The sequence below is a fragment of the Narcine bancroftii genome, chromosome 4, assembly GCF_036971445.1.
Source record: "Narcine bancroftii isolate sNarBan1 chromosome 4, sNarBan1.hap1, whole genome shotgun sequence".
NCBI classification, from domain to species: domain Eukaryota; kingdom Metazoa; phylum Chordata; class Chondrichthyes; order Torpediniformes; family Narcinidae; genus Narcine; species Narcine bancroftii.
The window spans coordinates 299,240,668-299,384,846 of NC_091472.1; the positions used below are offsets into that span (position 1 = coordinate 299,240,668).

Sequence of the window (144,179 nt, forward strand, 5' to 3'; positions counted from 1 at the left end):
TGGTTATATGGAATAATGGTTATATGGAATCAACCAAAGGGACACTAAATGCTGAAACTCATTGGATTAATTACTAGGCGTTTGCTGATATTTCATTAATACCATTGAGGTTCCTCCAATATTTCTTGCTTGTTTCTTTGATATTAATTTGGTTCCTTCACAACACTTGTCAAAGCCAGTTTTCTTAAAATCATTCGCATTTTTATTGTTAAAATAAAAACAGTCAAGACAAAACAGACCCAGATTATTTTTCCTCAAAAATGATTGTTCTAAACTGAAAAAACGATTGTGGAATTGACCTATTTTTCTAAGTATTGGATTACTGCTAGTTTCACAAATGCCAACATTTAGAGATTCTTGCGTATCATTTAAATCACACTATTAACATTAAAAAAATGTGAGAGTTTATTACATATGAACCTGGCAAGGAAATATGTATGAGTTTGGGAAAGTGAATTTCAGTAAACTGAGTGTGTGCATTTTGTAGGCAGAGTGTTCAACTTGAAAATTGGAAACTTAGTTAACAACTCAATTATTTGCACACTTTTTCACCAGATACTGAACAAATGCATTATTCAATGCAAATATTTATCCCATTAAATAATTCTGTACTTAGGAAATTGGTGTTAAGAAACAAGTGTATGACATTCTTTTTAAATAATATTTTAGAGGAAATCACAGTACTTGTTAAGGAATCAAGGTTTGATCTAAAATAAGAATTTCTAGATGTATTTATCTGAATTCAGATGTGTATTACAAACTTGAGACAGATGTCTACATCTTAAATTTTCCTTCTGTTTATCCAAAATTTTGCTGTGACTTCACAAACAATTTAATTGTTGTGGAGGAAAGAATGTGGGAAGTAAAATGATATATAATCAGTGCTAAAAATAAAACCTATATGCTTGATGGTGGAAAATTTTATACTCTATTTACTGGTGTAAAGTTGAATTTCGAAGACAATTTTTTAACATTAAATTTATGGAATCGACTATTAAATGGACGCTACATTTGACTGCGGTAAGCATCTGCATCATCGGACAGGTCAGGAGCTACATGGGCAGGCAGTCGGGACCGGGTGGCAAGTCCGCGTTCAAGGCGACGGGAACTCCGATAGGTTGGTGGCCGGGACTTGCTGGGAAATCGGCATTTGAGGTGTCGGGAGCTCCAATGAGTGAGCAGCTGGGACCAGGTAGGAAATTGGCATTTGAGGCAATGTGAGCTTCAATTGGTGGGCAGGCAGGGCCAAGGTGTGAATTCATGCCCGAGGCGTCAGGAGCTCCAACATTTGAATGGCTGAGGGGCGAGGGTTGACTTTCACATGCAATATATGGAAAATGCCACATTTTTGGGCCAAAAATAGGGAAGTCAAAATCGACTTTTATACAAGTATATACAGTAATCACATAAGCAAGTGGATAACAGGTAGTTATCAAACAAGTGATAGTCTGAATAACTGATGGAACTTCTGCTTTAGCAAGAGGCAATATTCATTCGATTCTAGATCAATTTGTGCAAATAGTAGATGAACAAATATATATGATGGAAGCAAGACTTTAATTGTAATCCATTATTATAGAATCTTAAACATGATATGAGAGAGAGAGAGATAGGGAAAGACAGAGAGATAACCAGACAGACATACCTATTAATATGCAGGAATAAGAATGGTGTTAATATTTTACTGTGCAAAAACCATGCAATGTAACACATTTTGTATGATGCTCAATGTTCTTCAAGTTATCACCAATAATCACGTGATATGTCCTTTTTAAGCTAAGAACTAAACAAATCTTTGCAAATGGTACTTTGAAAGAAAAACTGATGATATAGTTTGCTGATCTGAGAAATAGTGCTACAAACATACTTTTGATGGAAGTTGTTGGTCTCTATGCGTTTTCCTCACTTTCAAGTGATCCAGACTCTTTATCTGATCTTTCATTTTCATCGCTGTCTTCATTACAGCTGCCTTCACTGTCATCTTCATTACTGCTGTCACTTTCAGTACTGTCTTCCCCAACATTCTGACAAGTTGATGCAGCTTCATCTAAATGCAAGTTTTAAATTTAATCAAAGACAAATTCATTGCAGACTCAGTTTATCCAATGCATTGGTTATAGAAGGAAAAAGAAAAGAACAGGCTGCATTATAACTCATCCATAAGCATTGGTGGTAAGGAGTAACAGAGGTAATTAATTTATAATTGATCATGTTAAACAAATTTGGAAACAATAATACGGTAAATGAATACTTAGCACATAAGATCATAGTATATCTTAAATACATTTAACAAACTAGTCTCTACTGCTTCAGCACAGAAGAGAATGATCAGATTGAAGTGATTTAACAGAGGTTCTTACTCCAATATATAAAATTTAAAAAAGAAAATTCACAAGGACATTGTGCAGCATGGAGTTCTTTTCCCACTGGAAAAAAGGACACTAAGGGGTTACCCAATCAACCTCTTCAAGATCATGAAAAAAACATGCAGAACAATAGGATACATTCTTTCTACTTCTCAACTACTTAACAATAAGAAGAGCTGACACAAATATCATAAATATTGATATTGGGATTAAAATGTCATAGGAGATTATTAGAATGCAGAACTCTACATTTTTAAGATAAGTGCCCACAAATGATCAAGTAAGTGAATTAAAGTGCATGAAAAATAAAACAATATAATATAACAAAGTATTGGCTGCAAACCAAGAATATAGAATATTAAAGCATAGTATAGGCCTTTCGGCCCACAATGTTGTGCTGACCTCTGTAAACCTACTCCACAACAATCTAACCCTCCCTATCTCATATGTATCCATGTGATTGTCCAAGAGTCTTTTAAATGTCCCTATTGTTCCAGCCTTCTCCACCACCCCTGGAAATACATTCCAGGCACCCATAATTCTCTGTTTAAAAAAAACTTACCCTTGATGTCTCCCCTAAACTTCCTCCCCTCACCTTAACGAATCAAATGCTTAGTTTTTTACTGATTCTATCCTCCTCCTTTCCTTTCCTTCCTTTGGCTTGGCTTCATGGACGAAGATTTATGGAGGGGTAATGTCCACATCAGCTGCAGGCTCATTTGTGGCTGACAAGTCCGATGCGGGGCAGGCAGACACGGTTGCAGCGGTTGCAAGGGAAAATTGGTTGGTTGGGGTTGGGTGTTGGATTTTTCCTCCTTTGTCTTTTGTCAGTGAGGTGGGCTCTGCGGTCTTCTTCAAAGGAGGTTGCTGCCCGCCAAACTGTGAGGCGCCAAGATGCACGGTTTGAGGCGATATCAGCCCACTGGCGGTGGTCAATGTGGCAGGCACCAAGAGATTTCTTTAGGCAGTCCTTGTACTTCTTCTATGGTGCACCTCTGTCTCGGTGGCCAGTGGAGAGCTCGCCATATAACACGATCTTGGGAAGGCGATGGTCCTCCATTCTGGAGAGGTGACCTACCCAGCGCAGTTTGATCTTCAGCAGCGTGGATTCGATGCTGTCGGCCTCTGCCATCTCGAGTACTTCGATGTTTGTGTTTCTATAAGTAAGCAGTTTATACCAGATTTTGAAAGGAGAGCCTCGATGTCGAAGTGTACTAAGAGGCACTGAGTACCATTCAATCTTAATGGCAGGATCTCATTTAAACAAAAGTTCAAGTTCAAATTTATTGTCACATGTACCAAGATGTAGTGATAAAGTTTATTGGTGAGTAATCCAACTAGATATTTCATATATAGTACAGCAAGTAAGATGTTGAATAGAAGTACAGAGTTACAGAGAGAGAAGGCAACATTGTGAGGCTCATTCAGGAGTTTGATAATGGTAGGAAAGAAACTGTCTTTGAAGCTGGTTGTGTGTGATCACTCATGAATCTTCTTCCTGATAAGGGGGGTGGGTGGGGGGGGGGGGGAGGTGAAGAGAGTGTGATTGGGCTGACATGAATCTTTTAACCTATTGGCTGATTTTCCAAGGAGTCAATGGAGGGGAAGGGGTTATGTGCAATTGCCTGGATGTGGAGCCCTCAGAAAAGCTTCAGAAGAGATTTAGCAGGATGTTGCCTGGATTAAAGGGTATGAGCTATGGCAAGAGGATGGATGAGCTTGAACTGTTTTCTCTGGAATGGAGGCTGAGAGGAAACATGATGGAATTTTATAAAATTATGGTAGTCATTGATAAGGTAGAAAGAATCTTTTTCCAAATAGCTTCTAGCCATTGAGCCTGCACCTACCCAATTAGCCTACTAACCTGTAAGTCATTGAAATCAGAGCATCTTGAGGAAACACATGATCATGTACTGAACATACAAGCTCCTTACAGACAGTGGCAGATTTGAACTCGATTGCTGATGCTGTAATAGTACTGCCACATTAACTGTGCTGCCTCAATGTTCTACGTCCTATAAATCATTTAACAGGCTTTGTTTGGATTTAGAGATAATGAGCTTATGATATATCCAGCAATCTGCAACACATTTGGACTTGTGTGTTTTGCTGGTCGACTTTTTATTTTCTTTTTAAAATATTTTTATTGATAATTATTCAATAGGAAAAAAAATGAACAATACAATTATGATGTACTACAGAACTAGTAAAAAAGTTACAGCAATGATCTTCTGTAGAAATTCAGAAGTACAATGGCACAAACAATGATACAACAGTACCTAACAAAAAGGAAAAAAAAACAAAAAGATAAATTCTAAACCCCTTCCCCGAAGCAAAGTTGAAGGTTGACATTTAAAAAATGTAATCAGCACAATCTTGGAGAGAAACAGCATCATGTCAAAATTCCAAATCAACACTAAAGGTTAAGATAGTAGTCCATAAATGAGCCCCATATTTGAATTAATGACAGCATATCTAATTTTTTCCAAATTTAAACAATACATAATATCCCTTAGCCATTGAGCATGTGTAAGTGAAATATTGTCTTTCCATTTCATCAAAATTGCACATCTGGGCATTAACAAAGTAAAGGATGAAATGCAATATTGAACTGAAGTGAAGTGTCACGAAGGGCTAATAAAGGGATAGGTTCAATTTTAAAATAACCAATAGAGTTTGAAAACTTCCTTCCAAAATTTTTCTAAACTAGGGCAAATGCAGAACATGTGTATTTTATATTTGTCACATTGAGGATTTATGTCCAGATAAAAACAAGAAAGTTTAGCTTTAGACATATATGCTTTATGAACCACTTTAAATTGCAAATGCCAATGCTGTGCACAAAAGGAGTAGTGTAAATCAGTTTTAAGAATAGTATTCCACACCTCATTGGTCAGTAAAAGGTTCAAATCTTGCTCCCAGGCATTCTTGATTTTAATTAACGAGGCTTGTCTTAAATTAGCCACTTTGTCATAAATATTAAGAGGCTGTAGTTCAAAAAAATGTATCAAGAATATTCACCTCCAGAATTCCAGGAAAATTAGGAATCTGGGATTGAACAAAATGCCTAATTTGTAAATAACTATAAAATGAACTTTAGATAAATTAAATTTTACAACCAATTGTTCAAAGGATGCAAAATTATTGTCAATAAAAAGTTTTTTAAAACATTAACTATGGGGGAAATGTCACACCTTCCACCATCAAAGAAAATTTTGAGGCATAAGAGCTCAAAATAAATGTAATATATATTTTTCAGTAACACTGCCAACTTAATCTTTTGAAAGGCAATCAACAAAAATTTTACAGAACTCTTTGTACCACTTAACCATTCACCCCCCAAAAATACTCCCAATGATTTTCTTACATATGAGAATGGGGAGCTTGGAAATCATCTGAACTGGACAGGGGCCAACTTACTTTAACCAACTACATAATTGAGGTAAATCACAGGAGCATAACTAAGAACACTTTGCCGAATTAACAGTAAGATCGACCTTTAAGAGTTTGCCAAATAGTTTCACTTGGGCCAATTCACAGACCTCCTGCAAACAATTTTTTTAATTTCGAGACAAAATCTAGCAATTTCAAGTGGACATCCTCATTAACCCATTGTTCCTTCAACAACCTCAAAGTTCCTTTAACTTTCTGTCCAAACCCCAGCTCAAAAATGCTAAAGCCCAATGACCCTTGTATAGACTCTCATACTGCAAACAAAAACCTATTGACACCCTTATTCCAATCCTTCCCATGCTCCACACAATAGGTCCTCATCTGGTGTTTGAGAGTCAAATGGAACCTCTCCAAGGCCCCTTGAGACTCCGGAGGATACTCAGATGATGTAATCTGGTTAGCTCCCATTCTACAAGCTAACTGCTGAAACAATCCTGACATGAAATCGCTCCCCTGATCAGATTCGATCTCTTTAGGCAAAGCAAACAAAGTGGATAACTTTCTAAAAGTTATTGACCCAGTCTTAACTTTACTATCTCCAAGTGTTACTTTCTTAATTTCCTCCTCAGAGAGAGACTTCTCTCTCACCTCATCACAATGAGGATCTCTGTTTTGCCCCACCACAAACTCTTTCAGGGACAATGGTGAGTCTTTACTCTCAGGTTTACCACCAGTACTCTAATCCAAACCATCTGTACAGGCTGGATGTGTATCTGAATCTGCCTTTGTTTCCTCAATGCCTGGCTTGGCAATCATATCCACCAAAGGGACAACCTTAGCACCTGCAAGGTCATCCCCTAGCAATAATGAGACCCCCCTTCACAGGTAAATTTGATCAGACCCCTATCGCAACAGGTACATTCACTAATTTGAATTTCAGCATTTTCATGTAGATGTATTGACTATGGATCACCCCCAATTCTCAAACCAAATTAATAACACCCATGGTAGTCTCATCGCCAAACTTCAAAACACTGTCCAACACAAGTGACTTGGTGGCCCCAGTAAGTCAAGGGATTTTCATGGTCACTTGTGGTGACCCTTCTTCCCTCACTGACACAAACAATTGAATTCTTTCCTAATGTTACCAGTAGGTCTCAACTTTCTTGGTTTCCAGTTTTTCCAACTTTTTGAATAGAGGCAATTGGCTCTGCCTCCTTTTCTTTAACACTGGAGAATTAGTTATCACATGACCAGGTTTCCTACAATAGTAGCACAGGGGACATAAAGGTTTTTACTTTTATCGCTTTTCCTCATCTGTACCCCTAGCACTAATTCCCGATATGTTTTCTAACTTATGTAGATATTCCACATTATCCCTCTGGAAGGATTTATTTGGCACACATTTAACCTTCTGGAAGGCTCCACTTGGTACAAACTCAACCCTGTGGGTTAAAGCATACTCATCCACTATTTCGGCAGATTCTGGCCATTTCCATTTCTTCCTCCTTTTGTCTTTTCCTTCGGCCTTCTCCTTTCTAAGTTTTTCTAATTCTAGCTTTAAAATGGTGGAGACACGCAGACTTTAAATGATGGAGACACATAGGCCTTAAATGGTGAGACGTGCATTTAAATGATAGGAGCAACTCAACAGACTCAGCATGGAGCCTGATCACCGAGGCTCAGTATTCCCCTCAAAGCAAGTGATCGATTGTGTGCTCCCATGACAGTGGGGCCTGGCCATTGTCCTGACCAGCTTCTTTCCCTCCCGTCCCTGCGGGTCCCAGTGCACCTGTCAATCAATCGGCATTTGCAAGGTGGGGGAGGGAAGTTGCCTGAGTCTTAGTGTGTGCCGGGCAGGAGGACATGCCAGCGGCAGGCCACAAGCAAGTATGGGTATCTATATGTCTTAGTGAAGAGCTCTAGTGAGAGATGTACTGACAAATTCTGCTTCGGCGTCCCGGCCATGCAAAGCTGGAGGGTTTCTGTCAAATTAAGTGAAGACGCACGTATACACACACACGCAGAGTTAAATACAAGGGGGCTTGCAGGAGGAACCTGTTTGCCAACTTACCTGTAAATACACTAAAAATTCTTAATATTCCTTGCTGAAATTGGGGGGGGGGGGGGGGGGGGAGAAGGGGTTGTCTTGTATGTCATCAAATATGTTAAGTGTCCTTAAATGAGTCTCTGATTAAGTCTGTGTTTAGGAGTCTGATGGTTGATGGGAAAGAACTATTCCTGAACCTGTTGGTACAAGTCCTGTGGCATTTGTGCCCCTTTCATGATGGCAGCAGTGAGACAAGAGCAAGTCCTGGGTGGTGTGGTTCCTTGTTGATTGCTGCTGCACTTGATGACAGTTTAATATAGATGTTCTCAATGGTGGGGAGAGTTTTGCCTGCAATATACTGGGCTATGTCCACCATCTTTTGCATGGCTTTAAGCTCAAAGGTATGGGTACCCCAATTCCTGACTGTGATGTAGGTGGTCAGCACATTTTCCCTACACATCTGTAAAAGGTTGTGAAGTGTTCTGATGACTTGCTCGGAAACTCCTGAGCAAGTAGAGGTGATGGCATTCATGATGGCAGGAGTATAATGCATCCAAGGAAGGTCCTCTGAGATAATGTTTCCAAGAAATTTAAATTTGCTCACCCTCTCCACCTCTGATCCCCCAATAACCAATGGACTGTACACCACTGGTTTTCCTCTCCCAAAGTCTATAATCAGCTTGTTGGTCTTGGTGACATTGAGTGAGAGGTTGTTGTTAGTACACCATTCATCCAGGTTTTCAATCTCCCCCTTCTAAGCTGACTCATCGCCTCTTTTTATACAACCCACTACAATGGTATCACCAGCAAATTTGTACATGGCGCTGTGATCTGACTGAGCCACCCAGTCATAGGAGTAAAGCGAATAGAGCAGGGGCTAAGTACATAATTCTGTGGTGCTCCATGGCGGATGGAGATTGCAGATGAGACATTACATAGAACATTATATCACTACAGGCCCTTTAGCACTTGATAGTGTGCCAATCAATGTATTCTTACAAAAAAAATTACAAAACCCTTCCGACCTCGTAACCCTCTATTTTACTGTGCCCATCTAATAGTCTCTTAAAAGTTCCTAATGTTTCAGCCTCCACTACAAACCCTGGCTAGGCATTCCAGGCACCCACAACTCTCTGTGTAAAACTTACCCCTCTCCATAGCTCCCACATATTTCCTATAATGAGGTGACTAGAAATGAAAACAATACTCTAAGCGTAGTCACACCAGAGATTTGTAGACTTGCAACATAACCTCTTGACTCTTGAAATCAATCCCCCTATTAATAAAGTCCAGCATACCATCGGCCTTCTTAACTATCCTAACAACCTTCATGGCAACCTTGAGAGATGTATGGATTTGGATCCCAAGGTATCTCTGTTCCTCCACACTGTTGTATCTGACCATTAACCCTGTGCTTATCCCTCTGGCTTGGCCTTCCAAAATGCATCACCTCACACATATCCAGATTGAATTCCATCTGGCACTTTTCCATCCAACTCTGAATCCTGTCTCTATCCTTTTATAACCTATTGTATCCTTCAGCACTATCCACAACTCTTCCAACCTTCATGTTATCTGCAAACTTACTCAGTGCCGGATTAAGGTATTGTGGGGCCTGTAGCATTTAAAGGGGCCCTAAGTTGTGCTGGCTGGCGCATGGACAGTCCTAAACAGGGCTGGCTGGTGCGTGCGCAATGAGGGGGAAGTGTGACTGCGAAAGTTTCTGTCGCTGATCCTGCATGTCCATTTTGGTTTAAGTTTGAAATAGTCTTAATTATTTCTTAACAAAGTGATGCTAGCTTTCTCAGATCACTATATATTCAGTGATCACCAGTGGCTTATCTAGGGAATATATCGCCTATGGCAAGCACTGAAATTGCACTCCCCCTCATCTGTTAAAACTTACTTACACATTTTGCTCTTACACTGAAATTACAATAATACCGAAATTGCACAGCCCCCCTCCCCTGTTTAAACTTATAGATTTTGTTAAAACAAAACTTATTTATGGCGGCGGTGGCTGGCTTAATGCGGGATCAATGGCCGTCTTCGTTCCTCATAATTCCCCCATGCAGCTGCAATCGCTCTGTGTTTCCCACTGCTACCTGCCACATGAAGCTCCCTCAATGTAAACAAATGAAACCAGCCAGCTAACTGAGGGGCTGAGGTAAGGATTATTTTTTGTTCTGCTAAGGCACATTTCCGTTTTCATCTTTGCACAGCAGATATGAGATACCACACTGTGTTAATAAACCCAATTAAAGGTAATAATTGGCTGAAATATCTAACCTTAAATTTAAGTGTAGTATCTCATAGCCACTGCACAAAGAGGAAAATCAAAAAGTTTCTTGTAATTCATAGTACATCTGGGGCCTGTAGCATATGCTACTTTCGCTACTACTGTACATAATTTGGGCTGAACTTACTGACTCATCCTTCTGCTTCTTCATCTAGGTCAATTATAAAAATCACAAAGAGCGTCCCAGAAGAGATCCCAGTGGAACTCCACTAGTCACTGACCTTCAGGCAGAATACTTTCCATCCACTACTACACTCTGCTTTCTACGTGTAAGCCAATTTTTAATCCACAAAGCCAAGGTTCCATCGATCCCATGCCTCCTCATGGGGGACCTTGTTAAATGCCTTACTAAAATCTATATGGTGACAACCTGAGTCTCAATATGGACAAGATGAGGAGATAATTGTAGACTTCAGTAGGACCAGGAATGACTACCCGCCATTACAAATCAACAACTCTGTCGTAGAGAGCGGAGAGCATCGTTCATTGGAATTCACTTAACTAGTGACCTATTGTGGATATTCAACATCTCCTCACTTGTCAGAAAGGTGTAACAGTGACTGCACTTCCTGAGATGACTGAAGCAGGCAAGGCTACTATTATGTCAACCTTCTATAGGAGCTCTATTAAGACTATCCTGGCTGGCTGCATCACAAAGTGGTATAGTTACTGCAGAGAAATGGATCAGAAGTCAATCCACAGGTCTAGAAGAATGGCATATAGAATCACTGGAGTCTCTCCTCCCCTCTCCCTACCCCCCCCCCCCCCCATTGATGTGATGAACCAGGATTATTGTCTGAAGAAGATGTGCAAAACCATTGAGGACCATTTCCACCTTGCACAAAGCATTTTTTAGTTGCGTCTATCAGGGAAGAGATACTGGAGTATCAGAGTCAGCCCAACCAGGCTGAGAAACAACTTCTTCCCACAGGCAGTGAGAATGTTGAACGACCAAAGAAACAGCTCACACTAACCATCCAAGACTCTCCTATTTTTGAAACAAAATTTATTGTATCAATGAAATATTTGTCCTGCATATGTATTGTTTATCTGTAAATATGTGTATGTCTGGTTGTGTGTCTGCATGTTTTGGACCAAGGACCAGAGAATGCTGTTTCCTCGGGTTGACTTCTACAATCAGATGTCAATAAACTTGACTTGATACAGACCACATCTATCGCCTACCTTCAATTTCTTTTGTTACCTCCTCAAAAAACTCAATTAAGCTTGTGAAGCATGACCTTCCCTTCACAAAGTCATGCTATCTATCCTTGAGCAGACTGCACTCCTCCAAATGACCATAAATCCTATTCTTAAGAATCCTCTCCCATAAGACTCACTAATCTATAATTCCCAGGATTTCCCTATTGCCTTTTTTAAACAAGTGGACCACATTTGCCATCCTCCAATTCTCCAGCACCTTCCCTGTGACCAAGGAGAACTCAAAGATTATAGCTACTGCTCCAGCTATCTCTTCCCTCACTTCCCAGAGCAACCTGGAATATATCACTTCCATCCCCGGGGATTTATTAATCTTAAAAGATTTTAAGAAGGCCCAACACTTCCTCTTCCTTAATCTCATCGTTTGGCATACTACCCTGCTCTATTCCGACCTCACCCTGATCAAGATCCTTTTCTCTGGTGAATAGTGAAGCAAAATATTCATTTAGGTCCTCTCCAACCTCCTCCACCTCCATGCACATGTTGCTTCCTTTATCCTTAAACACCCCACCTTCATTCATGTCATTCTTCTGTTCTTCACATATGCATAGAAAGCTAATCCTACCTGCCAAGGCCTTTTCATGCCCCCTTTGAGCTCTCCTTTCTTATGTTCCTTCCTGGCAACCATATAATTCTCATGAGCCCAAATCTAATGCATGCTTCCTTCTTCCTCTTGACCAGCTGCCTTGTCTGTTTGTTCAACCACAGTTCCCTTTACCTACCGTCTTTTCCCTGTTTCAGTGGGACAAAACAATTCAGAACCCTGTGCAAGTAGCCTTTAAACAGCCTTCACATTAGTTCTGTGCTTTCTCCTGTGAACATCTGTTCCCAATTTACTCTCCCCAGTTTCTGTTTCATCCTATTGTAATTAACCCTTCCCCAATTGAACACTTTCCCATCATGTCTGTTTTATCCTTGTCTAGGGAGTTCACAAGATCACAAGACAAAGGAACAGAAGCGGCCACGAGGCCCATCGAGTCTGTTTCATAAAACTACACTAAGCTACTCTACACTAGTTCCAATTTCCGGCTTTTTCCCCATATCCGTTGATGCCCTTACTAATGAGATATTTGTCGATTTCTTGTTTAAATACTCCCAGTGATCTAGCTTCCACTGCTGTATGCGGCAGCGAGTTCCACGGATCCATGACCATCTGGCTAAAGAAGTTCTTTCTAATCTTTGTTTTATATGGATAGCCTCTAATTTTCAGACTATGACCCCTTGTCCTTGATTCACCCACCAAAGGAAACATCTTACCCACATCCACCCTATCTAAACCTTTCAAAATACAAAAAGCCTCTATGAGATCTCCTCTCATTCTCCTATACTCCAATGAATACAACCCAAGAGCTGCCAAATCCTCCTCGTACATTAGCCTTTGCATTCCGGGAATCATCCTCGTAAATCTCCTCTGCACCCTCTCCAACAATATCACATCCTTTCTAAGATAGGGGAACCAAAACTGCATACAATACTCCAAATAAGGCCTCATCAGTGCTCCACAGAGTCTCAACACATCTTTACTCTTGTACACTATTCTTCTTGAAATGAATACCAACATAGCATTCGCTTTCTTCAATACCAATTTCACCTGGTCATTAACTTTCAGGTTTCCTTGCATGAGGACACCCAGGTCCCTTTGCACATCCGAGGTCTGAATTTTCACCCCATCCAAACAGTATTCTGCCTGTTTGTTTCCACTGCCAAAGTGTACAACTGTACATTTCTCTATGTTGAATCTCATTTGCCATAATTTTGCCCAGTCTCCTAATCTGTCTTTATCCTTCTGCAACTTTATGGTTTCTACTACACTTCTTGGTCCTCCACCTATCTTGGTGTCATCCACAAATTTGGCCACAAAACCATTTACACCACAATCCAAATCATTAATATAAATTGTAAATAGCAGAGACCCCAATACCGACCCCTGCGGAACACCATTAGTTACAGGTAGCCATACAGAACGAGAACCCTTAATTTCATACCTTTGCTTCCTGCCATTTAGCCACTTCTCTATTCAGTTTAATAACTTCCCTGTAATTCCATGGGCCTTCATCTTATTTAGCAGGCTAATATGCGGCACTTTATCAAAAGCCTTTTGAAAATCTAAATAGGTAACATCAAGACCTCTCCTTTGTCTATCCTACTTGAGATTTCTTAAACAAAACTCTAATAGATTGGTCAGGCAGGATCTACTTTTAAACCATGCTGACTTAGACCTATCCGGTCATGTCTCTCTGGATATTTCATCACTTCATCCTTGAGGATCGACTCTAATATCTTCCCAACTACTGACGTCAGACCTATCGGCCTATAGTTTCCTTTTTTCTGTCTCCCACCTTTCTTAAACAGCAGAACCACATTTGTGACCTTCTAATCCTCTGGAATCTCTACAGAGTCTATTGATTTCTGGAAGATCATCGCCAATGGATCTACAATCTCCAAAGGCACCTTTTTCAAAACCTGCGGATGCACCTCATATGGCCCGGGAGATTTATCAATCTTTAATCTGTTTAGTTTGCCTAGCACAATTTCTCTAGTAACCCCAACTGAATCTATCTCTACTCTCTGAAGCCTCTGTCTGTCCAGAATATTACTAATGTCTTCCACGGTGAAGATAGATGCAAAATATTGATTAAGCTCCTCTGCCATCTCTTTATAACCCATTACAATTTCCCCAGCATCATTTTCTATCAGTTCTATGTCAACATGTGTCTCTCTTTTATTTATTATATATTTGAAAAAGCTCTTAGTATCGTTTTTAATATTGTTAGCTAATCTCCTTTCATAGCTCATCTTTTCTTTCCGAATGACATTTTTTGTTTCTTTCTGTAATTGTTGAAAGGAATCCCAGTCCTCTGATTTCCCACTAATTTTATCATAGCCTTCACCTCTTTTGTCAGCCACAATGGTACCATCTTCCCTTGGACAAATGTCTTTTACCACAGTCACTATCACCAAAATGCTCCTCCACTGAGAGGTCTGCCACTATATCCATTATATCCCCTCCTCTTGTCTGCTGTCAACTCACTACATCTGGAATCATTCTTGAACACACCTGACAAATTCTGCCTCATCTATCCCTCTTACAGTCAGGAGGTGCCAACCAACATTAGAGAAGTTGAAGTCTCCCATGTCAACTACCTTATAATTTCTGCACCATTCCAGAATCTGCCTACTTACCTGTTCCTCAGTGCCTGAGGACTATTTGGGAGCCTATAGACTACTCTTAGTACAGTGATTGCTCCCTTCCCATTTCTGACTTCTATACACACCCACTCAGTAGACACTCCCTCTACAGTGTCCTCCTTTTCTACAGCCGGAATATTATCCCTGAACAGTAATGCTACTCCCCCCAACCCCCCTGACCTCCCATCCTATTCCTTTTAAAACACCTAAACCCCGGTACCTGGATCCCTAATCCTGTCCTTCTGTTAGCCAAGTCTGTGTAATGGCCACAACATTGTAATTCCACATCTCCATTATTCCTAATACTCCTTGCATTTAAATAGACACATTTCAAACCCTCTGACCGATGACCTTTACGCTTCCTCTCCTGCCTGTCCTTCCTCACAAACTCAAAACACATGCTTTTCATTTTCTGCCCTATTCTCTACACGCAAACTCTGGTACCCAATCCCCTGCCAAACTAGTTTAAACCCTCCCCACACCTGTAGCTGATTTGCCCGCAAAGATATTAGTCCCTCTCCAGTTCAGGTGCAACCTGTCCTTTTTGTACAATTCAGACCTTCCCTAGGAAATCCCAATAATCCACAAATCTGAACCCCTGTTCCCAGCACCAACTCTTCTGCCACAACATCCTATTCCTATCCTCACTGGTGCGTGACAAAGGCAGCAATCCTAATATTACCACCTTGGAGGTCCTGCTTTTCCGCTTCCTTCCTAACTTTCTATATTCCCTCTTCAAGACCTAATCCCTACTCCTGTTTCTTACATTGATTCCAACATACATGACATCTGGCTGTTCACCCTCATTCTTGAGAATGTTGTGGACTCCATCAGAGATATCCCTTACTTTGGCACCTGGGAGGCAACATACCATCCAGGAGTTTAAATCTCATTGATAGAATCTCCTATCTATTTGCCTAACTAGTGAATCCCCAACCACTATTTTGCTCTTCTTCTCCCCTTCCTTTCAGAGCTGAAGGGTCAGACTCTGTGCCAGAGACATGACCACTACGACATGTACCTAGTAGATCGCTTCACCCCCCAAACAGTATCCAATACTGTAGAAATTGTTCGGTGATTGGTCACAGAGGTGCTCTATGTTGACTGTCTCTTTCTCTTCCCATTCCTAACAGTCACTGTTCTTGCCAATCTTCACGGATTGGGGACTGGAGGTGAGGAAATCCAGGATCTAATTAGATAGTGGGATACTGAGGAGTTTGCTGATTGGTATTGAGGAGATAATAGTGTTGAATGTTGAACTGCAGTTGATAAAGAGCATCCTTATGTACGGGTCTTTGCTGTCTATGTGATCCAGGGTTTTGTGTAGAGCCAGTGAGATGGCATCTGCCAAAGACCTGTTGCTGTGGTTGGGAAATTGGAATGGATCCATGTCACCTCTCGTATCCTTCAACATGAGTCTCTCAAAACACTTCATCACTGTGGATGTGGGTGCTACTGGTCAGTAGATATTTAATCAGGATATCACACTATTCTTGGGCACTGGTAAGATTGATGCCTGATTGAAACAGGTGGGTATCACGCCCTTTTGGAGTGAGTTGTTGAAGATATCCATGAATATACTTGCAGTTGGTCAGCACAGGTTTTCAGTACTCAACCAGGTAACCTGTCTGGACCAGAAGCATTCCTTGGATTCACTCTCCTGAAGGCAGCCTGCATGTCATCTTTGGATACTGACAACAGAGCATCATTAAAGGGAATGAGGGTACCAGTGGTTCTTCCTTGTTCTGGCAGTGAAATTGGGCATAGGAAGCATTGAGCTCATCTGGAAGTGAAGCTTTGCTGTCTCCTACTGCACTGGATTTTGTTTTGTACCAGTGTTACATACTAAACCACCTTAGAGAAATAGTATTTAATACACCTTAGACAAATAGTATTTTCAAAAACTATTTATTATTATTATTTTTTAATAATGTAACACTTAATTCTAACTTAACTCCACATTGCACAAGAGAGTATGTGTGTGTGAGAGAGAGAAAACCAAACCCATTATAGTTCAACCTTGATTCTGAAGGAATTATTTTAAAGCACAGACTCAGAAAGCTTTTGTGTTGAGTTCAAAGTATTTACCACTGTTCAAAAGCAGTTATGGAGTACCTGTGAGGCATCAGATTTCTTTAAATTGTTGGTCAAAAGCAATAATGAAGTGTTTTGAAACATTAAGCCATCAGACCTCTTTAAAATTCACAAATTTCTTTTGTAGATTTGTTTTCAGAGCAATGTTTCTTCATATGATTGATTTTGTCTCTCTTGCATGGAGATTTGGAATCTGTGTTCCAAACAATGAATCTGTCCTCTTTTCCAAAGAGACAACAAAGTGGCTATTTTCTTCCACGACGATTTCACAAACCCAGACAGGGTTCCATGATATGGCCATATGAAAAAGGACCCAGTAGAATCTTTCCTCTTTTCCAAAGAGACCGTGAAGTGGCTAAATTCTTCAAAACTACTTTTCATAAGAACATGAGCAGTTATCTGTTACTACATTTCAATCCTGTGTGACTTATAGGATGGTCAAGCCCCTTCAATCCTGTGTTACCTACAGAATGGCCAAGTGTCTTCTGATTTCAAAATGTCTCTGGTTCCAGTAATATGTTTCTCTGAAAAAAATCTTTAATCATGTGACATGACCTCACCACTGAATCTGTTTAATTTCTCCAAAAGCATGAATCATGGCAGATGGCCTTTTGAAGTTACTTCACATCCATATGCTAAAAGCATGTGGCTTCATCTCTTCCACAAGTTTGAGTGGATCAGACTCTGAGGTGCCTTTTCTGCATAGCTCAACCAGAAAATGGCTTTCTTGCGTACACAGCCATTTCCCCAACCAACACCTATTGTTTTAAGTTCTCAATGGAGAGTAGTCATAAGACTTCTAAGACTGTTTGCAGTTTTGAATTATCAGTCTTTTTTAAGCAATCCTCCAGCAGAACAATAGCTTAACAGACATTTTGACTTTAAAAATGGTATCTATGTATAAAGGTCTGTGGTGTCTGTAAATGTACCCCTGTCCACCCAAAAACCTTTACCAACTTTAAAGATTATATTAACACAAAACTGATACACCTCCTTCCCACAGAAATTTTGAGCTTTTTAAAGGTCAAAATGTTGAACTGCAATCCACCATTTATTTGATAGATTTTACATCCTAAGGTTATATTATATAATACAAATTTTGCAGAAACAACATGTAAATTCAACATCTGGATAGGCAATCAGCAACCATATTATTTTGCCTTTAATATGAATTATCATTAAATCATATTCTTGCGAAGTTAAACTCCAATTTAATAATTGACTATACTTATGTTTCATTTTACTCAAAAACACTAATGGTGAAAACCACAATTGATCCCAAAGCATTGCAAATATAAACCTCAAAATGTTGCAAAGACCATACAAGAATTCTTTTTCAATAGTAGAATAATTATTTTGGTGTTGATTGAACTTCTTAGATACATAAACCACTGGATGTTCAATATTATCACAGTCATTTTTTTTGTATTAAAACAGCTCCTATAGTTTCATCACTAGCAACTATTGCTAAAGAAAATGGTTTTCCAATGTCAGGTGATTTAAGCACAGGCTTGTGACATAAAATGGCTTTTAATTTGTCAAAAGCTTCCTGACAAATGGTTCTCAAAATAAACTTTTCACCCTTTTTCAAAAAATTAGTCAGCGGAATGGCAATGTCAGCAAACTTTTACATAACTTTCTGTAATACCCAACCATTCCTAAAAATCTCCTGACAGCATTTTTACCCATGGATATGGAAAACAAAAAAATGTATGAACTTTCGCTTGCACAGGTGCTGCTTTTCCTTGACCAAGATATGTAACTGTAGCATGACCAAATTCACTTTTAGCTAAATGAACAGCAAGTTTTACTTCTAAAAGTTTGTTAAATAATTTCTCTACTGCAAACATATGTGCTTCCCAAGTGTCATTCCCCATAACCAAATCATCAATATAAGCATCTATATGCCGTAAATCTTGAGTCACAGAATTAATCACCTTTTTAAATGTTGTATTCATAAGAAATGACAATGTTACGAATACAGAAATATCTCTACCTCTTTCTGTAATGGAATATACTAGTAATCTTTCAATAAGTCTATCTTTGTAAGAAATTTAGCTTTTCCAACCTTGTCTACTCAATCATCCACCTTAAGGATAGGATAAGTGCCTGTATTTGTCACTTCATTAACTTTTCAATAATCAGTGCAAAATCTAACCATTCCATCTGATTTAGGTACCAGGACACAAGGTGAACTCCAAACTGAAGTGGAACATCTAATAATATTATTCTTTAATATGTATTCAATTTCTTGATCTACATTTTTCAATATTCATTTTATATGGATGCTCCATTCTATATTACATCTCCAACATCAACATCATGACAAGCTATTGATGTTCACTGTGGTACATCTGGTAATAACTTCCTAATTTTTTAAATTAACTGTTTTATTTGTTCCTTTTCCTGGGGCTGCAAATGAGCCAACTTCTCATCCAAATTAGACAAACAAACTGGGAAAAGGTTCTGTCTAAAGTAACCCTCACAGAGTCAGTTTTTAATACTTCATTATCCTCAAACCCTTCAGTTTTATTCACAACAATTACCTCTGGTGAAGGCTGCTTCTGGCTAACATCTAAGTTCTCAAAATAATGTTTTAAGATGTTGACATGGCAACTCTATGTTTTATGTCTCATATCAGGTGTTTTAACTATATAGTTAACTTTATTTACCTTAGATTCTATCTCGTACAGTCCTGAAACAGGTTCCAAGTTTAATTGGTCATCCAGGGCTTCCAGTTGGGAAATCCCTGAACAATTTGCTGCGTTTTTGAACACTGTCCAATCTACTGACTCAAGGCAATCCTGTAACTATTTTTCAGCCTCTCATGACCACCTTCCAGCCTGTCATGGTCTCTGTAGCCTCTTTTAATGCTCTGTCTGCATGCAGGTAGAAGGAGCATCACCAATGATTCAACTTGCCAAGATGCATCTCAGGAAAGAACAATAGGTCCTCCTTATCTTAGTGTAGCAGTGATCAAGTATGCTGGGACGTCTGGTACAGCAGGCTACATGCTGGTGATAATTGGGCAGGGTTTTCTTAAGACAGGCTTTTCTTAAGAAGAGTTCTGATGAAGAAGCTTCTGGGAAGATTACATGATGCTCTCAGACCCCCTGTCAGGCTCCACATGATCTCACCACCAAATGCATCTTTCTTTCTTTGCTTTCCATAGGGACCACTCCCTCTGTGTCTTCTTCATCCACTCCCATAGTTTAATTCTTCACCAGGATAATTGCACAGCTTGGTAGGATTCACTCCCTGTCAGACCTATCCTCACCCAAGGACTCCAGCAGGCAATGGAATTTGCTTGTGGGAAGGATCTCAATATGCTATCATTAACCATTTGCAGTGACTGACTATGGTAATCTCTAATCTGGCAACTTTAAATAACATGAACTGTGTCAAAAATATTTTAAAATCCTAAATCCCTTTAATTATTTTGTTATTATTTTCCAGAAAGTGGACTTTAAATTGACCCAGATATTCAGAAAAATGGACTGAATATCTGATATACAGAAATATTCAAAACGTGTATTGATCAATAGGAAAAATAAAATGAGGTAATGTATCAGTCATATTTGTATGTTGGGAATTAGATAATTGGTTCTAACTCATTTCTATGAATACTTTATTTATTTCATGCAATATTTTGAAATTAAAATGTATATAGCACAACTTACAATAAGCAATCTTTCCATTTCAGACACAGAACAGAATACTATAGACCATCCATATACAGTAAATGCAGAATCAATTTTGAAGCCATGTACTTAGTAGAATTTTGTGAACCAATATTTAGGGTAAAATTTAGGAGGTTGACTATTACACCAGGCCACAAAATGTATCATCACTTGATAAGACCTCATTAACAACAAATGAAAACCTTTCCACTGATTAATAACTGAGTATGTTCAAAACATTAAAGATTTTTTTAAATGTTGAACTATATAAACTTGATCTGCAGGTATTTAATTTTGTTCTCCTAAAATACAATGTTTGTCAATGCGAACAAGCCTCATAGCAAGTTAATCACTTTCTTTCAAGACACTTTGTGTGAAAGGTGAACAAAAAATATCAAAGTGGCAAGTAAAGCTATTTATTTTTACCAATTCTGACAAAGGATCTTCAATCTAAAACAAATTATTTTCTCTTTCCATATATGCTACATGCATATACATGAAAACTCATCGTTAAAAGAAAGTGCTTTATTATAGGTTGATTTTCATATCACACCTTACTTTTATTGAAGATTCAAATCAGATCTATTAGCCAACATATGTCAAACAGCTTTTATTCATCTTACCCAACTGTATTTTCTTTTCCAGAAGTGCCTGGAATTGTTTGGCCTCTGGGTTTTCTGGCTCATAAAGGAGAACTGTAAATAAGATGAGGAACAAAATACAATTAATGCTAACACTACTTTAAATAAGATTTCACAGTTAAAAAATTATGTAATAATAATGCAGCAGAATTTCTTCCTGAAATCTCAATGCACTGCTGGACAATCCTTTACACTCTTTTACTTCTATTTTTACTTCCCAACTCATCAGATGGCCTCTACAATTTATACCCTCAGCAACACTGGCCTTATCCTATCACAAATTTTCTTTGTCCTATCCATCCCTTCCCACTTTCTTTGCAATTTAAATCCCCCCCCCCCCTCCCATTGGGGCCTCAAACATTAACTCTGTATCTGACGTTCCCCTGGCGAATTGAGGGTTCCCAGCAATGTCCATATTCAGATGGGGATTTCAATTATCATTTACTTTAAAAAAAAGAAAAAAAATCAGGAGCAAATTTAAAATATCTTCCCCATAAATTGGGTAACTGCTGATCAAAATTTAATTAAGTCAAGTTTATTGTCGTCTGATTGTACAATTTGACAAATGCTCTCCGGTCCTCGGTGCAAAGCATGCAGACATACAACCAGACATAACACACATACAGGCAGGCAATGCATATGCAGAGTCTCGGATGGTTAGCGTGAGCAGTTATGCTGATCCTGTTGGATATGAATGCTCAATTGAAATCACTTGAAAAATATTTGTGTACAGTTTGAGTTCACAAATCTTTTTAGAAATATGCAATTCCAAGTTATCACATGGTTTATGATAACTTGGAATTGTGTTCCATATCTCTATCAATGAGGGCAACAGACCTGTGCTGTCACCTTCAGAGATTCTTTGACTTGCACACCAAAATTTCTCTGTTTTTCATAGTCCTTGGAGTCCCAACATTCACCGTGTTAATCCTGTCAAAATGTATCACCTTACACTTACCAGGATTAAGCTGCCTCTGACATTATCTATTTAATCAACTATAAAACATGAAAGTCTACAGACACCATGATCGAAGTAAAAATTAAATGCTGGAGAAACTCAGCAGTTCAATGTGCTTTATTTAGCAAAGATAAAGATACATAACCAAAGTTTCAGGCTCGAGCCCTTCATCAAGGTATGAGAAAAATGTAGACAGGCACCCAAACAAAATGATGGAAAGGAGGGGCAGGGGGAGGACCACAGGTCCACAGGCAGGAGGTAATAGGAGGGAGGGCATAACAGCAAAAGGGGGAGGGGTATGGCTCTGTGAATGGAGAGGGAAAGGGATGGTGAGCTGGTGGAAAGAAGACAGAAGGATGGGGAAAAGAGGGAAAACAGAGAGTGGATTAGCAGAAACCAGAGATGTTGATGTTAATGCCATCGAATTGGAGAGTGTCCAGATGGAAATTAGGCGTTGCTTCTCCGATTTATGGGTGGCCTTGGTTTGACAGTACACAAGGTCATGAACATTCATGTCAGCAGGGGAGTGGGAGGCAGAATTAAAATGGCTGGCTACAGGGAGATCCCTGTCATTGATGCAGACAAAGTGAAGGTGCTTAGCAAAGTGATCTCCTAGTCTGTGTCCAATCTCTCTGATGTAGAGAAATACACAACAGGGGATGACACCCACAGATTCACAGGTGAAGTGTTGCTTCCCTTGGAAGGGCTGTTTGGGGCACAGAATAGTGGTGAAGGAGGAAGTGTGGGTGCAAATGTGGCACTTCCTGTGGCTGCACGGAAACGTGCCAAGGGGGCAAAAGAGTTTGAAGGGATGAGTGGATGAGGGAGACACGGAGGGACTGGTCCAAATGGAAGGCAAAGAAGGAAAGATGCATTTGGTGGTGAGATCATGTTGTAGATGACGGAAGTTGTGAAGGATAATGTATTATTGCATCTCGGGACAGAGGGGTCCAGGGAAGATGAATTGGAGTTAGAGGAGATGCGACTAAGGGGTAAGTTGACGATGGTAGAGGGGAAGCCACATTTTTGATCAAACTACAGATCATTTCGGATGATCTGGACTGGAAGACCTGGTCTTGGGAGCAAATGCAATGGAGATGGAGGATTTGAGAGAAAGAAATAGAATACTTGCAGGGGACTGAGTGTGAAGAAGTGTAGTCAAGGCAGCTGTGGGAGTTGGTAGGTTTTTAAAAATATCTGTAGAAAGCTTGTCTCCCAAAATGGAGACAGAGAGATCAAGAAAGGGAAGAGTGTCACTGGAGATAGACAAAGTGAATTTGAGATCAGTATGAAAGTTGACAGCAAAGTGAATAAAGTAGACAAACTCATCATGGGTGCATGAGGCACCACCAATGTTATTGTCAAATTCATGCTATCTCCCTGAGTATACAGTTCTGATCATAAGATGTGCTCACATAAGATACAATTCTGATCATCTCTAGACTTCAAATGAGCAAGTTTCGTTGGCCAAAGAAGCTTCCTCATTCAGTGTCCAGCTGTCTGTCTATCTAAGATTAGTCATCTATGATTATGCATCTAAAGAGGATGCTATTTTAAGGATGAATGTAAGCCATGCGGACTAATTGTCCAAGAAGAGAAAATTAGCTTCATCATGAATTCCATTGAATTTGCCTTTAATACACAATTTCTATTTGTACATAACCTGCCGAATCTTTGTCTTGATATGAATTCATTTACATTTAAAACACCTAAAACACAAGTTGAACTCACAATTTCTTTCCAACTAATCAAAAATTCTAAGGTAGTGATTCCAAAAGTGGGAGCTGCTGCCCCCCCCCACCTCCCCCGTGACCGATGGAAAGATCCAAGGGGGCGGTGAGGAAAAAGGGGACGTTCCAAACCTTCAGTCTTTTTATTATTCAGTCTGCTGCAAAGTTTAATGAAGAGTCACCACCATCTTCCCACCCTGCTCACCCCGCTCAGTGCCGATACTACCCCCCCCCACCCCACTCAGTGTCACCACTACACCCCCAGCGCTGTTGTATGTGGGGGGGGGGTGCACTCAGAATGTAACTCAGATGCCAAGGGGAAAGCAGACCCAAAAGGTTTGGGAACCACTGCTCTAAGGCATTATAAATACCCAGAAGTAATTTTTGTACTTACTCATTTGACAAAGTTTTCTTGACAACCTGTAGTCTCGTTCCATTACTGCCTTCAAGAACTAACAAAGCAAAATCACAATAAACATAGTCTAACTTTTTTTGATGAAATTACAGTTGATAAAAAATGTTCCATTGTATTTTTAATTACAATCAACACAAAGTTACATTTGATTTTGACTTAGTAATCAAATGGGCAATAGGAACTTACTTTTTAAATGAAAATACAGAAGGAAACACACATTTTTGATGATTACTACAGTTCCCTACAACAATAACTGAATTATCAGGAGGCAACTCAATTATCTGTGGAAAAATAATACTTCAACATCAGCATGTCATCAATGCAAAATTCAGCCTTAAAATCTCCTTCAATTTATCTGACAAAGTTACAACTAAAACAGGTGTTGATAAACATAAAAATTAGGTTGCAATTTGATTTTAAAAGAATATTTGAAAAATGTTCCAAATGGAAGAATAAATGCCAACTTGTGGGATTAGCAATGCATACAAATTTGATTGAATGGTACAAAAATTTCAGTGCTTGAGGTAATCTGTCAGAGTAGATTTATTACAGTTTATTACTTGATGGTTGATAATTGTGTACTATACTCGAAATGACTGAGTTTTAAAGCTTATAATCAAACTACAGCAATGGAATTGAAAGAGACAATTAGAAGTACAGAATTTGACTGCAAAGGTACTTGCAGAAATGCGATGGATAAAATTCTGTTTGAAGTACTATACAGGGAAGGAAAACTTAACAAAATCTCATAAATGATTTTGAAATGTGCAAATGTTTTTTTTTAGCCACTAGATCTGGTATTCCATGGCTATTGTCTGATATGGCTGAAGCCTACTTCATATGAGCCATTAAATCTAATACAATATGGCCAGTGTCCCATTTAATCTACTTATTAAAAAATTGCCTCTGTAACAATCCATGCAATTTTTTGCTATGTTTCACATAATTCATATATTATTTTTATTAATTTTACTTTTGAAGGTCATATTAATGCTGATTTGTTTTGATTATTATATTTTGGCCTAATCAATTACATGCAAAGGCACTGAAATAGAATGAACATTTGAGATTTTCCCTGACATTGTTCACAAGGAATTATTTTAAGTTAAGTCTATGTTGGGAAGGATATTGGGACAATTCTTTCATTTATTCATTCACACAATTCAAGTCACTGGCAAGGTCAGCAACATTTGAACATTTCAAAATCATCTGTGAGATTTTGTTAGTTTTCGTTCCTACATATATTAATCTAAACAGAATTTTATCTCATGATTCTGTGAGCACCTTACGTTTTTTACCTGTGTTGTCAAATCCTGTAATTTAATTGTTTTATTCAATTCCACTGCTATCGTTTGATGTAAGTTTTAAAACTCAGTCATTTTGTGTACAGTACACAATTCCCAACCATTGATCCAAGGACATTGTGTAGTAAATCTACTCTGACAGATTACCTTGAGCACTGAAATGTTGGTACTGTTATGAGCCCAGAGGACTCCAAAACCCAGCAGCAATAGAAATTCACCAAGACCATGGTGAATTTGCTTTAAATTTTAAATAAACATAAAAACAGAAATAAACTTTAACTTATTACAATTAACTTAACTTCACAACCCCCTTCTAGTTCTAAATGCATGTGTATGTAATGTGTACATGTTCAGGAAAGTTCTTTGTTTTAATAGTCCAATCATTCACTTCTCCAAGTTCAGCGGTATCAGGCAATTCTTATACTGTGCACAGAATTTAACATTTCTGAATCTTCACCAGGCTCTGGTGCTTAAAGTTAAATGGTTACCGCTCAGGAAGGTTTCAGAGAGATATTTGTTGCTCATTCGACACACACAAACTGATTTTCTCCGATCAGTCACTTCAGTGTCTTGTCGGAGAAACTTACCCCATCATGGGTTTTCCAAATGATAACCTCTTCTTCCAGGTCACTACGGAGTTCTTCTTGTTTCCCTTATTTCAGGAGAAACACTCTAACCAGCCATTTCCTCTTAGCTCCCTGAACTCAGAACTCACAACCCATCTTCAAAATGGGGTCTTTCAACAAGCTTCCCAGCTTGTCATGGACTTTGTTCCATTTGCACCTAATTCTGAAGTTCCTTCCAATGCAGTTCCATTGTCTTTTGCAAAGCCACTGGTGCCTGAATGTCTGGCTTCAGCAAAGCTCTTGCATTTTAAATGAGATGTGAAGTGTAAGTATCTGTTTGTGGTGACCTACACTAAACCCCCCACAATCTATCTCTTTTAAAGACATATTTATATATAACAAAATATTATATAACCCACAACAGTACTCTCATTCAAATTCAAATGTGTTGCTAATCCCACAAGTTGGCATTTATTTTTCCATTTGGAACAACAAGGGACACATTAGAGATGTGGCAGGGCCTAAATGCCAAAACCTGCTACAAAACCAAATCTGTTGATGCAGCAGATGTCAAAGCTTTGCTCCCAGAGGAATTTAATGCCTTCAACACCCAATGATTATAACAGCAAAGAACCACCCTCCACACTCCCATGTCCCCTGATGATCCCATCCAGTCCATATCCAATGTTGACGTGTATGCTGCCTTCAGAAGAGTGAATCCAATGAAAGCATCCAGCCCAGATGGAGTACCTTGCTGAGAATTAAAAATCTATGCTGACTAACTTGCCAATGTATTCACAGATATCTTCAATATCTCACTCCAGCAGGGTGTGATACCCATCTGTTTCAAACAGGCATCAATCAGAGTGTAGTAACCTGCCTTAATGACTATCAACCAGTAGCACTTACATCAACAATGATGAAGTGTTTTGAAAGGCTGGTGTAGAAACATGTCAACTCCCGTCTGAGCACTGATATGGATATATGTTCCAATTCACCTATCGTAGCAACAGGTCTATGGTGGTCTACACAAAGGTCTGGAACATTTGGATAGTAAATATGCATTCATCAGAATGTTCTTTATCGACTACAGTTTGATATTTAACAGCATCATCCCCTCTAAACCAATCAACAAAATCCCAGACCTGGAACTCAACACCCTATTGTGTAATTGGATAATGGATTTCCTCACCTCCAGACCACAATCAGTGAGGATTGGCAATCTCCATCAGTACTAGAGCACCGCAGGGCTGCATTCTTAGCTCCCTGCTCTACTCATATTATACCTACGACTGTCTAGCTTGGTACGACAATAACACCATTTATAAATTTTCCAATGATACCGTGTATAAAGAAAGGTGATGAGTCAGCATACAGGAGGGAGAATGAAAACTTGTCTGAATTGTGCACCAACAACCTTCCATTCAATGTTACCAAAATTAAGGAGCTGATTCAGGAAGGGAAAGTCAGAGGTATACAATCCAGTAATCACTGAGGGGGGAAATTAGAGATGGAAAGGGTGAGCAAATTTACGTTCTTGGGAGTCATTATCTCAGAGGATCTTTCCTGGACCCAACATACTAATAGCACTATGAAGAAATCTCATCAGCTTCCTCAGGAGTTTGCAGAGATTAGCAAAAAGAAATTAGCAACATTTTTACACAATATTACATAAAACTATACAAATCAGAATTACTAGGAGATGAGAACAAAATGGAAGAATTTTTGCTGAATGTCAACCTTCCAAGCCTGGAGGAGAAAGGATAAAATTAGATTCTCCCTTCACAAGGGAAGAAATTGAAAAGGCCCTGGGCACCCTACAGGCTAATAAATCACTGGGAGAGGATGGATTTCCACCTGCGTTTTATAGACAATTCAAATTATTAATGCTCCTTTTAATGGTTGTCCTGGACCAAGCTGTGGAAACACAAAACCACCGAGAGTCATACTCAACCGCAATTATTAATGTTACCAAAAAAGAATATGGACCCACAAAAAACTTTGTCATACAGACCAACATCCCTATTAAATGCTGATTATAAGATACTAGCAAAAGCATTGGCCAATAGATTAGGACAATACTTGATGAAACTAATACATACAGACCAAGCAGGATTTGTTAAAGGAAGGCATTCTTCAAATAGTCTAGGAAGATTATTTAATATTATACACATGGCTAAATCTGAATGAAATCCAAGTATTATGTTCGGCCAGCAATGCCGAGCATGCCAGAAGTGGAACTATTTCAGCAGATGCTGCAGAGCTAGGCAGCAACTCACCCTGAGATCCAGATATAGGATGATTAACCAGATGGAACTTGAGCAAGGACAAACCAACTCGGATGACGAGCATTACATTGACAGATTGACTCTGCAGATAGCAGGAGACCCAACAAGAATCAGAAAGAATAACAAAGCATTTGTAACAATGAAGATCAATGGTAAAGCAGCAGACATGAAAGTTGACACTGGAGCCAAGTGCAACGTCATGTCACAAAGAACATTCAACCTACTGAAGGAGTCAGAACAGGTCATACCATGCTCCAAGTCCACAAGTCTAGTGGCATACAGGGCAGCAAAATTAGAATGGACGGCACAGTGTGACTGCAGTGCTACGTTCAAGGACAGCTGCACATTCTAACATTTTTCATAGTCCAAGAAAACATCCCGCCTCTGCTGGGTCTAAGCGCAAGCATGGACATAGGTCTTGTTTTGTTCAGCAGAGAGGTACACCAGATAAGTCCAGCCGAAGATGATCTGACACACAGAATATTTTCTGAGTACAGTGGCCTTTTTACAGAAGAACTGAGAAAACTGCCAGTGACATACTCCATGCGGTTCGACCAAGAAGTGAGGCCCGTGGTTCATCCAGCATGCCATATACCGATAGCAATGAAGGACAGGGTTAAGGCTGAGTTGGACAGGATACAGGATTATTACCCCAGTCTTTCTTTGAGCCCACCAAGTGGGTGTCCTCCATGGTGGCTGCTAAGAAGAACGATGGACAGGAAACGTGGATCTGCATTGACCTGAGAGACCTCAATACAGTTTTGAAACGACCACTCGATCCAATGCGTACTGTGGAGGAAGTTGCCACACAGATGGCCGACGCAAGAGTTTTTTTCAGTTTGGACACAAAGAATTCCTTCTGGCAAATCAAACTTGACTACAAGTCATCACCGTTGACCACATTCAGCAAGAGTTTTGGCTGATACAGATTCCTGCGAATCCCATTTGGAATCAATTCAGCCATCGAAGTATTTCAAAGGTCAATAGAGCAAATCTTTGCGGGGTATTCCTGTGCCATCATTGTTGATGACGTGATGACGCACTTGTAGGTGGCAAAGACTCGGAAGAACATCACACAAATTTAAAAAAGGTACTTGACAAAGCCTGGAAGGTTCATCTTAAGCTGCAAGTGCAGATTTCAGCTGAACCAGGTTGAATGTAGGCCATGTTTTCACAGAAGGCCTGAGGCGGACCCTTCAAAGACTACAGCAATGAGTGAAATGCCAGTTCTGACAGATGTTACAGTGCTACAACATTTCCTGGGCATGGGCAAATTCATTCCAAACACCAGTGATCTTATTACCCACTAAGGCAGTTGACGCACAAAGACGTGATTTGGTCCTGGCAGGAGCAACAACAAAATGCATTCCATGCATTAAAAAGGCTTATGTTATGCCCATGTCTATCGTACTACGCCGTACAAAGACCAGTCATGCTAACCTGTGATGCATCACAGCATGGGTGCAGCATGCCTGCAGGATGGAAAACCAGTGGCCTACGCATCCAGGTCACTCACCACCACTGTGGTGAATGTCTGCCAAGCTGCCTGTCTCCCCTCTGGCGAGCCTTGCTGTCCTAACATTGGCTGTGCATTATCTCTACTGTTAAGGACACTCCCCTTGGATATAACTGTGGATGCATCTATTGTCTTTCATTATTGTACCATGAGTTTCTGCTAATAAAAGCCATGATTATTGTTTGACCACATCGTCTTTGTCTACTTCATCAAATGGCACTTCAATTTTATTAGAGACAATAGATGCATCTACAGTTATATCCAAGGGGAGAGTCCTTAACAGTAGAGATAATGCACAGCCAATGTTAGGACAGCAAGGCTCGCCTTATTTGATTGATCACTTGTTTCAAAGAGCCAGCCTAAATACATATGTTTCTTTTAATATTTTGCAAAGAAAGATGCCTTTCAACACATCGCTGGTAAAATGGTTCATCTAATAATATACATATTTTCTGGAGAACTAGGTACCACTTTTCAGAATTAGGGCATAGCCATTTAACATTGTGAGGAGAAGTTTCTTCACTAAAAAGGTTGTGCATTTTTGGATTCATAGAGGACTCTGGATACTCAGTTATTGAATACTTTCAAAAAAGGCACCATTTGGCTTTGTATAATACCAAGATAATCAAGCGACCAATGTGGAAGATGGACTTGAAGTTGATCAGCCATGGTTGATGGCCAGAGGAAAGACAGGCAGCTTGGCAGACATTCACCGCAACCACAAAGAACAGATAGGCCCAAATAGAGGAGTTGTTGGCAGTAATTTTTGCCTGCTCAAAATTCAACGACTACATTTATGGCAAACCAGTGACCATAGAGACTGACCACTTGCCTCTGGTCACAGTCCTAAAAAAGCAAATCCATGTGGCCCCTAAACGATTACAGAGAATGATGCTCAGGCTTCAGAAATACAATGGACTTTAATTTACAAGTGCACTTAGTCAACGCACTATCTCGTGGTCCCAGAAAATGCACAATTCAACAAGCTGAGAAATGATCTAATCCCCTATCCACATCTTTGACCCTTTTTTGTCAAAGGACCATCATCTTACCTCCCCCATTAATTCAATTGGTGCCCTTCTTTCTTCTTTTCTATGAACATCAATATCCTCTTCACCATCATTTGCCTCATCTGGATTGTCTCTTAAAGCTCTGTTCTCATTGCTTGTTGTTGCCAAATCATGCAGTTCAACAGCAGTTGCAGAACTTTCTAATGGTCTTGCTTCTTTAATGACTGAAGAACTTGGATTTATTTTTATATCTACATTATAGGAAAAAATACATTATCAATGAAGTTCAACTTTTAGATCATTATAGGATAAGAAAGTATGTATAATCTTGCAATATTAAAATATTATTATGGCAAACAACAGTTAAATATAATTTTACAAATTATATTTAATCTTTTCTCCATTCGGGTTGCAAAGATCATATTCAGTGACCAAGTACCAATCTTCAAAAATTGTAACAATTCTACCATAGTTAAACCAAATGTTGACCATTCTTTTATTCTCTCTGAAGCTGTTCGACCCACTGAACTCCTCCAGCAGCTGTTTTTTTTTGATGTCATCATTTCAAGTGGATGCCCAAAGAGAATTCAAGAATATTAACTTTCGCTTGTTGGCCTCCATGCATCAAAGACAATTATGATTTAACCTGGCTTTGATATTCAAATTCAAAAAACTTCATTTTTAATACAAAGAGAAAGTGGAAGAGCTACTTTAGAAATTGCATTTCACATAAATGCACTTTAAAAAATATATATCCAGCTCTTGTATTCTTGAGAATGTAGCTAAGACAGCAATTATGTTTTCAGTCATAGAGCACAGAACCAGGCCACCATTTCCACATTCCCACACTGCAATCAACTCTCTCCAGATTCCATCACTTGCCATTATACAATGGCAATTTTCAGTGCCCAATTAACTAACCAATCTAAAGACATATAGCATGGAAATAGGCTATTCAGCTACACTGCTGTGTACACTCTTGAGGATCATTGCATTGAGAACAAGTAGGTGTGACAACTTATTAGGTCTTACCCAAGAATTTGGAATGTTCATTGGTTTGATCAGATAAAAAGTGACAGAACTATGATATGAATTGCCATTTGCAGTTTTTAAAAACAGGTTGAAAGCTTCATATCTGAACAACTATAGCATCTCTTACCACTTCAATGGAACCCCACCAAAACTCATCAAACCACCATCTCACATAATATCTTTGAGCTCATCATTTCTGGTCATCGATAAAGCCTCCAACTTTATTGCTTCTCAACCCAAGACTGCTTGGTTCCACCACTTACTTAGGATCCTTAAACCCAATTGTCGTGATATACCAGTAGTTTTCAAACTTTTTCTTTCCACTCACATACCACCTTAAGTAATCAATTTGCCATAGGTGTTCTGTGATTTTAAAGTGGTACGTGAGTGTGGGAAAAAAGGTTGAGAACCACTGCTGTAGACCCAATTGTTACTTAAATATTTTGCTTGAGAAAAATTGTTATTGGCCCATTTCCTTTAGTTATGAAATCGTGCACATAAAAAGTCAATTAGGTGCGATTAAAACTGTGATTTTCAAACATTTTCTTTCCATTCACAATTCCTGTCTAAGTTGCATCTGCTCCCAGGAGAAGTTCTTCCATGTGAGACCATCTGAGATGTCCTTCTCTTTCAAAAATCGTTGCTTCCCCTCTCCTACCATCAACTTGGTCCTCACCCATAAATCGTCCAATACCCACACGTCTCCCTGCTTCCTATGTGCTACAAGGACAGAATTTCCCTTGTCCTCCCCCACCAGCCTCTACATCTAAAATATCATTCCCTGCCATTTCTGCGTCTTACTCATGATCCCATCATCAGACATATCTTCCCCTCTCTGGCTTCCGCAAGGACTGCTCCCTCTGTGAATCCCCTATCCACTCCTCCTGTCCCACCAATCACCCATTTTTCACCTATTTGTGACTGCATTAAATGCTACTCTTGTGCCCACACCTCCTCTCACAATTATTCAGGGTCCCAAGCAGGCCTTCCAAGTGAAGCAACACTTCACTTGTGAATCTGCCAGAATTATCTACTGCATCCGGTGCACTCATTGTGGTCTACTCTAGATTGGAGACACTCGATGCAGACTGGGACACCATTTCGTTGAGCACCTTTGGTCTGTCTGCTGCAATAATGGGGATCTCCTAGAGGCAACCCATTTCAATTCCACACCCTATTCCCATGCCAACATGTCTCATACTGCCAGACTGAGGCCACCCACAAATTGGTGGAACACCTCATATTTCATCTTGGTGTCTTCCAACCAGATAGTATTAACATCAACTTCTCTGGTTTCCATTAGCACCCCCCCCCCCCCCCACATCTCTCTCTTTCCATATCCCTACATTATTTCCTTTCCTATAGATCTGCATTCACAGTGCGACTCCCCTCCCCTGATATATTTGCAATTTTCCCCTCCTATCCATTTATCTATGTCCAATTATTGCCTTTTACTCTGTGCACCTCCCCTGCCCTTTCTTCCCTCCTTCCCATTATTATTATTATTATTATTATTATTATTAAGGTACCTGTCTGCTTTTTGCTCATATGGCGAGGAAGGACTCAAGCTCAAAATGTGGTTATATATTCTTTACTTCAAGTGGACACTGCGAGACCTGCTGAATTCCTTCAGCATTTTTGTGTTTTTACAGCAGCATCTTTGCACTGAGCACATATTCCTAAATTTCCACATTGGTAGGGATATCCTGGTTATCTTCATGCCACCAAACATTTTATGTATAAATTATTATTTATGTCCAGAATTGCTAATAAGTAACTGGCTACCAATTAGACTGCCTCCAAATAGTTGTTCTGATTGTGAAGTAAATGCTTTGCATAAAATTCCTTTGTGTTGTTTTGAATACTTAACCCTACATTTTATTGTGAAATGAGAAGTGTAAATTTGATGTCCAATACATTTTGGACAATACACTTTGGAAAGTTGGACCACCTAGCTGTGCTCCTCCTTCTTGTATACTGACAGAAGCTGAAGAGCATGGAGCCAGCAGTGAAGACCGAAGATGGTCTAGTGAAGCAGAAAAGCAGCTTCGTGGAAATGGGAATGAGTCTGAATGAATATGCTACAGAGGTCACCAACTTTATCAGGAAGTATGTGGACAAGTGTGTTACTTCCAAGACTATCTGGGTGTATCCAAGTCAGAAGCCAAGAGATCCACAAACTACTGAAGACCAGATCTGTGGCATTTAGGGCTGAAGATTCAGAAACATCCAGGAAGTCCAGGTACAACCTTCAGAGTGCCATCAATGATTCAGAGAGACAATTCCTGACCAGGTTGGAGTCTCAGAGACTCCTGACAGCTGTGGCAGGACTTGCACATCATTATATCCTAGAAAGTGAAACAATGCAGCATCATCAATTGCAATACATTGTTTCCAGACAAGCTCAATGCCTTCTGTTTCAAAGGAGAAAATAATCAATAACCCCTGTAAGCCCTCTAATGGCCAATGACTCTGTGCTCCAAGTCTCTGAGTCTGAGGTGAGCAGTACTGTCAGGAGGGAGAAACCTGGAAAGCATCTGGCTGGGTCTTTAGAACCTGTGCAAACTAATTGGCTGGAGTTTTTGTAGATATTTTCAACCTCAATATAGTAGTCAGATGTCCCAAACTGCTTCAAAATGGCATCCATCATTCTGGTGCTCAAGAAATGCAAGGTGACATGTCTCAAAGATCATTGGCCAGTAGCACTGACATCTATCATAATGAAGTGATTTGAGAGGTTGCTTATGGACTGAATCCACTTCTATCTCAGGACCTGGACTCACTTCAATTTGCCTATTGTCACAATAGGTCAATGGCAGGTGCCAGGTCTTTGGCCCTCCACTCTGTGTTAAATCACCAAGATCACAGGAACATCTATTTTAGGAAGGAAATAGAAAGAGCCAAAACCCTGTAGTTCCTGGGAGTCCATATTTCAGAAGACAATTTTTGGAACCAGCACATTGAGACAATCATTAGGAAGACACACCTGTGCTTCTACTTTCTAAGGACTCTTAAGAAAATCTGGCATGTTGTTGGATACTCTGTCAATCCACGGGCGCACAGTGGAAAGTATACTGACTGGTTCAATCACAGCCTGGTCTGACCATACATGTGCCCAGAAAAGTAGGAGGCTGCAGAAGGAACAAACATAGCCAGGTCCATCAGCATCAATTACTTTCTGTTCTGTTAAATACCTTTAGACAAAATGTACATGACATATATACACAATGTGGTTGCTGACATGCAAAAAAAAATAGTGCCCTCGTGTAGTTGTTCTCAATCTTTTTCTTTCCACTCACATATCACTTTAAGTAATCCCTATGACATCAGTGCTCTGTGATTAGTAAGGAATTGCTTATGTGAGTGGGAAGGTTGAGGATCATTGCTCTAGACCCAATTGTTACTGAAATATTTTGCTTGAGAAAGATTGTCATTGGCCCATTTCCTTTGGAGTTATGAAACCATACACATAACGAGTCAATTAGGTACTGTTATGAGCCCAGAGGACCCCAAAACACACCAGCAATAGAAATTCACCAAGACAAATGGTTACTTAAACAAAAGTTGCTTTTAATTTTCTTTAAACATAAAAACAAGATCAAACTTTAACTTGTTACTATTAACTTAACCTTTTCTAATTCTAAGCACACATGCATGTAATATGCATATGTTTTGGAAAGTTCTTTACTCCAATCATTCACTTCTCACTTCTCCAAAGTCACCGGTATCATGTAATTCTTAAACTGTGCACAGAATTTAACATTTATGAATTTTCACCAGGCTCTGGTGCTTAAAGTTAAATGGTTACTGCTCAGGAAGGTTCTTGTTGGTTTCAGAGAGATATTTATTGCTCGTTGGACACACACAAACTGATTTCCTCCGATCAGTCACTTCAGTGTCTTGCCGGAGAAACTTGCCCCATCATGGGTTTTCCAAATGATAACCTCTTCTTCCAGGTCACCACAGAGTTCCTCTTGTTTCCCTTATTTCAGGAGAAACACTCTAGCCACCCATTTCCTCTTGTAAGGATACAAGGGTTTTCAACAGGCTGAACTCAGAACTCACAACCCATCTTCAAAATGGGGTTTTCAACAAGCCTGCCAGGTTGCCATGTTGCAGCCTCAATTGCAGAACTGACTACTCTCTCTCTCAGAGAAAAATCCTGTTTTCTGTCCTCTCTCTCTCTGGTTGTAAAAACCAGATCCTCTCCCAAGGCTCTAAACCCAATCCTTGAAAGATATTTATCAGCACTTGAATCTGGACTTTGTTCCATTTGCACCTAATTCTGAATTTCCTTCCAAAGCAGTTCCATTGTCTTTTGAAAAGTCACTGATGCCTAAATGCCTAGATTCAGCAAAGCTCTTGCATTTTAAATGAGATGTGAAGTGTAAGTATCTGTTTGTGAAGTGACCTACACTAAACCCCCCACAATCTATCTCTTGTAAAAACATATTTTACATAATATATAATGTAAACCATAACAGTATGATTAAAACAGTAATTTTCAAACTTTTTCTTTCAACCCACATACCTTAAGCAATCCCTTACTAATCACAGAGCCCCTATGGCATAGGGAATACTTAAAGTGATATGTGAGTGGAAAGAAAAAAGGTTGAGAACCACTGCCCTAAAGTAACAGGGTCCTCACTTCAAGTTGCTTTTGTGGTATTTGTGTGATTGACCCAGTCAAGTGATTGGACACTGATGATACTTCTCTCCCATTCCCCCAGAATGTTGACGGTCGGATCTTGACAGTAGTGAGGTCCTCAAATGTCAGGCAATTGATTAAAATGTCTCTTATTAGAGATATTCATTGTCAGTATTTGTGTGCCACTTACAGCCAATGCTATCAACATCTTGCATCATCAACATCTTGTTCTAATGCAGTGGTTCGCAATCTTTTTCTTTCCACTCACATACCACTTTAAATTATCCCTATGTCATCGGTGCTCTGTGATTAGTAAATGATTGCTTAAGGTGGAATGTGAGTGAGAAGGGAAGGTTGAGAATCACAGCTCTAGACCCGATTGTTTCTGAAATATTTTGCTTGATAAAAATTGTCATTGGCCCATTTCCTTTGGAGTTCTGAAACTGTGCACGTAACGAGTCAATTAGGTATGATTAAAACAATGGTTTATAAACTTTTTCTTTCCACCCACATACCACCTCAAGCAATCCCTTACTAATCACAGAGCACCTATGAGATAGGGAATACTTAAAGTGATATGTGAATGGAAAGTAAAAGGTTGAGAACCACTGTTCTAATATAATTAACTCTTGTACTCAATGAACCATCCAATGACAGCCTCTTGTCTGTAATCTGCAAATTGATTAATCATCGCACCTACATTCTTGTCCAAATTATTAATACTGTATATTTTTTTTATATATAAAAAAACAAACAACACGAAGCCCAGCACCTATCCTTGCAACACATGACTGGTCACAGGACTCCAATCTGATTAACTCTCCACTACCACTCTCTGATTCCTTCCATGCCAATTCTGTTTCTAATTGGTCAGCTTACCGTGCATCCCATATGATCTGGACTTTCTACACTAGTGTACCATGCAAGACTTTGTCAAGAACCTTACTCAGGTCCATGTAAGACAACAGCTACTGGTCTGTCCTCATCAATCCTCTTGGACTGCTTTTCAAACAAACTCAATTAAATTTGAGAGTCACGATTTCCCATGCACATAGTCATGTTCTATTAAGATTTTTGTTGCTTCCCATGACTTCTGAAGATACTCTTTATCAGGCTCCAGAATGTATCCAACTTTATGCACCTCAAGAACATCAACACTTCCTCTTTCATAATATTTATGTATTTTAATACATCTTTTCCATGAATTCTGTCACTTCCATGCCTTCTTCATGGTAAATACAAATGAGAAGTACTCATTTATGACCTTGCCTGTCTTCTGTGGCTCCACACATAGATGACCACACAGACTCTGGGTGGAACTAGGCCAAGCCCTAGAAAAAAAAATCCCACAGGACCCAGAGCTGTTCCTATTAGGAAATATGATGGCCATAAGGCTTAAAATAAAGTCCAAATTCCAAATCCAATTTGTAATGATTGCATGAGCAGTGGCCAGGAAGTGTATAGTGGTTACCTGGAAATCTGACTCTCACTTAGGCATTGGCAACCATATTTAAACTTCATAGAATCCCAGTTATAGTGTGGATCTGCGTATCTCACCATCCTGCCTTCCCCGTCTATCCTTCTACTGAGGGAGGGGCGGGAGTCCATTCCAACCTAATCAAGTAAAGTCAAGAAAAATGTAATAGCCTCGGTGCCAGTTGTTGGGCTGTGACAAATCCCTGATGTGTTCCCTACCTTTGTTGTGGGGATCTTGAATGTTGTACGTAATTGTGATCTATTGGATATAGGGAGGGCGGGGGGGAAAAATGGCTCGGACTCAATGGAGAATTCTGTAAATAATGGATAACTGTAATTTGTGATTGATTACTGGAAATTGTTTGAGTTTGAAAATCTATAAATAAAATATTCAAAAAAAGGATTACCACACAAAGGACCCTATCTTTCCCCATTGCCCTTGTAGAATCTCTTACAATTCTCATTGACTTTATCTGAAAAGTATATACCATGTCCCTTTTTTCTCTCCCAATTCCCTTCCAAAATATATTGCTAGATTCCTTGTACTTCACTTGTTCCCAGCTGCCTATGTCCAACATATGCCTCCTTGCTTTTCCTGACCACTGCCTCATGTCCCTCATTCAGCCTTGCCCATCACTCTAATAGGATCATTTTGGCTCTAAAGTCTCCACATCATTAATTGAAGCCATCCACTTGTCAGACATCTCTTTACCTGCCAACAACTTCTCCTAATCAATCTTTGTCAGTTTTTAATGTTATCAAAATTAGGACTTTAACTTGTGGATCAGTCCTATCTCTTTCCATAACTATTTTAAAATGAATGGTCATTGGTTCTCAAGCACTTCCTCATTCACCCAATAGCCACTTGCACAGACTCATTTCTCAAGAGGTCACCTATTGCCCTCTCTCTAGCATGGCCATCTTCATGTTAACTAAGAAAATTTTCCTATGGCAGACCCAGTCAATATGATGGGAGTTAAAACTCCTACTAATACAACCCTATTATTCCTAAAGCTGTGATTTCCCAACATGTGGACAGGACACACAGAGGCAATTTTATACATTGATGGGCAATTAGAAACATAGAAGATTACAGCACAGTAACAGGCTCGTTGGCCCTTCTAGTCTGTGTAAAATTATTAGTCTTCCTCAATTATTAGTCTTCCTCGTTCCACTGACCTGAACCCAGTCCATATCAGTCCATACCATGCACCTGTCCAAATTTTTCTCAAATGATAAAAATGAGCTCACATTCACCATTCAGTTGGCAGCTCATTCCACACATCCACTAATTTCCATGTGAAGAAGTTACCCCTAATATTTTCCTTAAACTCTTCCCCTTTCACCCTTCCCCGTGTACTCTGCTTTGTATCTCACCTAACCTCAGTGGGAAAAGCTTACTTGCATTTACTCTTTCTATACCCCTCATAATTTTGTATCCTCTATCAAATCTGCCCTCATCATTCTATACTCCAGGGAATAAACCCCTAACCTGTTTAACCTTTACCTGTAACTCAATATCTCAAGTCCCAAGACATCCTAGTGAATCTTCTCTGTACATTTTCTATCTTATTGGTATCATTCCTGTAATTTGGTGACCAAAACTGCATACAATACTCCAAATTTGTCCTCACCAATGTTTTATACAACTTTACAATATCCCAATTCTTTGATTTTTGAAGGTCATTGTGCCAAATGCTCTCATTACGACCCTATCTACCTGGGAATTGTGTATCGGTATTCCCAGATCCCTCTGTTCTCCTGCACACTTCAGTGCCCTCCCATTTACTTTGGTTTGTATTTCCAAAATGCAACATTTGTTGAAATTACTGAAACATCATGGCTGGAGACACAGACAGTTCTGCAATACAACTCTTCATTGCAAGAGATGTGATGTTTTCTGGTCCTGTAACCTTTGCTGTGTCTTAGTACGTTCAGCTATATCCTGTCATTATATGGAGTGCATTAAAATGGCTGAAGACTAGCTTAACATAATAACAAGGAGTTCATGAGACCCTAAAATTAATCATCTACTTTGCCTATCTAGTTGAGCACAGTTGCAAAATGCTTCACCCTTTATTTTGGCACTTCCTTTCTGGGCTTCAACATCACAGAGGGTTGGGATGCTCTTGGAATCTCATCACCACCATCCATTCTATCAGAAGAGCAAAACTTTGATCAGACTCATTGATTGTGGCAATGCTTAGTTGTCTATTGCATGCTGTTCAGTATGGAACCTTATCTTTAGGAATTTTTGTGCCACTCAAGTCATAAGTCATGCAAACATGAAGTTTATTATTACAACTTCAGCATTTTCAGAGAAAAGGCAATATGGGCATTAAAAGCAGAGTAATGTTGCAAAAAAAAAAAAGGAAAAGTTTACACCTTGTAGTCACCTTTCACGGGACTTCAATATCAGCAATTTGAATAATCTGCTGCACAGCCATTCCACCCACAAGGAAATGCTCATGGCAATTCTGTTTGCCTTAAGGCAGACAAGAGTTGAAGTACATCATGTATATTACATTTGACAATAAAAAGAACTTTTGAATAAGGCAGTTAATTGAATTATGTTTTCTTCCAATACTATGCACTGTAAAGCACTAAATTAGATAAGAATTAGATAACATCCTTCCGAAGCAGCTAATAAAGGAAATGGAGTTGCTCTGCAAGATGTATCCTTTAAAAATTATCAATACACTAGTCACTGCTAAATATTATAAATTGTGTGTTTGTAAACACATTACCCGGCTAATAAAAGATTCCCCTTCCCTCTGTTCAGTCAAACTATAGCTTGAGACATGTAATGCCAATCGTTTCTGATTCCAGCATTCAAAAGCACGCATCTATTGTACTTTAACCTGTCTGGAGGTGTACTGATAACACAATTTGAAGCTAGAAATCTGATTCATGTTGCAAAGCCATATCAATAGTGATAAACTGAAAAATAGTTATGAAAATTGGTGTATTAGGCAGTTAAAAGAAATAACTGAAGTACATTCTAAAGATCAGGAGAAATAGGTTGTTATCCATTTGCCTATGGATTCAAATCAATTCCATTCTTGTGTGAAACCTTGCTCAATCTGCTTTCCTGCACAGCCCAAGGTAAAGTAACATTCTTTAGTGTCAATTCATTTTCAGGTATAATACAGTTTCATTATCACAAGAATGGAAAATGAAACACAAATCATTATAGAATCATATACAGCCTTCAGAGCAAGTGAAAAAGACACCTTGTGAAATAACCAAGCTAAGAGATTACCATTTATTGTGGATTGACTAAGATGCTTCGCAACATCTTTGTTTTGTTCTTTCTCAGACCTTTTGGATTCTGTTAACTTCTTCATTACTGAAAGATAGGCAGGTTTCTGAAAACAAAGTCAATTATAAATCATTAAAACTAACTATTTAATATCCTCTGCAAAGAGCAGAAAGTGCTGGAATTCTCAGTAGATTCAGCAGTATCTGTGGAAAGAACAAATTTAACATGGAGTTAATGAACTTTAATGAGAATGGGAAAAAGAGAGAGGGAAATATGGATAAAATTTTTAAAAAGCAAGATTTATGAGAAGATGAAGCCAATATGTGAAAGAAGTCAACTAAAAGATTTCTGGAGCAGGTGTAAAAAGAAATTAAATCTGAAATATCTGAGGGAAAAAAAAAAGAAACACTTAATACTGGGATGCACATCTGGAATGGTGGATAATCTGAAAATGTGAGTCTTTAAGATATAATATTTCAAGTCAGAAGATGAGGTGTTCCTTCTGAAGCCAAGATTGAGTTTCATTGCAGTAATATCGGTCAAAGCATGAGTGGTCAGATTGGGAATAGGTTGGAGTATGAAGAAGTGATAGGAATTTTGAAATTTAGAGTCACCCTTCATAAATAGTCACACAATTGGTAGTTAATTTTGTCAAATGAAGAGAACACCACATTGAGTACTAAACACAGTGTGAGCATTACCAATAAATTGTTGTTTCATTGGAGAGAGGTCCTAGGACATCAGAAAATGATGGCAGGCACTGCATCTTTTATTATCTAGAAATGGGCTGTTGGGGTATGGTAATAAGTGGAGATGAAAATGTGGACTACAGTGTCCTGGGTGGAAATGTCTCTCAGAATGCTGAAAGGGGAGATTGGAGAGTTTAAGAAATGTGTGTGGGGCATCACATCAGATGTGAAGGAAACTGTGGAGAACAGTTCATTGAATAAAAATTAATAGGATGAAAAGTATGGCTAGGGGAGAGTATTAGCAATCAAAGTGCAAGAAACAGAACAGACATGCTTAATAGCATTGTCAAGTATGGTGGAAGGGGAACCTAGCTCAAATGAAGACAAATTGGGAGTATTAAAAGAGTCCAAAAAAGCAGGGAGAATGCAAAGAACTCCTTACAAGCAGGACAGAAAAAAGTGTAGTCAAGAAAGATTGTGAGAATCCATGGATTCATAATGGATAGTGGTTACTAACTGATTCTCTGAACTTGAAACAGTGAAGTTGAGAAAATGTGGAAACTGGAAGCATGTGTGATAAAAGTGGGTTTGGTTCACAAGATCACAAGATAAAGGAACAGCCATTCAGCCCATCAAGTCTGCTCCACAACTCTACCCTGAGCTAAACTGGTCTCACATCAAGTTCCAAATTCCAGCCTTTTCCCCAAAACACTTGATAACCTGACTAATTAGACACCTATCAATCTCCTCCTTAAATTCCCCCAATCATCGGGCCTCCACAGCTGTATGTGACAAATTCCACAAATACATGACCTCTGGCTAAGGAAATTTCTCCTCGTCTCTGTTTTAAATGGGTACCTTCTAAATCTAAGTCTGTGCCTTTTCATCCTGGATCCACCCACCAAGGGAAACAACTTATCCACATCTACTCTGTCCAATCCTTTCAGCATTCAAAATGTTTCTGAGATCCCCTCTCATTCTTCTAGACTCCAATGAATACAGTCCAAGAGCCACTAAATGTTCCTCATATGTTAGCCCTTACATTCCAGGAATCATCCTGGTAAATCTTCTTTGTACTCTCTCCAACATCATTACACCCAAAACTGCACACAGTTCTCCAGATGAGGTCTCATCAGTGCCCCAGAGAGCCTCATAACACCTCTACTCTTATACACTATTCCTTTTGAAATGAATGCCAACAAAGCATTTGCTTTCTTTACTGCCAGTTGATGTAGGGGCTTTTTTAAAATTCTTTCATATCAACAGAGGAATTTAGAACCAATGCAAGGAGCAGCATCACAATAGTCACCAAAGTAAAGTGAGGGAGGGAGGATGAAGGAGAAATGATACAAGAATTTTTTTTGTGACGAACCCAGAGGACTCCAAATTCCAGAAGCAATAGAAATTCACCGAGACAAAAGTTGCTTTTAATATTCTTTTAACATATAATAAGATCAAACTTTAACTTACTACTATTAACTTAACCCCTTTCTAATTCCAAGTGCTCGTGTATGCAATATGTATATGTTCAGAAAAGTTCTTTGTTTCACAATCCAATCATTCACTTCTCCAAGTTCACTGGTATCAGGCAATTCTTATACTGTGCACAGAATTAAAAATTTATGAATCTTCACCGGCTCTGATGTTTAAAGTTAAATGTTTACCACTCAGGAAGGTTCTTGCTGGTTTCAGAGAGATATTTGTTGCTCATTGGACACACACACAAACTGAATTCCCCCGATCAGTCACTTCAGTGTCTTGCCAAAGAAACTTGCCCCATCATGGGTTTTCTAAATGACAACCTCTCCTTTCAGCCATTTCCTCTTGTAAGGACTACAAGGGTTTTGAACAGGCTGAACTCAGAACTCACAACCAGTCTTCAAAATGAAGTCTTTCAACAATGCTGATTTATTGCACTGTCGGCTGTTTAAATTCACTCTCTCCCTCTGATGACAGGAGTGATGTCATCACAGCGCCGGCATTTCCACTGTTGTCCATTGTTTCCCGCCGTATGGGAGGTCACGCGGGATGACGGCCGTTGGTCCCTGCAATATCCTCGCAACTGTCGCTTTCACCAGTCATTTTGTGAGCTGGGTTGCGACTCTGTTTGTGGGCCGCTACACAACCCCCTCCAGAAATGGTGATTGGAATGTCCACTGTCACTTTGGGCAGCCTACCTCTCTGTCCAGGGGCTGAGTCTTGACTGGCTAGCTAATATCTATATGGCCGGTTTCAAGTGGTCTTGGGTGAAGGATTCCTCTTTGTCAGCAATACCCAATACACACGTCGACCCATTATGGCTGACGACTCTGACCCCTCATATGGCCATTGGAGGGGAGATCGGTGTGCTCCCCTTTCCAGAAGAACACCAATAAATGTGCAAGTCCTGAGGGACAAAAGATTTAGGCTGGCTGTGCGGCAAGGGCTGTGGATGGTCTCAGGTACCCAATCTTTCCCTCAGCTGTTTCAGTACAACCATGGGGGTTTCTGGATCCTTGGCAGTGGCCAAAACTCTCCCAGGATTACCCAGGGTGCTCCATAGACCATTTCTGCTGCAGAGGCAGTGCATATCACCAGAAAGACCCAAGGTAATTCAACCGCCCAGTTGGGTTCCTTGATCCGGGCCATCAGGGCTGCTTTTAAGTATCTGTGCAACCGCTCCACCAACCTGTTGGCCTGTAGGTGATATGCCGTGGTATGGTGGAGTTGGGTTCCCAACAGTTTGGCTAGTGTTGCCTAGAGCCCCAAGGTAAACTACATTCCCCTGTCAGAGGTGAGATGTTGTGGGACTCTAAAACTGGACTCCCAGGTGTTGATTAGTGCTCTGGCACAGATCTCCATGGTCATGTCGGCCATCAGGACCACCTCCAGCCACCTTGTGGAACGGTCAACCATAGTAAGGAGGAATTTCACCCCTCGGGAAACTGGTAGCGGCCCCTTGATGTTGATGTTCTTTCTTCTTTGGCTTGGCTTCGCGGACGAAGATTTATGGAGGGGGTAAAAGTCCACGTCAGCTGCAGGCTCGTTTGTGGCTGACAAGTCCGATGCGGGACAAGCAGACACGGTTGCAGTGGTTGCAGGGGAAAATTGGTGGGTTGGGGTTGGGTGTTGGGTTTTTCCTCCTTTGCCTTTTGTCAGTGAGGTGGGCTCTGCGGTCTTCTTCAAAGGAGGTTGCTGCCCGCCAAACTGTGAGGCGCCAAGATGCACGGTTTGAGGCGATATCAGCCCACTGGCGGTGGTCAATGTGGCAGGCACCAAGAGATTTCTTTAGGCAGTCCTTGTACCTTTTCTTTGGTGCACCTCTGTCATGGTGGCCAGTGGAGAGCTCGCCATATAACACGATCTTGGGAAGGCGATGGTCCTCCATTCTGGAGACGTGACCCACCCAGCGCAGCTGGATCTTCAGCAGCGTGGACTCGATGCTGTCGACATCTGCCATCTCGAGTACTTCGACGTTAGGGATGAAAGCGCTCCAATGGATGTTGAGGATGGAGCGGAGACAACGCTGGTGGAAGCGTTCTAGGAGCCGTAGGTGATGCCGGTAGAGGACCCATGATTCGGAGCCGAACAGGAGTGTGGGTATGACAACGGCTCTGTATACGCTTATCTTTGTGAGGTTTTTCAGTTGGTTGTTTTTCCAGACTCTTTTGTGTAGTCTTCCAAAGGCGCTATTTGCCTTGGCGAGTCTGTTGTCTATCTCATTGTCGATCCTTGCATCTGATATATATGGTGCAGCCGAGATAGGTAAACTGGTTGACCGTTTTGAGTTTTGTGTGCCCGATGGAGATGTGGGGGGGCTGGTAGTCATGGTGGGGAGCTGGCTGATGGAGGACCTCAGTTTTCTTCAGGCTGACTTCCAGGCCAAACACTTTGGCAGTTTCCGCAAAGCAGGACGTCAAGCGCTGAAGAGCTGGCTCTGAATGGGCAACTAAAGCGGCATCGTCTGCAAAGAGTAGTTCACGGACAAGTTTCTCTTGTGTCTTGGTGTGAGCTTGCAGGCGCCTCAGATTGAAGAGACTGCCATCCGTGCGGTACCGGATGTAAACAGCGTCTTCATTGTTGGGGTCTTTCATGGCTTGGTTCAGCATCATGCTGAAGAAGATTGAAAAGAGGGTTGGTGCGAGAACACAGCCTTGCTTCACGCCATTGTTAATGGAGAAGGGTTCAGAGAGCTCATTGCTGTATCTGACCCGACCTTGTTGGTTTTCGTGCAGTTGGATAATCATGTTGAGGAACTTTGGGGGACATCCGATGCGCTCTAGTATTTGCCAAAGCCCTTTCCTGCTCACGGTGTCGAAGGCTTTGGTGAGGTCAACAAAGGTGATGTAGAGTCCTTTGTTTTGTTCTCTGCATGTTGATGTGGATGTGGATGTAGCTGAACATACGCCGTGCTGGCTCAGAAGTCTAGGGAAGTACTTTAGTGTGAGTTTGTACCTTGGATGCCTGGCAGAGTATGCAGGTCTTGGTCCATTGACTGATCTGCTTGCAGAGCCCTTGCCATACGAACCTGCTGGCCTCCATCTTTACCATGGTTCTGATGGCCAGATGCACCAAGTTGTGCACTGTATCAAAGACCTGCCGTCTCCATGCTGCCGGCACAATGAGCCAGGGTTTTTTTGGTGGCGATGTCGCAGAGGAGTGTCTGGTTGCCAGGGGCAATGACAACATCCTCCAGCTGTAGTCCAAAAAGCGCCATCCTGTACACTGGGATCTCAGGGTCATCGTGTTGTGCCTTTGCTAGGGCTGAATAGCCTATGCCCTGGGATAGGGCATGGACGAATTCGATGGCGGCATGGGAGAGTGCAATGGCAACCATATTTCTTGCCAGTGATGTGTTGGATGTCCACGGTGAATTCGGAGACGTACGAAAGGTGCCTCTGCTGCCTTGCCGAACACGGGTCAGACACTTTGTGGAAGGTGAAAGTTAGTGGTTTGTGGTCTGTGAAGACCTTGAATTGTCTGCCTTCCAGAAAGTATCAGAAGTGCCTGACTGCCAGGTACAGTGCCAACAGCTCCCTGTCAAAGGCACTGCATTTAAGTTCAGGGGGTGGGAGGTGCAGCTAAAAAAAGGCTGGGGGCTGCCATTGCTCATCGATTAGCTGTTCAATAACCCCTTCAACCGTTATGCTGGAGGTGTCCATTGTGAGGGCAGTTGGTTCCTCCGGCTTTGGGTGAACCAGAAGGGTGGTGTTATCCAGAGCATCCTTCGCCTTCTGGAATTCCCCCAAGGCTTCCCCATCCCAGGCAACATCTTTATTTTTCCCTGCCGTAAGCGTAAAAAGGGACACTTGATCAGAGATGCTGATTCTTCAGAGATGAATCGATGGTAGTTGAACATACCGACGAACTCCTGCAGCCCCTTCGCGGTGCAAGGTTTTGTGAACTGCTGAACAGCCTCCACTTTTCGGGCAGTGGTTTCACACTGTACCTGTCAATATGATGTCCTAGGAAGTCAATTCTGTCCTCCCCGACACTTGGTAGGGTTGATGGCCAGCTTGAACTCTAGCAAGTAGGAGAATCCGGGTGGGCCATGTGCTCTGAATGGTTGCAGCTGGCAATAGGATATCATCCAAGTAGATGAATGCAAATGGGAGGTCCTGGCCCACCACGTCCATCAGCCGCAGAAAAGTCTGAGCAGCATTCTTAAGCCCGAAGGGCATCCTCATGAATTCAAACAGGATGAAGGGGGTGATTATAGCAGTTTTTAGTAGGTCATCGGGGTGCACTGAGATTTGATAACCCCTGATTAAATAAACTTTTGAAAACACCCTTGCCCCTTGTAAGATGGTGATAAAGTCTTGGATATGGGGCACCCTCCTGCTGCCTTCAGGACCATGTTCAGGGGGAGGCCCAGGAGCTGCCTGATCTCTGCACTATCCCCAACTCCCCCATTTTCTTAAATTCCTCTTTGGTGAGGGCAAATTTTTTGAGGGGGATGGTGGTGCGCCCTGGCATGGAGCGGGGACCCCCTTGGTGAGTATGTTGTGCCTTACCCCTATGCTTTGGTTCCACAGAGGAGAATTTTGGCACCATGAATGAGGGGAACTCTGCCAGAATGCATTTGTCGGTGTCATCAGTCAGCGTGACAGCGTCAAGGAGGGGGGGCATTCTTTGAAAAGTTGTGGTGTGCACCAAATGCCTCCCTTTTAAGTCCACCAGCAGGCAGTGGGCACGCAGGAAAATGACTCTCAGGAGCAGTTGTGTTACTGCTGTGACAGTAAAAGTACATTTAAATTGGCGGCCAGCAAATCGTAGGGGCAGATTGCGTATAGAGGTGCTGTTCACTGCCTTCAGTGCCGGGCTCAGCTTGGCATTCCAGGTGTTGTAGGCCGAGGGGTGGGGGGTCGGGGTGGAGGAAGAAAGGACACTTATTTTGGCACTGGTGTCCACAAGGAACCACCTTCCTGACAGAGATCCCACATGTCGAGGAATCTGTCTTGTTGGCCAACTGCCTCAGCCATCAACGACGGAAACACGTAGGGTGGGCAGCATCGACAGCCCACCGCACCCCATTGTTGATGATAATAACAATATGGCTGGGTAGGGGTGTCCACTTGCCTCTTCGTCCGCTGTGACCTTGTTGCTGGCTGGGGTTTGGATCTGTTCCACCAAGGCGCCGTTTTCTTTCTCCTCTCTCTAGAGAGCATCCGCTCAGGCTGGGACTTTCCTCACTGACTGGTGCTTTGTTCTCCATCGCTAGGTTTAGATTCCTTCTATACCGTTGGAGGTCACCAATTGTAGCCAGCTTCTACCCCTGCTGTTTCGTTGTCCTGGGAGTCACGTTAGCGATTTCTGTCTGTGTCTGCTGCCACGCGATGTGCCAGCCCGATCTTCGCAATTGTGGGCTGCCACAATGGAACACTGCCATCGGCAAGCAGCAGCAATAATCAAGGATCCATACCACCCAGGATGTGGTCTGATCTCGTTGTAGCCATCAGAAGCGTTATGAGTGTGTAGCATAAATAAAAGTTTTCATAACATCTGGAAGGAGAACAAACACTTTTATGAGGTCATAACTAAGGGTAGGGTTCAACAGTAGTCTTCAGAAGGGTTCTGGGTTTAGACAGGAAACCAGGGTTATATGTTGGCAGATGGGGGCAGAACCAGGAGCAGGGCCAGCCATCAGCACAACACTCTATCAGTGAAACCCAGTTCATTGCATTCATCCCTTTCTGTAGAATTTAGGGTCTGTGAATAAAGACAGAGAACATGGGTTCAGAACAAGTGGTAAGAAAATATAGTTATTTACAAATCTAAGTGGTCCAGGGGTCGGGAGATCCTGATGAAGCACCTTAGCACCAGAGGGCCTTTCGCTCCTTGGGTCTCCTGGTCCCTTTGTGACAGAGGAGAGGCAGGCTGGTGTCCAGCTCGATGATGGAGGGGGGTGCTCTTTCCTCCTGAACTGGATCCCCCAAGGCCCTGACCAGTGAGAATGAGCTCCATGGCTCGCAGGGCACTTGAGGCAATGGACTCTCTGTTCCGGCAGGTGCTGGGTCTCTGATGGAGACGGTGTCCTCCCTACCATCCGGGTACTCCGTGCAGGCATACGTGGGGTTGACATGGAGCAGTTTCACCTTTTCCACCAGGGGGTCAATCTTGCTTCTTCTCACGTGCTTCCTAAGAAGGACTGGACCAGGACCAGACCAGGACCAGGACCAGACCAGACCAGTTTAATTCCCGATGCTGACTTTCTTTCAAAAGTGAAAAGAAGCTCATGAGGAGTAGCACTGGTCGCGGTACATAGTAGTGAATGGATAGAGTGGAGCGCAATGGAGAGGACATCCTGCCAGCGTGAGTCTGGAAGGCCTTTTGACCAAGGCCAATTGGACAACCTTCCAGACTGTGGTGTTCTCCTTTTCAACCTGCCCATTACTGCGGGGGTTGTAGCTGTAGTCCTGCTGGACGTGATGCCCTTCACCAGCAGGTACTGATGCAGTTCGTCACTTATGAAGGATGAGCCCCGGTCACTATGATTATAGCTGGGATACCCAAACAGAGTGAAAATGGAGTCTAGGGCATTCATAACAAATGAGGTGGACGTGTCTAGGCACAGAATGGCAAACATGAAGCAGGAGTACTCGCCAATGACAGAGAGGAAGAAGGTGTCCCGTTCATGGAGGGGAGAGGTCCCTTAAAATCGACGCTGAGCCATTCAAAGGGCCTGGATGACTTGATCAGGTGTGCTTTAGTGGGACGGTAGAAGAGCAGCTTGCACTCCGCACAGACCTGGCAAGACCTGGTCATTTCCCTGATGTCTTCTACAGAGTAGGGTAGATTGTGGACCTTGACAAAATGAGCCATGCGGGTGACCCCTGGATGGCAGAGCTCATTATAGCCCCCGTAGTGTGCAGAGGAGCTTCTTCTGGACAAGGCATCTGGAGAGTCATTAAGAGCTCCTGGCTGATAGGCAATGTCATAATTGTAGGTGGTGAGTTCGATCCTCCACCTAGCAATTTTGTCATTTTTGATTTTTTCCCCTCTTGACATTACTGAATGTGAATGCAACTGAGCGCTGGTCAGTGAGGAGAGTAAATTTCCTACCAGCCAGGTAGTGTCTCCAGTGCCTTACGGCTTCTACAATGGCTTGAACCTCCTTTTCCACCAATGGGTTCCGGAGCTCATGGCCTTGTAACGTCCGTGAAAAAAATGCAACTAGCCTGCCCGTCTGATTGAGGGTATGTCCGAAGCGTCGCTCTCCACTTGGAATGGTATATTCTCGTCCACCGCGTGCATGGCAGCTTTCACAATGTGGTTTTGGAGGTTGTTAAAAGCCATTTGGGCTTCAGCTGAGAGGAGGAAATTAGTGGCTTTTAAGATGGGGTAAACCTTAACAGCGTATTGAGGGAAGAGAAAAACCTCAGGCATGTCATCAAAGCCTTTGTGATCCCAACAGGGGGACACATCCTATTGAGATCAGTGCCAATTATTTAATTCTCCACCAAGTAGCCAAGGATAGCCAACCATTTAGTTCTGAACACGCACTTGTCAGAGTTATAAGTGATGTTCAGGGCTCTCAACTGTGTGGAGAAAGCTCTGAAGGTTGGCATCATGGTCTTCCAAGGTGTGGCCACAGATAATGACGTTATCAAGGTAGGGGAAGGTAGCCTTCAACCTATACTCGTCCATCATTCTGTCCATCTGTCTCTGGAAGATAGAAACACCAATAGTAATACTGAAAGGGACTCTCCAGAATTGATAAAGATGACCGTTAGCCTCAAATGCCATATGGACGGTCCTTGGAACGGATTGGCAGCTGGTGATAGGCGAGAAATATGTGGTAATTAGAAGGATACATCTTCAGTTTGTATTTTTGTACAGTCTGTGAGTCTAAGAAACTTTCAGTAGAGCCTGTGTTAATTAGGCAACTAGTGGAATGTCCATTTACCTTCACAGTCACTATAGGGTTGCTGAGCTGGTGAACTCTGTCCCGATCTAGGACCGTCAATGCTAGCTCCCCGGATACTCCATGCTCTTTATTCGAGTGGCCCCCACCATCCTGGATTTCCCTGCATGGGTAAGATGGCATCGACCTGATGGTCACCCTCCTTCTTCCTCCGATGATGACGGTGCTGAATTTGAATTTGGGTCGTGGCAAGATAGCCACCAAGCCTTTTCATGCCTTTTCCGAGGGTGGCATGTTGTGCAGCAAGTGGGTTCGGGTGAATTAGGGGAAGACAGCTTGGGGCTGGAATCGGATCCGGGAGCAGTGCAGGCCATGAACTTCCTCGGGCTTCCACTCACGAGGCAGACCCTCACCCAATGTCCTTTCTTTTCACAGCTGGAACATTTGGAGTCTTTTGCTGGGCAACGAGATGGGGGATGCTGGCTCTTTCCGCAAAAAAAGCACTCTTTGGCATGGGATGTGGCAGCCATCAGGGCAGAGGTAGCAGTAGTGGGAGCAGCCGGTCCTTGGGAGGACTCACCTTGCTGGGCAAGCTCACTGACTTTGAGATCTTCATTCTCGAGCAATTTGGCCAGCTCAACGTGGCTAGCCAGGTTCTTCTTACCCAATTCAAGTAGTTGCTGCCTCATCTATCTCGAGCGGATCCCTGCAAACTGTGTGTCCTGGATCTGTTCTTCCTCAGGAACACGGCCTGTAGCCGTTTCGTACCTCCACTTCTTGGCAAGCGTCCACAGATTCAGCAGGTAGTCATTGATGGTCTCTCTTGGCCACTGGTGACGTAGAGCAAGTCAGTGCCTCACCAGACTTCGTTCTGTGACTTCAGGTACCTAGCCTTCAACACCTCGATAGCAGTGTCATATGTAGAGCAGTCTCTGATGACTGCATAACCCTTTGTTCCAACCCTGGAAACAAGCGCCGACCTTCTGAGTTCCTTGGAGTGGAAGACGTCTCTGGTCGCGTTCAGGTAGGCCTACAGCCAAGTCGTGGGACAGAGGGTCTATCAGATGTGCTTCCATCGTTAGGGAATGAGCTAATAAAATTGTAGCATTAATAAAAGCTCTCATGACTGGAAGGAGAACAAACACTTTTATTAGCTCATAACTAAGGGTAGGATTCAACAATAGTCCTCAGAAGGATTCTGGGTTTAGGCGGAAAACCAGGGTTATATGTGGGCAGATGGGAACGGAGCCAGGAGATGGGGCCAGCCATCAGCACAACACACTACCTGTGAATCCCAGTTCACTGCAGGGTGCCTCAGGACTCATACCAAAATTACTTGCTATCCTTCCACCATCAGATTCCTAAATAACAGACTCAGAGACTCATTTAAATTTATTTTTTTTTAATTTAGACATACAATATGGTAACAAACCATTTCAACCATGAGTCTATGCCACCCAATTTACACCCAATTAAGCTACACCCTTGGTACGTTTCGAACAGTAGGAGGAAACCGGAGCCTACAGGGAAAACTCACGCAGACAGGGGTGAACATACAAACTTCTTACAAACAGTGCAGGATTCGAATCCCAGACTCAATTGCTGGTGCTATAAAGAAATTGCGCTAACTGCTACGCCAACTGTGCTGCACCCATTTAAGGACTCTTACCTGGCATGCCATTTATTACTGAATTTTTTTCTATATTTGCAGTTTGTTTACATTTATTTCTTTGTTTTGAATGCAGTAAAAGTCCTAAACTCCAGACCACGGGTATTGGGTCAGTCCAGATTTTCCGGATTCTTAGGCAGTACATCTATGGTGCTTATGCAATGCACACAGACATAATGCACGAACAAACCAACAGTTTGAGAAGTCTGGACTCTCAGGTGATCAGAATTTCTGCAATCTGGGTTTTTTGACGTTTACTGTACTTATCTTTTTCTTGAGTACAGTCGCATTACCAATAAGTAGAAATGATGCCTGGCCTGCAGTAACAAGAATCTCAGGATTGTATGTGATGTCATGCATGTACACTGACACTGACAATAACTATGAACTTGAATTTGAACTAAAAATGTAAAACTTACAAGCACATTAAAGTTTGCACCAATAAACTTGAGGAAGCAAAGGCAGGCACCGTGCTGAGGGAAAAGCAGCGAGGCAGAGAACACAATAGCATAGTACAGGCTCTTCAGCCCACAATGTTGTGCCAACCTTTAAATACCTACTTTATAAAACTAAATTTTCCCTACCTCCTAACTCTCTACTTTTCTTTCATCCATGTGCCTGTCTAAAAGTCTCTTAAATGTCCTTATTGTTCTGGCAATGGATTCCACTCACCCACAAATTGGTGTTAAAAAAAAAACCTCAACTTACCACTTATATTTCCCCTAAACTTTCCTCCCTTCACTTTGCACAGATGTTCTCTGGTGTTTGCTGCTCCAAGGTGCTGGCTGTTGACCTTATCCATGCGGCTCACAATCTTGTAGTCCTCTATTAAGTCACCTCTCATCCTTCGTAGCTCCAACAAGCCCGAGCTCTGTTAACCTTGCCTCATAAGATTTCCAATCCAGGTAACATCCTGGTAAAACTCCTCTGTACCCTCTCCATAGTTTCCACATCCTTCCTGCAATGAAATGACTAGAACTGAACATAATATTCTAAGTGTGGTCTCACCAGAGATTTATAGAACTGCAACATTACCTCACAATTCCAGAACTCAACCCCCCCCCCCCAGACTAATGAAGCCCAGCTTACCATAGGCCTTCTTAACTATCCTATCAACTTGCATGGCAACCTTGAGAGATCTATAGATTGGAACCCCAAGGTCATTCTTTTCCTCCACTCTGTTAAGTATCCGACCATTAATCCTGTACTCAGCCTTCAATTTTAACCTTCCAAAATGCATTACCTCACACAAATCTGGATTGAACTCCATCTGCCACCTAACTCTGCATCCAATCTATATTCTATTGCAACCCTACGACAAACTTCAACATTATCTACAACATCTTCAACCTTCGCAAACTTACTGACTCATCCCTGTACTACTTTCATCCAGGCAATGATATTCGAGTTGCTATGAACTTGGACATAGAGAATGAAGTGTTATTTACTTACAATTGTTATTATTTATTCAAACTCTTTAGGTTTACAGGTGTAGATACATTTTATTAGCACTGCCCTTTTAAAACAGCAACCTCAATGAACCGCATTTCACCAAATCTGACTGAGAAACATTTATTATTTAGCATTAAATTTAAACAATAAAAATATTTGAAGTTCATATCTTGGTAAGGTATAAAATATTACCTATTATGTTGCTCAATTTAACAATTAAAGATTTCATTAAAGGCGGGAAAGCTAAACTTCAAATGTCCCTGCTGAAGCCTGTAAAATATTTCAGCTCTTAAAAAAACAAACAGCATTTCAAAATTTCCCCTTTAAACCATTGTCATATCCTTACCTTTAGAGAGAGGGTCATCTTTTCTGGCAGACTGTGTCTGAAAGAATAAATTTTGACAGTTAGAAAATCTTTCTCAATATTTCTTCCTGGATCTTTACCAATGCTATCTTGTTTACCTTGATGGTTATTATCAGTTATTTCCCATAATTTCTCAAATTGCTCAGTATCTTTACAAAGAATAAGCCATTAATTTATTTGCAATATTAAAACTCTCAAAAGGAACGCAAACTGGGACAAATCCACCCACATGTTCTGACTGCCTCATTGGCCCTGATGTGCTCTTATCTATACTTGACTCTCAATAAAGTAGGTCCTTGGAAATTTAGGCTGCAGGTGGTGTTGATGATCCTAAAGCATCCATTTGTGTTGTGTTGTCACCCAGTTGCCAGATTTCCTGCATTCTTTCCATTCCACAAGAATTTTTTTAGATTGCAAGTTTTTGTTGGACCTCAGGCTTCAGATTCATACAGTTGTGTATTTTTCTTCTTTTTTTGTTTCCAAAATGTTCACATCATCCTTGCTGAGGAGCAATTAATCATTTTTGCATCATTTCAATTTTAATAGAATCCAAGAATACCTCTGTATTCTTAGGTCCTGCATATCCTAGTGATTTACTACAAATTAAATGACAGAAAAACCAAGTTTCTCCACGATGCCAAAAGACTTATGAACTGACATATTACTCACGGCACTACAATTCCTGATGGCTGAGAGTCATTAGGTTGGTTAAGGTGTTGACAGAACAAAGCTTTCTACACAAGATAGCTTCCCTGTAGCTAAATTTACATTTTGAACATTTAAAGCCACAAGTATCTGATCAGATCAAAATTATTTAGAACAGTAAGCAGAGCAGATGGATTTGTAAAAAAAAAGTTCTATAGTTGAGTGAATGATACTAAAGCATTTAATTACTAGCAATGATCTACAAAGCACAATCCAAATACAGTTTAGACACAGATATATCCAAAAGCTTTAGTTCAAGACCTAAGTGTTGAAAGAAATGCACACAAGTTTAAGTTATTGGTCCATGTCTTAAGAGATTATGGCCCAGTAAGTGCCTATTAAGTACTTTGGAATCCTATAATGATTTATTTCAAGAAGTGGACTCCAGACAGCTATACTCTTCTGGGTGAACAATATCTGTTTCAAGCACTTTAATCTTTCTACATTGCTTTATTCCCTAATTTCTGTTTACTGACTGACCTGTCAAGAAAAAATGGTTCCTCCTAATCAATATAGCTGAGCACCTTATTATTCTTCCATTTGTTCTATTCAAAGTAAATCCAACCTATCCAAACTTCCTCCCCAGTTAAAGCTCTCCAGCTCTGGCAAACTTTCATAAATCTGCTCTGTAACTTCTCCAGCACAAGCACCTTCTTCCTGTAATGCCGTAACTTGAACCATTTAGTCATTCATAGAGTTGGACATAATCTTTTTTTTCTTGTAATCTATATCAGCTAATAAAGGAAACTCTTTGGCTTGGCTTCGCGGACGAAGATTTATGGAGGGGGTAAAAAGTCCACGTCAGCTGCAGGCTCGTTTGTGGCTGACCAGTCCGATGCGGGACAGGCAGACACGATTGCAGCGGTTGCAAGGGAAAATTGGTTGGTTGGGGTTGGGTGTTGGGTTTTTCCTCCTTTGCCTTTTGTCAGTGAGGTGGGCTCTGCGGTCTTCTTCAAGGGAGGCTGCTGCCCGCCAAACTGTGAGGCGCCAAGATGCACGGTTTGAGGCGTTATCAGCCCACTGGCGGTGGTCAATGTGGCAGGCACCAAGAGATTTCTTTAGGCAGTCCTTGTACCTTTTCTTTGGTGCACCTCTGTCACGGTGGCCAGTGGAGAGCTCGCCATATAATACGATCTTGGGAAGGCGATGGTCCTCCATTCTGGAGACGTGACCCATCCAGCGCAGCTGGATCTTCAGCAGCGTGGACTCGATGCTGTCGACCTCTGCCATCTCGAGTACCTCGACGTTAGGGGTGTGAGCGCTCCAATGGATGTTGAGGATGGAGCGGAGACAACGCTGGTGGAAGCGTTCTAGGAGCCGTAGGTGGTGCCGGTAGAGGACCCATGATTCGGAGCCGAACAGGAGTGTGGGTATGACAACGGCTCTGTATACGCTTATCTTTGTGAGGTTTTTCAGTTGGTTGTTTTTCCAGACTCTTTTGTGTAGTCTTCCAAAGGCGCTATTTGCCTTGGCGAGTCTGTTGTCTATCTCATTGTCGATCCTTGCATCTGATGAAATGGTGCAGCCGAGATAGGTAAACTGGTTGACCGTTTTGAGTTTTGTGTGCCCGATGGAGATGTGGGGGGGCTGGTAGTCATGGTGGGGAGCTGGCTGATGGAGGACCTCAGTTTTCTTCAGGCTGACTTCCAGGCCAAACATTTTGGCAGTTTCCGCAAAGCAGGACGTCAAGCGCTGAAGAGCTGGCTCTGAATGGGCAACTAAAGCGGCATCATCTGCAAAGAGTAGTTCACGGACAAGTTTCTCTTGTGTCTTGGTGTGAGCTTGCAGGCGCCTCAGATTGAAGAGACTGCCATCCGTGCGGTACCGGATGTAAACAGCGTCTTCATTGTTGGGGTCTAATTGTTGGGAAACTATCCATTTATTTATTATGCCAATTTATCTTTCATACAATGTGATATTTTTAATTACAATTTTATTTTAGACTGTAGAAATTGTGTGGAAAAAGTTCTATGCAATTTTTTTTGTAAACTTTTACTATTCATGATGATGCTTTAGTCAGAATTATTTCTTTGAAGTAGACAACAATATTGCAATGGACAGTATAAGAGGGCACAACATAATGGGATATTGTGCATGGTGCAAGTGAAATCAGGGTGACAAATGGATAGCCATTCAAAATGACAGATGGCCAAATCTATGTTTGCACTATTATCAGAATTGGCACTGTTCTTAATCAAAATTTATATTCACAATTTATTCTTTTGTATGAAAATCATAATTCATGATAATGATGAGGGTTTATAATAAATAGTCAATAAAGAAGCAGATTGCAAAAAGATTAAAAAAGCTCATAATTTACTATCAATTCCAATATACACAAATGTGAGCTATTATATTTTGGAAAGAAAATTAAGGCAGTCATAAATTGTAAAATCATCTTAATGGAGCAGGCTAACATAAGACAAATCATCACAGGAGAATAGGCCCATAAAAATAAATAGCGTAAAAGGCTTATTTCTAAAAGGATAGAATTGAAAAATGATAACCTTGCCAATTCAGAAATTACGTTGCACAGTGCTGTTTATTTCTGTGCTGCACCATTAAAAATGATCCTGGAGGGAGTGAAATACGACAATGACCATTTATGGGCTGTTTCACATTACTTCAGAGATTTGATCAAACAATTCAAGGTATGAGTAGCATCTTCTCCTTGCCTTACTTCATGCTCAAGCCCTGATGCTTCAAGGCCTCAACCATTCAGTTTCTTAAGGGGAATCTAGATCAGCCATTCTCAAACATTTTTTTTTTGGCCATGGTGCCCTTAGAAATCTGCTGTTTATAGTCCTCCCTTCCCTGTGAAGTACTTCTCTCCTACCAACTACATGAAAAAAAATTATTTATGATTTCACATTGTGTCCATCCCTTTAATGTGCTATGGCCACCCCCACCCCCACCATTGAGAATGGCTACTCTAAATCACTAATTTCCTTCAGGGGCATCCTAATCATTAGTCCAGACTCTGACTGCTGAGGTTCTCTCCAAATCCCCCTTCCACCCCCAACTCATTGGCCCACACTAAAAATTTACTAGGAAAGCACAGCATCATATTTTGAACAATTTTTAAATAGTACACTGGTGGAATGATAGACTCACATTGCACAGAAACAGGGCCTTTGCCCACCTAATCCTATTTTCTAGCACTCAGAGCCCAAAGCCAACTATCCAGGTGTTCTTTTGAAACTTAAATATTGTTAATGCCTGCCTCCACCAAGCACACACAAGACCCACAGGTGCAGGCCATTCAGCCCATTGAGTCCGCTTCACCATTCCATCATTAGTTGATCCATTCTCCCACTCAGTCCCACTCCACTGCTTTCTCCTTATAACCTTTGACACTCTGGCTGTTCAGATACTCATCAACCTCTGACTTAAATATCCACAATAACCTGGTCTCCACGCCTGTGAATGATAGCAAATTTCAGAGGTTCACCACTCACTGGCTAAAGAAATTCCTCCATATCTGTTTTAAATGGACACCCGTCAATCATGAAGTTGTGCCCTCTTGGCCTAGACTCCACTACCATGGGAAACAACTTTGCCATATCAACTCAGTCCAGGCCTTTCAACATCCGAAATTTCAGAAATGCTTCTATGAGGTTCCATTTCCCTCATTCCTCTGAACTCCAAGGAGTACAGTGCGAGAGCCAAATATTCCACATATGCTAATTTCTCATTCAAAAAATAATTCTTGTGTCTCTTTTTTGAACCCTCTCCAATGCAAGCAGATCCTTTCATAAATAAGGAACCCAAAGCTGAACTCCATACTCCAAGTAAGGTCTCATCAGTGCCTTATAAAGCCTCAACATCATATCCCTGCTCTGATATCCTATTCCTCTAGGTATGAATACCAACATTGCATTTTCCTCTTCACCACCAAATCAACTTTGAGGTTAACATTTAGGGTATCCTACACAAGCATTTCCAAGTCCCTTTGCACCTCAGATTTACAAATTTTCTCCCTATCCAAATAATAGTCTGGCCTTTTATTCCTTCTATCAAAGTGTATGGCGATACACTTTCCAACATTGTATTTAATTTGCCACTTCTTTGCCCATTCTCCAAATCTATCCAATTCTCTCTGCAGGTTCTTTTTTCAACTCTCTACCTGCCCCTCCACCCAGCTACAAATCCATTATTCCGCAATCCAAATCATTAACATACAAGCAAAAAGAAGTGGCCCCAAAACCAACCCCTGCGGAACACCTCTGGTAACTGGTCGCCAACCAGAATAGAATCCCTTTATTCTCACTCTCTGTTTCCTGCCAATCAGCCAATGCTCTAGCCATGCTAGTGCCTTTCCTGTAATTCCATGGGCTTTAATCTTGTTAAGCAGCCCCAAGTGCAGTACCTTGACAAGGGCCTTTTGAAAGTCCAAATTTACAACATCTACTGCATGTCCTTTGTCTGGCCTGCTTGTGGTTTCACCAAAAAAATTGCAGTATGTTTGTCAGGCAAGTTTGTCCCCTGAAACTATGGAGACTTTGGCCTATCTTGTCATGCACTTCCAAGTACTCCATAACCTCATCCTCCTAGACAATCAACTCTAACAATTTCCCAACTACCAATGTTATGCCAACAGGTCTATAATTTCCTTTCTGTTGTGTCCCCCCCCCCCGCCTTTTTAAATAGTGGAGTGTCCTTTGCAATTTCCAGTTCTCTGGAATGGAACCATGTCAGATTCTATTGATTCTTGGAAGATCATTACTAATGCCTTCACAATCTCTATAACTACTTCTTTCAGAACCAGAAGGTGCATTCCATCTGGTCCAGGAGACATCCATCCTTCGACTTTTCAGTTCCCAATCACATTCTCTCTTTCCTGACACTCTTGAAAGTCCAGTATACTGCTAATGTCTTCCACAGTGAAGACTGACACAAATGTTTACTCAGTTCCTCTGCCATTTCCTTGTCTCCCATTGCAATTTTTCCAATGTCATTTTCTACCGGTTCCATTTGTACTCTTGTTTTTTTTTATACATTTAATATACAGTAGTTAAAAAGCTTTTGTTAGCCTTTTTTGATATTATTTTCCTTCCTAATGACCTTCATAATTGCTTTCCACTGTTTTTTACTTCCTTCTTTTGGTTTTACTTGGATTTGACTTCTCCGCCATGTTCTAATTGTGTCATTTTTCCAATAAAATATTTCTCTTTTTGGAATATACCTGTCTTGCACCTACCTCATTTCTCACAGAAACTCCAGTCATTGCTACCCTGCCATTTTTCCTGCTAGTGTATCTTTCCAATTAATTTTTTGCCACCTATCATCTCCTTCTTTTGTCACCCCCTCCCTCTTTTGTTTGGATGTTTGCTGGAATTTTCTCATTCTTTGATGAAGGCTCAAGCCTGAAAGGTCAGTTCTGTATCTTTGCCTTTGCTACACAAAGGACACTGTTTGACCTGCTGAGCTTCTCCATCATTTTTTTTGTTTTTACTCTCTCTCCCTATCCCTCTTTCCCTTCCTCCAGCTTCCCACCTCTTTTATCATTTCCATTCTGAAAGCCCCCCTCCTTCTGCCCTCCCACCCATATCCAATTGTGACTTCTTGCCTGTTGGCTTGTGCTCCTCCCCTGCCCCTTCTGCCCTCCTTGCCTCACTTTTTTTATTCACGTACCTGCCTGCTTTTGCCTCATAACTTTGCTTCTTGTATATGCTGTGTGACCTGCTAAGTTTCTCCAACACTTTTATGTATTTCACTATAATCAGAGCTTCTGCAGAATTTCCTGCTTTAGAGCCCTTTTTGGATCTAACTTGCTACTCCTCTGGATCTCACAGCCTGACATTTTGAATCTTGTCAGAAGATTAGCTAACATTTACAAAGACTGCATCAAATGAAACGTCTTCATCAATTATCCTGGTTACATCCTCAAAAATATTCAAGCAAATGAGTCACACAAGATCTTATATTAACAAATCCCTAAAAATTGGTCCTTGATCAAGCTAGGACTTTCTCAATGAAGATGGATACTGCCAGAATAAATTCCAACAATGAGCCAATTAGTAAGGTTAAACCAACTTGTCTTTAATTATTTGGTTTATCGTTTCCTCACTTTTCAAACAATTAAAGATTATCAGCAGAGTGAAACATGATAAGCTGCAAACATGTAGTAAACACATCGAAATGCTGGAGGATCTCAGCTGGTCTGTTCAGCATCTACAGGAGATGCCTAAGTCCTTCTTCAAGGGAAAAAAAAAATCAGAAAAGGCAGAGCAGGATATATCAGAAAGTCTCAGAATTCAAACAATGGGGGAGGAATCCAGACCAACAAAAAGGTGTTAATTTGATATGAACAGGGATGAGGTGAGAATTTATCACGTCTGTGCAAAAGGAGAGACAACAGGAAGTGGTGGGGGCGTTTAACAAAAGCCAGAGAAGTTGATAGAAATGACATCCAGGTGGAGGGTGCCCAGTCAGAAATCAGGCATAACTGGTGCCCATGCAGGTACCCATGGCTACCCCTTTAACCTGAAGAAAGTGGGATGAATCAAAGGAGAAATTATTGCATATGAGGACAAGTTCTGCTAGCTGGAGGAGGGTGGTGGTGGAAGAAGACCGGTTGCTTCTATTGTCCAAAAAGAAACAAAGGGCTTTGAGGCCTTCAGTATGGGGAATAAAGGTGTATAGGGATTGGATATCCATGGCAAATATGAAACTGGAAGTTGTTGAAATGATGGAGGGTGTGTGAGGTGTCCTCGATATAGGTGAGGAGGGACTGGACTAGGGGGACAAAACAGAGTCAAGGTAAGCAGAGACCAATTCAATGGGGCAGGAGCAGCTCTCCTACAGTTAGGCTCCCCTACAGTTATGCTCCTTACATGTAGTCCAGCAGAAATGACATTTCAAAGAGTCTCTGCAATTTCTCTATTGCATCTTTTAATGATGTGGGATACATTTAATCTCAACCTGGTAATATGAGAAACTATGAGAAATACAATAAACACACGAGGTTACGTATGATACAATATAACTGGATATACAGCCTATACATCACAGCCCAAAAGTTAAATAAATGGGACCCAACAGTATCAGACAGATGTTTTCGCTGTAAGAAGGAAACGGGAACAACAATAACATGCAATTTGGGCATGTGAGAAAGTGAAAAAAATTTGGGGAAGATCTAAACCCATTAAATAAAATTACAAAAAGCAACATACCAAAAAACCCAGAGATCTTCCTTCAAAGTAATATAAGAAATAAAGAACTTGGACTCGATTTGGATGGAGCACAAAAAAGATTAATTATGATAGCCCTAGGTGTAGCAAAAAAATGTATTATGTCAACCTGGAAATTAGAAGACAACCTGAGAATGCAGCAATGGTACATAGAAATAAATAAATGTATTCCATTGGAAAAAATAACATATAATTTAAGAAATAACATCACAATATTCAAACAAATATGGGAACCATACATGAAACACAATAGAGAAATCCTACCACGGACCTCCACCACCTAAAATGACAGAAGGAGAAGACAATGAAATGAACTGACCCAGTATGTAAAAGTAGAAGACACAAATTTCTTGTTTATTTTTATTAAGTTACAACATTGTTTAACGGGTTTAATGTATCATATAGATTGAACTTTGAATAAATGGGGGGGGGGGGGTGAGGGAGGGAGGGAAGGGAGGGGGGAAAAAGGGGAGAAAATGACACTCTGTATATATTCAAGAGAAAAATGTCTGTATGTATTTTGGTCAGTATGATACATAGTGTGAAAAATTTAAAAAATTTAAAAACCTGGTAATATATACTCATATCATTAAATACCTTAACAATCTTTCTTTTGTCAAGTATATTCCATCTTCCTTAAAGTGAATAGTAGTATCATCCTCCTCTTTTGTGAAGTATTCATTAAGAATCTTACCCACATTCATAGCTTCCCCACACAATTATCTTTTTGGTCCCTAATTCATGTTTTAATTACCTTTCTTCCCTTATCCTCTCTTTGATTTCACAGCTTTCCATTTACCACAACTTAAAAAACATTTTTTTGGAATGACTATCACAGCAACAAGTCAACAGTGAATGCCATCTCACTGGGACTACAAAAAGTCCTGGAACAGTAAAGATGCATACATCAAGATGCTTTTTTAATCAACTGCAGTTTGGCATTTAACACCATGATCCCCTTGAAACTGATCAACAAACTCCAAGATCTGCAATTCAACATCGCACTGTGTAATAGGATCATGGATTTCCTCACCTGCAGACCAAAATCAGTGAGGATTGGTAAGAATATTTTCTACACAATCTCTATCAGTACCGGTGCGCCACTGGGCTGTGTTCTTGGCCCCCTGCTCTACTCACTTTACATCTATAACTGTATAGGTTGGTACAGCAATAACACCATCTCCAAATTTGCCGACAATACCACAGTAAAAAGGTTATATGAAGAAAAGTGATGAGTCAGCATACAGGAGGGAGATTGAAAACTTGGCTGAAGGGTGCACCAAAAACAACCTTTCATTCAATGTCTCCAAAACTAAGGAACTGATTGTTGATTTCAGGAAGGGAAAGTCAGAGGTATACAATCTAGTGATCATTGGTGGATCAGAGGTGGAGATGGTAAGCAAATGTAAGTTCTTGGGAGTCACTATCTTGGAGGATCTTTCCTGTACCCAACAAACCAATTGCATCATGAAGAAAGCTCATCAGCGCCTCTACTTCCTCAATAGTTTGCGAAAGTTTGGTATGACACCAGAAACCCTGGCAAATTTCTACAGAGGTGTGGTAGTAGGTATGCTCACCGGCTGCATCACGGTCTGCTGTGGGCACACCAGTACCCCTGAGTGTAAAGTCCTCCAACAGGTAGTGGACGTATCCCAGGACATCATAGTCAAAACCCTCCCCACTATTGAGAACATTTACAGGAAACACTGTCGTCAGAGAGCAACAGTAATCAAGGATCCACACCACCCAGCTCAAGTTCTGATCTCGCTGCTGCCATCAAGAAAAAGGTATAGGTGCCACAAGACTCACAGCACCAGATTCAAGAACAGCTGCTCCCCCTCCAACATCAGATTCCTCAACAAACTCAATCAGGGACTCAGTTAAGGATCCTTACTTTTGTACTCTATTAGTTTTTTTTCCTCTCTATTGCCCAGACAGTTTGTTTGCATTTATTATATGTTACAGTTCTTTATTTGTTTACATGTATATGTGGTGTACATATTTTTTTGCATTACCAATAAGTAGTAATTCTGCCTCACCCACAGAAAAAAAGATTCTCGGGATTATATGTGATGTAATGTATGTAGTCTGACAATAAATCTGAAATCTGACATTTTCTACGTTGATCTCGTCTCACAAATCCAGAACAAGAAAATTACTTAACAAAATGAGTCTATATCTGGATGTAGATTTCAGTTAACAAGAATTGTTAAAGTCACCTTTGGGGAATTTATACAAAATAAGCAACACAAAAACAGGCTATTGAACCCAGCGATTTGTTCAGGATTTGGATTCTACAAAATTATCTTAATTGAAATTAGATATCTGCAACAACAGGTTTCATTATTTTTCATACTTCAATATTTTCCATATATCTAGCTAGCTTTTTAATATTGTATTAAAACTCTTTCATATCAGATCCAGTTTACAAAAACTTCCCTTCTTGTATCATGCAGAGATCAAAATTACTTATATCAATGTGGTACAATCAAAAATCCAATATCAAACTTTTATAATAAGAATGCTTCATCAATTGCCACTACCACAGATTCCTGGTGAATTAAATGAAGTATTTTCTGAGCAAAAACTAATTTCCCATTTCACCTCTCCCAACCATAACAAATGTTCTCATATCAAAATAAAGTTTGAACAGAATTTTAAAAACTAATTACATATTTTAAAATGCTTTCATGCATTATTTGGTGGAAAAATAATTTTATGTAGCTTAAATCTATTCTCCAGCTACAACATTTAATTTCATATTGTGTTAAGCACAAGTTAGCCACCTGCCTTGTAAGTTATAGTAGTACCCAATTTACTCTTCATTGTGGCTATCCCTCGAGGTCAAAAATGATGGCCTTCATTCCGTTCCGCTCAGAGTGAAGCCGCCTGTGTATGTATTTGTTTAATGTGCGCATGATGTTGTACTCCAAGAAGCATACAGTACTTCACAAATCAACCAACTAATTCCAATGGCATGGAAATCATGATCATTGGAGCTAATGGATTTGTTTCAGCCTTTGTCTGCCTTCACAGCCGTTGAGTTCAGAGTAACTTTATTTGCCTATTCCATGATTAGTTGAATTGTGCTTTGTCATGGATCTCACCCTCGACATTACTGCCGTGGGTGGACCTACCAGAAGCATAGCTCCAGATGGCTTCACTTTCTGGACCTCAGGACCACACAAGCTTCTCCAGCATAAAAAGGTGACAATCCATGGAGAATTACTCATGATTTATGAAGCAATGCATCTTAGACATGAATCTTCAGTCTGCACTTCCATCAAATAAATCTTTTTATTTTAATATTTTGTCTGAATATTCCAGAAAACAGAAGCCATATTTCAGTTATCTATATTCACTTCAACATCTAATGGAATAATTTCACAAGTTAAGGTTCACATGTGGAAAGCACTGTAATTAACTTACCATGTATTAACTGCATAGATTCAACAATCATCATATCTGCAAGAGAACATAAAGAAAGAGGTTGAAAGGAAATAAAAGTGAAAATAATTATTTTTCCAGTTCTTTCTGATAGAATTTGAATAATTAGTTAAAAACATAACTGATATAATCACTGAGTTTAACTTGCTGATAGGAGAGAGAATATTATACAGCGAAATGCTAGAAAGGTTCCTCCTCTCCCCCTTGCATTAACCCACCCTGTTCCCTCTACATCGCATTGGCTCTCAGTTTCCACCTAGCTACTGAATGTTTCTGTATTTGCCTGACCCTTTAACCCAACCCTCTCATCCTCAAAAGAAATCAAATGCATTACTGCCAAAATTTGTAACTAAAACTTTTGTAAAGCTGAAGTATGGTTAAAATCAAATTATGGAATGACAGTTTGGTGCTGTGAAACCATGGCATATGTATTTTGATCTTTAACATTTTTAAAGTTAAATAATAAGGTGCAACATATTGGTGGTATAAACTTGTTCACACAATAGCATGTGCTGGGATGCAATACATAAAAGCACTGGAGAAACTCAGCAGGGATGAGTCACGCTCATCAGCAGGTCAGCATGTTGTGACTCACCTTCAGAAATACAAAAGATCTGTTAACATTTCAGATACTTTCCAGATACAATGAGGATTAGTTCCAAAATCCGTTGGTGACAGTGTGAACGAATTTGTATGACGCACATTTCAATTGAAATAATTTCTGCGTATGGACAGCACATAAAATAGCATCTATCCTGTATGGATCTCTACAAGATGGAAAAGGAGTACAATTTGTTGAACTAGAGAATCATGAATATGTTTAAAAATATTAGAAAAATATTGAGTAAATCTGTGCTGATTTGGACAATATCAGCGAAGTCAGAGGCAAAAAAAAACCTATGGAGACACTATGGTAGGTACACAAGTGTTTTATTTAAAAACAAATCACCTATTGGCCAGATGAAAATTGAGAAATATTGAACAAAACCAAAATAATTTCTAAAAATGCTGGAAATGCTCAGGTGATCTAATAACACCTGAAGAAATAGAATGGATATTACAAATCAATAACATCACTGTCCTTTCTTCATTCCTCCCCCAGCCTTTTTATTCAGGAGCCTGTCTGCTTTTTGCTCAAACCTTAAAGGGCTCTGACTCAAAACGTTGGTTGTATATCTTTACCTCCTATGGACGCTGCGTGACCTGCTGCATTCCTCCAGCATTTTTGTTTTTACTATAGTTAAATTTTGGTCCAATAACAAGGAGATCGGAGATGTGGAGCTTAGGCTTTGCTGAGTCTGCATATCAACATTGTGGACCCATACATCTGCACAGACGTACACACAAAGCTTCCCCAGCATGTGCACAAGTACTGCCAAAGTGTTCATTGAACTTCTCTTGCTGAATATTCAAAGCCTCTGAAATATATCCTTTAACCAATGTAACCCATGTTTTAAAGTTATCCCGAAAATACTTATAAAATACTTATAAAAGTCAGGTTTCTGAAGTGAACCAGAAACAAAGAATTATGCTTGTGATATTGGTCTCAAGCAGCTTTATTCAAATGGATAGTATTATAAACATGGGGGAGTAATTGTAGTAGTTGTAGTCCATAACATACAGAAATCAAAATTATTTGGCCAGATCCAGGCCAAATGAAGGGGAAACAGCTCAAAGATTGGATGCTAGAAATATTTTATGTAGCCTAGAAATCCAAAGGTCACTGGAAACAACATAGAAGACAGTACCCAAGGGGCAACTGCAATTGGGGAAGGGGAGAGAGATCTTCAGTGCAGGAGGGGTCTGTGGTTTTCTCAGAAAAGTATTCCTGATTTTCCTGGCCATGAGGAAACATTATATAAAAAAGTCAAATACCAAATCTGTTGGTCATGATTCTGCTTGACAACATTCACTTCTGTGAATGACTGTCACATTGGTGTGGTGTCAAATTTCAAATGACATCATTGCCCTCCAGTTTTTATACATTAAAAATTTTCTCTCAGAAAATGCAGTTAAAATAGCATTGGACACAAATATGCAACGTGCAGAATATGCCTGGAAGCCCCAAACTGACATTTCAACCTGCCCCATTCCTGCTGAGTAAAAATTCAGTTATAATTGTCTTTACAAGCTAAAAGTTGAGTTCTTTGAATGCAACTTTCATGTCAGTGTAAATGGCACAATAAAGTCATTCACCGTGTTAGAGGAATAACAGAAATTCATTTTTTTTTTCTTTTATATTATGATATGGAAGACCAATTTACAAACATGTTGAGGACACGAAAGGTTTCAAAATCATTTTAGTGTCATTTGTCCTGTAATTTTTTTGCTGGTGTACTTGAAATGTTAATTTTAAATTTCTCTTTTCTCTTCATCTTTTTCTTTGGGACAGAGATGAACACAGGAGTCAATTTTATTTGATGGAAGAGACCTGGGAGAATGGGACTGAAAGAGAGTCAAAATTAAGATAATGGCTGGGAATAATACATTCAATCATCTTAGTTTTAATGTTAATGGGCTGAACAATTAAATTAAAAGGAAAAAAGTATTGGTATATGAAAAAGATCAAGGGAGATATTGCAATTTTGCAAGAGACACATTTAACAGAGAAAAAAAACAATTAAAATTAAAAAGGAAATGGGTTGTCTAGTGGTGGCTTCATCTTTAAATTCTAAAACAAGAGGAGTACCAATATTACTAAAAAAAAATTTCCAGTGAAAATTCAAGATGTTATACTTCATCCTGTGGGGTGATATGTCTTGATTCACTGTCAAATTTATCCTGAAATGTAAACACCTATGAATATTTATGTTCCAAATGTAGACGATGAGAATTTTATACAAGATACATTTTTACATTTAGCAGAATCACATGAAAAGGTATTAATTGGGGCTGACTTTAATTGTTTTAAAATCCACTACTGGATAAATCAACAAAATCAGTAGTGAGAGCTAAACCAGCAAAAATTGCATTATTTATCATATGGGATGCATTAAAGGGTTATTAAAGGGGTCAAATAAGAAGTTATTCGATGAAAATTAAGAAAGATTATATGAAATAGACTAATCAGTTGGAAGAAGAAATAAGAAAGTTGGAAAAGGGTTTGCTTAGTAAATTTTTTGAAGAAAAGGAAATTAATTAGTAAAAGAAACTCCAATATAATACTATTCAGGCATATAGAACTGAAAAATTAATTCAGAGGACAAAACAGAGATATTATGAATGAGGAGAAAGAGTTCACAAGGTTCTTGCATGGCAATTGAAAGCATAACAGTCATCTACAACAATTAATGCAGTGAGAAAAGGTTTGTGTGGGGTTACATATAAACCACAAGAAATTATTGATTCATTTAAAGATTTCTATTCTGAATTATATCAATCAGTCAGTTCAGGATGAGAAAAAGATTAATAAATGTTTATCTCAAATAAATTTATCTAATTCAAATGCTCAAGAGCAAAGAGATTTGAGCTCTCCTTTAATGGCAAAGTTGGTAAGTGAAGTAATGAATTCATTACAAAGTTAAAAAATTCTACAGGGGAAGATGGGTTTCCTGTAGAATTTTTTTTAACTGAAACATCTTTTGATACCTGCATTTATGAAAGTGTTAAATCAAGCAATAAGGTACATTCTCTGCTGTATTATTTTTCAACTGCAATTATTACTGGGATAATGAAGAAAGATTGAGACCCATTGAAACAAATTTCAATAGACCAATTTCATTATTACATGCTGATTACAAGATAGTTGCTAAAATATTAACAAATAGATTGGCAAAGTACTTACCTAAATTAATACATGCGGATCAAAATGGATTTGTTAAAAATAAGAATTAGTTTAATCCATTTAGCTCAAAAGAGGGGAAATTTGAGTGTGGCGTTAACTTTATATACAGCCAAGGCATTTGATAGATTAGAATGGGGTTTCCTCTTCAAAGTTTTAGAAAAATATGGGTTAAGATCGATATTCATAAATTGAGTTAAAACGTTATACAAGAATCCCAGTGTGAAGGTGGTGACTAATGGTCAAGTTTCAGAAACATTTCAGTTAACTAGGTCATGAAGGCAAGGTTGTCAATTGTCACTCGCTCTGTTTATTTTAGTGTGACAGAGTATTTAGAGATGGTTTGGGAGGAATTGTTAGAGCAGCTTGCACACACACATTTTAAAACACAGAATATTTGCAGAACTTTTGCCTGGGAGAACAAGTGATCTTTGCAGGCAGAGGAGAAGAGTTTTGCTCTCAGAGAGGGAGGGTGTGAAACAGAGAGGAGAGAGACAGAAATCAGTTTCAGAGGGACAAGCTGGAAAACTTTGGAAGGCTGCCTGGTCAAAGGAGAAGACTGGCGGTGTGAAAGATGACCTGAAAGAAAGTGGATCATGAGAACCCTGAAGGGGGCAAGTTTCGCCAACAAGACTAATTGAGAAGGAATCCATTGCAGATGTCCTGGAAAAGGAATCTCTCTCTGAAAACCAGTAAGAACCCTCCTGAGTAGTAACCATTTGCCTGTTAAGCACCAAAGACTGGTGAACTTTGTTAATGCTAACTTCTGTGCAAAGTACAAGAATTGCCTGCAACCAGTGATCCAAAGAACTTTTCTAATCTTAAATATACATTACACACACCTGTGCTTAGTATTGGGGGGTGGGGTGGGGGGGGGGGGGAAATTAAGTAGTTAGGTTAAGTAATAAGTTAAAGTTTAATTCTGTTTTCTTGTTCAAATATAATCAAAAACAACTTTTGTTTAAGTAACCCTGTGTTGTAGTGCATATCTATTGCTGCTGTTTTTTGGGATCCTCTGAACTCTTAACATTAGCAATTGAACCTTTGGCTTAATTAATAAAACAGGATTCTAAACTAAATGGTATTAACGTGAATCAAAAAGTATATAAAATAAATTTATTTGCAGACGATGTTTTGACTTATTTTACAGATCCTTTAAACTCTTTGTACCAACTCAAATTAAGATCAAAAGAATATGGAGAAGTTTCAGGTTATAATATTAATTGGGATAAAAGCAAAATTATGCCTTTAGTAAATGGTGATTATGTACAATATAAGAGTATTAGTGGTTTTAGATGGTCAGATGCTGGAATAAAATATTTGCGTATTTGGGTGGAGGCAGAGTTAAAAATTTAATTTAATTAAATTACTAACCTTACTGAAGAGAATAAAAGAGGACTTGGAAAGATGGAGTACATTACCTACAACTTTAATAAGGAGAGTTAATTGTGTTAAGATGAATATCTTTCCTAGAATACATCATCTTTTTCAATTGATTCCAATTGCAATTTCTCAAAAAATTTTTAAGAAATTAAGTGCTTGTGTTTGGAAATTTTTATGGAAAGAGAAAAGGAAGAAGGTTTCCTTGGAGGAATTATAATTTTGGAGGTTTGCAACTTCTCAATTTTATGAATTATTATAAAGCAGCTCAGTTGCGATATATTAATGCAATGACCGATTTAAATAAAATTCCAGCTTGTGTGAATATAGAATTTAGTAAAATACGAGAAACAAATCCACAAGATTTTATTTATAAGTGGAATTCAAGATTGTTAATAGCAAATAGAGAAACCCCTATTTTGAAGCATTTAATTGAGCTTTGGAATAAGGTTGATAAAGAGATTTGGAAAGAGGTTTCATGTTAGGGAAAATGCCATTATTTTAAAATAGATTTATTCAATTTTCTAATGGGAAGTCAATTTTTAAGAATTTGGCAATATCATGGTATTAAGAAGATTGAGGATTGTTTTAAAGCGGGGAAATGTGACTTTCAGTAAAATTAAGGTAAAGTTTCAGATATCTGAGCATACTAGACTTTGCTATTATCAGGTTATGAACTTTATATGGGATCATTTTGATCATGATTTGTTATTGATAGCAGGGACAAAGGTGGAGTCATTGACATGTAATGAAGATTTAAAGAAATTTATTTTGGTAATGTATAATTTGTACAAAGGAAAGCCCAGAGAGTAGGAGTTCATAAATCAAAAGATAGGAGATAGATTTGAATAGGCAAATAGCTGAGCACAGTTGGATTCAGTTGTGTAGAGAAACTATGAAAAGTACAATAAATGTGAGATATAGGTTGGTACAATATAATTTCATCCATCAGTTATATTTGACACCTCAAAAATTAAATAGATTGAACCATACCTTTTTGGATTTATGTTTAGCTGTGGACAGGAGGTTGGTTCATTTTCACATTCTACTTGGCAATGTCCAAAGGTTCAATCTTTTTTGGATGGAAATAGGTCATTTGTTAGAACAAATAACGGGGGGTTAAATTCTCACAGGATCCAATGTTAATTCCATTGGGGATATTAAAGGAGTTAAACCTAAATCAAAATTGAACATGTATCAAGTGAAATTTGTACAAATTGCTTTAACAATAGCTAGGAAATGTATTGCTAGAACTTGGAAATCAGATACAGATTTGGGAATGCAAAGATGGCATGCAGAAATTCGGAACTGCATACCACTTGAAAAATATATGGTGCGCAAAGGTCTGGAATGAATATTTAAATGAAACTCAAACATTCCTTTTCTCCTAAAGGTCTCTTTACATTACAAGTTTTATAATATGGAGTACTCCTGTTGTGAATCTCGTGTCCTATACTTTTTTTTTAAGTAGGGCTTAGTGGGGGAGGGGAGGGATATTGGGGGGATTCTTCTTAATTCTCTATCTCATATATATATATATATTATATAATATAAATTTTATATTTATATATATATTATATATAATATAAATTATATATATATTATTTATATATAATATAAATAAAACATACACACACACCCCACATGTATTAGTATTGGAATTTGATTTATAGTAATGTAGTGCATCTGAATTTTTGTGGTTTTCAATTTATTAATAACATATTTAAAAAAAAGAAACTTCCTGGTAACTTCAGATAAAAAAATGTAGAAAGCATATCCTCCTATATTTATTGATCTAGATTTTAGAATAGTTGAGGGAGAACAGAAGGAAACAAATAATAACAGAAGAAAGAAAATACAACAAAATAAACAAATTAAACATTAAACCATTAATTATTAATAAGCTTTGTTAGCAAAAAAATATGCTTGGAGTAGTAGAGCACTAAAAGTCCAAGTGTTTTAATCAATGGACAAATCTGAAAATTTTGATAGAATTTCTTTGAGGATGTAACTAGAAAGATTAATAAATGCGGACCAGATCACGAGGCAGAACTCTGAACTGTCAAAAGGTACCACACAAAATAAGGGCTCACATGATTAGGGGGTAACTTAGTAACAAAGAGCAAGAACTGAAGTATAAGATACGGAAGATAAACCCAAAGGATGCAATACAAGAAAAATGGAGTCGCGGTTAGATGATACAGTACTTGTTCGGTGTAGCAGGAGCATGCAGAAGCAATAGGTCTACCTGGGTAATTGTGCATCTTGGTTAGGAAGTAGAACCAGGCACTGTGGGGATGGGAAACAATGAGGTTGGGGGCCATGGGAGGGAGATGACCAGAAAGGCAGACAGTCCTTGGGTTAAAAATATCCAATTTACGAAAAACCCGTAGTTACAAACCGACAAGCCGACTGGAAGTAGAATGGCATCAATTTCCGGTTTGAGCGTGGTTGAGTCAGAATTCTAATAATAATGACCAAAAACTGTTAAATTTTATTAGGATTGTGTCACCAAGTCCCCGCACTGGTCCCACTGCCCTGCATTTTGCCCCCACCGACAGCCCGCACCAGCCCCCAAACCAATCCCACTACCCCCAAACCAATCCCACCACCCCCACACTGATCTTGGTGGGGTGCGGGGAAGAGCAGCAGCAGCATGTGCCATCGTGACGTGCTGTCGGCCTACGCCCATGTGGGCTGGGCAAAGCAGCGAGCAGGCAATGTGCCACCGAGGAGGGAGGGGAAAGCAAGGAGTAAGTGAAAGAGCCAGGTGCATATCAGAAGGAGCTAAGATCCAGGAGGGCCATGGGATACATGTACTGTAGCCATCTCTCCATCATCTTTCCCTGTCAGTGTTAATTTTTATGTAGTTACTTTTATTATGCATACAGTACTATTATTAGAATAGATGAGGGATTGTACTGCATTATTATGTTTATGTGTATCACACTAAATAGGGATCATATGTGCCTGTTCCAACTTTTATACAATTTCAATTAAAGACAGAACTATGTAACGGAACTCATTTTTAAACCCAGGGACTGCCTGTACACAAAAGAGCTGAAGAAGCCCAGGACTCGCAGCTTTGATAGGAAGCACACACACACACACACACACACACACACACACACACACACACACACACACACACACACACACACACACACACACACACAAAACTCTTGATTATCCGAAATGGTCGGGACCGGGCCAATGTCAGATAAATGGTTTTTGCTGATAATTGGTAATTGTTCGTTCAGGTGCCATGCCATTCAGCATGGGCGATCATATGTCTCCATCCATCACAGTCTCTGACCCTCCGAATTGTAGTTGTTGGCTCCCCTGTTTCTAACCATGATGTTAATCCATCATTTTCATTCTGTCTTCCTCTGCTCCTTTTTCCTTCCAGCTGTATGAATGCATCTCTTTGCATGATGTGTCCAAAGAATCTTGATTGTTGTTTCCTGATTCTTTTACGAGGTATACGCACATAAATTGTGTATAAATATATATAAATATATACATACACATGCACAGTATATATATATATATATATATATACACATATATACATATATATATATATATATACATCTCAAGCTAAATCTAGAGCTATATCTAGATATCGATATCTATATTGATACATACATAAAAATATAAGTGTATATACAAGTTTTAAAAATCTGTTCAGTTTATCTTGAATGTATTTAATAATTCAGTGACCACAGCTCACGGGGGTACAGAATTTTAAAGATTTATACTCAGAGTGGAATCATCTTGTCATTTCAATCTTTAGTTGGCATATTTAATTTTGAAACTATAATATATTATATAAACATATATATAGTATATATAGAATATATATATTATACGATATATATATTTGGCTTGGCTTCACAGACGAAGATTTATGGAGGGGGTAAATGTCCACGTCAGCTGCAGGCTCGTGGAGGGGGAGGACGTGGACCTGTCCTCGGGCCTGTGCAAAGGAGCTTTTAGGTGGAGTGCAGTGCGCGCAGTACTGGCCCCACCCTTTACACCCATGGTTCGTGTGCCGTGGCCAAGCAAGCTGGGACGTGGTAGCAAGGTCCTTGGGTCGTAGGTTTTATATCGGAGTGGCCTTCTACTATGCAGGTTTCTTACCCGGGCTGGAGGGGCCTGCCTCCCCTCCTAGGTCGGACCATACTGCCCGGACCGGGGCCGAGGCCGCCGCTGCTTTCCCTGTGCCCGGACTGGGGCCGCTGCCTCCTACTTTCTGCCCGGACCGGGGCCTCCGCCTGCCTCACTCGACCGAGGCCGGGGCCGATGCCTCCCCTTAGCTCTTGCCTGGATTGGGGCCGCCGCCGCCTACCCTCTGCCCGGACCGGGGCCGGGGCCGCCGCTGCTTTCCCTGTGCCCAGACTGGGGCCGCCGCCTCCTACTTTCTACTGGACCGGGGCCTCCGCCTGCCTCACTCGACCGAGGCCGGGGCTGCCGCCTCCCCTTAGCTCTTGGCTGGATCGGGGCCGCTGCCGCCTACCCTCTGCCCAGACCAGGGCCGGGGCCGCCATATCACACACACAGGAAATTATTCTCACACCCTCAACCTTACAAAGCCTTCTCAAAGTAGTTTGTTTTATTTTCTCCATTTCTTCAATCAATATGGCCAACCTGATCAATCTTTTCTTTAAAAAATGGCCCTTTCATTCCAGGGATAATCTATGAACAATCTCCATTGCAAGTACTTCCCTCCTTAAACAAGACCAAAACTCTGCACATTACTCCAACTGTGGTCTCACATCAATTCTTCTTATAGTCCACCCCATTTTCAATAAGGGATAACTTTAAATTATTAATTTAGAGATTCAGTTCACTAACAGGCCTTTCCAGTCCATGAGCCCACGTCAGCCAAACACACCCATATGACCAATCAAACTACCTATCCTGGACATCTTTGAAAAGTTTCCATTACCTTCCTAATTACTTGTTATACCAATGTAATAGAGTTTCACAAAAAGTTTGGATCAGGAACCCAAGGAAGCTTCAGGTATGATCTCACCAAAGTCATAAATCCCATTGTTCACTAACATTTTGAAATCTCTCTCACTTTAAACAATGTTCTGTTTTTCATTCTTTCTACCAAAATGGATTACCTCACATTTTCTCACTTTAAACACCATCTGCCAATACCTTTCTAACTTAATTTATCTATATCCCTTTGCAGATTGTTGGCATCGATCTCATAACTTGCTTTCCCAGCCAATTTACTACTGCCAAGGAAGGATCTTCAGAATATAGAACAAAACAGAACAGTACAGGCTCTTCAGCCCTTGATGTTGCGTTGACCCATATATCCCTTCCTTAAAAAACAAACTAAATCCCACCTACCCCATAACCCTCTACATTACTTTAATCTATATGTCTAAGAGACATATAAGAGACAAATACTCCCAATGTTTCAGCTTCCATCACCATCCCTGGCAAAGCATGCCAGGCACCCACAATTCTCTGTGTAAAAGACTTACCCCTGATCTCTCCCTGAACTTCCCTCCCTTAACTTTGTATATATGTCTTCTGATGCTTGTTGATCCTACCCTAGGAAACAGGTGCTGGCTGTCCACTCTATCTATGCCTCTCATAATCTATCAAGTTTCCTCTCATCCTTCTGCATTCTAAAGAGAAAAGTCCCAGCTCTGCTAACCTTGCCTCATAAGACATATTTCCCAATCCAGGCAACATCCTGGTAAATCTCCTCTGTACACTCTTCATAGCTTCCACATCCTTCCTATAATGAGGTGCCAGGAACTGAACAACATACTTCAAGTGTGGTCTTACCAAAGATTTGATGATTTGTAACATGACCACTCTATTCCTAAATTCAATCTCCCATTAATGACTCCCAGAATCCTATAGGCCTTCTTCACTATCCTATCAACCTGCGCAGCGACCTTGAGGGATGTAGAGATTTGCACCCAAAGGTCCCTCTGTTCATCCACACTCTTAAGTAACCATCCTGATTATATCCTTCATCTCCATCTACAATTTTCATGTCATCTGCAAACTTACTAACCCATCCATCCACCTCTTCATCTAGGTCATTTATAAAAATCACAAAGAGCAGGGGCCCCAGAACAGAACTCTGTGACATTCCACTAGTCACCGAACTCCAGGCAGAATATTTTCCTTGCACTACTACTCTGTTTTCCAACATGCCAATTTTTTTTATTCATTCAGCTAATATTCCATGGATCCTATGTCTCATGACTTTTTGGATGAGTCTCTCATGGGGGACCTTGTTAAATGCCTTGCTAAAATCTATGAAGACCACATCTACTGCCTGTTCTCATCAATTTCTTTTGCTACCTATTCAAAAAACTCAATTAGACTCATGAGTATGACTTTCCCTTCACAAAGCCACGCTGATTATCCTTGAGTAGACTATACTTCTTCAAATGCTCATAGATCCTATTCTTAACAATCCTCTCCATTAGTTTACACACCACTGATATAAGACTCACCAGTCTATAATTCCTAGTATTCTCCCTATTACCTTTTTTAAACAAGGGGACTACATTTGTTATTATCCAATTCTCCACCCCTCCCTTGTGGCCAAAGAGGATTTAAAGATCATAGCTACTGCCCCAGCTATCTCTTCTCTCACTTCCCACATCCGGCCCCAGGGATTTGTCAATCTTGATGTTTTTAAGAAGATCCAGCATTTCTTCTTCCTTAATCTCTACATTGTCCAGCACATAGGCCTGTTAAATTTCAACCTCACCATGATCAAGGTCCTTTTTTCATGAATATTGACGCAAAGTATTCATTTAGACCTCCTCTGTCTCCAGGCACATGTTGCCTCCTTTATCCTTTAGCAGCCCCACTTTCATTCTCATCACCCTTCTGTTCTTCACATACGCACAAAACGCCTTGGGGTTCTCCTTAATTCTACATGCCAAGGCCTTTTCATGTCCCCTTCAAGCTCTTCTAGACCTATCTTAAGCTCCTTCCTCGCTACCATCTACTTCTCATGAGCCCTTCCTGTTTCCTATATCTAATGTATGCTTCCTTCTTCCTCTTGATTAGTTGCCTGATCTGTTTCATCAACCAGGTTCCCTTTTCCTTGCCCCAGTGAGACAAATCTATCTTGAACCCTGATCAAGTGGTCCCTAAATTTCCTTCACATTACCTCGGTGCTCTCACTCTTAAGTATGTTTCCAATTTATTTTCACTAGTTTTTGCCTCATCCCCTCATAATTAGCTCTTCCCCAGCTAAGCATTTTCCAGTTTCACTACTTATATCCTTCTCCATAACTATGTTGAAGCTAAGGGAGTTGTGGTCACTCTCACCAAAATGCTCCCCCACCGAGTGTTCCGCTACCTGACAAGGTTCACTCCCCAGAACCAGATCCAGTGTGCCCACGCATCCAGTCGGCCTGTCCACATACTATGTCAAGAATCCTTCTTGTACATACCTAACAAATTCAGCCCCATCCGTCCCTCTTGGAGTCAGTAGGTGCCAGTCAATATTAGGGAAGTTGAAATCACATTACTACAACTCTTTTTTCCGCACCATTCCAAAATCTTTCTACTGGTCACTTTATTCAAATTATCATTAGATAATAGTTGAGGCTCCAGCACTGATTTATGTAGCACTCCATTATTGACAACTTATCAAGCAGAAAATTATCCAATTATCCCAATATTTATTTTGCCAGATCTCAATACATTGCCCCCCAGAGGCATGAATGGATTCTGGAAATCCTAATACAGTATATCTACTAGTTCCCATTTTCCACCCTGTTGTTACATCCTTAAAGAGTTCTAACAAGTTTATCAAGTACAAATTCCCTTTCATTTCAACCTCTATGTAATTGTATTATAATTTTCTCAATGTTCCGCCACTTCTTCCTTAATACTGCAATGGATTCTAGGATTTCCCCAATAATAGACTGCAAGCTAAATGATCTACTGATTCATGGATTCTATCTCCCTCCTTTCTTCAACATGGTGTTCTATTGCGGTTTCTAATTCACTAGGGTCTAAATAGAAGTTAAAGAATCTTGGTAGATTATAACAAATGCATCCATCATCTCTTTTAAAATCTGTGAGTTCAGTCCATTCATTCGTTCGTTCAGGTGTTTCTGCCGTATGAGAGAAAAGTTCTTTTCCTTCCTGTGCTATGTGGCACACTTAACATAGCAGTTAGTGCAAGGTTATTACAGTGCCGACGATCCAAGTTTGAATCTGGTGCTGTCTCTAAGGAGTTTGTATGTTCTCCCTGTGACTGCGTGGATTTCCCCTGGGTGTTCCAGTTTCCTCTCACCCTCCAAAAAAAACCACATGGAGTTTGTAGGTGTATTCTGGGGGCACTGGCTTTTGAGATAAAAGGATGTTATCATACTGCAAATCTAAATTTACCCCTGGATTTTCCACTATTATGGTAAACTTTTAGTGTCTTTGCTGTGAAGTTCAACATTTTTGCCATTTCAGACACATCCTCTGAGGAACATTTATTTCAGTTATTCTTTTTATTCGTAGATACTCAGCGTTTTACTCAGAGGATTTAAAATCTTTTGTGTGTTTTTCCCCAAGGGAATGTGAATCTCTAGTATATTCAGAGTGAAGGCTTTTTTTTTTAAAGCACTTTGGAAATTAAGGAACACAGAATAGCAAAAAAGTGGAACTGACATACAAGATTATCTTTCATCTTGAACACTGAAGGAGGATTTGGTTCCACAACCATCATCCCTCCTCCCACCATCACCACCAGAACCCCGAAGAACTGTGAACCCATTTACATTAGACTTTACCACTGTAACAAATCCACAGCAGATGCCATTTTCCTAACCCTACATTTAGCCTTGGAACACCTGAACAATAAGGTCACCTAGAGTGTCCTCCATAATGTTTGGGACAAAGGCCCTTTTTTTCCATTATCTGTCCCTATGCTACACCGTTTTAAATTTGTAATCAAACAATTCACATGTCATAAAAGTGTACATTCCAGATTTTATTCAAGATTATTTGCATATATTTTGGTTTGACCATGTAGAAATTACAGCACCTTTTGGACATGTTCCCCTCATTTCAGGGCACTCTAATGCTTGGGACATTCGGCTTCACTGGTAGTGCTCAGGAATGTTTAATTGAGGCTGAAAAAAACAGAATAAAACAGTAAGAGACATCACCCAAACGTTGGGATTACCAAAACCAATAGCCTGGAACATAATTTAGAAGAAAGAGCACACCGGTGAGATCAGTAATCACAAAGGGGCTGGTATTCCAAGGAAGACCTCCACTGCTGATGGCAGAATTCTCATCATAATGAAGAAAAATCCCCAAAAGTATATCCAACAGATCAGAAACACTCTTCAGGAAGCAGATGTGGATATGTCAATGACTACTGTCTACAGATGAATAGAATACAGAGGCTGCACTGCAAGATGCAAGCCACTAGTTACCCACAGACAGAAAGGATGGCTAGATTACAGTTTGCCAAGAAGTATTTAAAAGAGCCTTCACAATTCTGGAAAAAGGTCTTGTGGACAGATGAGACCAAGATTGACCTGCATCAGAGTGAATGCAGGAGCAAAGTGTGGAGGCATAAAGGAACTGCCCAAGATCCAAAGCATACTATATTTTCCTTGGTTTGCATCTTAAAGTGTAGCCTCTGTATTTCTGTTCATGAAGTCTTCTGTGGACAGTACTCATTGACATATACACACCTGCCTCCTGAAGAGTGTTTCTGATTTGTCAGATCTATGTTTTGGGGTTTTTTTTCTTCATTATGATGAGAATTTGTCTGCCAACAGCAGTGGAGCTCTTCCATGGAATACCAGTCCCTTTGCAATTACTGAGCTCACAAGTTCACTCTTTCTTCTTAATGATGTTCCAAACTGTTGATCTTGTTAATCCTAAGGTTTGGACAGTGTGTCTTACTGTTTTATTCTTGTGTTTCAGCCTCATAATGGATGAAAAACAAGAATGAAAATTGACTTTCTTTGGTACAACTCTGGCCCTCATGTTACAAAATGGCAACTAGACTTAAAGGTGATCAAAAGATAAGAAGGAATCCTAGCTCTCTTATACCTTCAAAAATAAAACAATTAAACATATCTGAGTACTCACAAAAACTTTCGAAGCTAAATGTCCCAAACTTTATGGTGCCCTAAAATGAGGGGTCTATGTATAAAAAGTGCTGAAATGTCTACATGGTCAAACCAAAATATATACAAATAACCTTGGATAAAATTTGTAATGTGCATTTTAATTGTATGTGAATTATTTGATTATAAATTTAAGTCTGTGGAGCACAGGGGTAAATAAAGGAGAAAAAAAGGTGTCTTTATCCCAAATATAGCTCTGCTTTCAATGCAATAGGAGCAAACAAACTCATTCAAATTTTGCAAACTTGGTCTCAGCACCTATAAGAACCAAAAGAAGTTCCAAAGTGGGCTCCGGGGCTTCACTTGCTTCAAGTGCCTCATCTCTATTTAAAAAGGCTATGGCTGAGTTGGCTACTCCAAGCTCAAAAAGATGAGCTAATGAGAAATACTGCTAGAGAAGCATCTAAGGAGACAGCAAAGGGAACAGGAGAAGCTGTAAAGAGGAAGGAGAGGGAACAGGAGAAGCTGCTGAGGAGGTAGGAGAGGGGACAGGAGAAGCTGCTAAGGAGGTAGGAGAGGGAACAGGAGAAGCTGCTAAGGAGGTAGGTGAGGGAACAGGAGAAGCTGCTAAGGAGGCAGTGAAAGAACCAGAAGTAGCAGCAAGTGGAACAGGAGGAGCAACTAAGGACACAGCAATCGGAGCCAAGGAGAAAAAAGGGAACAACTGGATCTGAAATCTAAACTTGTTGCCGAGAAGGCTGAAATGAAAGTACTGACAAGTTTAAAAGGATCTGTTGTTCGAAGCGACCCACCTAAAATGTCTGATGGTAAGAAGTCATCTCATGAAGTGAGAGTATTTGATGCTAGGGCAGAACCCAAGTACCTCGGTCACAAGATATGAATGTACATGACAACATCCTCCCCAAGCATGGTGTTTCAGAGCACAAACTCCAATAATGAATCGATTTGACAGAGAAGTCAACAGGATTTCAGTTGTGAAACATGATGAGTTATGGGAACCACAAAAGACTGTAAATAAGAAATTACCTTATGAAGAAAAGGAAACAGAATAATGTGAAAATAAATCAAAGGCAGCTAAACTAATATTGAAGGAATTTTTTCAACAACGATAGATGAGAATGAAGTATTCGAAGACGTTGCAAATATTGCTGGTGATTATTCCTGTGGAAATGAATTTGAGGCAGGATTAAAACAAATGACTGAGAACAAATCTGAAAGTAGCTTCTGTAGCCCAGAGTTGACAGCAGACAAGGCCAATTACGAGATCTTGCAACATGCTGCAAAACTGGGGAACACAGAAAATTGCGCTGATGGAATAAAGGAGCATGTGGAGGTCATGTGATGCAGGGAAAGTAGGAGGAGGTCAAATCCCAGAGCCCCCAGGATCGTAAGAAAATAAACTGAGAAAAAACTTCAAAAGAATCGCCAGTATACTAGTAAGGGACGTCGAAAGATATTTAGTGCAATTACAAACGTGAAGGAATCGCTGTTGAAACAGGAGACCTGACTCAAGGTGCCTTGTGGTGGGGAAAACGGCGGGGCCACATCGAGGTCCGTGGAAGGAGTCAACCCGCCCTGCAGGAGAGACAGGATCCAGGAGAAAACAATGCTACAAACCTGCAAGTAGCAGCTCAACTTTTGGGGAGAGGGAGGTTTGGGAACCCCCCTCCAGCAACGACAACACCAAGTTGGGCGTCCTTGCGTCTTGCGCGATGCCCATGGTGAAGCCAATGTGTGCAGAGAAGCCGGGGAGTGTTGAGAATGAGCAAGGCTGAAAGTCTAAGAAGCCAGGAGGAACAAGCGTCGGGTCCAACGGGGTGCACGGCGCGGCAGACCTCAGTTCCAGCGGCTGGTCCAGCACCAGATCGAGCGGTGCGGCAGGCTGCGAAGAAGTAGGAGGCGTTGGGTCAGGCGCAGGAATGAGCTCCAGTGACAGGTCCAGCGCTTGTTCAGAAGAAATCGGCTAGTACCTGCAGTGGGAGCGACGAGGCCGGGGGCCGTGATGAGGATCAAGACAGCAATGGAAGCAATGGAGGAAGGCTCCCTGGAGGCACAAGACTCAAAATAAAACTCACGAGGCAAAGCATGTAGAGGAGTTCAGAGCCATCCTTGCAAGATGTGATGGAGGCGACAGACTCTCCCAGGCAATGGACAAAAGGGATCAGGACATGGGAAGAAAATTAGGTAAAATGCAGGGTGTCCTCTCAGATCTGATGGGAAGGATGTCAGAGGTAGAAGAAAGAATGGGGGCAAGTGAAGATACCATACATAGTATGGGGAATAAATTGGACACATTGATGAAAGAGAGGGACCGAATATGGGGGATGTTAGATGCCCTCAAAAATTATAGTAGGAGAAAGAATATTAAAATAGTGGGGCTTAAAGAGGGGACCGAAGGACAGAACCCTGTGAGCTTTTTCCAAAGCTAGATCCCCGAGGTGCTGGGCAAAGGCTCATTAGGGGAAAGGGTAGAAGTAGAGAGGGCACATAGGTCCCCCCTCCTGAAACCAGGACATGGGCAGAAACCACATTCTGTCCTGGTGAAACTACTATGTTACCAGGACAGGGAAAGAATATTGGGGGCAGCAGCAGCTGGTGCAAAAAAGAGATGATGTCCTATGGAAATAGAAGTAAACAAGGTTTTCATTTACCCCAATATTAGTGCTGCACTTTTGAAGGCCAGGAAGGTGCTTGACCAACAAAAAGGCTCATAAAGCAGAAATGGTACAACTGTGTGTTGAGGCACTCAGCCACCCTGAAAGTAGTGTTACCGGGGAGGGAAAGTAAGTTTATTACTGTCCTGGAGGGGGCACAGCAATTTGCCTAAGAGTTACCTTCACTTGGGGGTAAAAAGAAGAATTAAAACCAAGAGGGGGACTAACCCATAATGATGTATATTATATTGTGTATTGTTAAGTAGTCTGGCATAAAAAGATGTAAATACTGTGTTCATAGCATATAGAAGTGAAATGATAAGTGTAATTTTCTTGAGAATCCATGGGAGGTAGATGGAAGAAAAGATGGGTGCAAGCCACACAACCTGTTATAGCTGGGGGAGTGGGGGTGGTGTAATGACCGAGGAAGGGAGGGGGGTGCAATACAGGGAAAATCGATTGGGACTAACTAAATGTGTTACCTCAGTTTGTGTTTTTCTTTTTTTTATTTTCCTTTAGTTAGTTATTTTAGTTTTTGTCTTTTTTCCCCAAGATCTGTCATGGCTCAGGCAGTCAGAGTGGATGGCTGAAGACAAAGGGCTGGGATGGGACTCAGGGCGGTAGAGGTACAAAATAAATATAACTATAATAAGCCCTGTGGCAATAGCTAAAAGCATAAAATTTGCAAGTTTCAATGTCAATTGTCTGAACAGAAAAATCAAGTGAAAAAGAGTCTTGGCACACATTAAGAAAATGGGAGTGGTCCTGGCCTTCCTCCAAGAAACCCATTTAATGGAGCAAGAGCACCAAAAGTTAAAAAGAGGATGGATGGGCCAGGTATTAGCCTCCTCGTTCAGTTTGAAGGCAAGGAGGTTGGCAATTCTGATCAGGAAAAGTGTTCTGGTGAGAGTGCATGGTGTGACTACAGACAAAGCAGGTAGATTTATAATGGTGCACTGTCAAATATATTTGGAATCCTGGATCCTATTAAATGTATATGTCCCAAACATAGTCAATGAAAAATTTATACAGGACATCTTCCTGGGACTGCGGAATGAAAAAAGAATATTCTAATTGGGGGAGATTTTAATTTTTGTCTGGACCTAGTTTTTGACAAGACAATAAAGAAAATAGCAAAAACAAAGCTGGAAGCATCTGAGGGAGAGGGACTATTCCTTCTACTCATGGCAGCATGACTCCTACTCTAAAATAATTTTTTTCTTGGCTTCAGCCCCTATAGAGGGCAGGATCATAGAGGCTGAGTACACGGTGAGACTTCTCTCAGATCATTTTCCCCTAGTGCAGGGGTGTCAAACTCAAATTCACGGAGGGCCAAAATTAAAAACTTGGACTAAGTCGAGGGCCGAACTAAATATTTATTGAAAATTTTCAACAACATCTGCATGTTTTCTCTTCTTTCAACATATGTAATGTTAAACTTTTTCTTATTAAAATAAATGTTTAATGATAGTTTTGGATAAACTCTTTCCAGAAGCATTAACAAATGAGAAATAAAATATTCAATAAATAATATTTCTCTATAGAGGATTTGTCAAATGTTGCTAGTGTGCTGTCGAATAGTATTGAGAATGTGGGAGAATAACATGATTCCTGAAACAATCAAATGGGTGACTGATTGTGGGCATGAACTCTAGCAGGGTTATTTGCCATGCCCTTTTTCCATTGATTTACACACTTTTCAAGTTTTATGCCTAATGAGCTTGTATCCAGGTGCAGGACCATTTTTAACCAGGAATATATTTATCACTGTGACATGAAACTATTGGAAGATCGTTTTATCCTGAGATTAAAGTTCATAATACTTACTCAGACCTGTGTGCGGGAGGGCGGGGTTTGCGGGTGATCGAGTTGGACAACGACAGTGCGGGGGCATCGGCTCTCGCTGCAGGGCGGCATCTCGGCGGATCAGCGGCCCCGTCGCCGTGAGTCGCGGATCGGCCTCCGGCAGGGAGGGGGAGTGGGCAACGGTCCTGGCGAGGTCAGGCCCGAGGCCTCCGGTTCCGGGCGCTGGGAAGCGGCCTTGGCTTCCCCTGACACAGGCCAGGCCCCAAAATCAGAGTCCACGGTGAGACCCTGCAACGTAAACAGAGGAGGTGGGGGCGATTAGCAGGCTGACGCCAATGCATTCTGGGATTTGTTGTATTACTGTGCATGCGCTATACTGGCGCGGCGGCCAGCGGGCCACCTCTAATACATTTTTGAAATGATCTTGCGGGCCAAATATGCCAGAGTTTGACATGTGTGCCCTAGTGGTTAAGACTCCGCTGCTACCTTCAGACAAGATCTTTTTACAGGACAAATTAGGTCCAGTCATGGTCCTACCGAAGTGCAGTGACATAGAGACCATGATTCAAAGGTGGATCACATGGAAATTTAATCAGCAATTATTTTCTGCTCCAAGCAGAAAGATCTAAGCAAGGTCTCCATAAGTCAAGACAGAGGTGGGAGTCGGACTGAGGAATAACAATTGTAGAGAAGTGCTGATCCGACATAAGACGGACTGGCATGACTGCAGTAATTAATGCATAGTACAGGTTGGTGCAATACAATTATTTGCACCAGCTATACCTGACACCACAAAAAATTAATAGGTCTAAGCCAGAACTCTCAGATCAATGTTTTAGATGCAGCATTGTGACAGGAACCTTAATGCACATGACCTGGACATGTACCAAGGTGAGGTCCTTTTGGGTGAAACTAGGCAAAGTCCTAGGGAAAATCATAGATAAGAAATTGCCACAGGACCCAGAGGTGTTCCTGTTGGGTAACAGAATGGACATAAGACTTAAAAAGAAGCTGTCCAAATTGCAAATTCAATTTGTAATGATCGCACTGGCAGTGGCCAGGAGGTACATAGCGATTACCTGAAAATCTGACTCTTGTCTGAATATTGCACAGTGGAGCAAAGAAATGCAAGCTTGTGTTCCCCTGGAGAAAATCACCTATAACCTAAGGGGAAGGTATGACACTTTCCAAAAAGTCTGGCAACCATACCTGAACCACATAGGAGCATGGTTATGAAGAGGACAATTTTGCCTGGTGGCCCACACCACTCAAATTCCTCCCCAATTCTTTGTTTTGGGGGGGGGGGGGAGGGTCAAGGAGTCCACCTCATTCCAGCAAGGAAAAGTCAGGGGAAAAAAAACATTGGCCTGATCCTGGGCCATGTCAGACCTAAAACTCCCTGATATGATTTACTCCTTTGTTGTAAATGTTTTTAATGTCTCAAGTGTTTTTCAAGTGTTGGATGTCGAGGGAATGGGGTGGGGGGATGGAGGGATGTTAGGCTTGGACTTGATAGGAAAACCTGTATAGAATGGATAAAGATAAGTTGCAATTGGTATAGATCTCTAATTACTGATAATGACAATGTTGTAAACTGTTTGAGTCCAAATTAGAAAAAATATAAATAAAATATTCAAATAAAAATAAAGGAGCATGTGACTGACAATGTGATGCAACTGCCTTCAGAGAACAAAATGTTGCAAAAGAACTTGGAAATATTGGATAATCATGAAATCAGTGAACAGAAAGATTTTAACTTTGTACTTGAAAACAAAACTGGATTTCAAAAAGATGAGAATGAATCCAATGATTCTTCAGTTTTGAAAGTGACCAAGGGAAAGGTCCAGAGAGCAGTTGACAAGAATAGATATTTAATTGTTAATAGAATTAGCAAAGCCAGAGAATGGAAGAAAAGAATAACTGCTGAAAAAAATGAATACAGTTAATGAGGAAAGCGATTCAGTTTTATCAAGATGTAAAAGGTTGGAAAAGCAGATTCATCTTCTGAAAGAGAACAGGTCATTGGTTAATAACACAGGACAGCTGACAATAGAAAACAATCAAGAATGCAACTTAAAGGCCAGCTAATAGCGATGCAGAAAAAAAAGAAATTGCATTCCAGCAATGTCACAAGATGAAAAAGTTCAGACACTTCGAGTTTACTATAGCAGGGCTGAAAGCAGAAATACCAATGTATCACATGATCTTTTAACTCCAGATCAAGTTAGTAACTTCTCGGAAGATAATGAGAGAATTACTCTCTTATCGAAAGAATTGAATGCAGAAAGAGAGTCTAATAAAAGGCTTCAAAATAAACTGTCAGAAAATGAGACTGAATTTGGAAATTGTAAAATTGGATCTGAAATTTCAGGAAAAGGCATAGAAGTCAGAGTGGTTGAAAGGCTGCAGTTCCAGTTAAAGAAATCTGTAGGAGCCATAAGTGGAACCAGTCGACTTCTTGACAGAAGGATTCTACAAATACTGTGATGAGTTTGAAATCAATGCTATTTGAATTTTACCTTAACTATGACCAACTGTGGGAAAGAAAGAAAAAGACAAGCAAATCTGTTGCAGGGAAGGTTAAGGAAATTTATTCAATGAAATCAAGAGGATCAGATAAATCATCAACATCTGATTCTGAAAGTTCAAAATCTTATGATGAGAAGTGGAATGCAGGATAAAGGAAGAAATCCAAATGACATGCTGAAGTCGTACCTCAAAAGGAAAGCTATGTCTATTCTGTCTGAGAAAGATCTGAGGTTTTACTGGTCAACGTTTTGGCTCATGGATTCTACTTTTATCCTGAATCATCGGGACCAGACACCTGCCATTGTTTGGAATCATTTTGATTTTGGTCCTTTTAAGCAAATGCCTCACACCTAGCCCCCACCGTCCGTACCCCTCAGCCATCCATCGCCGCCCCTTATCGAGCTGGCCCTCAGGAACACCCCAGCAGTGCAGCACTGTTGTCACCTGCCCCCATCTAACTCCCAATGCGGCAGCAGGGGTGAAGTGCTGCTGAGCCCGAAGTTTATGGAGCGCCACATTGAATTGTGGTGATCGCTCAATGCTGGAGCAATGGCAGTCTTTGTTACCCATAATTCCCCCATGCAGCTGTAACCACTCTGCCAGCACCAGAGTGGTTCCAGATGCATGGAGGATTATGGGTAAGGAAGATGGCCATTGCTCCCGCATTGAGCCAGCTGCCGCCTGCTTCTCTCCCATCGGGTGCTCAGAGCCGAGAGTCATCTTTCCACTGACGCTCACAGGATTGGGGATGGGGACGATGGCATTGAACAGGCCTCTCTCTGAAAATGGAGAATTTATTACAGGACATTAACATCATCTACCAAAAAAAAGTGCTGGTTTTTGAAATTCCAGATAAAAGGTGAGGCACCTGTAAGTACAAACTGACTTTATTTTATTGGAATTTTGTGTTTGTACTTTGCTCAAGACATCGACTGTAGAGTGGGTGCTAAAGATGAAAAAAGAAAACCTGTGTAATGTTTTGAATTTACATAGTAAATTGGTTATTGTATGCTATATTGTGTATTTGTTTTTCTTTATGATAGTAATTTTTCTAATTATAGCCATAGTGTCTTATAATAATTAGGGGCTAGTTTAAGAACCAAAGGTGAGCCTTTGGTTGTTGTTGGGCGGTGTCCCAAGGGTTAGTAGGCTGCACAGAGTTATGTTGACTGACGTGTCCAGGTGCCAGCAGGCGCATGCACTAAGGACAGCACTGCAAATCATGGCAGCGCCTGCGAAGTTGGCTCAGTGGCGGTAGAGAGCAGTTTTGAGCGTGGGCCAGCATGTCCTTTAGTAAGCAAACACGCTTCGCTCAATGCTGGCAGCTTGTGGTTGGAGCCGGGAGGCAGCGCGTTCAAAGGAGCATATGCGGTAGTTTTGGGCACATTTAAATATAGTTTCTACAGCCAGCGTCAGCAATTGGCAATCCGAGGAGGGTGAGTTAGGCTGTGATAATTTATTTCAACTGCTTCGCTACACTATGCAACATTAAATTACAAAGTTACTCTACATGGACCGTTAAATATTCAAAAACCAAGTTAAGTTATCTGGATCTTGATGAACTGAAGATCTTAAGGGAGGCAGAGGTAGTGATAAGACTGGAGCTTCAGTCACCCTAAAGGTCAGGAGACAGGTAACTGGAGAGGGAGGGGGAAGAGTCAGAGTGCAATTCAGTGGCCGTTCCCCTCAACAAGTATACGGTTTTAGATACTGTTGGGGGGACAAGTTGTGAGTGCTTGGAATGCCTTGCCAGGAATGGAGGTGGAAGTTGAAACACCGGGGGCATTTAAGAGACTCTTAGACAGGTACATGGATGAAAGAAAAAAAGAGGGTTATGGGATAGGGAGGGTTTAGTACTTTTTTTTAGGAAGGGCTATATGGTTGGCACAACATTGAGGGCCAAAGGGCCTGTACTGTGCTGTATTGTGCTATAAGAACATAACAGAAAATTATTTGTTGAGAAAAATCAGTGTTTTACAGACATTAGCCCTTTTGTGTTTATTATTGATGAGTGCTTGAAAAAATTCAACTGGGCTTCGTTATTATTTATGCAAGAAACGCGTGGCACACACCAGGGTCCTACAACAGTTTAATCAACAATGACTCTACGGCTAAATTCTGCTCCAACTCCATCTTAGAAATTTACAGATGAGAACAACAAAGAGATGGAGTATGAAAGGGAGATTGAGGGACTTGTGGCTTGGTACCATGACAATAACCTCTCCCTCAACATCGGCAAGACAAAGAAGCTAGTTATAGACATCAAGAAGAAGTGCAGAGCTTACTCCCTGGTCCCCATGAGATGGAAAAAGTACATAGCTTCAAGTTCCTAAGAGTAAGCATCTCCTCTAGTCAACCTATGCTAATACAATGGCCAAGAAAGTGGACCAGTGCGTCTCCTTCCTCAGAAATCTGGCTTGTCACCTGCATCCCTTAACAACTTCTACAGATGCACCATTGAAAGTATTCTGTCAGGGTATGTCACTGCATGGAATGAAAGCTCAAGACCACAAAAATGGATTGTGAATGTTACACAGACTATCACACAAGGACTCCCCCCAACTTTTTAATTGCAGCTCCTGGGTAGCCCCCCTGGGACCCAGGTGCGATAACTGGGGCAAAGGTGCTGGAAGCACCTTTTAAGTCGCAGAGGGAAATCGACCCATTAAATCGGCAACCCGGCAATTTAAGTGGGATCCCGCCCTCTCAATGACACATCACACACTCACCGGACATTCAGATGCTGGCTGTCCGGTAACGCACTCAAGCACTGACATCACTGGAATAAGCGGGGTAGGCCATTTTCCTGTTCAAATCACCTATGGACGCAACCTAGGTAAGTTTAACTGGGTTCCCTGACAACCTCTGAGGTAGGTCAGGAACCCATTTGGATTCCAACGAGGTTGATCGGGTGAGACCCTTTCTAACTGCCAAGAAAATTGCCCGGTTAACACGGCAGTTTGAAAGGGCCTACAGACTCTATCTATACCTCTTGCGGCCTTGGAAAAGCATCAATATAACAAAGGATGTCCATCCCTGGCCACACTCTCTTCATCCCCTTCATTTAGAAGTGAGAGATCATGCAACTTCAACTTCAAGGACAGTTTCTTTCCTGCCATTACCACTCTTGAATGAACAACAGCAAAATTATATTGCTTTGCTCTATACCAACTGGTCTCTCTCTGTAAATCTGCACTAATGTATTGTGTTTTATTTGCTGTACTATGTATGTTGTATAAGATGTCCAGCTCAAAGAACAAACTAGAACTGCATCTTAGTATGTGATAATAAACTTGAATCTTAAATCCTTGTAAATCTGCTTACATTGTCCTTTAAAAACTCATTCATAGAGTCATACAGTGAGGAAACAGGCCATTCAGCCTATCTAGCCCAATCTGACCAAAATGTCCCACCCACACAATCACACCTGCCTGTGTTTGGCCCATATCCCTCCAAATCTATCCTATCAATGTATCCATCCAAATGATTTTTATACATTGCAATAGGACCTGCCTCAACCACTTCCTCCACCTGCTTGTTCCATGCACCCACCACCCTCTTTGCAAAAAAATGTTACTTCTCAGGCTCCTTGTGAATCTCAGCGCCTTCACCTTAAACCAATGCTTACTGATTTCCCTTTGCATCTTGGTGAGCTTCTGCAACGCATGGTACAAATTGTAGCTGTGGTGGTTTGCTGGTGGAATGAATGAGTGACAGTGGATGGGGAAGACATCGAGTGGGCTGCAATATCCTGCATGGTGTGGAACGGTTGGCCTGTCTTTGAATCTGCACTCATCCAGGCAAGAAAGAGAGTGCTCCCTCGCACATCTTGGCTTGACCGAGATGGTGGACAAGCCTTGGGAAGTGAGAAGGCGAATTACTGGCTGCAGGATGTCTAGCCTCTGACCTGCTTGTGTGGCCACATTTGTGGATATGGCTAATCCTGTTCAGTGACTGTATCATCCATTGATGCACAAGTGGGTCTGACATGGCTAGGGCACTGGTCTTGTCAACCAAGGGTTGCTGGGCAAAGTGGCGACTCTCAGTCTTCTTTACGGTGGACAAAGTGAAAGAATTCCCTGTACGTTACATCCTAAATGACAATAATGGTAACCTTTACCTAACATGCCGTCTTTTGATGCTGGCAGATACGACTGACCTTAACCGGGCAGGTGAGAGGGGACGCCCTGCATGGGAACCTGGAGTCGGGCGGGGTCCAGCCCGCTCCACAGGGGCCTGAACTGGTGACAAGAAGCGGCTGCACGGCCCAAGTCACTCGCCTCAGAGGAAGGGCCCGTGGACTCGTCTGAACGTGTCCTTCGACGCTGGAGAGGCCGGGAAGGGGGTCGGCATCCGGTCTCTCTGGTGCGAACAGCGAGTCGACGCTCTCCCTAGCAACGGCTGCGGGGGGGCGGGGCGGGTTCCGCTTCCGGCCGGCGCCGGCAAGTGTTCGGAGCGGAAGCGTTTGGCTGCTGTTTGACCCAAACCCTTCCAGATTGACCTCTCCACTCACATTGGAGGTGGCATCATGGCGCTGGCGGTAACTTGAATGTCCCCGCTTCCTCGACCTGGAGACGGTGGTAGAATTGCTCTGGTATCTTCTGTTGGACGCTGTCCCACCTCCTCATTCTCTCGTGGCTCCTCGTTTCCATCTATTTTTCTCACTGGCAGTTTCCTCGCCCCTGGCAATTACACTCCCCCCCCCCCCCCCCACCCCAGAAGAGCTATCCCCTTTTTAACTTTCTCCACAAAGCAACTAACTTACCTATACTCAACGCCAACCTCTCAAATGTGTCATCACACGTGCTCCCTCTGCTTCTATGATCTCATCTGATCTTCACGATCCACATCAATGTCCCAATTGTGATGAAGAGCCCGAGGCGATTAGTCTTCATCGATGCTGCCTGCCCTGCTGTTTCAAGGATTTTCTGTTTGTAACACACTTCCTGCCGTTTCCTTGTGGCAGATGACCATGTCTCCATTGTGTGCTCTGCAGCACTCTAGATCCAGACCAAATCATTTCTATATCATTTAAACATACGTAGAAAATTCATGTGCACTGATGTCTAACCTAGTGATGCTAGTACTAACCCCAATGTACTTTTCTCTCTAGTGTGAAATATAAACTTTCACCACTACTTGAAATACAGAAGGAAAATGCAGTTGTTGAATATTATAATCTAAGAATATTCGAAGCAAGAATTCAGCAAATCAAATGGCAGAAATAGAGTTGGTGTCACCCATTGTCAGAATTGGCTGCTTTTGATACAAACTAGTTATGCTTATTATTACCTGAAGTTGATTTAATTGTTAAGTCCTCAGGGCTCCAATGTGATAGTACAGATTCTATCACCAATGTGTATATGTACAGATTGTAGTGTAGGATGACTGTGATTGGCTGAGAGTGTAGCCACACCTACTGGCAGGTCTTAAAGGATTGCTTCTAGCCAGACCAGGTCATTCTGGACTGGTCGACCTACTTGTGATATGCTCCAGTCTTTTAGTTAATGAAAGCCTTGGTTTGGATCAACAAGTCTTTGGTTCTTTCGACGCGCATTACATCCAATATGAAAAATAAATTGGAAGATGAACTTGCATATTTCTATTTTCTGCATTTTATATCTTAGACAAATGTATGCAACTCAGATTCACTGAGCGGGTCAGGTATTCTTCTGTTTTCTTATACCCATTTTCAGCTTTTGCCAGATCCAGGGCTAAATATTTTTGATGTATTCGGCGTAATAGACCCATTGAATTTATGGTTAGTTGTCTGCACCACATTACCAATGATCATTACCTGTCAACTTTAATCTTCCATCAGATTCACTTTCAGGGGTCCAGCACGTTATTCCCACTTAATGTGGAATATGCATTGTTTTTTTTTGTAGATAAATATATAACATTCTGAAGGTCTAAACAGTCCAAACTGCTGTGCACATTTGGATCAACTCACAAAGTGGAACTTTAAAATCATTATCCTACGTCAGTGTACATGTATCCAGTTATAATCTATCAGTAGAATGCAAAAGATTTAAAAGCACTCAAGCATCATTCAGATTTCCCAGTAAAATTAAATAAATAAAGCTCTTGATTCCACAGTTATTAGTCTTCTAAATTATAGATCCAATTGAGATAAAATTAAAATCTGATCTGAGTCTGATTTACTAACTTTCACTTTATTAACCTGACCATCATCAGTGCTGAGGCTTAGGGATGAAGCAGATCAAAAGAAGAGGATGGATGTGGTTGTGCTGGATAAAGGACTGAATCTAGCAGACACACCAAAGCTCAAGTCAAATGATCAGAATATATATCCAACTCATCTCTAAAAATATATATATGGTAGGAAAAGCTTAGACAACTACAATTGTGTTGTAGGAAAATTTACACATTCTATAAAAAAGTAAAATTCCACAATGTGAAGAATTATAGGCACGTTATCTCATAGCATTTGGTTACAAAAGGTTTTGCCAGATCCAGGGCTAAATATTTTTGATGCATTCGGCATAATAGACACATTGAATTTATGGTTAGTTGTCTGCACCACATTACCAATGATCATTACCTGTCAACTTTAAACTTCCATCAGATTCACTTTCAGGGGACAAGCACGTTATTCCCACTTAATGTGGAATATGCATTGTTTTCTGAATATGCATTGTTTTCTGAAGTTCATTTAAGGGCTCCAATGTGATAGTACAGATTCTATCACCAGATGGTTCATTTTCATAAATCAGGAACATATTTGGACATTGACCAATGACCAACAGTGTCATAACTGTGGCAATGAGAATATACTTATAGTTGTCTGCACTCATTTTAGAAGGAAATTAATTTTCTTTAGAAACCTAATTAGGACATATACATACATCTCACATTGTATATTTATTTAATAAATACCTACAATTGTTCAGAATAAAATATGGCAGTCTTACATTCACCAAGGTTTGGAATAATTGTATAAATTTATGACAAATTATGTACCTTAATGCATCCTGACCCAGAAATGGGAAGAACCCCCCCCCCCCCCCCACACACACCCTGCTGAGAAGAAGAAGCAAAAGAGACAACACTACTGGGAAGGTGACCATGGCACAGACCAGTGAGGGTCTCAGTTACTGAAGGAACCAAGGTTGATCCCTGGGATGAAGGGGTTGACTTATGTTGAAAGATTAAATCGTCTACGATTGTATTCGCTTGAGTTCAGAAGAATGAGAGGAGATCTTATAGAAACATATAGGATTATGAAGAGTATGGATAGGATAGATGTAGGAGGTTTTTTGAGCTGGCCGGGGAAACTAAAACGAGAGAACACAGTCTCAAGATTCGGGGGAGTAGATTTAGGACAGAGATGAGGAAAAATAGTTTTTCCCAGAGAGTAGTGAATGTTTGGAATTCTCTAACCAGGGAAATGGTTGAGGCTGCTTCATTAAACATATTTAAAATTTGGTCAGATAAATTTTTACATGATAGAGGAATTAGGGGATATGGGAAGAAGGCAGGTAGGTGGAGTTAGGTCATAAATTAGATCAGCCATGATCTTATTGAGCGGAGCAGGCTTGATGGGCCATTTTTGGCCTACTCCTGTTCCTACTTCCCATGTTCCTATGATGGTGACCGTGGCAGCAGATCACCGAGGAGCTCAGAAACTAAAGGACACACGTGGGCAACTTGTGTTTGAGGGACCTGCACAGGCTGCGGGCTGTTGGAAACTGACTCATGGGAACCAGATAACTGAGTCTGGATTTGATAGAATGCTGGGGGCTACCAAAAGGCCTCGATGCTGAAGGCTTACTGATCAGGTTGGAGGTTTGGATCTGCAGCCTGGGATGCCAATGAATCGAACAGGAGTCTGCAGCTGTAGAGGCTGCGGGAGAGCTGGAAGTAAATCAAAGGACACTCAGTGTCTCTGAAGGGACTCTCTTTTGCTTTTCTTTCACTTGTACTGTAGGGGTAGCTGGGCAACACTAATGGTGTCTGTTTACTTGCCTGACAGTAGGCAGAAGACAATTTTGTGTAATATTACATGTTCTGCACTCTTACGTGACAGTAGAGGATGTGAATCATCAGTAGATCTGTCCAGCAATGCTGAGGTACTCTGATTTTATTATTCTGAATTTATTTTTTGTCTGTATGTGATTGTTATGTGAATATGTGTGTACACCATAGACTGGAAAACACTGTTTCATCTGATTGCATATGTAGAGATGATAATAAACTTGAACGATTCAATTTATTGATCAGAACTCGTATGGATAAATTGAGTTGAAGTTTGGAACAGAGCTTGCCACCAGTCATTCTCAAAAGTGTGTATTCTCCATTAGTCAAAATATTTTCCTGCATTTTTTAGCACATAACTAGTCTCAGGCATTAGTCTCACCAACTTCATAGCAGTAAGAGATCCTGCTCTATCAACCTCTTTGCACACAGAGCAATTCAACTATTTTTCACAAGTTTTCAATACCAACATTGGACTGAAATTATCAAAATCAGCTTATATTGTTTTTAAACATATCTCAGATTAAAGTGAAGATGATTTCAAAACTTTCTAAACATTTTTAATTGAATCATTAGCTGTTATCAGAGCAGAAAGGTGCTGTGGGTGAATCAGTAACAAATGTGTGATTCTCCCCTCACTCCTTACTTTTTTAGTAGTGCAAGAAAACCAGAATTTCAACACTAAAAACCCATTAGTAATGAATAAAGCAATATTATTCCGCTTCAGATTAAATATTTCAATGACAAGTTTGATAGTAACCAAAAGGTTTAAGCCACATGTACCATCTTTTAGGCCCATGAAAGTCAACAGCTTTTAGCTCAGTTCAAAGTCTTGCTTGAGAGAGTATAGACTGAAAACTAAATATGCAGTATAATGATTGTTGTGTGATTAAGCCAATGTTAAAATAATGTTTCTGTTTCAATATTTTTATTAAGCAAATGTTACATATGTAAATAAGCATGAATAGAACAATAATCAAACTTAAATAACACTAGGGACAGTAATGACAAAAGGAACTTGCTATTCTACAAATACCATATAACTGTTTACAGCACGGAAACAGGGCATGTTGGCCCTTCAAGTCCGTACTGGTTCACTTGAACAACTCCACTAGCTCCTCCGCAAACTCCTGAGGAAGTAGAGGCTTTCTTCATGATGCCATTGGTGTGTATACCAACATAATAAAAGCTACCGTATATTGACCACTATCTGATAATGACAAGAAAAATAAACAATGAGGTCAAAAATCAAAAATTAGTTAAGCTTATAAATTTGGGAAATAATTAAGAAAAGAACCCCATAAAGAAATAAAATTTACATTCATTACAGTAGTGGAACATCTAATTTTTTTCTAAAGACAAACAAGCCGTCATATCAGCCAGCCATTTAGAGAGAGTGGGAGGGGCAGCATCTTTCCATTGCATTAGTACAGCCCTTCTGGCAATCAGGGAAGCAAATGCTACTACATGGGATTGTGAAGAATCCAATATCAGATCATTGAGCCCACATATTCCAAACAAAGCAAAGGAAATGGGGCCAAATTAATATTAAGAACTAAAGATAGTGTATGAAATACACCTTCCCAATAATTGAGAAGAGAAGGACATAACCAAAACATATGATACAATGAACCATCTTCAGTTATATTTTATTGCATTTAGAAGAAGAGCAAGGATAGAATTTAGCCAGCCGGGTTTTGGAATAGTGGGCAATCTTAAAATATTTTTCTGCTTCCTTTCAGTAAATTTAATATTGTTAGATTCCCATCATTGATGACCCAATAGCAGATCACAGATTTTTCAGGGAATATTTTTTCTTACTTTTAGTTTATTGTTTACTATTAAATTATCTATGACAATCACAATAATCATTTATTTCCTTTCAAGCTTTTTAACTAACATTTCATAATATACACAGCATAAGGAGAATAGATACAATTAATATGGTATGTCCATCTGCAGTATGCAGTATACATGCTATAAGTATCATACATAAATTCCAAAAAGTGAAAATGTGACATATTAGAAATAATTCTCCTAACAAAGAAAACAGAGATAAAGAAATATTTATAATATTATATGTAAAAAAACTAACTAATCTACTAAAAAAAAACATAATTAAAAATAACAACCAAAAAAAACAACTGAGCGGCCTATCCCCAAAGATCTGTCAAATAGTTTAAATCGTAGCTCCAGTCCACACCTATAGATAACAAAAATGGCAAGAATTATATTACATCTGGAAAGGAAGAGTTAATTCATAGAATAACACCAGTTATATCCCATGAAAGAAATTAATAAATACCTTACGTTTCTTCAAATTTAGCAGTTGTATCTAAAGTACGTCTTCTAATTTTTTTCTAGTTTGAAAAAAGACAACATGAGAAAGCCATTGATATAATGTAAGAGAAGTAGAGTCTTTCCATTTAAGTAAAATGGCTCTTTTAGCTAATTGTGTAGAAAAAGCTGTAACTCAATATGCAGAAGAAGGTAAACAACCTACATCTGTAATTCCAAAAAGAGCAGTTCAGGGGTAGTCTAGTCTCCATGTTTCAGGAGATAATGTTAGATTAAGTTCCAATTCCCATGTTTGTCGAATTTTATCCTTGGGGACTAATCTCAAATTTAATATACAAGTATAAATAGTACCAATTAAACCCTTCTGAAAGGGGTTTAACCAGAACAAAGTTTCAAGTAAATCTGGTTGTTGTAATGTTAGATGCTCTCTTTGCTATCAGATTTTGGGAGGTTTTTCTGGATATAAATGAAATTTTCATAAAAGTGAATTATTCCCAATAAACTCACAAGATGCTATTTATGATAATATGCTATTTAAGATTGTTAAAGAGTATTTTACTTATTTAGGTGTTAAAATCACTAGGAAATTTAAAGATTTGCTTCAATTACATTTTTCTCCTTTATTGGATTTTGTGAAACAATCTTTTACTAGATGGTCCCCATTGACTTTGCTTTGGTTGGTCATATTAGTGCTATTAAGATGATAATATTACCTACATTTTTATACCTATTTCAAGCTGTCCCAATTTTTATTCTGAAATCTTATTTTGATAATTTTTTTTAAAAATTTTATTTCTTGCACTGATTCATATCAATAACAACATCCACAAATGAACATCATCAATATATACATAGTAACATTTCTTCTTTTTCCACCTTTCATCCCTCTCCCCTTCTCCACCCCTGTTCAAAAATCAATAAATAATAAAACACATAAAACAAAGAAATAACAAAAAGCAAAAAAGAAAAAAAGTCATATCGTCCACTTTCACATATTTAAATCATATGTGCTCATAATTATGTTCTTTTACGAGATGGAGGTTTGTGGTCGGCATTCTCCGACATATTTTATGTATGGTCCCCAAATTTGTTCGAATAATCTATACTTGTCTTTCAGATTCTATGTAAGTTTTTCTAATGGAATACACTTGTTTATTTCCGTATAACCACTGTTGTATTTTGTGGCTTATTTCCATTTTCCAGGTTGTCATTAAACATTTTTTGGCTAGTGCTATTGTAATACATTTTATTTGGGCTCTGTCTAATTTTGTTCCTAATTTTTTGTCTCTTATATTATTTAACAGAATTTTTTTTGGCTTTTGGTATATTAATTTTTGTGATTTTGTTTAATATTAGGTTTAGATCTTCCCAGAAAGTTTTTACTTTTGAACATGTCCAAATTGCATGTAATGTTGATCCAGTCTCTTGTTTACAATGAAAACATCTAGTCAATGTCGTTGGGTACCACTCTTTTAATTTCTGAGGAGTAATATATGATCTATGTAGCCACTTATATTGTATCATACATAATCTAGTTTTATTGTTCCTATACATAACTTTTCCCATGTTTCGTTCTTTATCTCGGTGTTTAAATCTTTTTCCCTACTTTGTTTTGGTTTATACTTTGTTTTATCCTCTTTCTTATATTGCAATTTGATGTACATGTTGGTAATACATTTTTTAATTATCATTGTGTCTGTGATTAAATATTCATAGTAGCTACTTTCTGGAAATCTCAAGCTATTTCCCAGTTTATCTTTTAAATAAGTTTTCAACTGGTAATATATAAACATTGTACCTTGTGTTATTCCACATTTATCTTTTAATTGCTCAAATATTAATAAATTATTTCCCAAAAAGCAATCTTCTATTTTCTTGATTCCTTTTCTATCACATTCCTTGAAAAATAAATTATCTATTGTAAAGGGGATTCATGGGTTTTGTGTTAATATAATTTTTGGTATTTGATAATTTATCTTTTTTTCTTCCAAGTGTATTCTTTTCCATAATTTAAGTATGTGATGTAGTTCTGGTGAATTGTTGTATTGCACCAATTTTTCATCCCGTTTGTAAAGTATGTGTTCTGAGATATTTTCTCCAAATTTGTCTAATTCTATCTTAGTCTAGTCTGCTTTTTCTCCTCTCTGATAAAAATCTGATAAGTGCCTTAACTGTGCTGCCCTGTAGTAATTTTTGAAGTTTGGTAGCTGTAACCCTACTTGTTTGTAACTTGATGTTAATTTTTCTAGCACTATTCTTGATTTCTTACCTTTCCATAAAAATTTCCTAACTATTTTCTTCAGTTTTGCAAAAAAAAATTTCTGTCGTGGGAATTGGTAATGTTTGGAATAGATATTGCACTCGTGGGAACACATTCATCTTAATACAGTTTACTCTTCCTATTAAAGTTAATGGTAGTTCTTTCCAATTTTCTAAATCTTCCTGAATTTTTTTTAATTAATGGTTCATAGTTTAATTTGTATAAATGTTTTAGGTTGTTATCTATTCTGATACCAAGGTAATGTATCGTCTGTGATTGCCATTTAAAAAAGGTTTCTTTTATAAATTCTGAATAATCAATTTTATTCATTGGCATCACTTCACTTTTATTGGTGTTAATCTTGTACCCTGATATCTCTCCTTACTCTTCCAGTTTCGTATGTAGTTTTTTTTATTGAGTTATCTGGTTCTGTTAAATATACTATGATGTCATCTGAAAATAGGCTGATTTTATATTCTTTCTCTTTTATTTTTATTCCTTTTATCATATTTTCCTTCCTTATCAACTCCACTAGTGCTTCAATAACCAAAGCGAACAGTGAAGGGGATAATGTGCATCCCTGTCTTGTTGACCTGCTTAATTTAAAGTGATCTGATACATATCCATTTATTACTAGCTTTGCTAACAGTCCATTATATAATGCTCTAATCCATTTAATAAATTTTTCGGTAGTTTAAATTTCTGTAAAACTTTAAACAAATAATTCCACTCTACCCTGTCAAAGGCTTTATCTGCATCTGCATTTTATTTATTTGTGCTGCATGAATTAAATTAATAAGTTTACAAACATTATCAGCTGCCCATCTTTTTTTAACAAATCCAGTTTGGTCTTGCCTTACTAGTTTCGGTACACAGTCATTCAGTCTGTTTGCTAGTAATTGTGCTATTAATTTATAATCTGTATTTAATAATGATATTGGTCTGTATGTTGTTGGCAATAGTGGTTTTTTTCCCTCTTTCGGAATTTTGTGATTATTGCTGTTTTACATGATTCTGGTAAGTTTTAGGTCTTTCTACTTGATTCATTACTTCTAGGAGGGGAGGGATTAATATATTCCTAAAAACTTTATAAAACTCTATCACGAATCCATCTTCACCTGGTATTTTATTGTTTGGTAGTTTCATTAATGTATCTTGTATTTCTTCAGTCTTAAAAGGTTCTGTCAATTTATTTTGTTCTTCTATTTGTAGATGTGGTAGTTCAATATTAGATTAAAAATACATCAATTTTGTCATTATTTTCCTATATTTTCAGTTTGGTATAATTGTTTATAGAATCTTAAATCTTTGATAATATTGATTCTAAGATTTTCACCTTATATTTTGGAATGGAAAGAGGGCCAGATTGAGTAAACCGCTTACAGAAAACTAAGAAGATAGTGGTATGGCCTGACTGAATTTGAGGATTTTATTATTGGGCAATTAATATTCACTATTTTATTTTTGGATTTATTATTTTGATAAATTTGATCATCCGCTCTGGGTAGATTTGGAATTGAAATCTGTCCAGAATTATTCCTTAGCTTTTTTTAGGACCAGCATTACCTTTTAGACTATCAAAGATCAGTAAGTATATTTCCAATCCAATTATTAAATATTCATTATTTATTTGGTTTCAATTTCAAAGGATTTTTGGACTAAAAAATGTTGCTTTGGCTAATATTACATATTTTATTTTACACCATCTACTCTTGACCAAACCTTCCTTATTTGATAGATTTAAAGGAATTATCTCATTTATTGACTTATTTGATTATGGTGGCTTGATATCTTTTGAACAACTTTCTACCAAATATAATTTACCATATATGCAATTTTTAGATATTGTGGCGGTTCACCCACGCAACAGGTGAACCTTCTCATGGAGTCAGGCAATAAATTTGCCAGAGTACGAGTGGAGTTCCTGACCATTAATATGCTGCAGTTCTCCACAGATGCCCCTAAGCATGGTGTACAGCACCACATTCCCACTCAAGGATCAATGCTACATGCCTGGGCATGCAGGCTCCCACCTGACAAATTTCACCTCACCAAAGAGTTCAGGAAAATGGAGGAGATGGGAATTGTCCGGCACACAGACAGCCTGTGGGCTTCTCCACTGGACATGGTGCCAAAGTCAGCTGGAGAATGGAGATCATGCAGCAACTTCAGAAGGCTCAATGACACCACCATGGCCGACCACTAACCAGTGCCCCACATTCATGACTTTACAGCCAATTTGCATGGGGAACACATCTTTTCCAAGGTTGATCTGGTCCGTGGGTATCACCAGATTCCCATCCACCCCAGCGATGTCACCAAGAAGGCCCTTATCACCCCGTTCAGCCTATTCAACTTTCTGCGGATGTCTTTCAGACTCAAAAACATGGCATGGATGTTCCAGCGGCTCACGGACTCAGTGGGACGTGGTTTAGATTTCGTCTACATCTACTTAGATGACGTCCTGATCGCCAGCCACTCGCACCGAGCATTTGACGCACCTGCACCAACTCTGCTGCCATCTGAGTGAATACGGCCTGGCCAACAACCCCGTGAAGTACCAGTTTGGGCTGTCGGCCATCAACCAGCATGGAGCAGTTCCCTTGCTGGTGAAATTCAAGGCCCAGTACAGTCAAGGTCCGATAGGAGTTCAATGGCATGATCAACTTTTACCACCGATTCCTACCGTCAGCGGCCTGAATAATGCGACCCATTTGGCCTGATGTCCAGCCAGGCCAAGAAAATCACCTGGGACATAGAGGCAGCAGAGGCTTTCGGGCAAGTCGAGGACATCATTACAAACCTGCGGGTACACCTGCGGGTGGATGTGCCCACAGCCCTCATGGTTGACATTTCCAACTTAGAAGTCGGTGGTATGCTGGAACAACTAATTGAGGGTCAGTGGAAACCACTCGTGTTCCTCACCAAGCACCTGTGACACCTGGAGCTGAAATACAGCACCTTTGACTGGGAGCTGCTAGCCCTCTACCTTGCCATCTGGTGTTTTCAGTATTTCTTGGAAGGGCAGGAATTCACGGTCTTCGTGGACCACAAACCTCTCACCTTTGCATTCTCAAAAGTATCAGATCCATGATCGACACGGTAGCAACGCCACCTGTCATACATCTCGGAGTATACCACAACCGTCAAACACATCTCCAGGAAAATCAACATTATGGCCGACGCACTCAGTGCATTCCCTGTCCCCAGGGTTGGACTACGCAGTGCTCTCTGAGGCACAACAGCTGGACGAAGAAATGCCGGCTTACCACACCGTAATCTTGGGACTGCAACTTGAGGACATCCTCATCAGCCCAACAGGCAGCAAGCTCCTCTGTGATGTGTCCACTGGCTAACCCCAGCCTATTGTTCCAACCACTTGGAGGCATTGTGTTTGCGACGGATTACATGGATTGACCCACCCGTCCATTCGGGAAACTATCCACTGGTGGTGGATAGATTTGTTTAGCACGGCCTACGCAAGTAGGTTGGGCACTGGACCAGGATATGCACACACTGCCAGACCTCCAAAGTCCAAAGACACGTGAAGGCCCCACTTCAACCTTTCCAGCCGACACACAGGAGGTTTGAGCATGTCCATGTGGACATTTTCAGTCCACTGCCAGTCTCCTGGGGTGGGGGAGGGGGGGGGCAAGGTATCAGTTCACCATGGTCAACAGGTTAACCAGCCGACACATTCACAGAGTCCTGCGCTAGAGCCTTCATTGCATGTTTCAGTCTTCCTGCCAACTTCACCTCAGACAGGGAGTTGCGGTTCATGTCCAGTCTATGGTCAGCACTGGCACAGATACTTTGGACCCAGCTGCACCACACCATGGCCTACCATCCACAGTTCAATGGCCTGGTAGACTGCTTCCACCAGCACCAGACGGCGCACCTCTGAGGCCCGGATTGGGTGAACAAGCTCCCATGTGTGCTTCTTGGCATGTGCACAGCTCCCAAAGAAGACAGCTACGTCTTTGACAGAGTTGGTAAAGTGCACTCCACTGACGGCTTCAGGTGTTTGTGCCAGATGCCCGTGACTCAGAGGAGACACCCAGGGCAGAGTTCACAAGACTCCAAGAGAAAGTAAGAACATTAACTCCTGTCCCAACCTCACCTTCCTTGTCCTCAAGGACTCTGGGACTGTGACCACATCTTCGTCCGCAGGGGCATACACTGGACTCCACTCCAGTGGCCGTACAAGGGCCCAGACAAGGTGCTTCGTCAGAATAGAACCACATACATCCTCAATGTGAGCGGCCATGAGGAGACCTTCACCATTGACTGCCTCAAGCCACGCACCTGGTTATTTAAATTATCTAATTATCTAACATCACAATAATCATTTCACCAATTTTCTCATTGCTTTCTTAAGTGAATTTATATTTGATCAAATTTTGACAGTGAGATAAATTGTTTCATAGTGTTATGGGCCCAGAGGACCCCAAAACCCAGCAGCAATAGAAATTCACCAAGACAAAAGGTTACTTAAACAAAAGTTGCTTTTAATTATCTTTAAACATGAAAACAGGATCAAACTTTAACTTATTACTATTAACTTTCTAATTCTAATTAGAATTCTAAGTACACGTATATGTAATATGCATGTGTGTAAGTTCTGAAAAGTTCTTTCATTTACAGTCCAATCTCACTTCTCACTCCTCCAAGTTCACTTATACTGTACACAGAATTTAACATTTATGAATTTCACCAGGCTTTGGTGCTTGAAAGGTAAATGGTTGCCACTCAGGAAGGTTCTTGTCAGTTTTCAGAGAGGGATTTGTTGCTTGTTGGACACAAAATGATTCCTTCCGATCAGCTACTTCAGTCTCTTCTCCCAAAGAAACTTGCCCCATCAGGGTTTTCCAGATGATAACCTCCTTCTTTCAGGTCACCACAGAGTTCCTTTTTACTTCCCTTATTTCAAGTGAAACATTATACAGCCAGCCATCTCCTCTTGAATGGACCATAAGGGCTTTAAACAGGTTGAACTAAGAATTCACAACCCGTCTTCAAGCTTGCCAGCTTGTCCTGTTCCAGTCCCACCTGCTGCTGCTGAACTGTAGAAATGAATGTTCTCTCTCTCTCTCTCACTCTCTCTCTCTCTCTCTCTCTCTCTCTCTCTTTCTCTCACTCAGAGAAAACCACATAACCCTCTTAGAACAGCCAACTGCATCAAAAAGTCTGCGGCACTGGGCCTAATCTTCAGAGTTCATTCATCGCTTGCTTTCCAAAACAATAATCCATTACTCCACAGCATGTCCACTTAACACCTGCATGTGAAATCCTTATAGGCATTCTTCAAAGTTTTTGCAAAGGGACTCGGAGCCTGGACTGTCTAGTTTGAGCATTTTAAATGAGATCTGTTTTGAAGTGTTTGTATCTATCTGTGACCCAACTAAAAACCCCACAATTTATCTCTTTTAAAACAACCTCCTTTGAAGAAGACCGTAGAACCCACCTCACTGACAAAAGACAAAGGAGGAAAAACCCAACACCCAACCCCAACCCACCAATTTTCCCCTGCAACCGCTGCAACCGTGTCTGCCTGTCCCGCATCGGACTTGTCAGCCACAAACGAGCCTGCAGCTGATGTGGACATTTACCCCCTCCATAAATCTTCGTCCGTGAAGCCAAGCCAAAGATATACAACATAAAATATAACATAATCCGTCACAATAGATTAATAGTTATGCAGCACAGAATCAAACTCTATGGCGCTACTTATCTATTCTGAACAAGATGAACATAATAACATAAGAAATATGAGCAGGATTCGGCCATTCAGCCCATCAAGCCTGCTCTGACGTTCAATGAGATCATTGCAGATCTGATGATAGGCTCATCTCCACCTACCTGACTTTTTCCCATATCCCTTAATTCTCTTACTATGTAAAAATCTATCCAACTTTGACTTAAATATATTTTCTGAGGTGGCCTCCAATGCTTTAATGGGCAACAAATTTCACTGGTTCACCATCCTCTGGGAAAAGCTGATGCCTACCCATGGTAATACCATTTGCTAGTGTTTGACCATATCTTTTTTCATATCTATGTTCCCGACCATATAACTTTTGTGCATTGTAATGGTACCTGCATTTTCCACTTCCTCTGGCAGCTCATTTCATATATCCATCACTCAATCTGAGCAAAATATGCCTCAAAAATCCCTTTCAAATCTTCTCCCACTCACATTAAACTTTTTTCTTCTAGTTTTAGATCCCCATATAATGAGAAAAAGGCTGTGACTGTCTATTTTATCTATGCCCCATCAAATTTAATAAACAACTACCAGGTCGCCCCAGGGCCACCTATGTTCTGTGGAAAACAATCCTAGCCTGTTCAATCTCTCCTTATATTCAAAGCCTCCAATCTGGGCAACATTGCTGGGTATTTATTCTGCATTCTTTCTATCTTAATTACTTTTTTCTATCACATGACAACCAGAATTGTACACAATTTTAATGTGACATGTCAACTCCAATGAAGGTAAGTCTACTATACACCTTCGTTATCACACTATCTACCTGTGTTGCCAGGCTTCGGGAACTATAGGCTTGTATCCCAAGGTCAATGCTGTTTTATTACAAGCCCCATTGGCCATTGTGTATATCCTGGCCTGATTTAACTTTCCTAATGCACCATTTAACACTTGTCTGATGTAAATTTCAGTAGCCACTCCCTTGTCCATTTTCCCAATTGATTAAGGTCCTTAAACAATTTTATTCACTGTTCACCAAACTACTGATTTTATTGTAATCTGTAAACATGCCACTTCTATTTTCTTCCAAATCATTAACATAAATATTATACTAAAGGACCAGCTGCAATCCCTACAGCACACCACTGGTTACAAGTTTCCAATCGGAAAAGTAACCCTACACTACCATCTCCTACCACCAACTTAATTTTGTATCCAATTTGTAGATCACCCTAGATGTCATGTATTCTAACTTTCTGGATGAACTACCATGTTGGACCTGGTCAAAAGTCTTACTAAAATCCACACAGAAACAAAACTGTATGTGGAGAAATTTCATGCATACTTTCATTTTAACTAATTGGATATGTTTTGTCAAATTAGAAGTGCCCGTGCACAAAATGGTTCTTGAAATTACACCACCCCCCCCCCCCCCACCTCTTTCTTATCAAATTAGCATGTCCATAAAATGTAAGGCAGTTTTGTCTGGTTTTTCACAGTTTCAGATAAAATTCTCCATTAATTGTGTATTTCTACTTAATTTTCATCAAATTTCCAGCTGTTTAGCGTGGATATTAAATTTAAGGCTATCCATCTTCCAAGAAAATTTTTCCAAAAGTTTTCACTGCTACTTTTTCTTAAAAATGTATCAATTTTCAAATCATAAAAAAATTTCAGATGCTGAAATTTTGAAAAAGAAAAACATACAGGAAGCACTCAGCATATCAGGCAGCACCTGGAGAATGAACACCAGAGCCCTTGTTCCTTATCAAAAACCCTTGATCGAAACGTGTGCAAAATGCCTTCTGATGAAGTGTCTATAAAGGTTCTGATGAAAGGTCTTCCACTTGATATATGTGCTCTTTTTACCCCAGGTCCTGCTTGGCTGACTGATTATTTCCATCATTTTATTTTTTTTAATGTAATTCAGATATTCCCCTGTCAAACACCTCCACCCATCATCATAATAAGGCTGTATATGATGAGATCCCAAGCCCTGTTTCGGGGATGAGAGAGTGAGTAGCTCATTTTTGTAAAACATTCAGAGCCCAGTCAATTGCACTCATGGCAATGGAAGTTTTATCTGGTGGTGCCCTGAGCCATTTTAGTGTATCCAAATTCACTGTCATTTATTCACTTTTAACAGAATGGGCAACTAATTTTGATATTACAGTTCTGATATCTGACATTTCTGCAGCTAAATGTATGATATAAACACTTATTAGGGAATCTGCAAAGGCCTTTGCTGTCAAAGTTTTGATAGAAGGTGGGGTATCGGGGTCATCCCGTGATGTAGTGGAGGAAGGAGGTAATTATAAAATAAAATAAAATAATATAATTTAAACAGGGAGAAAAAGAAGAATATATCTTTATCATGAAGATGCCAATAAAGAATCAACATTTGTCAGCGACTTTGTGCTCCCAACGGGAAGCACAGTTTTTCAATGGAAAAGGGCCTTGTTATGAATCGAGAGGACCCATAAACCCAGCAGCAATAGTTACTTAAACAAAAGTTTCTTTAAATGTTCTTTAAACATAAAAACTGGATAAAATTTTAACTTATTACTATTAACTTAACACCTTTCTAATTCTAAGCCCATGTCTATGTAATGTGTAAGTTCAGGAAAGTTCTTTGCTTTAATAATTCAATCATTCACTTCTACTTCTCCAAGTTCATCGGTATCAGGCAATACTTATACCGTGCACAGAATTTAATATTTACGAATTTTCACCAGGCTCTACTGGTTAAAGGTAAATGGTTACCACTCAGGAAAGTTCTCATTGGTTTCAGAGAGATATTTGTTGCTCGTTGGAAACACACACAAACTGATTTCCTCCAATCAGCCACTTCAGTGTCTTGCCGAAAAAACTTGCCCCATCAGTGTTTTCCAAATGATAACCTTTTCTTCCAGGTCATCACAGAGTTCCTCTTGTTTCCCTTATTTCAGGGAAACACTCTAGCCAGCCATTTCCTCTTGTAAGGACCACAAGGCTGAACTCAGAACTCACAACCTGTCTTCAAAATGGGGTTTTCAACAAGCCTGCCAGCTTGCCATGTTGCAGCCTCAAAAGCTACTGTAGAACTGTAGAACTCTCTCTCTCTAAGAGAAATCCTGTTTGTTCTTTCCTCGCTCTAGGTTTGTAAAAACCAGAACTTCTTGCAGGGCTCCAAACCCAGTCCTTGAAAGATCTTTATCAGCACTTGAGCCCAGACTCTTCCATTTGCACCTCCTTTTTGAAATTCTTTCCAAAAGCAATTCCATTGTCTTTGCAAAATCATTGGTGCTTCAATGTCTCAGTTTCAGCAAAGCTCTTGCATTTTTAATGAGAAGTGTAAGTATCTGTTTTTAAAGTGACCTACACTAAACCCCAACAATCTATCTCTTTTAAGACATATTTATAAATAATATTGTAGCCATCTGCTACAAAGAAGCACACACACTCATAGTGTGGGAGGTTAAGCTCTGACTTTATTGAGGCTGGAAGTGATCCTTTTATACAGTTAGAATTCACACCATTTTGTTGATTGGCTGACATCAGCCACATGAATAACAAAAACTGGATTCCGCCCGTGGGATCATTCTTGCATATGAATACCCTTCTTCCCCAGCCTGGTGTTGTTCTGTTAGCTGGGCAGCCTGGCTAGGGCCATTTTAGGGCTGCTGGTCTTGTACTGCCCCAGCTTCCAACTACGCCGGTTCGCTATGCTAGGGGTCATTTTAATGAGTTATTCCGCTGTTTATTACCGCACGTTGTGCCAGCCCGATCTCCGCAGTTGCTGGCTGCCACATGATCCCCCCAGAACCAGTGCTACAGTTCATAGTGTCCGTGGATGTCGTCCCCAATGTCTTTTGGTGGTCTGCTTTTCCATGGGTTGTGTTGGGTCAGTGTGTCTGTCTGTGGTGAAAACCTCTGGTTTGCCACCAATGTCCAGTTCAAAGGTGGCCCCGTTGTTCCGTATGATTTGGAAGGGGCCTTCATAGGGCTTCTGTAGCAGTGGACAGTGTGGCCCTCTGCGCATGAACACATGCTCACAGTCTTTGAAGTCTTTGGAGATGTTGAACTTGGCTTGCCTATGTCTGGGGTATGGGGTCAGAGCCAGATTACCAACCTTTTCACACAGCCTGTCCAGGAAGATGGTTGTATCGTCCTGTGACTTCTGGCTGGTTGGATGAAATCCCTGGGGACCATGAATGGAGTTCCATAGACAAGCTTGGCGGAGGTCTTCTTTTGGTGCTGTACGAATGCCCAGCAGTGCCCACAGCAATTTGTCCACCCAGTTGGGGTCCTTGTGTCTGATCATGAGGATGACCTTGAGGTGCCTGTGGAAGCCCTCAACCAGCCCATGAGACTGCGGGTGATATGCTGTCATGTGGTGCAGCTGAGCGCCCCACAGGTTGGCAACATCGGTCCACAGGCTGGAGGTGAATTGTGCATTTCTGTCAGAGGTTATGTGGTGTGGTAGTCAGAACCTTGCTACCCAGGATGAGAGGAACTGGTGGATGTGTCGGCCAGGGGGTTTACTTCTGGTCACTGGGTGAAATGGTCGACCACCATGAACAGGTACTAGAAATCCTGTGAGACTGGTAAGGGCCCCACTATGTCCACATGAATGTGGTCAAACCATTCTGTTGGCTTGAAAGGCTGTGGGGGGACCTTGGTGTGCTGCTATACTTTGGTTGCTTGGCACTGCATGTACATCTTGGCCCACCCATTTACTTGTTTCCGCAACCCATGCCACGCATACTTGCTGGCCATCAACTGGACCATAGTCCTGATCGATGGATGTGCCTGCCGGTGGATAGAGTCGAAAAGATGTTGCCTCCATGCAGTGGGGACAATAGGTCGAACCTGTCTGGTGGCCATGTCTCACAGGAGCATAGTGTTACCTGTGCCGACTGGGGTGTCCTGAAATTGCAGCCCTGTGACAGCGGACCTGTACTGAGGTATCTCGTTGTCCTGCTGTTGTGCCTCCACTTGTGCCATCAAGTCCAGTCCATTGGCCAGAGAGTGGATGCTCTGTCTTGACAAGTCATCCACGACCAGATTGTCTTTTCCCAAGATGTGCCTCACGTCGGTGATGTACTCCAAGATGCAAGGCAAATGTCTCTTCTGGTGGGCTGACTAGGGATCAGAAATCTTAGCCAGGGCAAACATCAGTGGCTTGTGGTCCATGAAAGCTGTGAAAGCCCTTCCCTTGAGGAAGTACCAGAAGTGGTGGATGGATAGTACCTCTATTGAAAACACTGTACTTTAGTTCCAGGTGCCGCAGATGTTTGCTGAAGAAAGTTAGTCGGTATCAACTTCCTTCTATCTACTGCTCCAGAACTCCAACAATTGCTTTTCCTGAGGCATCGTCCATGAGGGCTGTGGGTGCGTCTGGCCTGGGGTGGGCCAGTAGTGCAGAATTAGCCAGGGCTTCCTTCGATTCCACGAACGCTGGTGCGGAGTCGTTGTCCCAGGTCAAGTCCTTCGCCTTGTCGGTCATCAGGGTGAAATGTGGGCACATTACTCGAGCACCTGTGGGGACGAACCTGTGATAAAAGTTGATCATCCCCATGAACTCCTGTAGTCCTTTGGTCACACTGGGCCTCGGGAAGTTGTGGATGGCTTCCACCTTGCTGGATAGTGGCGTAGCCCCATCTTTGGTAATCCTGTGACCCAAGAAGTCAATTTTACTAAGTCTGAACTGGCATTTGACCAGGTTGATAGTAAGGCTGAACTCACACAGGCAATTGTAGAGGTTTTGGAGGTGTTGTAGATGTTCCTGCTGGGTTCCACTTGCCACCAGGATGTCATCTAAGTAGATAAAGGTGCCGTCCAGGTTTTGGCCAAAGCATCCATCAATCGCTGGACGATCTCGGTCAATAGCTCTTTAAAGGCAGTATAAGTGCCTTCCGATGGTGGCCTGTGGATGAAGTTGGCCACTCTCTGTGCAGTCTCTGGATCCAGGGTGCTGACCATGTGTTAGTACCGTGTGGTCTCAGATGTGATGCCTCGAATCTGGAACTGACCCTCAGCCTGGTCAAACCACACACCGGGTCGAACTGTCCAGAAGATCAGGGGCTTGAGGCCGACTGTGCCGATCGCTGCTTTGTTATCCATCGCTGGGTTTAGATTCCATCTAAACTGTCGGGGTCACCAATTGTAGCCGTCTGCTACAAAGAAACACACACACTCACAGTGCGGGATGTTACGCTCTTAAGATTTATTGAGGCTGGAAATGCTCCTTTTATACAGTTGGAGTTCCAGCTGTTTGTTGATTCCCGCCCGCAGTAACATTCTTGCATATGAATACCCTTCTTCCCCAGCCTGGTGTTGCTCTGTTAGCTGGGCAGCCTGGCCAGGGCCATATTAGGGCTGCTGGACTTGTACTGCCCCAGCTTCCAACTACGCCGGTCCGCTAAGCTATGCCGCTGTTTATTACCACGTGTTGTGCCGGCCCGATCTCCGCAGTTGCGGGCTGCCACAATATAATATATAACATATCCCATAACATTCTACTTACAGGAAGAAGCCAAAGGTCATGGTTTGTTCTGCTGCCTGTACAGACAACTTGATGCCCAGGAGGAATGATGCAACATTTTCAGCTTTGAAATCAAGAGATGCTATGAAAGAAGAAAAGAGGCTAGGCATGCACACATTGAAGGAGAACTGGAAAAAGCAAGAAGGAGCTCTCTCTCAAAATGGTGATTTGGAGACTGATCAAAGTACAGAAGAAGAGGACGAACTGGCAAATGTTAAACCAGTGAGTCAAGTAAAAAAATTTAAAGAACAGTTATGAGCCCAGAAGACCCCAAAATCAAGTAGCAAGACCAAGACAAATGTTACTTAAACAAAAGTTGCTTTTAATTATCTTTAAACATGAAAACAGAATCATACTTTAACCTATCACTATTGACTTAACTAACCTAACTTAACCCCCTTCTAATTCTAAGCGCACATGTATGTAATGTGTGTGTAAGTTCAGAAAAGTTCTTTGATTCACAGTCCAATCTCACTTCTCACTCCTCCAAGTTCACCAGTATCAGGCAATTCTTATACTATGCACAGAATTTAATATTTATACAGCACATCAGGCTTTGGTGCTTGAAAGGTAAATGGTTACTGCTCAGGAAGGTTCTTGTCAGTTTTCAGAGAGAGATTTGTTGCTCATTGGACACCCACAACTGATTCCTTTTTAATCAGCCATTTCAGTATCTTGCCCCCTCAGGGTTCTCCAAGTGATAATCTCTTTCTTTCACATCACCATAGAGTTCCTTTTTGTTTCCCTTATTTCAAGTGAAACATTAGCCACCCAGTCCTCTCTTCTTGCATGAACCAGAAGGACTTTGACCAGGCTGAACCAAGCTTCCAAATGGGGTTTTCCACAGGCTTGCCAGCTTGTCCTGTTGCAGTCCCAGCTGCTGCTGCTGACTGTAAAACTACAGAACTGATCTCTGTCTCTCTCAGAGATAAAGCCCGTTTTACTCTCTCTGCTTGAAAAACCACATGATCCTCTCAGAACAGCAAGTTCCATTCCACACAGTCTGCGGTTCTGACAAGTTCTTTCATCTGTTGCCTTTTTATAAACAACAATCCATTAGTGAAGTTTCTTAGGCACTCTCCAAAGCTTTTGCAAAGGCTCTTGGTACCGATGTTTCTCGCATGAGCTGAGCTCCAGTATTTTAAATAAGATCTGTTTTAAAGTGTTTGTATGTGACCTACACTAAAAACCCTGCCCCAATTTATCTCCCAAAAACATATATATAGATATATGTTTGTATTATGTTTGTAATTATATATATATAATACAAACATAACATAATCTGTCACAGTACAAACTAAAGGGAAATATACTAATGAAGATATAATGAAAGTACTTTATCGAAAGGTCAGAATACTAACAAGAAACTTGATCATATTTTAAAAGTAGTGACCAGACTAGAAACAGAAATTGGGATTATAAATGAAAGAGTAACAGAAGTGAAAGAAAAAAATGGATGAAAGTACAGAATGAGTGGTTAAAGTGGAAAAAGAATTAAATGAATGGGCTACAGAAAAAGCAAAAATATTGGAAAAGATGTATTTTTTAGAAAATTTTACTAGATGTAATAATGTTAAAATAGTGGAACTCCAAGAGGGAGTGGAAAGGGTAAATTCCATCTGCTTCTTTCAGGAATTGAAATGTCCTGGGAATACAAAATGTTGGAGCAAAGATAGAAATTGAGAAAGTATATAGATTTCTTTATTCATGTTCAGGAATGAATCCAAAACAACTCTATATTGATTAGATGTATGAAATTTAATGATTGTGAAAAAATATTAAGAGCTGCAGCAAAAAAGGTGAAGGAGAGAGAAGGAAAATCACTGCAAGTTGAAGGTGAAAAAATATTTTTTTTATCCTGAAAAAGTTCTGCGTTAATATTGCGTAGAAAGGAATTTAATCCATCGAAGAACACCATTTGGATAAAAGGATACAAATTTGTGCTATGTCAAGCAGCTAATTTGAAAATTATGATGCCAAATGGACAAAATAAGTTATTTACTGATATTTAAACAGCAAAGAATTTTGTGAACAAACTTTGAAGCAAAATTGAAAGAAAATAGGAGAACTTCTTTAAACTTGATTCTTTAAATCTGAATTATAATATTTCTTCCTGTGTATTTCTATTTGTTTAATATTAATCCTTTTGAAAAAAAGTGATTAATTTTAAAAAATTTGTTTTCCCTGGAAGTTCAGTTAAGCCTGCAGAATCAATACATACGTATTTGTTAGTGGGTTTTCCCACTACCCGTAAAATAGAGCTGGGGGGGGGGGGCGGTTGGTGTAATTTTGCATTTACACTAAAGGGAGGGTTTCTTGCTTTTTTCCTTATTTCATATAATTTTTTTGAGAAGTGGGATACCTGGATATTGGGACCTACGTTCAAAAGAAGTGAAAATAGTATTTGAAAGGAATGTGTCAGGGATAGAACGAAAGGTGTGAAACAAATATAATAAGGTTTTTTGTATAAAATATGATAACTATTTTAAGTAATGTTACAATTCTGTGTTTTTTTTAATTCACACAGATTTTTTTTAGATCTGGTCAAGGGAACAAGATGCCTTTTGTTTTGATATTAGTCCTGAGATTTTTTTCTATTCTTAATAATTATATATTTTTAAAGTGTTGTTAGTAGTGGGCCCTATTTTGAGAGAGGGGAATGACTTTTGAAATGAGTGAGGATTGGGGGCAGGGTGGGGAGGTGGGTGGGCAGAATAGATTTGGGTTTTAAAGTCAACATGTAATATGGTTTTATATGATGATATTGTACAATGAATTTTGAATATGGATTTAAAACCTTCAAAATAAAATTTTCCAAAAAAAAAGGTGGAGTATCATGATACAATAATTATATTAATATTCCAGTAACCTAAAGAAACTGGAATTCGTTTTAAATAGGATGCCTCATTGGGACTTAAAGAAAGCATGTAATATATCTAATACATTTCTACGTTTTTAATGAAACAAGATTACGATGCCATTTAATTTCTCATAATGCAACCACACAAGATTGCTGATTAAAATGGAATTCAGTTATGACAAACCTACGTGTACAAACACTTGGTATCTCGTTAGTTTCTGCCTTTAGAAAAATGTGACTGTTCTTTGAGCAATATATTAAACATGTATATTTGGTTCATTAATTATTAATATATGTGAAAGTCAGTGAATGTCAATGGTTTCTATACATCTTACTGGGAAGTGTATAGAATGTCACAATATTCAATTAAATATGTTAAACTAATGCTGAAAATACTTTCTGGCAATAGCTTGTTTATCCTCAAATGGTGACATTCAATGCTCTCATCCAATGATCATTTGCACACTGTATCAAAACTTAAATTATAGCAACACATTAATTTCACAAATAACCAAATGTTTTGCCATTTCAATTTTATTTATAAAGAAGTATTCATTAATTACTCATCTTTACTTTTCAGTTTAATGATGGAGACAAAAGACTTGGTTTGCCTAGATAAATTAGTCAAAATTACTGGCTCCAGATCTGGGGCTTGTAAATTCCATTTTTGGTTTGGAACTGTACTTTGCAGAGGTTTCAATAAATTTAGATCGTGTCTTTAAATTCCAATAACCAGGATCTATTTCCTTTATTGTTCTCTTTTATGTCATGCTCCCATGTTGGGGGAGGAGGCTTCTTTGTAAAATTCCTTATCTCACCTCTTGAAAGTCTTGGGTCTTATGAATTCCTAGAAATTTCATTGGGTTGAGATGGAAACTTTGAAGCCAAAAAATGTACTGCCCACTTGGACTTTGGGAGGAATTGGAAGAGCAGATTAGCTTAGGGTGATCAGCTGCCACCAATGTAGCCCTTATTAGTGCTGTTAGCCTGCCTGGGAAATTTCCTTTAAACTTGAAACAAGTCCAATTACACCAGCTAACTAAGATACATAGAATTTCCAGCCCATTGAATAGAAAGCATGGAGGTGATAATGTGAGTCCTCTTTTGGTAAAAAGAAAATTTATGCTTTATATCTGAAATAACAACAAAACCCTACTTTTCTTTTTTTTTTAAATCCATGATTCACTTACTTAGAGCTTCATAAAATGTAATAACCCAGTAAGAGGAATACAGAGAATTCTTCTGAAAATAGGTCTTGCTCAGAAACGTGTTGTCATACTACACTTGTACAAGTTGACAAGTAATATATGATCCTAACTAATCAGGTCACACACTAAATCCCAGTGCAGCCTGGAATCAAGGAAAGCTGCATCATTGTACTTCCCCTTCCCCAACCCTCCTTGTTGCCAATACTCCACATCACCTCCAGTAAGTTTCCTCAAGAAGTAGAGTTAATCTTTATCCCATCCAGAACCAAGATCACTGCAACTTCAGACATTAGTTTATAGTTTGTATAAAACGTGCATAGCTGTAAGTCCGATTGGTTTCTTTACTGAAGAGGATGGACAGGGAAGATAAAGATTGTTTACCAACCCATCCCTGCTAAACAACATTGCCACCTAACAATCAAGATCCATGATGTAAATCCAGGCCGTGCTCAAAGATTCATGACCATACTATGCTTCACCAATCAATGTTCCACAGACTGACTCCCAGGAGCCACCTCTCAGAAAGACATCAAAGATTAAAGTTACTCTCTTAAACTGAGGAAAAGAGTACTTGATTTAAGCTTCAAACTGGGCACAAAACTCATGGCCTACAGAGCAGGAATTATTTCCAAACCTTACCCCTCTCTCTTCTTGCATGCTTTGAGGCATGGACAAAATTCTGCAGTGGGCTCAAAACACTGGAGAAGGACAGGAAATGGAAATGGAAACCCAATGTCATTGTCTTCTCTCAAGCCACATTCCCAACATTGATTCTGGTCATGCTTAGCTAGCAGCTGTGCATACTTTACGCTTTGCTCCGAGCTTTGTCACAGCAAGAGATATCCAGAACAGAGAAAACAGTTGAAGGCTATTCACCAAGTCACCGCAGAAAATCAACACCCCCTCTAATTCATGAGAATCTCTTGCTGTGACCATTCAAAATGGAGAAACCTGCAGGGAGGCAGTGAGCATCTGAAGTCTCTATAACACCGAGTACATGCAAGGTATGTGCAAATAGCAGAATGAACACCACCACAAGACATCTATCCACCCAATTAAGCATTACTTAGCCTACAAGTATGCGTTTATTGCCATACACTGTCTAAACAAAATTTATCTCTTGTTGCAGCTACACATGTATGTAAGGTACACAAACAACAATAGTAGAAATTAATTACCACAATATGCCAGGAGACAGAAAAGGCTATAATAAATATTAAAAGAATAAATAAATATTCACAGTTGCATTTCGTTCAACAAACGTGATGTTTCAATATTGCAGACAGATATTTTTGTGGTCCTGGGGTAGTTTATGGTTAATCCCATATCCTCGAGTTTATTATTAGTTCTGGTGGTATGATCTTATTAAACACTAAGCTGTAGTCAATGAATAGAAGCCTGACATAAGTATTCTTATGGTCCAGGTGATCTAGTGCAGAGTGAAGAACCAGCAAGATGCCATCTACTGTTGACCTGTCGTGACAGAAGGCAAATGGATATGGGGTCCAGCAATGCATGCAGGACCTAAAAAAGGCTTGTCAGCTACCTCACTCTCCACAGAACTGGAGTGGAGGCAAATTGTTCTAAGCCCTACAAGGCTGTCTAACCAAATGGGGATTGTGCCACAATACATCACATAGTTCCTATCCACTTGGGTTGGGTTGGGCTTTACTGAATACTCTTGAATACATTCACAAATTCAATTAAGTTAAAACATAACCTGAATAGAGAATAGAATAGAGAGACACTCATGATGATCTGGTAATAAGCAACATCAATATTGAAATTAATTCACCATTGCAACAATGCTCTTTTCTCTGTCCTTCTGGCAATCTCGTCCCTTGTAAGTTTGGCATTGAGCACTGAAGAAATGCATCATCCCCACTGACTACAGGCAATCTCTGCCAACATGCACTCAAAGTGAAGGGGCATTTATATGATATTGACAATACATTAGCCCCACACAGAGGCAATGTGAAAAAGTTAAGAAACCTACCCATCATTCCCCCTCCGCACTGTCATCCATCCCTTGCTTCAACTGTGGGAGTCTAAGCACTCCCACGTTAGCCCCAGTTGCCTCCTCAGGACTGACAAAACCAGCAGAAGTTACCCTTGATCCCAAAGGATTGCTTGAGATTTCAGAATGGATATTTTGGCATTTACATAATTTAAAATATATGATCTACTTACTTTAATGCAATGAGCTAAATAAGTTTATTTTGTATTCACCTTTCAGTAGAACCACACATTTTAAGCTACAAGTCATTAGCAGGTGAGCCCCAAGATCTGAGAGGCTACGTCCAACACAAAGATACCTTGAGATAGAGGGACAAAAAGTTATATAACCTGTGATATGGTTTTGACTTGGCAACTAGGTAACCATGATGAAACTGAAACTTAACCAAACAGCATTAGGTGTAAGTTATTGATGCAAGATCTGTATTTTACATTTTCATTTTGACCTTCCAGTTTTTTGCAATCCTCATACAAAATAAAATCTATTTAGAAGCTTTGAACATGCAAAAGATGCAATTTGATGTAGACCAGATTTGCATTAGAGGGCGCTACCATGAGAAATCCTGAGATGGTGAGCAAGAGCCAACCTTAAACAGTTGAGAAGAATAAGTTTTAGGTTTTGCCACATACAAGATATCATGCAAAGTTAATGTATAAAGTGTTTGCAAAATGCACTAAGAAAAACATCAAATAATTATCTCGAACTCACAATCAAAGCTGGATTTGATGAAAGCCCTCAAATCAATTAAAAAATTATGAAATACCCTCATTAACTTTCATGGACAGGTTATATATTTGATGACCAGACATCTAAACCAATGCACTGACCGATTTTGAAAAAATGTAAGATTTGCTGGAGATGTACAATTTGGGAAATTATTGATGGCGGTGGGAACCGGAATCATCAACTGAGTAGATTGGGCCTCTGTCACTAACGTTGAAGTGTTAACAGAGGGGTTAAATTTACAACTTCCTCTGCTTTGGTTGAGCAAACTAAACAGTCATTAAGTCTCTAAAACACAAAGAGGGCATTCTAGTCCCAAGAGGAAAGTGTCTTTATTTATCTAGTAAAAAAAGATGAATAAAATTAAGAGGACTGTTATCTAATGGTAGCAGAATCCATTAGTAATGGTACAGAATCTGGACCAATGCATTGATTAAGAAACCTACGATATTGATGGCACTATCCCCAGAAAGTCCTATGTATTGCAGGAAACTTCCCTGAAAATGTCCTTAGAAATGTATGAAAAACAATAGAGCAAATGTGAAATATAATTTTCTAACGCCGCAATTGTTTTAAGTGCTTCTGAATTGATTCAGGAGAGCTTATGCAAACTCCAACTTACCGCAACAGCTCTCAAATATGAAATAAAGTTATTGTCCATAATGTGCACGTAGAAAGAATGTCAATGCACATCGTTGCTTCCCGTCGATATAGAAATAAAGGTGTATATGAATATGTAAAAATATAAAAACACGAATGACATTCTCTCTATGTGGATGTGGCTTCTGTTTTAGAAAAACTTGGTATTAAAATTCTCATACATCCCATCTCAAGATCGCCACGCGACTCTCATGGTGTTCCAACTGGAAAGGTTGAAATTACATTGCAATTCGCCTTCACAGTCGGTGCATACACTGTAAGAAATAAATACACCTTTTTAAATATACCACAAGTTTAATCCAATGGCGACACCTTCAGCTATATATTTGCGTGAAGAACGTTAACTGTCAAATCCATATAACTTTTTACAGGCGTTACTTTCTCCCGAATGCTGTGAACGGTGGTGCGAAGGAAGTTTGTGGCAAACCCTCCCATTCGCTCCGAGAAGAAAGCGAGCAACATGATGAAAATAATCGTGTACCTGAAAAAGTCTTTATGCAATACTGTGGATGACGTGCACCTCGGTGACAGTCTCACTTTGCTTCGACAGAAGATAAGTGTTAGCCATGCAAAATTGCAAAAGAATCGTTTAACTTCAATAAAATTATTGTCCTACAGTTTCACGATGACTTTGTTAATTTGCACTGCCTATTTTCACACCGAATTTCTTGACTTGTTCATGACAATAAATTCTGATTTAACCCTCCATACATTTTTCAGTTGCCCACCCCGATCACGAACAGATGGATACACAATGGAAGGGGTTCTTGTTTCTTGCAAAGTCGCGGGCATTTAACAGAGCAATGTAAAAAAAAAGTGACGAGTTTACACATTTCCTTCAAACGCCAAGCTCACGTTTCCTCAAACTAACACAATTCGCAATCACATTTCGAAAGTCGCACCTTACAAATTGTCATAGAATTTCAGAAGCTCCAAACGTGAATATGGACCAAATACAGATACATTAAACGAAATGACATTGTATTTTTAAGGGAGTGCTTCAGTTTTAATTCTTCAACTACGGTTCAGACGTCACGTTTTGCGGAGTTTGAGTAACTTGTAAAGTGATGACACTTTAAAAAGAGATCAAGTCAGACCGACTCAGCGAGGAACAGTTTAATTTAAGCCAAACGGAATTTTATTTTTCACACAGCACAAGGTCGGTTCAGTATACAGCGGTGTAAGTTTTAAAAAGCATGCTGAAACTTCCCATTGAGCTAGAATAAAGACAAAACATGTTCATTCGACCAAAGCTATACTCTATGCACAGCAGTCTTGAGATCTTTCACCAAGGGCTCCGTTTAAATCCCAAATTTAAACACCGTGTAGTATTTAACATTCCTAGAAATATGTACAACTCGCATTAAAGCAGAGCGACCACCTGTGAAATTAACCGAAGCACGTTTGTCAGGAAGTATTTACGGCAAATATACATTAAAAGTAGCTCTTCTTTCAAGGATATTGCACCTCCAAAGCAATTCGTTGCATCAATAGCCCGCATTTTCGTTCAGGTTCTCCCTTTGTTCAGTTGGGCCCCAGCATATTTCCGTCTTCCTTTTTCACATTTTCCACGCTTAGTTTTGTTTTTTTGTTTTGATGCGTTTTAACGTGCTTGGCCAGATGGTCGCTTCTCATAAATCTTTTGCCACATTCTGGGCAGGCAAAGCGTTTCTCCCCAGTGTGAGTCCTCAGGTGCCTCTGCAGCTCGTCCGATCGAGTGAAACTTTTGCCGCAGAACAACCAGTTGCAGACGAAGGGCCTCTCGCCGGTGTGCCACCTCAGATGAGCCTTCAGGTGAGACGTCTTGCCGTAAACCTTCCCACACCCGGGAAGGTGGCAAATGTGCTGCTTCTTCTTCCCGGGCTCATCTCCATTGGTCGATGACTGGCAATTTGGACAGCGGCATCTCCGGCATCTCCTGGCAGTAGCCAGAGGAGATTTGGTATGAAGAAGAGCCGCAATCTGAGTTTGATACTGGGCGAAATCAGAATGTCCCAAAACCAAAGAACGCTGCAGAGGGAATCGATGAGGAGCTATAGACGAGGAGTGGCTGACGCCGCTGCCCTGCTGAATGCTCCACCACGGGATGTCCTCGACTTGGTTGGGAGGTATCTGCCTGGGCTGATGTGAGAGTAAGGCGGATCCCGTTGGGACAAACCCTGACATAGCCGAACTGATAGGAGTCGATGTCCCGTAGGTGACGGCGGGGACATAGGTCGGTTGGCAACTCGAAGCTAAGGTCTGCATAGACGAAGGGAGCATTTTGACGGGGGATAATTCGAATGGGTAAGACGGCTCCGCCGGTGGAGTGAGAGGAAGTTCATGTGACCCATAAGGCGCCTGAAGATGCGGCGGCAGCTGATGAACTTTGGGAGGAGTTAGAGCGAGGCTGGAGTGGGTTGACATGCTGCCTGGGTTCGACGCGATCTCGTTACTCCAGGGGTGGAAGATGCGAGACGGAGAACTCAGAGAAGGGTCGTATGGGATCTGGAAAAAATCAGCGTGAGCTGAGCCAGGCTGTCCGATCCGGTTGCATGTTGCAGCCAACAGAGCCAGTGGAGATTGCTTGGCCGACTCGGGGGAAGAATTTGGGGTACGGTCCTTGGCGGGGAAACAAGAGAGAGAGAAACAAAGTTTGATTTAATTGGAGGTTGCCGAAAATATTCGCACTTTCAAGCATTATTGCTGTAAGTTTGATCATTATTTCGCAGACGATTGAAAATATGCACTGAAAGATCACTATTTAAATGTTTAAAAATACTAACCTGGAGAAATGCTTGGAGGGAATCACTGCGAAGAACAGCTACAGCAGCCATTCCCCGTATCAGTTGTTGAAAGGAGGCAGGCCGATGTCTCAACCGGGACTAAAGGGAAATCGGCCGCATGGAGAGTTTTCTTTCCTCCTCCTGCTATTCTGAGATATCCTTGGAATATCTGTGTTCGAGGGATCACTTCTTAGAATTTGATAAGACTTTGGTCGACCGCCAGCCAGTCAGGAGAAAGAGTCATGGCTTTGAAGTTTGCCGCTGCCCAATCATCAAAGAATAGCGGGTCTTTCAGAAGGGAAACCAAATCCTTTGAATACACAAAGCTCCTATGGCGTGTTTGTGGGTATGGATAAAAGAACTGATTATTAGGGGGGATGGTAAAGGAGGAGATAAAGGCGGGACAATTAATGAAGTAATCACTATGTGGGAAATGTATATACACAAATAATTGGATTTACTTGATCAAAGCACTACTGCCGCCAAGAGACCATTCGATTGGTTGTTTCAGTCATATGATCTCCTTTTTTTTGTCATTAAGGATTTGTTGCACAGCCCTAAGTGACAATGTGTCTTTGTTATCTCCAGGAAATCTGTTCCAACATTACTGTGTTGATGACTTATAGCAAATAAAAGCGATTGGAGATAAATCGCGGCGTCGAGAACAGCACAAACTCCTGGAAGTTTAAACGATAGAAAGAGTTGCTGACTTCGGGAAAAGTTTGGTGAAATTCTTTGCAGACAGGTCTTCTATTAAACTTCCGAGAACTGCCAACACTCCAGAGATTCTTCCAGTGACAGAACTCTTTGCAGTGATGTATAAATCCAATCCCACCCCACCTCCCACCACTCGTGTAAAGATGGGGGCGGAAATTTAACATGGTCCACCGAATTTCAGAATAGCATCTTCACGTTAAGATATAAGCATATGACACAAATAGAGATCAAAGTCCCTTCCTTCAATCAATTAGCGCAGAATATTCACTCATCAATCTAACTTTAACCATGATGGTATCTTTCACTAGTTTAACTAAAGGGAAGCAATAAATGGCGTAATACCAGTGAAACCGATTAATCAAAACAGTTCAGAAATGGTAACGATCAGACTATAATTTTCTGTCCCCATTTTGTTTGAGACCAGCGTGGGGAGATCAGAGGTCGGCAGTCAAGGCTGTTGATAGCTCTGTTACGTTCCTTAAAGTGGTGGCAATGTGCTGGGCTGCGGAGGCGGAGCACCTCGGTTCAAGGAAAGTGGAAACAATTTCTCTTCTCCGCCTGAACTCCGCCTTAAGCAGTTCTTTCAAACCCTCTATCCCAACACTTGTCGCGGAATCTGTTAACGAAAGGAACTGTACTCTTCTGCTTCAACACAATATCAATAAATGGGGATAGAGCAAGAATATTGTACACAATCCAGTCATGTTCCTGAATAAGTTTAGTATATTTTTATAACCAGCTGCTTGGTAAATGGAAATAATTTGAATGCATCTAGTTAATTGGGCAATTTCATTATTTTACTCGGATCATTAGTGCTATAAATCTGAAATCAAGGTGTATTTATTAAAAAAAAGGAGCATGCCAGACATCATCTTTGGCTACAAATAAATAATTCGTGGTATTATCTGAAAAATTCTACTCATTTTAAATGTACAGTCTCACTGTCACAGGTCGTAGCGTCAGACATGCAATGCACACCAATATCTGTCTATCAAAACATTACTGATAACTAACATTTGGTGAAGCAAAGTTAAGCTACTCATTGGGTCGATTTCGAAAGTAAAAAAAACACTATTGAGGTCCTCCCTCAGGTAACATGATCCTGACAAGCAGTCGTTAACTTCAATTGTGCGCACATTGCAAACGAAATTCTTCTAAACGATAACACACAGAGATCTTTATCACCCTTTCCTGTAGCAACAATTGGTGTCCTCTCAAAGACTTTTGAGACTTGCATAGCTTTAAATGGAGCGGCTCTTTTGAAGGGATTAGAGCGCCAAGTCCTCTCCCACGGCTCCAGATTCAATCGTGGTGAGATGGGAATTTCACGCTGATGCAGGGTACTGCCGAGTTAATGCATTTAACGTGGATTTTTTTTTCTTACTTGCTTTTTATTATTTAAAGCGCCATTTAAAAAAAATGGATGTATCCTGTAGATTTAAATGAATTTCTGATTAATGGAAATGAATGCTAAGAAAACACATTTTAATCAAAATTACTTTCAGAAAGCATCAAAGATCGTCTTTGACTTCCTGAGACAATCGTCTGATATAACTTGTATGTTGGAAATATTTTAGGGCTTAACTATTGAGCTTATTTTAGCCTTTTCAGCTTCATATAAACCTAATCTGGCACAGATAGTTTAATAGCTGTGTTACACATGCAGGTTTTACAATACCTGCATCAATTAAATGTCATGTTCAACAAAGGTTAAAAAAAATGGGAGCTGTTTTGAATCCTTGTTTCTTTAAAAAAATTGTGCTAGCTGCATTTCATTTCACTGATTACAATTTGGCTAGACAGATTGGTAACAGTCCTCTTGAAAGAAAAAAAAGCAAAGAGCTGGGTGTATAAAGCCAAGCTTTCCTTTGATGTTATGTGGTTAAACGGGTCTTCTATCACACGCTCTGTGCCTCTAGAAATATCTTAATAAGGCACATACCTGCTTGCCGATTTGGAAAATTGAACTGAATATTTGATGGTGGAACTAAATCATGAATAAGCACAACTAATCTAGCAAATGTATTGCTATCGACATATAGGTAACATAAAAATTCCAATGAATAGAAAACAAGATGTCATTCTGAACATCATTTTATTCAGCTTGATACTTTTACTGAAACATTGATTTGTATGAATGCCTTTCAAACCATTAATAGGCCCAAATACATATTCATCTGAAAATTATAGTGCACTAGGTTCATTGCCAAATGTTCTGAGACATCCAGCCATGTTTGGCATCACATCGATGTGCTAATTAAAACCAAATCACTCACTTGATAAGTAAACCAAAGTATCTTTGGTATCTTTATCAAGTCGAACATTTGAAGTCAAATACTTTAAATTTCATTGTACAAAGTTTTCATCTCAAAGCAAATATTTTGAAAAAATAATTGATCAGATTTTGATTATCAGAGAAGTATAATTGACAAAACCTTTTGTAAAATTCAGGATCCTAAATATAGTTCAGCTCATAAGAAATATAATAAGCATACATAGATAGTTATCATTGTGTCTGCTGTAACCAATGTCAATAACCAATTATTCTTTTAAGTAGCACAAAGTAAATAGTGTTTCAGCTCCTACATGAAAGTATTAACTTTTAACATAAATCACTGTACAAATTAATTTATACACCAATGAAATATTCATCGTTCCTTGAAATAATAAAAGTCCTAATTAAAAGCGAATCACCCACTTGATAAGTAAAACAAAGCATCTTTCAAATGATTATCAAGTCAGACATTTGAAGTCAAATACTTTAAATTTAATTGCGCAAAGTTTTCATTTCAATCAAAGCAAACTTGATTATGCGAGAAGTATAATTGACAAAGCATTTGCAAAACTTGTAACATTCAGCATCCTAAATATACTTGTTCATAAAAAATATCCTAAACATTAGATACACTCACTGTGTCCTGCTGTAACCGATGCTGATAATAAACTGCTCTTTTTTAAGTTGCACAAAGAATGGTTCAGCCCCTGCATGAAAGTATTAAGTTTTAGCATAAACCACTGTTGCAAATTGATTTATACACCAATGAAATATGCATTTTTAAGTTCGATCAAACAATAAATATAGAATGCAATGATGTTCCTTGGCTTCAAGCAAGAGTCCAAGTCAACCTGAAAATAAAACAAGAAATAAAATCATCCAATAGATCATGTTTAAAGGCCAACAAAAAGAGCCTGTTTGCTGAAATTTTTGATTTTAGCATTACCATTTTGAATTAACAATTAAACAGGAAACATTCTTGTTATTTGTTCACATACATCAAGATTCCTCAGAACTTAAAATAGAACTTAGACACGACTGAAGAGATTAAAATAGAACTGAGAATTAGCAGGAAACAATTTATGCAGTCTACCAAGCTAAAGAATCCACACTACATCAGTTATTGCCTTGAAATACAAAACAGCATTTTGAGTATTAACGCTATGATAAATGGACCATATCCTTCTTCAGATAAACAATTGTAATTCTGAACAAGAGGATGCTCTCAAACAAGGTGCCAAACAAAACCAATTCATCCACATTGGCAAGGAAAGCCTCGTGCAGGTGAGGTGCCTGTTCCTGTCATGTTCTATACTTTTCACTGTATTATATTTCATATTTTTACTAATATTATTTCTTCAGTTGTATCCATATGATTAAGTTGGCAGAAACTGATAGGGTGAAATAAATGAGTCCATTCTCCACATTTTCTCACCTCCAGACCCCAATCAGTGCAGAATGGCAAGAGCATCAGCACCAGAGGACCAGAGGGCTGCCTTCTCAGACCCCACTCTACTTGTTTTCCAGCTATGAATGTGCGGCTCGGTATGACAACAACGCCATTTACAAATTTGCTGATGGGACCACATAATAAATTGTATAAAATGGGGGGATGAGTCAGCCTACAGGAGGGAGATAGAAAACTTGGCTGAACGGTGCACTAACAACAACCTCACCCTCAATGTCACCAAAACCAAGGAGCTGATTGTAGACTTTAGGAAGAGCAAACCAATGATCATTATGGTCTAATGATCATTGGGGGAACAGAGGTGAAGAGGGTAAGCAAATTTGGGAGTCCCTATCTTGGAGGATCTTCCCTGGACCCAACATACTAATGTCTTCATGAGGAAAGCATGTCAGCGCCTCCTTCTTCAGGGATCTTCATAGGTTCGGAAAGATAACAGAAACCTTGGCAAACTTCTACAGATGTATCGTGAAAAGTGTGCTGCCCAGCTGCATCACGGCCTGGTATGGAGGCACCAATAGCTCTGAGCAGAAAGCATGGCAAAAGGTGATGGACACAACCTAATACATCACAGGCAGAACTCTTCCCACGATCAAATTCTAAATAGAACACTGCTGTTGGCAAGCAGCAGCAAACATCAAGAATCCACACCACCCAGGGCACGCTCTATTCTCACTGCTGCTATCAGTAAAGGAGTATAGGTGCCTCAGGTCTCGTACCACCAGGTTCAGGAACAGTTGCTACCCCTCCACCATCAGACTCCTCAACAACAAACTCAATCAGGGACTCATTTAAGGGCTCTTACTTTGCATGTTATTTATGACTGAATTTGCATTTTCTATATTGCACCGTTTATTTACATTTCTCTCTTTTGTATCTGTTTTCTTGAGTACAGTTTAGTTACTGATAAGTAGAAATTCTGCCTGGCCTGCAGGAAAAATAATCTCAGGGTTGTATGTAATATCATGTATATACTCCGACAATAAAATTGAACTTCAAACTTTAATTATTAAGTAAGCATTTTTCATTTTTATTTTCGAGAAGTGCTTTAAACTGCCCCGAGTCTTTTTCCTGGATTTGACCTCAATGTGTAGTCTGTTGTTGAGCTAGTAGTGATTTGATATCATCATTCTTGCAGAGACCAGTTAGCAAAACCTACACAGAGTTCACTTAAAGCATTTTTGCATAATTTCCAAGAATAATGTACAATTGCAAATTTAATCTTAAAACATGGAACAATCTTGGACACTTCTCTGTCAAATTCCAAATGCAAATTCACTCACTCTACTAGGTACTTTTGAATCCAAATTGAATTCAATTCTGTTTATGCTGATGTTTGGAACAAACCATTTCAATGTGAAATTCCCAAATGCTGCACCCTGGCATTTCTTGGACAGTATTGATCTCTATTTATATAAAACATTCAGAGTTGCACTGTCATACTAATTGTAATGAAAGTTACTGTCCTTTTTAAAAACATTTTTGATTACCTCAAAGCACTTTTGGAGATGGCACATCCCAGAAGGTCTTTTCCTAAGTGCCAATTGAATAGATATTCATGCCTCCTCATTACAGAAATGGTTTCCAAACGTGTGATGGTTATCTTTTATCAGTTACTGTTCAGTATCATGAGAGAGCCTTTGCCCTCCCAATGTCCTCTGCTACCACAACTGGGACAAGAGGGATCATCAGAGGGACAAATTCAAAGATCACTTTACACCAGTGGTTCCCAACCTTTTCCTTTCCTCCCACATCCCACTTGAAGTATTCCCTATGCCATCGGTCCTCTGTCATTAGTAAGGGATTGCTTAAGGCGGTTTGGAGGTGGAAAGAAAAGGTTTGAAAACCACTGTTTTAATTGTACTTAATTGACTGGTTATGTGCACAGTTTCATAACTGCAAAGGAAATGGGCAATGACAATTTTTCTCAAGCAAAATATTTCAGTTACAATTGGATTTAGAGCAGTGATTCTCAACCTTCCCTTCCCGTTCACATACCACCTTAAGCAATCCCTTACAAATCACAGATCACTTATAGCATTAGGAATACTTAAAGTGGAATGTGAGTGGAAAGATAAAGGTCAAGAAACACTACACCCTTCCACTACACTCTCCTAGACTTCACAAGCTTGCTATTACATATAATCTGAAGACACATGGTGGTATATGAGAGTGGTTGGATCAAGAGAGAAGAGGCAGAATTGAGGTGGGGGAGAGGAGAGAAAAGATAGAATCCAATGGGGAGGGGGAGGGGATAATGACAATGGGGAGTTGGGCAGTGTGATTGGGAAGGGGGCAAAAATGAGGGGACGAAGAAGAGCAGAAGGAGTAGAGAGAAGGGAGAGGGGCTCATTGCATTAAATTTGAAAAGTCTACGTTCATACCATTGGACTGTGGACTATCCAGGCAGAATATGATATTGTTCCTCTAGTTTGCATCTGGTGTCTCTCTCTATACCACCATTCTTGCCGTCTGTTTATTAGATCCCAGCGCTGGCAGGCTTTGTCTTCTAATCATCCACATGACTGATTTTCCACCAAACCAATTTATTTTTCTTGCCTCACTTTCCCTATGACAGCATCTGCCAGCCTGCCCTTCTCTCTCTTTGTCATGCCTGCTGGGGCCCCGTCTTACCTCTCCCAATCCCATCCTGTCCTCTTTACACTGCCTCAATACTAACTTTCGTCAGACTTGAAGTTTCAGCTCAAAACATTGGTCACTTTCTTTCTCCCATTGATACTGCTTGACCGACTAAGTTGCCCCAGCAGATAGAGTTTTATTTCAGATTTCAGCATCTGCAGTCTTCTAGTACCACACTACAGTGTTTTATGGCATTTACAGAAGCATTCTCTGCTTCATTTGACTTCCAAAAGATAAAGACCATGACATTAACTCTCTGCAACAAGTAGAGAAGGTTAGATGGGGTACAAAAGATAAATACAGGAGCACATCCATCACATGTGTACTTTATGGCTGTAGGAAGCAGCAGGTCCAAGAGTGTTATTATGGCGAGGGGTAAACAGTTTAGATATTTAAATTGTATTTTCATAGTGCAATTAAGGGTCTGAAGTTCACAATGACTACACAGGTCGTAGACAAAGAGAAAGCCAACTGTGAAAGTGAGGTCTCAGTTGGCTTCTTCACAAGCGCCTCCTCCAGCATTCTGTCATGCCTCACTTCAATTCCTAAGCTCTCAATGGCAACAAGGTCTGAGAAGATCACTGATTGTCAATAAGATTAAGCTGCCCCTATCACTTTTTCCATTTTCCTTTAGCCCAATGGGCTAATCTTCAAACTTTCCCTTTGACCCCAGGTTTTATCAGTTTAAGTTTTCTCCTAGCTGATAATGAAAGTGAGTTCATTGTTAGTATGCACCAAATTATTTACTTGCTCTAAATGATAAAAATAAACCACATAAACAACACCCCCCCTACCCCGGCTGAGCGCTATTCTAGATATACAAGGTACCTGTTTCTTCCACGACTGGTTGTCTTCCTTTATCATCTTACCATTCGCTCTCAATTATACAACTCCAGCTATAACATGGTGACCACCAAGCCCAGGTCTTGCGAGACCTCCTTGTCGCAGATTTTGTTGAGTTCCTAAAAAAAATAGCACTGCACCCTTGGTGACTATGATGAGGGGGTCCTTTATGATGTTGGCTGCCTTCTTGAGGCACCATCTCACATAGATGCATTCAATGAATGAGATGTCAGAGCTTGTGACGGACCTGGCTATGTTTGACACCTTCTGGAGACGTCTGCATTCCTGGGTAGTTGAATTCCCACACCAAATTGTGATGCAACCTGTCACTTTACTTTCCACAGTGCTCCTGCAGAAGTTTGACAGAGCTTTCAATGACATGTCAAATCTCCTGAGGTTCCTCACAAAGTAAAGAAGTAGAAGTGTTGGTGTGCTTTTTTCATGGTTGCCTTAATGTGCTGGCTCCAGGTCAGGTCTTCTGAAATCTGGATTGCCAAGAACTCTCAGGAACAATTTTTTATTCTTTCAGATCATTCTTTCAATTATCTATCCTATGTTCCCTCAACCATATTCTCAATGGCAACAATGATCAAACAAACATTCTTTCCTGGCCATCATGTTAATTGATCTTATTCAAAGCTTTTCTTTCTTCAGGAATTACTCCTTGACCTCTAAATACATCTTTGTAATTCATTTATTTCAAAAACATAACAACTCTTAACACAGCCCTGTCCTTGCAATCAACCATTCCATCTCTGGTCCAAGATTTATGCTGAGCTTTTACAGCAAATCCCTCCAATTAGATTTCACCCTCCCAGCTTTTTATCAGAATATACTAATGAGCACTTCAGCGTTGCAGGACCAAAAAACAAGATATTTAATGTGTTAACAAAAGTAACAATTTCTCCCACTGATTTCAAAGGAAATTGCCCCCCAATAATGTAATAATGTCCATTGTATGGATTTCCTTCCATTATGTTGCTTGTTATTAGACATCAATTTAGATGACCACAGATGTCCAGCAATGGTCCTGTTACTAAGCAAGCTGAACACCCAATCACAATGAGGAATTCCCATAGATGGCAAAACAGAAAATGCATACTTCTTAGAGAATACTTTAAATGTTTTGCAAAATAAATATATGAAGAAATACATCACAAAATAAAAACTGAAACAAATAAGTAAAAAATAAAATGTAATTAATGCAGTGTAGTGCAATATATTAAAGAGAATTACAATCCACACACATACACATTAAATACTGAGGATTAAAGAGAATGCAATGTTTTATTCATGGATGGTAGATTCAGGGATTTCATAAAATTATATGGCATGGAAATAGATTGTGAAGCCCAAATCATCCATGAAAAACAAGTCAAGTCACTTTTATTTGTCATTCATACCATGCATTGCATGGTAAAGATGAGATAGACGGAGCAGGTTAGAATAGAAGTTAAAATATTAAGATATATACAGTAAAAGTCCATGGTACACTATCCACATATGTTCTGGGAATTCAGGAGCCTGATGGCTTGGGAGGAAAAAAACTGGTGCTAAATCTGGATGCAAGGGCCCAGTCACTATGGTACCTCCTACCAGATGGCAGAAGGGAGAACAGTTTACATGAGGGGTGTGTAAAATCTTTCACAATGTTTATTGCTTTCCATGTGCATGATGTGGTGTAGATGTCCGTCATAGTAGGAAGAGAGCCACTAATGATCTTTTCTGCTGACTTCACTAACCTCTGCAGAATCTTGTGGTCTGAGATAGTACAGCTTCCAAACCAGGCAGTGATCCAATTGCTCAGAAAACTCTCAGTACATTCTCTGTAGAATGTAGTGAGGATGGAGGGTGGGAGATGAACTTTCCTCAGCCTTCGCAGGAAGTAGAGGTGCTGCTGGGCTTTCTTGGCTATGGAGCTGATGTTAAGGGACCAGGTGAGATTCTCTGCCAAGTGCACACCAAGGAGCTTGATACTCTTGACAACCTCAACAGTAGAGTTGACAACGGTCAGTGGTCAGCGGAGAGTGGTCCCCCAGGCCCTCCTGAAGCAACAACCTCATCTCTGTACGCTGACTCATCATTCTTACTAATAAGGCCCCCTATAGTTGTGTCGTCGGTGAACTGGATGATGTGGTTCGAGCTGTGTTTTGGTTTTCAGTCATGGGTCAGCAGAGTGAACAGCAGTGGACTATGCAGGCAGCCCTGGGTGGGGGGGGGGGGGGGGGGCGTGCTCAGTGGGATGGTCTTGGAAGTGCTGTTTCCAATCCAGACTGCCTGAGGTCTCCTCGACCAGGTCAATTGCAGAGGGAGGTTTTTAGACCCAGCAGGCTCAACTTCCTGATCAGGTAATGATGTATGATTGTGTTGATTGCCTATGTATAGTAATGCTATTTGCGTATTTGGCCAATATTCCTCTATCCTTTCCTATTCATGTATCTGTCCAAATACTTTTTAAAATATTGTAATTGTACCTTCTCCTCTGGCAGCTCATTCTAGATGCCCAGTGTACAAAAACTTGCTCCTGAGATCCCTTTTAAATATTTTCCATCTAGTTCCTATGTCCTCTAGTTATCCCTCCCTCCAAAAATCACTGTGTGAATATTTACTCCATCTATCCCCTTCATAAACATTTATAAGGTCACCATTATCCTTCTGGAAAATATCCCAGCATATCCAAACTCTCATAAACAAGCCCTGTTAGTCTTTTCTACACAGTCTCTAGGTTAATAACATCCTTCCTATAGTATGGTGGCCACTGGAGACAATACATGATACAAATACCTTCGTCAGCCCCCTGAATTCTCCTCCTTTACTCCCCACAATATCCTTGGTCAGGGTTGCAGAATTTCTCCACCTTTTGAACTTCAAGACTGCCAGCAGCACCAACTCTCTCATAATGTTGAAACTCTTCATGATATAATTGTTCTCTTCCCCAGAAGGACCAGTTACCAAGTTGTATGTCTACATTTTAAATTGTAATCTAAATTTATGAACCCACCAGCCTCAATGCCTTCATCTACATTAAATACAGAGAAGAAATGTGAATTTAAAACATCTTCCATCTCCTATTGCTCCACAGATAGATGCCCACACTAATCCTTAAGGGGATCTACTCTCTTAGTTACTTACTGAATCTTTTAGGATTCTCTTATCTTTTTTGCCTAGGATATATGATATCCCCTTTTTGCTCTCCTAGTTTTTTTTTCTTAGTTGTTTTATATATATATGCCTTATACATCTCAAAGCATTTCCTTGATTCCAGCATCCTGTACCTGACATATGTCTCCTTTTTCCTGACCACAACCAAATCCCTTGTCAGCCAAGGTTCCATAATCCTGCCTGCTTTGTCCTCCACTTTATCATGAATATGTTGCTCCCAAAGTTTTCTTATCACATTTTTAAAAGCTACCCACTTGCCAGATGTCTTTTTACAGCAAGTTCCTGTCTACTGACATCAAAATTAGCCTTATCCAATTTAGACCAGATCTATATTTTTCCACATCTATCTTAAATTTAATAAAATTATTGTCACTGGCCCAATTTCCTAGCCACAATTTCTTAAGGGGAGGACAAGAGAAACCCTTTCTCTAGTTAGGTTATCTTCATATTGCTTCAGATAATTTTGATGGAAACATTTAACAATTTTAATCAATGCTTTGGTACTGAGATAGTCCTGGTCAATATTAGGCAAGTTAAACTCATCTGCAGCTAATGTGATCTCCCAAAATATTTGCTCCTCTAATTCCTGCTGATGATTGGTGGGGCCTGTACTATAATCACTAGAAAGCGATCATCTCTCTCTTATTTCAATAGTCTCATTGAATGTGTACTCTATAAATCCCACTATGATGCTCTCCTGAAGCCATTACATCTCATGAAATAAAGAATAATTATTTTTTCTTTGGAAATAAATGATACAAGAATTGGCCTAAAAAATTGAGCTCCACTACAGAACTCATCAACTCAACCATGTGTTGTTTCACTGCAGTCATGTGCCAGACAAAATAGGTGGAAATGGCAAGTTCCTTTTTTTAAAGTACATTAGGAAAGCAACTGGGTTTTCTGACAACCAGAATTTTTATGGTAATCTTTCAGTATCACCGATCTCCAGAATTATTGAGTTACCTTCAGGCAGAAGGTACAGAAGCCTGAAGTCCAGTAGCTTTAGGTTGAATTTAAATAAATACATTTATAAATATAGACATACAGCAAAGTAACAAGCCATTTTGACTTATGAGTCCATGCTGCCCAATTTACACCTAATTATCCTACACCCCCGGTACCTTTCGAAAGGTGGGAGGAACCGGAGCTCCCGGAGAAAACCCACGCAGACACAGGGAGAATGTACATGTGATAGTACAGATTGTAGTGTAGGATAACTGTGATTGGCTGAGAGCATAGCCACATCTACTGGCAGGTCTTAAAGGATTGCTCCTAGTCAGACCAGGTCAGTCTGGACTGCTCGACCTACTTGTGATATGCTCCAGTCTTTTGTTTATAAAAGCCTTGGTTTGGATCAACAAGTCTTTGGTTCTTTCGACGCGCTCTACAGTACGTATACACATTGGTGATAGAATCTGTACTATCACAAAGAGCAACTCCTGTCTTGAAGAAATGCTTTGGGCATATTGGTTTAATCAAGCCTCCAAAACCAAAAAAATTGACAAAAGAGCTTGAATTGCTTATGAATATAATTGACACTCACTTAAAAATAGTTCACAACATTTTAACTTTAAGTTAATTTATTATCAGCTGGCCTCCCTCTCTCACTGTTGCCGCTGTCCATTGGGATGAATAATTTTGCTGAATCTGCTCTAGATCCGATCTAGCACGAATTTCTTCTCAGCTGGGAAACTGCAGCAAGTTAATGAATCAGCACTCAACTCCACAAGGAATCCAAGATCAGAGGAGAGTTGGAATACAGCAACAAGCACTTCTTAGGAAATTCAACACTTCCATGTTCATCTAAATACCCTCAGAAGTGATTCAAATTGCCAATTGGACTCTTATCAGTTTTTAAAAAAAAAAGTAAATTACTGTGGATATTCAAAGAGCCCTGAGCAGTCCAGGTAAGCAATTGTTTGAAACTAAATCCAGTTTATATTCTTTGAAAATTGCATTTCCATTTCTTTGTGTTCCCATTTTTCTATGCCTTTGAATTATTCACTTGGGAACGCCCAGGATTGAAACAGATTGTGTTAACTCCAAATTTTTGCCTTTATTTTCATGTGATCAAAAGGTTAGTTTCTATTCCAGAAAAAGAAACTGAAACATCATAGGTGGTTAAATCAGAAATGAGAACCATGAACTGTAATCTCCTGCAAAGTAAGTAAATGATGAGCAAACATGATTTGTTCAATGACAAAAAAAACATGAAATGTGGTCATTGAAGCTCCATCCCAATTCTGTAAATCTCATACCCCCAGAAATCACACAGAAAAGAACACCATCTAAAAACATACCATTATACTAACTTGCAAGATATTTTATTGTTGCTAGCAATGTAATAAAATGTTGACATTTAACTTCATCTTTATAATTTTTTTAATGGTGTTAAAATATAGTTTGGATTCATGCAATTGTTTGCTAACTTCTTGGTTCCTTTCTTGACACCCATTCAGGAGCAAATCATTTACTTAGAACACTGTGCTTTGTTTCCCCATTGGGTGAGAAAACATTGTCCCTCAATTTTCTGTTCTATGGAGAACCTCTAGCTAATCCCAGTCAGTTTGCTGCCAACTTCTGTAACTGCACATTTCAACGTGGAAGTCAGAAATGAGCTGGAGGTCAAGTGCATTGGCATCTGACCTCCTGCTCCTTGACTGGGGATGGAGCGGTTGCTTGATCCACAGCCTGAAATGTCACCGTCAGTACGTTCCACTCTGCATATGAGCCAGGCCACAGGGATAACTGCAAATGCAGAGCTGCAGAAAGTAAATGGAGTCGTGGGAAAAGACCATCGGTGAATTTGTGCTGAGAAATTCTGGCCCACAGATTCAGTTTTCATTGTTGCAGTACTACACTGAAAAAACTAATTTGTAAGGTAGTTTATTCAATGAGTTAGATAATTTTGAAAAAAAAAATCACAAGGTAGTAAAGTTCTTGCCCTTCCTCTTGATTACTGTAGTCAGTGTACTTGCATTGAAGTTATTTTTAACAGGAATATTCAAAATGGCCTTCACTGCATGAAAAGAATGCCTGAAGTTAAAATTTATTTCAAGGTAGTAATAATTCACTGTTTAGAATATATGTTGCTATTTCTGGAGTTTCTATCATTTCTCTATTCTCCATCCTGGCAAAGATTTTGTATTAAAATAATACCTCAAATTCTAGCAAATAAATATGAAGAAGCAAATAAATGGAAAAATTGATTTCTGAAAAGTTAATTCCAATGTTTGAGCACCAATCACCAATAAGGCAGTGGATCCACTCTCTTTTTTTATAAATAGCACAGGTTTTCAAGTCAACACAGTAAATTTTGTAAAATGGTGTAAATTATTGACTATTAACTCAGCATCATTTTGTGACATATATTGTTTTACATTTCAGATTACTCACATTTTTAAAGTATTCTGCTTTCTGGCCAGAATTATTTTTTGCTAGAACCTCAATTTTGCTCATTCAAAATCAAAAGTGTTTGACTATCAATCAATTTAGACATTTAATGTGACCTCGAATGACCTTGTAATCCAAAGCGAAAGCACAAAACATTTGGAAATTAATTGTGTGAGGGTATACAGCATATATCACTACAATTCAACCCAGGAAGTTTTGAAATAAAATTAGGTTTGAAACTAATGGAAAATGAACTTCAGGTATTTGATATTTTCAATTTTGCTGGATGTTTTTAGATTTGGTTAAAAAAATACTCCTGATACTTCCAACACGTTTACAACCAGAACACCTGTTAGAGATCAGCATATGCCACATGTTACAGCTATTTGTGATTAGATTGTACCTATAATCTATCTTTCACTATGAAATAGTTCCTGTCTATGGGTCCAGTTCAATTAGCAGTTTTACAGTTTAGCATCTAATTGTGTCGATGCAACATAAAACAATGCTGCCAGAATCTGATATGCATTAAAGTGAAATAATGTTACCTAACTGGTCATTTCAAAGTAGTTTGAATTTGAATTGCCTGCTGTATAATTCCAGGTTGGTTTAATGTTGCAAATACTGTAGATATTTTTCCAGGCAATCCACAGTCAATTTATTTTTTAAGTAGTCAATATTATGAAAGAATCCATCATGTCCTAACATTATAAACTAGACATCTGGTAAACAAAGATAAGCATTTGTCCAAGCATGTAAACACAGTACTCCTTTGTAGCTGACCTTGCTGTGACCTGTTGGGCATGTACAGGTAATGCAGTTCTGCTGGCTTTGCATCACACTTCATAGGAACTGGTCAGGGACCAGTCTTGCACTCACTTTTAACGCAATACTTTAGGCTACTGTGTACTTCAATCATAAAAATCTGTGCCTCATAGGAGAACAACATCTGTGAATTTCCACAGTAATCTACCACAAACTAATACTTCTGGCGGCTATTCAGTAGAGCTTTGATGTCATGCCGCAACAGAAGATGCCATTGTTCACCCTCCAAACATGGGAGAGATCAAAACTTTGGCCTCTCTAATTTTGGAGCTATTTTCTGCAATATGATACCACGATTCCAGCTTTGAGGCTTACACAGCCAGCATGTTTAAGAGTTGGCCCAAGTCAAAATGCTTATTGCCCTGAGGCCAGACAGGGAGGGATAGGTCATTGCACCCCACCAAAGTTCACAATGTGTGTGGTAGTTCAGTTCCTAAAAACAAAATTAAGCGTGTTACTCCGAAAATTATTATAAACCAGTTTGGCATATCATGTACAATAAATAACTGGTATCTTTAATGCAACATAATGAAAATAACAGCTAATGCCTTGATAAAATAATCCCTTTCATAGTGCCACATTGGCTTAAACCTTTTCTCTGCATGGCCTACTGAGCTCCTCAAGGGTTTGTTTGTTTTTCCAGATTTTAGAATTTGCAGTTCCACACAATACAGAATATACAGTAGAATATTACAGCACAGTACAGAGCCTTCAGCTCACAATGATGTGCCGACCTATGTAAACCTAGTCCACGGCAATCTAATCTTTCCCTACCTCACACCCATAACCCTCTATTTTTCTTATATCCATGTGCTATTCTAAGAGATTTCTGAATGTACCAAATGTACCAACCTCCACCATCACCCCCAGCAATGCATTCCAGGCTCTCTGAGTAAAAAAAACTTACCCCTAACATCTCCCCTGAACTTTCACACACCTTAAACCAAGGTCCTCTGGTATTTGCTATTGTTGCCCAAGATAAAAGTTGCTGGCTATCCCCTCATAATCTTCTATACCTCCATTGAGACACCTCTTATCCTTTGTCACTCTAAAGAGAAAAGCCATAACTCTGTCAACCTTGCTTCATAAGACATGTTCTCCAATCCAGACAACATCCTAGTAAATTTGCTCTGCACCCTCTCCAAAGCATCTACATCCTTCCTGTAATGAGACAGCCAGAACTGAATGCAATACTCCCAGTGTGGTCTAACCAAACATTACCTTGCAGTTTTTGTTCTTATTTTCCATTTTATGCTTTTTATGCTCATATTTCTGTTCAAACTCAATATTGGTGAACTAAAATATCTAAATAGTTATTATTCAGATAGTATTTTAGAATGCATTTAGAACATAGAACATTACAGCACAGTAGAAGTGCTACGGGCTTCGATGTTGTGCCAACCTATATATTTCTACTAGGATAAAAAGTACTACACCCTTCCTACCTTGAAACTCACTATTTTATTTCATCCATGAGTCTTTTAAATGACCCTAATGTGTTAGCCTCCACCACCATCCCTGGTAAGGCATTCCAGGCACCCACAACACTTTGAGTAAAAAAAAACATACCCCTGATGTCTCCCCTAAACTTTCCTCCCTTCACTTTGTTGAGATGTCCATGGGTGCTTGTTATTCCTGTCCTGAGAAAAGGCATTGGTTGTCCACCTTATCTATGACCCTGATAATCTTGTATAGCTCTTTTAAGTCTCTTCTTCAAAGAGAAAAGTCTTAGGTCTGCTAACCTTGCCTCATAAGACTTATTTTACAATCCAAGCAATATCCTGGTAAATCTTCTCTGCACACTCTCCATAGCTTCCACATCCTTCCTATAATGAGATGACCAGAACTGAACACAATACTCTAAGTGTGGTCTCACCAGAGATTTTGAGTGTTGCAACATGGACCTCTTGACTCAATCCCCCGATTAATGAAACCCAACATCTCAAAGGTTTTCTTACCTATCCTATCAGCCTGCGTGGCAATCTTGAGAGATGTATAGATTTGAACCCCAAGGTGTCTCTGTTCCTCCACACTGTTAAGAGTCTGACCATTAACCCTGCACTCAGCCTTCTGGTTTGACCTTTCAAAATGCATTACCAGTTTATTATTTTTATTACTTTTTTCCTTAGAAAAGTAATAAAAGCATCTCAATGTATTTCAGATTGGAAACTTTATTCAATTTTATGTTTAGAGTAATAGGATATGATGAAAATTTGCAACCATAACAGTAAATAACAGTAATTAAAAGTACCACTAAGAACAATGTAAAAGTTGCATTACTGTACAATAGCATTTTAGTATCTTGGAGGACTTGAACGTTGTCTGTTACATGTACATCTAAAACAAATAACTTTTACTTTGGAACTCCTACAAATGAATTAGACTGATTAGAACTACTGTGTGCTTCTTGGAGTGCAACGTCAAGAATACATTAAACAAATACACACACAGGCATTTTTGCTCTACGATCAACGGAATAAAGGCCATTATTCTTGACAACGAAGGATAGCCTTGATGATAGTATTAGATAAACTAAAGAGTTTTTCAAATCTGTCCTGTCATTATTAAGGGGAAATACAAAACTATCAGCATGAGAAATGGCCTAAATTTAGAACACTCTGCTAGCTAGAAAAAAAGGAAGTAGAGGAGAAATGAAAATAAAACAATGAAATATATTTGAAGAAATAAAAAGAAAGACCATTCTATTTTACATTAAACATAGCTAGCCAGCAGTAGACCTTTCTGAAGAAAATGAGAGTACCAAAAGTGTGTGCTTTATGTTTGATAAATATGGGCATATTTGATCTAGATTCAATCATCAGATATTGGGCAATCGCAAATCAGTGCATAAGTTTTATAATTCAATTGTAACAGGCCGAGTGGCCACTTAACAGAGTGGGCCATACCGCCGCCCGTGCAGCTGGGCGAACGACCATGAAATTCCACAGGCTTAATCACCGCTTGCGCAGCTGGCCAAACGACCATGCAACCCTGTGGGTCTGATCACCACTGTGCAGCCGGCCAAATGGCCGCGTGATGCTGCGGGCCGAATCACAGCGCACAGGGCAGTGAGGTACTCGTCCATAAGTTGGCACAGGGCTCCTTTCGTCTCCACTTTAAGCCCCGTTCTCTTTGTGTACATTGCAGGGACATGATGAAGTCACTTCCAGTCCCGTGTATCTGGGCCGGAAATGACTTATAAAGGGAGACAAGTTTGAATAAAGATTATTGCTGGCTAATTACTGTGTCTGGTGCATTGATTTACTGGTGCTACTGCAGCAAAATCATATTTTTCAAATTAATTCAGCATTTTACCTTGCAATTAGCTACTAACTACAGCCTCTTCTTCTTTGGCTTGGCTTCGCTGACGAAGATTTACGGAGGGGTAATGTCCATGTCAGCTGCAGGCTCGTTTGTGGCTGACAAGTCCGATGCGGGACAGGCAGACACGGTTGCAGCGGTTGCAGGGGAAAATTGGTTGGTTGGGGTTGGGTGTAGGGGTTTTCCTCCTTTGTCTTGTGGGCTACTGACTACATTTTTATCTGCAGAATTTATATTTCAGAACAAATGCAGATGCTTTGTGAAAGACTTATTTTGTTTTTTCAATGACAAGTTTTGAATGAAAGGTCCTATGAAATTTAATCAAATGATAATATGTAACTGACCAGGCAGGGAAAGACAGACATACGCTATGACAGTAGTTCAAGTTTATTACATGTACAACCTGACGAAACATCATTTTCTCAGACCACAGTGCACACATATACACTGCACTGTATAATAATCACACATATACATAAAGATATAATTTAAATCAATGTATTTAAATATTTTGGGATGTTTTACTCAGTTGAGGGATACTGTTCATCAATCTCACAGCATGTGAGAAGACCTAATTCCCAGCCTGGCAGTCTTGATTTTGGTGCTCCTGTACCACCTTCTTCATGGATGTGTATTAAAGATGCTGTGTGCTGGGTCAAAAGGGTCTTTATACATTCTCTGACCCCTATTTAAGCAACACTCATTGTAAATATCACCAAAAGATGGAAAGGGAGACCCCTGTGATCTTTTCAGTTGTTTCTGAATTGTGAATAGTGTGAAAATACATCATATTTTTGGAGGGTAGGTTAGTAAAGTCTACTAAAGACAATTTCTTCACCAGCAATTAAAAAAAAACAAGATACTGGAAAAATTCAGTGAGTCCCAGAGCATCTATAGAGGGTATAAGATTAGTTAACATTTCAGGTTGAAACTGTGCTTCAGGACTGAGTAAGGAAAGTCAGATAATATTAAAGAGGAGAGGTAAAGGGTTTGTAGGGGATAGATGGACCAAGGAAGGTGTGAAGGATGACAGACTGATGGAGACAGGTAGGGGAGGCTGAAGACTGGGAGTTGAATGACAGAGTCAAGAGAGTGATAGCTGGAAGCGGAAAAGGGAGAAAACAGCCAGATATAGCCAGGAGGCTGGTTGTGGAACTGTCACCTTCCTCTCTGAAATTATTCTCGCATTGAAAAATGGGGATTCAGTTGAAGTGAGCAAAATGGAGAATTGATGTGATAGGTAGCAAGACACAGGTAACACAGTTGTACAGCAGTTAGTTTTCATGCCTCAAAGCTCCAGGGACCTCGGTTCAATCTTGACCTCAGGTGACATTTGCATGGAATTTCGTGCCTGTGATTATATGGGTGGTTTAGTTCTCTCCAACATTTCAAGTTAGGTTCATTGTCTACTTTAAGCTACCACTTCATGGATGTTAACAGCAGTAAGAATCAAAGTTGATGGGTGTGTGGAAGAGGATAAGTAACAGGGATACAGAGAAATAAAGGAAGGAAGGGGATAGCTTCCCTGGGAAATAGCAAATAGTCTTCTTTTATGTAATTTTACTCCAAGATAACATTTTGACAGAAAGAGGCAGAGTGAATGAATGCAGTTATGTGTGCAAAACATTAGAACATCTCAAGCATAAAATTATAGGTCCATCTAATTTTAGAATTAGGATTTATTGTCATGAGCAAGTCATGAAATTAGGTGTTTTACAGCAGCGTCACAGGGTAAACATTCATATTATAACCATCTGACAACATTACTAGAAAAAAAAAGTGCACAAGAAGTAAATCAGAGTTATTGATTATTCAGGAATCCGATGGCAGTGGGAAAGAAGCTGTCTTTGTGCTGTCGAGTGCTCATCTTTAGGTGCCTGTACCTTTTTCCCAATGGGAGCAGAGTGAAGAGGGCATGGCCTGGTTGCTGGGGGTCTTTGAGGATAGAGGTTACTTTTTTAAGACTGCCTCATGTAGATGTCTTCGATGGAATGGTCTGATGCCTGTAATGTCGCAGGCCAAGTTAACATTCCTCTGGAGTCTATTCTTGTCCTGAGAGTCGTCACCTCCATACCAGGCAGTGATGCAACTAGCCAGAAGGCACCTCCATACCAGGCAGTGATGCAACCACTCAGAATGCTCTCCATGATACACCTATAGAAGTTGACGAGAGTCATCAATGCCACACTGAATCTCCTCAGACACCTCACAAAGTATAGCCACTGGCGAGCCTTCTTTGTGATTGCATCAACATGGAGGC

The 144,179-nt window shown here is 40.1% G+C and overlaps 3 protein-coding genes across 37 annotated transcripts in view; all 3 read right to left on the reverse strand.

The window, feature by feature from the left end:
• Positions 1–201: 201 nt before the first annotated feature.
• On the reverse strand, positions 202–93,217 carry erich2 (glutamate-rich 2). 21 transcript variants are annotated; one of them, XM_069935634.1, is made up of 11 exons: positions 93,022–93,217; positions 85,749–86,015; positions 80,205–80,292; positions 65,983–66,018; positions 62,793–62,833; positions 54,638–54,674; positions 41,139–41,244; positions 30,763–30,971; positions 24,016–24,073; positions 20,916–20,987; positions 202–2,047 (listed from the first exon to the last, which is right to left on the reverse strand). In XM_069935634.1, the coding sequence occupies exons 4-11, from the start codon at positions 65,983–65,985 to the stop codon at positions 1,890–1,892; spliced, it is 684 nt and encodes a 227-aa protein (XP_069791735.1). In that variant the 5' UTR covers positions 65,986–66,018; positions 80,205–80,292; positions 85,749–86,015; positions 93,022–93,217; the 3' UTR covers positions 202–1,889. The 21 variants fall into 21 exon arrangements, with proteins under 21 accessions (XP_069791735.1, XP_069791734.1, XP_069791733.1 ...); XM_069935633.1 differs by lacking the exon at positions 93,022–93,217 and adding an exon at positions 92,770–92,961; XM_069935632.1 differs by lacking the exon at positions 93,022–93,217 and adding an exon at positions 92,537–92,680.
• A 5,188-nt stretch (positions 93,218–98,405) lies between these two features.
• LOC138762153 (myosin-IIIb-like) overlaps positions 98,406–144,179 on the reverse strand; it is a 550,501-nt gene continuing 504,727 nt past the window's right edge. For 7 of the 15 annotated variants that reach the window (XM_069935652.1, XM_069935655.1, XM_069935654.1 and 4 more), the window contains exon 36: positions 126,457–127,118. The gene's annotated coding sequence lies outside the window, so the exon portion shown is untranslated. Of the gene's footprint in view, positions 98,458–98,559; positions 98,615–126,447; positions 127,119–144,179 lie in introns of those variants that run through there. The other 8 variants (XM_069935663.1, XM_069935664.1, XM_069935662.1 and 5 more) reach the window with 5 other exon arrangements.
• On the reverse strand, positions 121,648–123,401 carry sp5a (Sp5 transcription factor a). The gene is made up of 2 exons (XM_069930532.1): positions 123,276–123,401; positions 121,648–123,111 (listed from the first exon to the last, which is right to left on the reverse strand). The coding sequence occupies exons 1-2, from the start codon at positions 123,324–123,326 to the stop codon at positions 122,035–122,037; spliced, it is 1,128 nt and encodes a 375-aa protein (XP_069786633.1). The 5' UTR covers positions 123,327–123,401; the 3' UTR covers positions 121,648–122,034.

Coding starts and splice junctions, on each gene's coding strand:
- erich2 (XM_069935639.1), bottom strand. Junction 20,988..24,015: donor AAGAAAACTTTGTCAAATGA/GTAAGTACAAAA, acceptor TCTTATTTACAG/TTCTCCTTTATGAGCCAGAA. Junction 2,048..20,915: donor GGAAAAGAAAATACAGTTGG/GTAAGATGAATA, acceptor ACTTGCATTTAG/ATGAAGCTGCATCAACTTGT.
- sp5a (XM_069930532.1), bottom strand. CDS start 123,326: ATGGCTGCTGTAGCTGTTCTTCGCAGTGATTCCCTCCAAGCATTTCTC. Junction 123,112..123,275: donor CCCTCCAAGCATTTCTCCAG/GTTAGTATTTTT, acceptor TTCCCCGCCAAG/GACCGTACCCCAAATTCTTC.